Here is a 139,896-nt window from a genome sequence, read left to right as displayed (position 1 = left end):
ACCCCCTCCGTCTCGAAACCCAAGGCTGTTGCCAGGAACTCCCGGGGCCTCGTAAAACCCCTTTGATGAACGATCGCCAGGCTGGCCCCGCGGCTGGGGATGCGGGGACAAACACTCCACATAAATCTCGAGTGAACTCAGACGCTCCCGGGCTGCTGGGTTCTCTGCAGACCCCTGGTCTGCTGCACAGAATCCACAGCCATCATTTATGTGGTTAGCTGCCAGCCTTCCAGGTCAGGGAGGTTTCCCCGAGAAGGTAGGGCACCGGGAGGGGGAGGGGGAGGGCTGGGAACAGAAGGGCTAGGAACAGACGAGCCGCCTCAGGGGTGCGTGGCTTGCGGGAGGCGCTCACGCCAACCAGCCCGTGTCCCCCAGGGTGCCACGCTGGCCGCTGAGGTGTGCTGGATTCCAGGCTGACTTCACGAGCCGGTGCAGCCTCCGTGACAGGCCAGAAAATAGGCACTCTTGTCACCCGATTGTACTGATGAGGACACTAAGGCTTAGCACGTCCCCAAGGTCACAGGGCTGGGAAGTGGCCTCGGAGTCTTGCTCTCGTCCGCGCTGCCGTGTGCCCAGCTCCTGGCCGGCCGGCCGGCCTCCCCGATCCTCTGCAATAAAGGCACCCTTGTCCCTCGCCGGGTGCCGCCAGAGAGGCTAACGGCCAGCGCTTCCTGGACGCCTTCGAGTCCTGTCTATGGCTCCGCCGGGGGCCCCACCCAGCCCGGCTCCCTCACCCTCAGGCCCGGAACACTCGGGGGGCTGCGGCAGGTCCTGGGCGCTGGCTAACGGGGGGCGGGGGCTGGCGGCCAGCAGCGACAGATTCTTTCCAGCTGCTCTGAGTCACCGAAGGCCGGCCCGCCAGCCCGCCTGCCCTGGTCTTTCACTTCTGTGGTCGGTTGGTGCCGGACGCACGATGGGGACGAGAAGCGAGGCCGACGCACGTGTCTAGTCCTAACCCCGGGGGCTTCTTTCTAAACACCTCTCGCTGCCGCGCGGCCCTGAAAAGCGGGCATCACCGAATGGGGACCGCTTGCGGGAGGTTCGCAAACCGAGCACATCTGTGTGACCAGCACCCAGAAAGAAGGCAGGTCCAGCCTCCCCGGAGCCCCGCCCCTTGTGTCCCTTCCGGGCCCCGCCCCCCACCAAGGGTAAAGACCCACGGCCAGAGCCCCGGGCGTCCTGGCTTCCAACACCACACCGGTTTGTTACCTTTTTAGCAGCTTTATTGCGGCGTGATTCTCACGCCACACAATCGCCCAACTCAGTGGCTTTTAGCACGTTGACGTGTGTACCACCACGGCCACCTTCGGAACATTTTCACCACCCCCCCAGAGAAGCTCCGTACCCTTTATCCATCCCCTCCCGCCCACCCCAGCCCCCTGGCAACCCCTAATCGGCTGTGTCTCTGTGGGTTTGCCTGCCCGGAACGCTCCGAGTTAAGCGCAATTGTCTACTCTGTGCTCCTTTGTGCCCGACTTCTTTCACTTAGCATAAGGACTGTCTTTGTACCTTATATAAATAGAAGTATGTCATACGTCCTCTTTGAGTCTGGCTTTGGGCTCGGTATTATGTCTGGGAAACCCCTGTCTGCTTTCTCCTGGAGGCGTACTGGAGTCTTCTCTCTCTTGTTCTTTTCTTTTGTTTGCTATATAGTATTCCGTCGGTGACGATGCCGTAACTGATCCGTTCCACTCTCTTTCTAAGTTTAGTTGTTTTGAGAGAAAAAGGGGTGGGAGAGGGGCGGAGAGAGAGAGAGACACAGAGAGAGAGAGAGAGAATCCCAAACGGGCCCCGTGCTGTCAGCACAGAGTGTGACGCGGGGCTCGATCCCACAGACCGTGAGATCGTGGCCTGAGCCAACATCAAGAGTCAGACGCTCAACCGACCGAGCCCCCCCTCCAGGCGCCCGTCACCCGTTACCGCTCTAGACGAGCTTTCGGCTGGGTCCTGTCCCAGGCTGACACGAACAGAGCTTCTCTGAACGTTCTGGCCCACGGCTTTTGTTGAACACTCATACCGTGTCTCTGGGCGCACGAGTGCAGGCCCCAGGACGTTTGTGCGTACCGAGATGTCGGAAACCGCGTTGGGGGTGGCTTACGGCACACCCGGGGCTCCCTGGCTCCCCCCCCCCCCGCCCCCGATCTCAGCCGCCCACTCGCCAGCCCGACCCCGTGTGCCGTCTCCCTGCCCGGCAGCCCCCACGAAGCCCACACGGGCCGCAAAGGACAAGGGCCCAGGGGTCGGTGTTTTCCTTGGGTTGTGTTAGCACGCGTGGTTTCTCGGACCCAGCTCTGAAACTGTATTCCTTTCAGAGGCCAGAAATACTCCGGCATGGCTTGCTCTAAAAGGGGAAACACATTTTAAAATTCCAATCTGCCCAGGTCTTAGAATGATTTAGAACATTCCAGCTGTCGAGAGGACGGCGCTCACCAGGAACAGTGACTTACAGTCCCCAGTTCCCACTTGGAGTCCTGACTCTGCTCCCCCCGGGATTCAAAGCGTATTTCGGGGGGTGGGGCGGGCTGGGCTACGGTTATTCCCACTTCGTACATGAGGAGAGTGAGGCCCAGAGACGCGGAGCCACTTGCCCGAGATCACACAGCTTCTAAGGGACAGAGCTGGAACCCAGGCCCCAGGGCCCACCCTCCCAAGCACGACGCTACGTCCCCACTGGATGTCAGCACCTAGAATGGAAATCTCAGCCCTGCCACTTACTCTCTGCGCGGCCCCGGGCAAGCGGCTGAACGGAGCCACACCTCCGAGCGCACACGCGTGTGGGGAACGACGGCGCCCGCTTCCCCAAACTGCCGTGCGGCGACCGGAGCCCCTCTGAATACAGACGCACCGCCCCCGCGGAAGGTACGGGAGGGACCGTCTGTTTCTCCCCGGCTGCTCCCCGAATGGCTCCTGCCTTGAAGAAGTATGCATTTTCGGAAAGCTGAGGCTTGGGACCTTCTCCAGCCCACCCCGTCTATTTAACAGGTGGAGGGGCCGAGGCCCGGGGACCTGGCTCTTTCCAGGCCGCACGCACGCGGCGTCGGGGGGGCCCTCTCAGCTGAAAGCTCTTCCAAGCCCTCGGGAAAGGCGAGTTGATGGTTTCGAGGCCGAGGTGCCCTTGTCCAGGAGCTCCAGTATTCCTTCCTGACCCCAGGCCTTGCTCGGGACCCCGGGGCTCGCCCCCCGAAGGGGTGCAGGTGGGGGGGGCAGGCAGGAGGCCGGATCAGGCCCCCGGGGTCCCGCGGCAACTCGGGCTGGGCACCCTGACGCGCCTTCCAGAAAGACTATCTCCCTGTGGGGCCACCCGCGACCCTGCACGGCCATTAATATTTATCGGGCCTGAAAGCCGAGCCGCTGGAGAGGGGAAAACGGCCATGAACAGGTGGCGTGGTGGCTGGCACCCCGGCCCGGGCTGTGGGCAGCTGGGGGGGCTTAGCGGAGGGGAAGGGGGCGGGTGAGGCGGGCTGAGCGGGAGGCCACTTCCGGGGGCAAAGATCTAAGAGCAAGGCAAACACATGGTCAAGGAAGAGAACATCGCATTATAGGAAGCGGCCGGGTGCGTGCGGCCAGAGGGTGGGGAGGAGTCGGGGGGGGGGGGGGGGCCCTGGCTCGGGGTGGAAGCCGAGGTTGGGGGAGGGGCAGCAGAGGCCTCCCCCCTGCTTCCCCTCTGGGGGCGCCTCACATCTGCTCTCCTCTCCGCTGGAGCCCGCGTGATCTTTTCAAAAGTACAAATCCGGCCGCGGCCTCCCTCCTACCTAAAACCTCCTTCTCAGGTTTCATGGCTCTCAGGTGGTCAGACCCCCTCTTTGCCGGAGCCTGAGCAGGTCCCCCCGGAAACCCGAGGACTCCGCTTGGCCACTTCCGCCCTCCCGGTGCTTTGGCCTTTCTAGGAGGCACTACGCGCTTTGCCTCACAGGGCCTTTGCACGTGCTGTCGCGGTTGTCGGGAACGGGAACTTGCTTCCCTCCCCTCTGTGCCTGTTTAATTCCTGCCTGTGCCAGACATAAGCCGTTCCTCACCCTTCTCCTGCTCTGCGGGCGGGCCCTGCAAACCCCATACCCCAGCTTCCCCCGCCGTGTGACTACCCGCTAGGTTCAGCCAATGGAGGCCCTGGAGGGAGACCCAGGGACGGACAGAGAGAGAGGCCGGGCATTTCTTCCTTTCTCTTCTTCTCTCCTCTCTCCCCTCTCCACATCTCTCCCTCTCTGCTTCGGGCAGTGTCTCCAGAAAGGGCATATTTCTGCTGTGGCTCCAGTAACACTCCTCTCTGTCCCTCCAGCCCGGGCGGGGAGGGGGGAGGTGACAGCAGCTCTCTGTGGTTCCTAATCTCCTGCTCCTCTTACAACCGGCTTATCACTTTTGTAACCAGGTCCCTTCATTTAATTCCCTCTCCTGAGCCACCTGGGGCGGTGTCCTTTTCCTGATGGTGCCCGGTTCATCTTTGGGTTCCTGAGGGAGGGTCTAGACCTCACGGGCGCCCTCTCTGGTCCTCAGGCCTGGCTCAGGAACCGCTGGGATATGCTAGGTGATTTCTTTTCCTTCTGGGCACTTAGTGCTGTTCGCAGTTGTGAATTCATGAGTGTGGTTATTCGATTAACATCTGTCTCCCCCACCCCGCCAAATTTGCAAGCTCCGTGAGAGTAAGGGCCAGACATTTGTTGTTGTTCAACACTGTATCTCTAACACCAGAACCTAGCATAACGCCCAGCACTGACGGGGCACTCAGTAAGCATTTGCTGAAGAATGCACGGATGGATGGATGGATGGATGGATGGATGGATGGATGGATGAGGAGAGATGTGAGGAATTCATCCAATCAGAATCACTTATTCTAGGTGAATCTTTTTTTTCCCCCTTTCTCATAAGGTCACTAGATAGACCGCTTGGAGAAACTCATCGTTCATTCATTCGTTCAACTATGATTTATTGAGCACCTACTGGGTACCAGGATGAATGAATGGATGTGTGCATGGGTGGATGGATGGTTGGATGGATGGATAGATGGATGGATGGATGGACAGAGGGAAGGAAAGAGGAGGGATGACGGATAGATGAGTTGCTGGTGGGAGGAAGGAAGAATTTACTCCTAGAAAAAAGGGAAAGCGGCAAGGGAAGACGGACAGGCTGAATTAAGATAAAAGATACAACTATTCTTCTGAAGAGAAGCACAGGGAGGGGGGTGGCTGTGCTCACATGGGACCTTTGTCCTGTGTCCCTGAAATATGCAAGAAGGCCAGGCTCCGAGGAGGGAGTGGGCAGGAGAGGTAGCTTCTGAACTGAGCTCTGTGACCCAAAATTAATGGCTTGGGTTTGAAGAGCCCATTCCCAGCCATGACTTTGAGGCCAACAGGGCATGCCCGGTAGTCCTCGGGCTGCTCCAGAGACTTGGGGCTCCTGAACCGGCGGTGTTGACATGCATCTGGCAGCGGGGTGCAGAGGCAAAAACTGAGACAAAACAGAGACCTTGGAGCCCCCGAGCCCCCATTATCATGGACAGCATTTCCCTTGACCCCAGTCTCCGGGGCGCAGGGCAGAAAGTCTCCACCTTGAGAGCCCCAGGATCGCCACGAGTCTGCTTGGCAAGCTGATGCCTGGAGTATCCGGGGACCCCCGAGGCAGGGGGCACGGACCACAGTTCGAAAAACACAGATATCAGGGGCACCCGGGCGGCTCAGTCAGTTAAGCGTCCAACTCTTGATTTGTGGCTCAGGTCATGATCTTGAGGTTCACGCGTTCGAGCCCCGTGCCGAGCTCTCTGCTGACAGCATAAAGGCTGCTTGGGATTCTCGCTCTCTCCCTCTCTCTCTCTCTCACTGACCCTCCTCCACTCACTCTCTCCCAAAATTAAATAAACTTTTAAAAGAAAAACATTGGGGCGCCTGGGTGGCGCAGTCGGTGAAGCGTCCGACTTCAGCCAGGTCACGATCTCGCGGTCCGGGAGTTCGAGCCCCGCGTCGGGCTCTGGGCTGATGGCTCGGAGCCTGGAGCCTGTTTCCGATTCTGTGTCTCCCTCTCTCTCTGCCCCTCCCCCGTTCATGCTCTGTCTCTCTCTGTCCCAAAAATAAATAAACGTTGAAAAAAAAATTTTTTTTAAAGCAAAACAGGTTTACACTTTTTTTTTTTTTTTAAAGAAAGGAAAACACTGATATCCCTGGGTCTCAGATCGTATCGGGAAAGAGCAGGGAGGGAGGCAGGGAGGCAGTACGTGCTTGAACTTGGTAGCCAAGGATCTGGGTTCAACTCTGACCCCCTGAGCCTCCGTGTTTCCACCTGTGAGCAGGACACAGTGCCCTCTCTCGGTGTTGACGTGAGTATCACATACAAAACACCAGCAGAGAGGGCACACCCAGCAAACGCCAAGCTCCCAACACATCCGCCCAGTTAAAACCCAAGAGCACACCTCCGTGCCACCAGACGAGTTCCGGAATCCACAACTCCGCGGCTAACCCTGCACAGTGTTACCGCGCACCTCAGTGGGGTCCGACGCAACACCTTGAACCAAACCCACGGATGTTTCTACAGCAAAACATGTGCACCTTCGCGCTGAGGCAGGGAAACAGAGGCTATCAACGGCCTCACGTCAGTTCAGGGCAGATCTCTGTGACCGATCGGGTTCCGCGCAAACTTCGTTCCTCGATCTTTTGCGATTTTGGCATTTCCGATGAGGGGCTGAGTCCCGGGGAAAGACACGGGCGTCCCAAATGATTGCCACGGTAGCCTCACTGTTGATGGGGAGGATTACACCGATACTGCGAGAGCAAAAGCTTGGAAAACACGATCTGCGCGTCGACGGAAAGAAGACAGGACACCGAGAGTGGATGCACCTGCCAGGGGGGTGGCTTCCTTCTACAGGTGGTGGTTTCCTTCTTTTTGTTCATAGGTGCTTTGTATTTTCAAAGGTTTCTACCATGAACCGTGCATATATATTGGTTTGTGATTTTTTTTTTAAATAATAGGAGCTTCAAATCTTTAAAAAATTTTTGATGTTTACTTTTGAGAGAGACAGAGGGTGAGCCGGGGAGGGGCAGAGGGAGAGGGAGACACAGAATCCAAAGCAGGCTCCAGGCTCCGAGCTGTCAGCACAGAGCCCAACGCGGGGCTCGAACCCACGAACCGTGAGATCATGACCTGAGCTGAAGTCGGATGCTTAACTGACGGGGTCCCCCAGGCGCCCTGGGAGCCTCAAATCTTTAAATGCCCACAGACTTGGTGACATTTCACTCTGGGGGGGCAGTGGTGGGTCAGGGGTGTGGGGAGACTCAGGAGCAGATGGGCACACGGCCCCGCTCGGGTCTTTTCTGGGGGTGACCCAAGCCCCCTTGGCTTTGTTCGCCTGAGTTTCGCTGTCCCTCCAGCCTCTGAGGAGCAGGCTCTAAGGAAATGCTGGCTTCCCCACCAGCGTAGGCCTGTAGGATGCAGGGGGGCGCGGAGCCCAGGGAGGAGGAGAGACAGGCCGAGAGGCAGGTGGGAGGGTGGGGGGGGGGGGCAGGCGGCAGAGGGGCCACTGGGTGGGAGCCGCTGTTCCACAGCCACCCCTCCGACAGGTGGCCTGCCATCTGTTCCGACTCCCCACCCAAGCCACGTGTCCAGCCCTCTTGAGTTTAACTTTGGCTGCGCACGCGGCCTGAGTTCATACAGCCAGAAAAAGAACTCGCTGAGCGCGGGCCGGGCAGAGGACAGATCGCGGGTCGCTTGTCCCCTAGGAGGGAGGCTAAAAATGACCAGGGACCTTGGAAAGTCCCCGTGCTCAGGCCCTGACCTGCAGTTCTCCGCACTGCGTTCCCGGAGTTTAGCCTAAAAGCTTTTCAGAGCTGGGCGCACCCGTCCTTTACCTGACAGATACTGAAAGGCAGGCCCAGAGAGGCAAAGGGGATCACACAGCTTAACATCGGTCGATTCGCTCATTGATTCCCCGTTTATCAACTGGGCTCCCTGCCGGCTGCAGAAATAAGGCCTCGGGGAGCCTATAAATCCAGCGGGGAGACGCCATATAGACAGCAAAATTTCACAGAGTTCCCCAGCCCTGCCCCTGAACACCTGAGAGAGTGAAACTCTCTGAGCCTCAACGTCCCCACTTCTCAGAGCGGTGGTATGAAAGGTCACCACCCTGGGGGCTACGGGCTGGTCCTTTCACTCAGCTTCCGCATCACAGACTTTTATTTTATTCTTGGAACAACCTTGCGCGGGGTCACGATCATCGGCCCTTTGCAGATGGGGGAAGGGACACGCTAAGGGTTTTGCCAGCAGGCGCGGGGCAAGCCCAGACACAGACCCGAGTCCCTTGGATCCCCAGCTGCCCCACCTCGACCCTCTGAGGGGCCCCTCCTCCTTCCTCTCTGAATCTGCCTCCACCCTGGAAGGGAACATGTTGGAACCTGTCACCAGGGCAGGGCCCAGCTGTCACCCTCCCAGCTGCTGGGACCCTGGTGTGTGGCCGCCAGGGCCAGGCCGCCGGGGGGACGCTGGGGCGGGGGTGGGGGGAGGGGACGCGTGCAGCTTCTGACCCACCCGAGGCAGGGAGGGAGGCCGGGCAGGAGCCACAGTTACAGCGTTCTACCCTGTGCTACTCTCTGCCCCCTCGCAGGCCCCTTCCTCCAGGCAGCCGGCCCGGCCTGACCCCTTGCTTCCCGCCAGGCCGCGTACCTCCCCCACACTGGACCAAGGGACGCGCGGAGAGCCCTTGGTGGGGGCTTCCGGGTGGGAACTGCCTGCCTGGAAGGAACCCCAGGAGCCTGACACAGAGCCCGGGATGCACAGCGGCTCGTCAGTGCGTGCTGATTCTCACAAGTCTCCGTTGCAAGAGCGCTTCGTGAGGAGGCACTGAGAGCCCTGAGCTCGCTCGTACCTGCCCTCCGGCCCTCCCATCAAAGGGCAGGTGCTCCGGCACAGCACTGCCCTTGCCAGGCAGGATGGTCGGTGGGGAATGATTGGCTGACGTTTACTGCGGACATCTGTGCGGCCACGGGCTGTGGTCTCAGCCTCCCTGGGAGACGACGACCTTGAACCTGGAGACACACAGTAACTGACATAGGCCGAGAATTCAGGTCGGTCACCTCCGAAGCTACGTCCGGCCCGCTGGGCTCTGTCTTTTTGAATAGTTAGCTATTCTGGGCGGGCTGGTGGCTCTGGAGTCCGGTTCGGCCAGCCCTGCCCGGGTTGGGGCGGGGGAGCCTCTGACCTCTGGGGTCCTGCCAATGGCCTCAGTCCTCAAAGCTGTTGGGGGCTCCCCAGCAGCTCATCCAGACAGGGGCGAAGAAGGGGAGACAGGACGGGGAGGATGGTGGGCACTCGACTGGGAAGGTCCCATGAGGGGACAAGGCAGGCCAGAGGCTGCACCAGGGGGTGGGGCCCGGGCCTGGACACCCCCTCCCAAAGGGCCCCAGGACACGCAGAGTGGGAGCCCTTGAAACGGACGCAGGGCCTTCCCTCCAGTGCTCAGGGCCCTGGAAACACAGGGAGAGGGAAAGGCAGCCAGCTGCAGGGGGGCGGGGAGCGGGAGGGCCCGTCCCGGTTAAAGGCCTGCCTGCCAGGCCCTGGCCTCCCTGGGCCGAATGCCTCTTCCCACCGGCCCACAGGCGCCAGAGCCGGCCTGGGAAGGAGCCGCGCCAGGTCAGGGCAGGCCCCTCCCCTCCTTCGGGTCCCCGCCCTGAGAAGGGCTTTCTTCCCACCAGAGCCAGAAGCAGACAGAGACACCAGAGAGAGGCAGAGACAGAGAGCTACAGAGAGAGACAGAGCTACAGAGAGACAGAAACAGACACCAGAGAGAGACAGTCAGGGAAAGGCAGACACTCCTCAAAGACCGAGGCAGAGAGAGAGAGAACAGAAACAAAGAGACAGTAGGAGGTACAGAAACAAAACGAGACAGATACAGAGACAGAGATGGACAGAAACAGAGAGACACAGAGACATCCGAAGACAGACGTGGGTGCACAGACAGACAAAACGACCTCACCTACATGGTGAAACACAGAGTCAGAGATACAGACAACAGACACGGGGAGAGACAGAAACAGACACACACACACACACACACACACATGCACGGAGACCCAGCACCTCCCTGACAGAGACCTGCCCACGGCCCTTGCCAGCCTGTCACCCGCATCACCTCGAATCGGCCCCTTGCTGGGGGAGCAGCTGGAGTAGACCCTGGGGCCGTCCCGGGGGCGGTGACCCGAGACTGCGGGTGCCCCGGCCGCCCAGACCGCCCCTGACATCAGCATTGTACGTTCTGACCCACACTTGCTTGGGCCGATTCCTTGCACGTCAGAACTCCGGCTCTGCCTTCGCCCGCTGACAGACCCGGGTCAACGGACAGCACCTCTCGGAGCCTCAGTTTCCTCCTTTCCAGGTGGAGAGGGAGTGGCCGTGGACCCGCCAGGGGGAAGTGATGCGCCTCAGCAGGTGCCGCCGGGCTGACCGCCCCGCCGTGCGGACATGTCTACACCACCAGCGTGAAGAATGCCGGGGGTCAGGCCCCCAGGGTCCAGACGGAGGCCTGGCCACCGGTCCCAGGGAGGGTGCGGCCTCGGGCCCGGGTTCTACACGGAGCCTCCGGATCTGGGCTGCACGCTCCATCCAGGGTATATCAGGGGGGTCACAAGCCTCGGGCAGCAGGGCCTCCTACGTGCCGGCCCCGCGGGCTCAGCAAACTCAGACTCCGGGCAGAATAAAGGGGCCCAGCCTGCCCCGTCCGGAGAATGGGGGCCAGAGTGGGGCCAGGAAGGACTGTGGGTGTGGGGGCAGGGACACACGGCTGCTTTTCTTGAGCCGATTCTAAAATGGATCCGTTTCCAGTAAGTTCAAGGGCGCCTGGGGGGCCCAGTCAGCCAAGCGCTGACACTTGATTTCAGCTCGGGTCATGACCTCACGCTTTGTGAATACCAGCCCCACACCCAGCTCCGAGCTGACAGTGCGGAGCCTGCTCGGGATTCTCTCTCTCTCTCTCTCTCTCTCTCTCTCTCTCAAAATAAATAAACTTAAAAAAATAAGTCAAGGTTGACACCCGTATACACCTGTGTGGCCGCCGCCCCCATCCAAATGACACTTCCGTCACCCCCGAAATCTTGCCTGGTGCCCCTCCCCGGCCCCTGAAAAGCGCTGATCTGCTCTCTGTCACTGCACGTCTGGCTTTTAGAGAACTTCGTACAAACGGAGCCACCCGCACTCTCGGGTCTGGGTTCCTTCACTCCGCGTCGGGTTTCTGAGATTGTTCCGAGGCCCCGTGGGACCCTGTCATCCCTTCCTCTCTGTGGAGGGACAGGACCCTGCCCCACGAGGGGCACAGCGCGCTCGCCCTGTCCCTGCACATCTGACCTGTTTCCGGTGTGGCTTACCAGCTCTTGGTGTCCACGTGCGCTCTTGTTGAAGGTCTCGGGGTGGAATTTCTGGGTCACGGGCAGGTGTGGACCTTAGGCCAGTAGCGGGTTTGGATGCAGTTTCCAATTGTCTTTAAAATGGGGGTGAAGGGGCGCCTGGGTGGCGCAGTCGGTTAAGCGTCCGACTTCAGCCAGGTCACGATCTCGCGGTCCGTGAGTTCGAGCCCCCGCCGGGCTCTGGGCTGACGGCTCGGGGCCTGGAGCCTGTTTCCGATTCTGTGTCTCCCTGTCTCTCTGCCCCTCCCCTGTTCATGCTCTGTCTCTCTCTGTCCCAAAAATAAATAAACGTTGAAAAAAAATAAAATTTAAAATGGGGGTGAAAAAGTGGAAACAACTCAGACGCCCCCAAGCAGGCGGATGGATGAACAAAACGGAGTCTATCCACACAGTGGAGCATTATTCGGCGGTAAAAAGGTGCGAAGTCCTAACACCCACTACGACGTGGCTGGACGGTGGAAACACCCCGCTGAGCGACGGAAGAGCGACGGAAGCCGGACACACGGGGCGCGACGTGGGGGAGTCCATCTGTGTGAACTGTCCAGAACTGGCAAATCCTTAGAGCCAGAAAGCAGACCACGGTGGCCGGGAGTTGGGGAGGGGGCGGGGTGAGTGCTGATGGGCACAGGGTCTCCTTTCCGGGTGATGGAATGTTCTGGAATTAGGTACAGAGGTGGTTGCCCAAGCCGGAGAATGCACCACAGGCCACAGAATCGCGCATATTAAAACGGTGAAGGGGCCCCTGGGTGGCCCCGTCCGTTAAGCTTCCGACTTTGGCTCAGGTCACGTTCTCACGGTTCGTGGGTTCGAGCCCCGCGTCGGGCTCTGTGCTGACAGCTCAGGATCTACAGCCCACTTGGGATTTTGTGTGTGTGTGTGTGTGTGTCTCCCTCTCTCTCTGCCCCTCCCCAGCTGGCACACTCTCTCTCTCAAAAATAAATAAACATTAAAAAAAATAAAATATTTTTTAGTTTAAAGTGGTTACAATAGTGAATTTAATAGTGAATTTTAACGTAAAATGGTTACAATAGTGAATTTTAGATGATGTGAATTTTGCCCCAACTTTCAAAAGGGGAGAAAATCTTGCAGGAATAACGCCTTCTTCACAGAAGGTGGGGAGGGTGAACAAGATGGCCCACAGAAGCACGGAGCGCAGGGCTGGGCTCCCAGTCCCCAGGAGAAAGGACTGAGATGTTCAGGGCTCTTGTCGGCTTATTCCCAGGCATGGCTCTCTCCCCCGGGCCTGGAACATAGTAGGTACTCAACCAACCGCCTGGCACGTAGTAGGTGCTCAACCAACATTTGTTAATCCGCCAGTAGCTAGCTTTCTGACCACGATCTCCCCAGGCCCTCAGGCCAATCCCTGCCAGGAAAAAATAGTAATGAGCGTGTTTGTAATGCTACTCTGACCTTCACGTTCATTATCTTCAAGAAATCTTCAAAACAATCCCATCCGATGGGAATCTTTTAACATTTATTATTATTAATCTCCCCGTGTTTACTGAGAAGGAAACCAGGAGAGGTTGAGGAACCCGCCCAAGGTCAGCCACCGACCGGCCCAGGCTGGCAGACTTGTGAGCCCGTGGGGCTAGGTGAGCAGGCCGCCACGGTCTGCCGGCCCGCACCCCCAGGACACACATCTGGGGGGCTCAGGGCCTCCACGGAGGGGCACGTGTGCCCCGGGCCCCCTTTGCAGGCCGCCCTCTGCCCTCTGGAATTTAATAGATCTGAGGGGAGGCGACGCCAAGCGGTGTCCCTGTGAGCTCCCAGCGGGTGGCAGGATGTGGCCTGCCTGGGACCCCCCCGGCCGAGCCAGGAGGAAGGGCCGCAAGGCGGCCTGGCAACAGGAAGTTCCCAGGGACTCCAGTCTGTTCCGAGTCGCGGGGAAAGAGGAGGTAAGGAAAGCATAGCGAGAAATAAGCCAGCGAAACCCGCGTGCGTGGGCGTCTGTCTCCAGGTGGCCAAACCTCTCCCGTGGACTCAGCCATCGGCCTCTCGTGCCCGGCCCTAGGTGGCCACCTCGACCCCCCGGCGGTTGTCCCGAGACCTCGCTCTTGGCCGCGTCTCAGCCGTGCCGGCCCCGCCCCACGCGGTCATACCGCTTGCCGCCTGGATTGGAGGCCGGTGTCCTGTGGGGGCCTCCCCTTCCCCACCCCACCCCCACCTCCTGCTGCCCTTCACACACACACACACGGGTCCCCCCCCCCCCCCGCCAACCCATCAGCACGCCGCTGCCCCACTCGGCCTTCCAAAAAAGTCCATTTGGCTCACATCGCTCCCTTGCCCTCCAACAGTCTGTGGCTCCCTGGTGCCTCAGGGAGGCATTTTGGAGATGGGCTCCACTCAAGGCCTCGAGCCAGGATTTCTGGGTTTGCATCCTGGCCCAGCCACAGACGAGCCGAGCGGGGTCAGGCAAGCCACCGGGCCTCACTCCGTCCATCTGGAGAATGGGACAACGCTGGCGCCTCCGACACCATGTTACCGGTGCCGCTGCTCTTGCCCCATCACGGCGACGTCTGCCTGCTGCCTCCCGCCCCTCCAGAGGCACACGGCCTTCTACGGCTCAGCGTGTCCCCCCGCCTGGCCCCCCGGCCCACGGGGTCGCCCTGTTCTGCCTCCCGATTCTCTGTGGGTCAGACAGGCAGGCGGGAGCCAAAGCACTTGGAAACCTTACTGAAATGCAGATTCTGGGGGCGCCTGGGGGGGGGGGACTCAGTCGGCTCAGGTCACGATCTCACAGTTCATGAGATCAAGCCCCGTGCTGGGCTCCGCGCTGACAGTGCGGAACCCGCTTGGGATTTTCTCTCTCTCTTTCTCTCTCTCTCAAAATCAATAAATAAACTTAAAAAAAAAAAAAAAAGAAGAAGACATGCAGAGTCTGACTCAGTGGGTCTGGGGGCGGGGTGGCGCTGAGATTTCCATCACCTAGCCCGGGGGGCATCCTGACTCAACAGTCGTGGGTCCGATCGCCCGGCACCGAGCTAGCGGGCTGGGGGGCAGAGAGAGGACAGACTCAGCCAACCACTGCCCGTGCTGTCGAGGGCACGGCCCCTCCATCAGTGGGGGAGGAGTCGATACGGCCCCTCAACGGTGTGAGTCCTGGCTGCCCCCCCCCCCCCCGCCAGAGCAGACCCGGGCTGGTTTATAGCCGGCTCGAGATCACTGGTCAGATTCAAGGGCCATTATGGCGGAAAGGGCGCCTTTGGGTGGGGGTGGGGGGGCTCTGTCCATCCCCAACCCCAGCCAGCAGCTCCATCCCCGGGCACAGCTCGGCTGCCCCTACTTCTCCCTCGCGTGGGACCCCGGGCCTCCGGCTGTCGCCCCCGCACCCCACCCCACTCGTTCATCCGTTCTACATGCATCCATTAAGCGCCTGCTGTGTGCTGCAGTGACATCCCCACTGCTGCTGCCCCCACAATTGCCCTTCTTGGGACATCCTTCCCTTGCTCACCTGGGATGGGCCGTCCGCCCCTAAGCGTGAAAGGATCTGGCCTGGGTATCTGGGTTGCCCCAGTGCAATCGCGAGGTCCTTAGAAGAGGGAGGCCGGAGAGTCAGAAGCAGAGAGAGGGAAAATGAGGCCGCTGGGAGGCTGGCCTTAAAGACGGAGGGCGAGGCGGCAGGCCAAGGAAGGCAGTGGCCCCTGGAAGCTGGAAAAAGTGGGGGCACGGATTTCCCCTGGGGTGCCCAGAAGGAACGAGCTATGCTGCCGGCCTCAGCTGGCCCGCGAGACCCACATCAGGCGCCCGACCCGCAGTGGCGTAAGAGGATACGTCTGTGATGTTCGAAGCCACCGTGACTGTGGCCGGTTGTCACAGCAGCCACAGGACACTCGTACCCTGCCCTCGACGTCCCCTGGGGTCCTGACCACACCTCCCCTCCCTTCCCCGCCCCATCCTGCCCAGCGCCGAGGACTGAAGGAGAGCCCACGCAGGGCCTCGGCCACCTCTGGGCTCCCGTGTCCTCACCGGCTGGTCCTACGAGCTTTCTTCCCCTGCCTGCCATTGTTAGCCACTTATCACGCCTCCGCATCGCACCTCACATCTAATTGGAATTTCCTCAAAGGCAGGAAACCTGATTTAGGGCTCTTTGTCTCTCCCACAGCACCCGGTGCAGCGTGGGCTTAGCCGGACCACAGGCGGCCTCCCCACCCTCTCGGCCCTGGGGGTCGGCCTCATGCCCTCTGGACGCAAAGCTCCCCACTTGTTCTCAAGCTCAGCACAGCATCAACGAGAAAGTCACCTCTTCCGAGAGGTACTCTCCGGGCGCCTCCTGGAGATGCCCCCACGTAGCATGCCCCCCGCTGGAAATCATTTCGTTTATTGCTTAGGTTTTTTTCCAGAACCTTCTTGGGGACAGCACTGTGCCCCCGCTGAGGGGGGGGAATCCACAGCGCCCTCACAGAAAGAGGACGACCGATGTCCCTGCTTCTAGCCCAGCCCCACCTGACCAGCTGGGTGACGTTGGGTGAGCCGCGACCCTTCCCCGAGTCTAGGGGCTTCGTCTGTAAAGTGCCAATGACAGCACCTGGCTGCCAGGACGCCGAGGGCCAAATAAGACGCCCAGGCTGGTGGCCCGACACGGTCCCGCCCACAGCAGGTGACCAGTTAATGGCAGCTCCTGTTTTCACCAAGGTGAACCCCGGCGCACTGCCAGGAGGAGGTGGCTTTCCCTGGCAATGGAGAGACAGCCCACGGCTGTCCTCTCCTCCTCCTTCCAGCGGGGCCGAGGGTCGGGGGAGACCCAGAGCTTCCGGGCCCCACCGCTGGGCGGGGGCGGGGAGGGGGGGCACTCTCCAGGGGAGCCGGCATTGCTCAGAGCAGGACAGGGCCTCGTCCAAGGTCACGCAGCCACATTGCCCACCTGCCCTCCACTCTGGTCCACGGGGCAGACAAGCAGGGCTCGGAGGCGTCTGGAAGGTGGATAGAAACACCCCAATCGGTCCCCTGTTCGGCAGTAACGGGAATCGGACGACAGCTGTTGTCAAAGGTCCCCGGGCTCCAGGCGTGTGCGCGGGCACAACGGGGGGGGGGGGGGGCCAGGTGTTGCCGGTGGTGGGACAGAGGCACCAAAGAGGCTTGGGGGCTCAAGAGGTGTTTCCCCCAGTCACCCTGGGGCAGGAATCAGGTTGCTGACCCCCACCTCCGCCCGGGGCCCTGTGCTAAGTCCCCGGCCAGCTTCTCATAGAACCACCGGGGCCCCGTCCGGATCCAGGCCACAGGGAACGTGGACGAGCCTAGGACGTTTGGCGACAGGACATGTTACGTGGCCTTGGCTGGGGTTTGGAGGCTGCAGGGAGGCAGGCCGGGCCCCTGGGGTGTCGTAGCCTTGAGCCACAGAGCCTTTCGGGAGGTGGCCTGTCGTGGTTGGGGGCGTGGTGGGCCAGCAGGATGTCTCCCCTCCCCCACCGCCCCCCCTGTCCACCGACGCCCATTTATTGAGCCCCTCCTGGCTGCTCGGCACTGGGTGGACACTATTTGTATAAATATAATTCCGTTTTGGCCAGCGTGTGTCCTTACTCTCAGCCAAAAGCAGTTTGAGGCCAGGAGTGACAAGCCTCACACGTTCTCGGCGCAGGGGGGTCCAAAGGGCCCTTCTGATGAGGAGGGGGACACGTCCTGAGGTCCCCGAGGTCCCAGATGTCATGTCTGCTGGATGCAGAGAGTAGACGAGCCGGCGGCCAGCTGGGGTCAGGAGAGCCTGCCACCGTCAGAGCCACGGCACCCCCTGCAGAGGATGCTGGGGGGCGGGCCCCACCCAGAGCCTGGAGGCCGGTGGGCAGGGCTCTGGAGGTCCCAAGGCCCAATGAGCAGAGAGCACCCACTTCCGGCATAGGCCCTCTCCCCAAGGTCCCCTTTGCTTTGAGCAACGCCCCCCTTCTGCCGCCTGCTGGGCCTGACCCTGACCCTGGCCAGGCAGCACGGGGCTCTCCGGGGAGCATTTCCACAAAGCCCCGTCCGGCCCCTGGGCTGCTGCAGGAAATCCTGGAGGCCAGCATGACAATGCATTGCTTCCGGCCGCCAAGTGGTCCCCGAGCACAGGAACGAGGTGCCAGTGGACCTAATTCTTCCCAAAGGGACAGGGCCAGGCGGTCCCCAGGGGTGCTGGGGGTAGAAAGGTTGCTGTGGGTGAAGGGAGGGGCATTTAGGCCTCTGAGGGACAGCCTTCCTAACAGCCCCTTTCCTCAAGGTACTCCTCTGCTCACACACCTTCTGTGGCTCCCCACTGCCTAAGGGATCCAGTGTAGACACCGAGGTTCGGTATGCAAGGCTTTCTCAGGCCTCCCCACCGATGGGAACCTTCTCTCCAGCGAGGCCTCTCTCTGTCTCCAAATATTCCAGCCCCGACCCCTTGAGGCCTTGGGCCCCACCATCCCGCCTGCCTGGGAGACCACCGTCCCTCTCGCCATCTCGCCTCCGATCATCGGTCAAGCTTATTTCGTGCTAATCGCGATCGGTTCCGACAGCTCCTCTAACTCAAATGTGGCCCGAAACCCCCTGGGTCGTTCCCACAGGGAAGACGGGCACGGCTGGTCCTGCCTCTGCTGTGGTGACCCGGGGCCTCTGGAGCCCCGCTGACGAACTGGGAACACTGCAACCCCAAGAGCGGCCTTGTGGGTTGGTACACAGGCTGCCCGGCAGGTCAGACGGGATCAGCAGGTGCACAGCTCCGAAGAGATCCACACCCTAAACCCCGAAACCTGCGAATTCGTGACCTTACCTGGCAAAGGACCTCGCAGAGGTAACGGAAGGATCTCGAGATGGAGACCACGTCCCGGCTCGGCTGGGGAGGCCGTGTCATCACGAGGGTCCTTGTAGGAGGGCAGCAGGAGAGCCCGAGTCAGAAGACACGTGTGACAGAAGCAGGGTCAGAGAGCAAGAGACGGGCAGGGGCTTCTCGGCTGGCCCTGAGAATTCGGGAAGACGTCTCGAGCCCAGGAGTGCAGGTGGCCTGGGGTCAGTCCTCAGGGCCGGCCCGGGAGGGAGGCGTGGCCATTTCCGGTCTCCACCAGCTCACGAGGGGGGACTCCGGACCGGTGGTCTCCGTGCGCTGTCCACCCCCCCGGGACTCGCCTTGTTCCCGAACTGTTTCTGATGAGACCGTTTACGTTCATTTCAGGTCACGTCGCCGTATTTCGCGTTGTGTCGTGACGTTGCGTTTCACCGTACTGAAGCTCCTTGCCGCGTGTCTCTTTGCCCGCCTGCCGAGTTGTCAGGCGTCCTGAGGTCAGGGGAGGTGTCCTCTCTGGATCCCGGAGCCCGAACCTGGTGTGAGCACACAGGTGCCTCGCCACGCGGGGATGATTGTGTCGTCCTTAACGCACTTCCCTGTAAAATCACCTGGGAGTTAAAAAAAAAACAAAAAAAACAAAAGACAAACTAAAAACAAACCAAAAAAAGGCCACAACACCTTTCCCAGGCTGCACCTGAACACATCAAATCGAACCTTCTGGGGTTGGGGACCCGGTAAGAGTATATTTTAAAGCTCGCCAAGGGCCATCAGTGTGCTATACGCAAAGCTCTCCTTCCCCCGTCCTGGCTTCTTTCATCTCTGTGGCAGCCCCACGAGGCAGGAACACTCATCATCCACATCGTACGCCTGAGATGGATGAGGCACAGAGAGGCCCATTAACCTGCTCAAGGTCACACGGCTAGTAAGCGGTAGGACCAAAGGCATCAACCCGGGCACGTTGGCGCTTGGGCCCCACGCTTAAGATTTTACCAGTGATATTATTTAGAATAAAAAAGAGCCTGAAAAACCTCAACCTAAAATTCATACGGGAAACTCCAAAACAATCTCCAGAATGAAGAGCAAACCTGGAGGAGGGTCACTGCCCTGATTTCAAAACCTGGTGCAAACCTACAGTCACTCAGGCTGGGTGGGGAGGGAAGACACATAGATCAATGGAAGAGAACCGAGAGTCCAGAAATAAAACCCTCACCTCTACAGTCCACCGATTTTCAACAAAGGTTCCGAGATCGCTTAATGGGGAAAGAATAGTCTTTTCAACAAATGGCGCTGGGATAACGCGACAGCCATATGCACAAGAATGAAGCATGACCCCTACCTCACACCATACGCTCAAACTTAAAAATGAATCCAAGACATACGTGCCAAAATGGATAAAACTATAAAACTCTTAGAAGAGGGGCGCCTAGGTGGCTCAGTCGGTCAAGCGTCCAACTTTGGCTCAGGCCATGATCTCCCAGTCCATGGGTTCAAGCCCTGCATTGGGCTCTGTGCTGACAGCTCAGAGCCCAGAGTCTGCTTCAGATTCTGTGTCTCCCCCCCTCCCCGCCCCTCCCACACTCGCACTCTATCTGTCTCTCTTAAAAATAAACATTTAAAAAAAACCTCTTAGGAGAAAACTTAGGGGAAAATCTTCATAACTGTGGGTTACGCAACGGCTCTCTGAAATGACATTGAAAGGACAGATAACGAAAGAGAAAACAGGGAAATTGAGCTTTGTCAGAACTGAAAACTTTCCCACTCCAAAGGTGACCACCAAGAAAGCGAAAAGACAACTCACAGAGCAGGAGAAAATATGTGCAAATCGCGTATCTGATAAGGGACCTGTATTCGGAACACGTGGCCGTCACCAAAAAGGCAGATAGAAACAAGGGTTAGTGACGGCGTAGAGAGTATGGAGGCTTCACACACGGCTGAGAGGCGTGTAACGTGGGCGGCCACTCTGGAGAACCTGGCAGAGCCTCAGGAGGTTAAACGTGGACTTATGATATGACCCTGCAACCCGGAGAACTGAAAACATACACCCGCACAAAATCCTATACGCGGATGGTTCCAACAGAATAGCCCAACGTGTAAACCAGCCAACGGCCATCAATGGATGAACGGATCGACCAAAATGGTCTAGCCACGCACTGAAATATTATGCAGCCATAAAAGAGAGGAAAGGCCAACACGGACGACCTTTGACAACATCACACAGAGTGAAAGAAGCCAGTCACGAAAGGCCACACACTGTAGGATTCCATCCGTCGGAAGAAATAGCCAGGGTAGGCCAATCCCAAGGGACAGGGGGGAGCTTACAGGTAGCGTAGGGATACCGACTTCGGTGAAAATGGGGAAGGATCGTGAGAACGGAATAGAGAATTTCTTTTCAGGTTGACGGAAATGTTCTGGAATTAGGTGGTGGCGAAGGCGTCGCAACCTGCGACTGTACTAAGAAACACCGAATCGAGGACACGTGACCCGTGGGGCCTGTGACTTATACCTCAGTGACACTGTTACAAATTGAAGAGCAGATCAACTTTTAGCTGGTTCCATCATTATTAACTTCTTTTTTTTTTTTAAGTTTATTTATTTTGAGAGAGAGAGAGTGTGTGGGTGGGGCAGAGAGAGGTAGAGAGACAATCCCGAGCAGAATCCCCGTGGGGGACTCGAACTCACAGACCGTGAGATCATGACCAGAGACGAAACCAAGAGTCGGATGCTTAACCGACCGAGCCCCCTAGGTATCCCTGTTAACTTCTGTGTGGACGATGCCCCTCACGGCCCACACTGCTCACGCAGCCACGCTCTCAGCCACTAGGCCGTGACATCTTGTACACGCACAAAGCCTCTGGGCAAGGGGGTGCTCAGAGAACGGGAATTCTCTTCCCCATGCCCTTCCTGCAGGCGGAGTTCATGGTCCTGCAGTCTGCCCCCCCCCTTTATTTATTTTATTTATTTATTATTTATTTTTATATATTTTTTAATGTGTATTTATTTTTGAGAAAGAGAGAGTGCGAGCAGGGGAGGGACGGAGAAAGAGGGAGACACAGAATCCGAAACAGGCTCCGTGAGCTGTCAGCACAGAGCCTGACACGGGGCTCGAACCCACAAAACTATGAGACCATGACCTGAGCCGAAATCGAGAGTCAGACGCTCAACCGACCGAATACCCCCGCCCCAGGCGCCCCTAGTGCAGTGGTTTTTAAACACACACACACACACACACACACACACACACACGCACACACATACATGTATAAATATATATGTGCATTACTACTTAGGGACCATGTGAAAATAGACTCCCAGGACTGTGGGAATCTCTCCAAGACAAACAACTCTGTTCCATCAATAAATACATTGTAAGGACAGAGAGGGAGGGGGAGAGGAGAGACAGAAACAGAGATAGGGACAGAGGGAGAGAGAGAGAGAGGGGAGAGAGAAAGAGAGAGACAGAAAGGAACAAAGGAGAAACCTATAGTCTGTATGTTAAGCGTCTCTGTTAGATTAACCCTCCACGGCGTGGACCTTCGTTGGATCCTGACTCAAACAAACGTGCAGTCAGGACTGGGGTGGGAGGCAGTGTTAAGAGGGAAAGGAATGAGCACGTCTCCGCTCCCCGAATGCAGCGTCTTCGCGGAACCTTTGTGGGACTTGCCTTCCCCGGGCCGGGCCCGCAGCAGACGGCAGGCCGCGGTTGAGTTCGATGGGCTCCTTAATGCTTAAGTTTTAGCCCTGGGGTGACAGCGACAGGCCTGCTCGATAGCTGTGGGTGTTCTTCCCAGGATCTGTGTTTCGCCTTCCCCGGAGGCCCCTTCTCCAAACGCCGCTTTGGATGACCGGGAGGCCACATCGCCCACCAGCCTCCCCTGCTGCCGGAATTTGATTGTTGAAAATATCTTAAATATTTTTTAAAGCCAGGCTATTCGTGCAACGGCTTTCATAGTCAAATGTATTATACATTTTCCCCTTTCGATTAAAAAAAAAAAAAAAGGGGGGGGGGCGCCTGGGTGGCTCAGTCGCTTAAACCTCCGACTTTGGCTCCGGTGAGGATCTCGAGGCTCGCGGGTTCGAGCCCCGCGTCGGGCTCTGCGCTGACAGCTGAGCCTGCTTGGGATTCTCTCTCTCTTCTCTCTCTGCCCCTCCCTGCTTGCACTTTCTCTCTCTCAAAAATAAATACACATTAAAAAGAAAATCCGATGAAGATACAGAAGAGGCAGATGTCTCTGACCTGGAATCTGATTGTGACGCTGAGCCTTAAATCCCCCAGTGGTTCCTGGGTCCCCGGTGTCCCTTCGTCCCCTCTGCCCTGGCGACGCTGACCTTCCGTGGCCCTCGAAGGTGTCTGCTTCCTCTTGTCTCCAGCCCTTGCGTGGGTTGTTCCCACTGCCTGGGACACCGTATTCCCGCTGTGCCAACCCCCTTTCTCCTGGCTCTTACTCATCTTTCCGTTTTCAGCTTAGATGTCTCCTCCTCCAGGAAGCCCTCCTGATTGTTCCAAGACTAGGTTAGGTGCCCCTCATTAAGGACTCCTGCAGCCCCCCACAGCTGCCCCTGTACAAATACAAATATTTATTTGTACAAAAAAAATATTTATTTTGTATTTAAATACGTGTTTGACTGTTCCCCTTGCTAACTAGGCCCCGAAGAGGGTGGAGGCTCTGACGTCTCCTGGCTTAACCTGCTGTCCCACCTCAGGGCCTCTGCCTAGCCAGGCCACCATCACCTCTGCTTCCCTGATTATGGTTGGCTCCTCCCCGCTCTCTCTGCTCTGTCTTTAGGTGAGTGGCCTTCCTAAAATGCAGGCCAGATGGTGACGCTCCCTTGCGTCAGCCCACGGAATAGCTTCCCTTTACTCTTCGAACAAAGCTCAAGGTCCCGGCCAGGGCCCACAGGATTCCCATGATCAGGTCCTGTGCCCCCACCCCCTCCTGTTCCTCTCTCTCTGCTCCCTCCATCAAAGCCCCACAGCTTCCGTTCAGGCTCTAGACCCCACCGAGCCTTTTCTACCTCAGGGCCTTTGCACATGATCTCCCCACTGCCTGGAGCATCCTTTCCCCTACTCACGAGGGGAGACCTCTCTTCCTGCCCGGCCCGGGGTTAGAGGCGCCCCACCCATCTGAAACAGGCTGATCTCGGCCTCATGGGTTCTGGTGCCTAGCTTCGTTATAGACCCACCCTAATCATAATGACTTGCATTCACTGACTGGATTTGTTTTATTCCTAACATGCCAGTAAAGTGAAAGAGGCAGGGACACTCTGCCCGGCGCTGTTATAATCCAGGTACCTGGCACAGGCCTCGACCCGGGACGATTCGGTCACTGTGAACAAAACCGAAACGAAACAAAACAAAAACAAAAATGAATTCATGGCTGAAGGGGACGTTGTGGCTGAGCCTGGGAGATGGCCGAGAGCCTCAGGACTTCTCTGCTCTCCTGGCTTCGAGGACAAGGGACTAACAGCCCTGCCCTGCCGCCCTGGGGCCAGCCAGCCCTCCCTGGTGAGACTTTCCATTTGCCGAAGAGCTGATACTTTTATTTGTATTTCTTTTTAATTTTTCTAATGTTTCTTTTTTTGAGATAGAGGGAGAGAGAAAGAGAAAGCAAGCAGGGGAGGGACAGAGGGAGAGGGAGACACAGAATCGGAAGCAGGCTCCAGGCTCCGAGCCGTCCACACAGAGCCCGACGCGGGGCTCGAACCCACGAACCGCGAGATCGCGACCTGAGCCGAGGTCAGACGCCTCACCGACTGAGCCGCCCAGGCGCCCCAAGAGTCGTCACTTGTAAACAAAATAAACACGACGTAGTGTCCTGGTGGTGGGGGTTTCAACAGGTAACGGGAGGAGGGTGCCACACACAGACAGATGGACGGATGGATAGACAGACGGCCAGGAAGCCACGGGCTGCCAGCGCCCAGCTGGCCGGGGTTGGGGGGTTTGTGGCTGCGGCTACCAGTGGCTCACAGCTCCCCGAGGGTCCGTGAAGCCCTCTCTGCAGCCGTGCCCAACTCGGCAGCCAGCGTCACGGCCCGGGAGCACCAGGAAAGTTCTGGAGGCTGCAGGGTCATTTCTCTCTCTTTAGAGGTCCGAGAGGAAGGGGTGCAACACGTGATGGGGGCGGGTAGGGACCGCAGCTGTCCCCCTCCCCCATCCGCCACCCCCGTCGTCTTCAAGCAGAAAGCCTAGGTGTGTCCAAAATAATGCTGTTTGTTCAGGATCTTGCCCCCTGCTCAGTTGCAAAGGTGGGGCTTAAGGCCGAGCTCCTCCGAGGAGAAGATGCGAAGTCTCGGGGAGGGGAGGAGAGAGGAGAGACACGGAGGCGAGGGAGGAAGTGGGGGAGGAGTAACCACTGCTGAGCCCTAATCAGAGAAGCCCCAGCAACCCCCCCATCACGCCCCCATCCTAAAACCACCCCCAAGGCCCCCTCCCTGGGCTTGGCAGGCCAGCCTGGCCGGTGGGACCCCGCCCTGGGCCCAGGCCGTCCCCTCCCTCCTGGACGAGGCTGGTTACACAACCGCCTCTGTGGCAGCCGGCCAGGAGCGGTCACACGGGGCAGCTTTGCGGGAGGGGTGTGTAGGGGGGGCGGCGCTTCCCAGACCCGGGCTGTCGCCACCGCCGCCCCCCCCTCCCCCCCGCCCCGTGAGCTTGGCCGGGAGTCAGCTCTTCGGCCCACTGGCTCGACCAGACTGATCCAGAGTGTTCCCAGATGTGCGCTGCGGGTAATAAAAAGGGGAGAGCTGGTTCCTGTCAGCAGCGGGGAGCTCCAGGAGGCGACCCCCAGCAGCCGCCCTGCCGGGCAGATGTTTGCAACGTGTGCTCTAGCGGCGGGGAAGGGAGGCCCGGGGCATCGGGACAGCCCGGCCACCGCACCGCGACCGCACAGGAGGCGTCACCACACCCCTTCTCTGTGGACACATGGCAGAAGGGGGGGGTCCCAGAGCCATCGGGGGGCGGGGGGGGGGTGCGTTCCCCCTGCCTGACCCCTCACAGCCCGCTCCCCTCACCCCACCTTGGACATGGCCTGAGTGTGGCCATCTGGCAGGGTTTGCCCAGAACCCCCACCCCCTGCCGGTGACACTGCGGCCCCGACCTTGGGGAATGGGCTTCTGCTGGCCCCGACCTTGAGGTTCTGGGGGCAGGTGCCAATCACCAGAGTTTGCCCTGGCCTCTAGGCAACGAGGGAGAGCACGGGACCGGTTCTGGCCAATCACAATTTGCCATTCTCCCAGACACTGCGATTGGTGCAGGGAGGGGCATGTGACCTAAGGAGGACCAATCAGAAGTCCTTCCCTGAGATCTTTTTTTCCTAGGTGGGCGGAGGTGCAGGGAAGTACCAGCCTGAGCGCCGCACCTTGTGCGATGCAATACCGGGATGATGTTCCTGTTCCCCAAAACGGCTCTGCGGGCGGGGGCGGGGGCGGGGGAGGGGGGCTGGGGTCCAGAGCTCCTGCAGCAGGTCGGTGCCCGCGTCCGCTCGTCAGCCAGGCGGAGCCCCAAGGGGTCTCTGCAGGGCCGCTTCTAGTTCTGGAGCCGCGACGCTGGCTCCTTCGCGGGGCCTGTGGGCACAGGAACCACCCTGGGTGACCCACTGACCTGGAGCATCAGAGCACCACGAAATGGGAGCGTCTGGAAGGGGGGCGGGCAGCTGCTGCGCGCACTGCGGTGAGGAGGGGGACCGTTTCCGCGGGGTCCTGCAGTGTCCCTGCCCATTTTCGCTTTAAAACGCAGGCTGAGGACAATCAGACCAACCTCGCCGGGTCAGGCCCTGGCAAAGCCGCTGAACGGTGGAGAAGTTAAATGAGGGCAGGCCTGCGCGGCCCTCTCGGAGCAGGAAGCGGGCCAAACCAAGGCCAAGTCCTGGAGGAAACAGAGGATTCTTTCCCTTAACCCTCACACTGACCTTTTGGGGATGGCCTGAACCTCCTTCCTTTCTTTCCCGCTTGTGGGAACACCAAGAAGCACTTTGATTCCATCACGATAGCTTCTCCCCTCCTCACGACCACTGTCCCTTCCCCACCACGCACCCCCGAGTCAGGGACTGTGTCATACTCACTTTTCAGACGAAGAGACTGAGGGTCCGAGTGGCGATGAATCTGCTCAGGAATACGGCTGCTAATGCCTGACAGGACTGAGGCCCGGACACGGCGCTCCTGACTCCCAGGCCAAGGGGGTGGGGGGGGGGGGGGTGGTCAACCAGCAGGACTTTCCTCAGCAGTACAGTGGCTCCGACTGATTAGGCTCTGCTGGGGGACTGGGAGGGACAGACACCCGCCCCCGGGAGCTGCCCCGCCTCTTGGGTAACCTGTAACCCCGGTTCTGTGGCTTGACTGCGGTCCTTGCCTCCCTTCTCCTCGCTTCCGCGCCCCTCCTGCCCTCTGCGCCACGTTCCCCTGACCGCCCGGCTCCCGGGAGACGTCTGCCCACCGGGTGTAGGTGGTGACCCCCCCCCCCCCCCGGCCCAGCGTCCATCCTGGAGAAACTTCAGAAGGAAGCAACATAGTCGCTGTGGCCTCCCCCTAAGAACTGCTGTTTGGGCAAAGGCCACTCTACCTTCTGTGTCGTTGGGTATTACTGGAGCCAGGAGGTGGGCAGGGGTGGGGGGTGGGGATCCGGCCGTGACCCCTGCATCTCTACGGGGCGCAGATGCGGCCCGAACGTGCTGGACCCCGCCGACCCCAGGGTTTGCAGAGCCTCTGTGAGGCAGGACGGTCGCGTGGTCAGTCACTCCCGATTGGGAGGCAGACGTGTCTGAGCATTTTTTTTTTTGAAAGATATATATATTTTTTATTTCATTCATTTATTTACTTATATTTTATTTCATTTTTTTAAAAACGTTTATTTATTTTTGAGACGGAGAGAGACACAGCATGAACGGGGGAGGGGCAGAGAGAGAGGGAGACACAGAATCTGAAACAGGCTCCAGGCTCTGAGCTGTCAGCAGAGAGCCCGACGAGGGGCTCGAACTCACGGACCCTGAGATCGTGACCTGAGCCGAAGTCGGACGCTCAACCGACTGAGCCACCCAGGCGCCCCTATTTACTTATATTTTAATGTTTATGTATTTTTGAGAGGGACAGAGAGCAAGCGGGGGAGGGGCAGAGAGACAGGGAGACACAGAATCCGAAGCAGGCTCCGTCCAGGCTCCGAGCCGTCGACACACAGCCCGACGCGGGACTCAAACCCCCGAACCGTGAGATCGTGACCTGAGCCGCAGTCGGCCGCCTCAACTGACTGAGTCACCCAGGCGCCCCAAAGATAGACATTTTTTAAAGTTTATTTGTTTATTTTGAGAGGGAGGGAGAAAGCATGAGACAGGGAGGGGCAGAGAGAGGGGAGAGAGAATCCCAAGCGGGCTCTGAGCTGTCGGCGCTGAGCCCGACGCTGGGCTCGAACCCACAAAGCCGTGCGACCAAGACCCGAGCCGAAACCCAGAGTCGTGCACCTACGACTGAGCCCCCCGGGCGCCTCGGATGTGCCTGAGCCTAAACCCTGCCCGCAGCTGGTAACCTCAGTCACGTCCCCCATGTGGCAGGTGGGGGTGACAGCTGCCTCAGGGCTGCCGGGCAAAGCCCGAGCGAGTCGGGGAGGAGGGCACCCACACGGACGAGCCCCCCCTTCTCAACACCCACCCCTGCCAAGCGTGACAAGCGAGTCAGGCGCCCGGGCCCCAGCCAGCACCACCCCTGCGCTCAACTCCCTGCTCGTCACCTCCTTCCAGGGGGAACTGCCCTGACAGCCTGGGGGTGGTGGCGGGCAGAAAGTTGAGCGGCCCGGCCAGCAGGGTGGGGGCCGGGAAGAGAAGGGGCGGCCACAGGAAAGGTGTGGCCGGAACCCCCGGAGCCAGCAGCTGGGAGGAAGGAGTCGCCAGGTGGGTCCCGCCCTTGGAAGGCGGCGCTGGGCGGGCAGGGGGCCAGGCCACTTGGCAGGGCCATTCTGGCCTCCGGAGACCCCGGGATGTCCTTCGGGACAGAGGGCCGAGCATTGTCCCTGATTACAAGAGGTTCTGGCTGGTGGCTTTCACACGGTCCACGGTGTCCCGGGGCCTGTGAGAGCTGGCTCCAGTTCCCCTGGCTCGGTGGGGTTTCAGACGGTGGCCCCTCCATCTGCCACCGTCCCCGGGCTCGGTGCCACGTGGGCGTCAGACAAGGCGTGAGGGGAGGGGAGGCGGCCTTAGCCTTCGTGCATACGCACAGTGGTTCATTCGATCTGCATTAATGAGCGCCTACTGTATGCCAGGCCCTGTACTAGCACTGGGGAGAGAGTGATACCAACTATATATACAGCTGACCCTGGAAACAACACAGGAGTTAGGGGTCCCGACCTCCCCCCACCCCTGCAGGAGAAAATCCATGTATAACTTTTGACTCCCCCGAAACTTAACCGCTAAGAGCCTACAGAAGCCTCACTGATGACAGAAGCAACCAATCAACACCTATTTTGGATGTAATGTGTGTTATACGCTGTATTCTTGCAATAAAGTGGGCTAGAGAGAAGAAAAGGTTATTAAGAAAATCATAATGGGGCGTCTGGGGGGCTCTGTCGGTGAAGCATCCGACTTCGGCTCGGGTCACGATCTCTTGGTCTGTGAGTTCGAGCCCCGCGTCGGGCTCTGGGCTGACAGATCAGAGCCTGGATGGAGCCCGCTTCGGATTCTGTGTCTCCCTCTCTCTGCCCCTCCCCCGCTCACGCTCTATCTCTCTGTGTCTCTCAAAAATAAATGAACGTTAAAAAAAAAAAAAACTTTAAAGAAAATCATGAGGAGGAGACATTTATGGCACTGTATTCATTGGGAAAAAAACGCCACACCTAAGTGGACCCGTGCAGTTCCAGCCCGCGTTGTTCGAGGGCCAGCTGCATACTCCCTGCCCCCGCTCTTCCTTTTATTCCCTTCTAACCCGTCACTGCTCTTTGTCTTTGAGGTTAGAAACTGGGGTGGGGCCATGTCACAAGCCAATTAAATCAGGGGATGAGCCCGTGGGGTACCCGGGCTCCGGAAGGCGGTCCCAAGTTCAAATCTGCTTATCATCAGGGTTGCCAGGGTCAGTTGCTTAGGTTGCACAATGCGCAAAGAACCACATCCAAGGGGATGCTGTTTGCATCGGGGACATCTTTATGATTTAAACAGATATTTCTGTATGTTTCTTATCGCCTTATTGATGGGAAAGCTGGGCTATTTGCACATCAATTATGTCAATTTTCTGCCAGACAGCAACAGAGGAACTCGATCTAACAGTCCCTGTAATGCAATGGTCTTAATCGTTCCTAACAGTTGGTATGACAATTTTGAATTCTTCATTATTTTATGTTCAACAGTTTATAGAGAATGCCTTTACACTTGGTATACTGTTGTTGTTGAGAATACAATCTTTCTTTCTTTTGAATGTTTATTTGAGAGAGAGAGAGAGAGAGAGAGAGAGAGAGAGAGAGAGAGAACAAGTGGGGGAGGGGCAGAGAGAGAGGGAGACACAGAAGCAGAAGCAGGCCCCCGGCTCCGAGCTGTCAGCGCAGAGCCCGACGCGGGGCTCGAACTCTCGAACCGTGAGATCGTGACCTGAGCCAAGTCGGAGGCTTGGCCGAATGAGCCCCCCAGGCGCCCCAACGTAAACTCTTTCTAAGGAGCCTGGGCCAGACTGTTCACCTCTCCGAGCCTCGGGGTCCACATCTGTCTTAGGGACCTGATGGCCTGTCCCTTGCAGGGCATGCCAGGGATCCAGGAGTGTAACAGAAGTCTATGCACACGGCTGCTGCTCGGGAAACGTGCTTGTGGTCATTCTCCGCAGCCGTGCAGCCCTCCTGGAAACTCGCTCTGCCAAGTGGAGGCAGCTTGGTGCCTCAGTTTACCCGCCCCAGAAGCAGAGGCGGCTGCCCCCGGGATCACAGTCGCAGGAGGACGCTCTGTGTTTACAGAGCCCTATTCCACCGGGGCTGCAATTCTTGCCCCTGCGTATCTCCAAATTTGGTCCTGCCCAGTCTCTCGACCCCGTTTCCTGTCCCCCGCCCCCGCCCCTCTCTGCCACTGGTGGGGGCCGTCCCCAGAGCCCCCAGAAGCTGCCCGAAGAGGAAATCCTTTTCCTCCACTTCCAAGGCTGGAAGCTACAGAATGTTTCTCCCGGAATGTTTTGGCTTCCACGTTGCAGAATGTTCTAGCCTCATCAGCCACAGGTCGGCCGCAGGCTCCCCACCCCCTTTCCCTCCCTCCGGGCTGGCAATTCTTTGGCCAAAGCCTCGCGTGGACCTCCCCTCCCCTCTCCCCTACGCTGGCTCCGCCCACACCACCCCTGCTCGTAGGTTTCTTGCGAGCAGAACAACATATGCCAAGGAGCCCAGAAGAACAGACCGGAAATTACCCAAACTCGCCCACAGCTGATCCTTTGCAAAACGAGAGAAGCCGGGGTAGCAGAAACAGGACAGCCTGTGGCCCCCAACACGACGAAGCGGGGGAGGACAGTCACAGATCCGAAGGGCCACATCGGATCCTGCCTTGGCCTTTGCAAAGAAAAACCCGGCTCTCTATTCATCTGGCTCCTACCCCTCCCCTCTTGGCAGCTGAATAATTAAATATTCATGCATTTTCTCCTTCCCCCAAGAAAGCGATAAGTCCAATTTCTGCTCACACACAGAAAAAAGTGCCCCAAGGCGAGGGGTTGGAGCCGAATTTCAGTTGAAGACATCCATTCACGGATGAAAACACCCTTCACCTTTACTGCTGTGAATTTCCCAGATACACACGGTCAAGACAATCGGAGAATTATGAGGCTCCAGGACCAATTAGGGCTGTTTGTGTTGACGTAAAGTCTGGGGGAATTTTTTTCTTGCCCTTGCAAGTATTTATGATACTGACAGATGCGACGGGGGGGAAAAAAAAAATCCCAGAACAGGAATAAGCCTGTGGGGCCACGTGGATGAGGAGCCCGTGTGAAAAGCCGTCTCTGGTTTTGTTCGGGCCGCCAGATCCGCCACCGCCGGCGTCTCGAGTCCGGGAAAGAAACACGCCTACTGTGTGCCGACGCTTTCCCCGGGCACGGGACCGGGAGGAGGCGGCTGGAGGGCAGCGACATAATTTTCTCCGGGCGACAAGAGCAGGGGCTGGGGTTTGAGCGCCGGTCCTCCAGCTGCCGAGACCCCCGCACCGTGTGGAATTCTGTTCCGCGCGGGCCCTACTGTGTGCAGAGCTCGGCGGGGTGAAGGGGTGCGCAGCCAAGGCCCCCGCGAGCGGCAAGCTGGCATCCTTGGGACTCGGCCCCGAAACAAGTCTCTCCTGGGCACGAGGAAGGTGCCACTCGGGCGGGGTCCCCGGGCCGCTCGCAAAACTGCCTGGAGCGGGGGTTGGCCACTGCTGGGCTCGAACGCACCCGCAACCTTCCAGAAGAGAGGCATTCAGCACCTACCGTGTGCACAGGGACTGGGTGACGGTGTAAGGAGGGAGGCCTGGACAAGCGAGCCGTGCCTGTGACCTCAGTGTCCCGTCTGGGAAATGGGGACAAGGAGAGAAGCAGGTTGCCGTGAGGACGCCCTGAGACGAAGCAGCAGGGGATTCCCATGGGTTTATGCGGCCAGAGGCCGGGGTTCAAATCCTGCCCCAACCCCTTACTGGACGATCTCAGGCCCGCAAGTTACCCCCTCTGTGTCTGTCTCCACATCTGGAAAATGGGATGGTAATAGCTACGCACAGGGCTACTGTGAGGTTCAAGAGTGTGGGGGCACCTGGGGGGCTCAGTCGGTTAAGCATCAGACTTTGGCTCAGGTCACGATCTCGTGGTTCGTGGGTTCGAGCCCCGCGTCGGACTCCGTGCTGATGGCTCGGAGCCTGGATCCCGCTTCGGATTCTGGGTCTCCCTCTCACTCTGCCCCTCCCCTGCTCTCTCTCTCTCTCTCTTGCAAAAATAAATAATGAGCAAAAAAACTCTATAATTTGTTAAACAGTATATACAAGTTTTACGTAGTTTTCTGTATACATGTTACACTTTATAATATAAAGATTGTGTGTGCTGGTGGGGTAGGAACACTGCATAGAAAATCCCTGAACACCGTCTGGGCACATAGGGAATGGTCAGTTAAGGCGGGTGTTATTATCATTGTCCGGTAGATCAATGAAAGCCATGGGGAATATCCGCGCGAGGTGGGGGGTCACGCTTAGCAAAGTTCTGTTTTAGGCAAATTAAGAAGATACAGAAGCCAGGATCACTAGCCCAAGCAGTATCTGTGAATATTTTTTTTAAATGTTTTTATTTATTTTTGAGAGACAGGGAGAGAGACAGAGCGTGAGCAGGGGAGGGGCACAGAGAGAGGGAGACACAGAATCTGAAACAGGCTCCAGGCTCCGAGCTGTCAGCACAGAGCCCGATGCGGGGCTCGAACTCACAAACGATAAGATCGTGACCTGAGCTGAAGTCGGACGCTTGGCTGATTGACACCGCCCCCCCCCCCAGGCACCCCTTGTGCAGAAGTACCTTTGTTGGTGAGGGGAAGATGCTCCGGCCGGGGGACAGAGTCCCAGGCCAGGGCACATGGCTCATGGAATGCAGCCAGCCACGCTCACAGAGTGAACAACCTGCCCAACTGTACCCAGCAGCCCTGGCCAAGAAGAAAGGACGGAATGACTGTCCTCCAAATTTCTTTGCCTTCCTGGCTCAGCCCCCACAACCCCCTCCACCGAGCGGGCAACTCTGAGGCTGGAAACCCACGCAGCAGATGGGAAGGCTTCCCAGCTGGCATGTGTGTGTGGGTGGGTGGAGAGGGGGAGGGCGTAGCGACTTCCTGTGCCCCAATCCCAGCTAGCTCGCTCTCTGACCACATTTTTCCACCTCGCTTTTTTCCTTATAATGCGCTCACACGTCTTAAGATCTAGATTGTTTTTTGTGAATGGAATGTAATTTGAGAGCCGGAGAGGAAAGTGCAGATGGAGAAGGTGTCCCTCTCCGTGAGAAAGGCAAGCCGGGCGGGCCCCGCAGGGTCCCTGGCGGCCAGGGCCGCCGGTGAGATGGACAGGGCCAGGTGGGGAAGGTCACGGGTGCTGGCAGGGGCGAAACTGGAGAGGCCGGCCTCCTCCCTCAGCTCCCCCACTGCGTGGTGGCCCCTCCAGCCGCGTTTTCTGGGCTGTGCGCTGATCAAGCTCCAGGGCGGGACCACCCACGGAGAAGCCGACCTCTGCCCGGGAGGGGGCACCCGGGGGCCGTGGCCTCTCCTACCGGGGCTCCGGTGACTTCCGGAGGCCCATCCCGCAGTGTGGGCCCAGCCCCTGCGCTGAGCAGCACTCATTCATTCATTCGTTCAAAAACTGTTACCGACGGGCTGACCTCGAGCCAGGTACTGGACCGGGCACCGGGTACCGCCGTGAAGGAGACAGCGGAGCCCCCCGCCCTCGGGGACTGGCGGGAAAGGCAGCCCACCCGTGACTCTGAACCTCAGCACGGACCGGGGGTTTCCTGCGGGTGTAAAATCGTTCAGTCCTTCCAGCAACTCTAGAAAGACATCGTTACCGACCACTTTAGAGATGAGGAAATCGAGGCCCAGAGCGATTAAACGGCTCCCACAAAAACAGAGTCAGCAAGGCTGGACTGGGTCCGCTCGATCCCTGGCCCGAGGGTTTAACTGTTGCCCTTCCGGCAGCGAAGGCTCAGCTATGGGCGGGCGCAGGCTCCCTGGGCTCCCCGGGTTGTGGGGAGGCCTGGGGAGGCCAGGCTCCCGCCAGAGTTGCATCGCTCCCAAAGCCACCGGGAAAGGAGGGTGAATTGGGGGGAAATCATGGAACTTCCCAAGGCTCCTGTCTTCATAAACGGAGGCTAGTAACCCTCACTGAAGGGTGAATGTGAGGATTAAGCAAAGTTCATCACAGGTAAAGTGCTCAGTACGGTTTCTGGTATATAGCAACGTTTAATAAACGCTGCTTGCACAGTGGACAACCCGCCCAACAGTACGTGGCAGTGCCCTCTCTAACCTCTTTCATGAAAAGGCTTCCATTCAAACTGAGAGGACCCAGCAAGGGCTGGCTTTGAAGGGCGGAAAGATTTGGATGGTGTTTAGACCTCCAAAGAGAAACAAAGAGGTGGCCATCTCAGACTTCCCTGCTGTTCCTGACATGCCTCTGTTTGCGCGCAACTGTGCTCAAAACGTACCGGCCCCTTCCCTGGACCGTCCGGGCCACAGAAATAACCCCCGGCAAGAAGACCTTGAAGAAGAGGTTGCAGTTACTGGCTTTGAAAGCCTGGAAAGTTTCAAAGGCGTGAATACCGTATAGACTTTCCAGAACTTCTGAGTGGAGAAAGCTGTGAAAAATCTAAACCTCCCATTTCCCGGCTCTTTCCTCTGCCTTCCTTTTATTTATTTATTAAAAAAAAATTTTTTTTTTAACGTTTATTTATTATTGAGAGACAGACACAGAGTGTGAGCAGGGGAGGGGCAGAGAGAGGGGGGAGACACGGAACCCGAAGCAGCTTCCGGGCTCCGAGCTGTCAGCACGGAGCCCGACGCGGGGCTCGAAGCCACGAACCGCGAGGTCGTGACCTGAGCTGAGGTCGGACGCTCAACCGACCGGGCCGCCCAGGCGCCCCTCCTCTGCCTTGTTTCTGATGTTAAGATACAATCCACGTATGGCGACGTTCACCATTTTAGGGCGCACAGCTCGGCGGTTTTTAATGGCTTCACAAGCATCACATACGTAGGTCAGGCCGTTTTCATCACCTCCGGGCGAAACCCCGTGGGCTTTGGCGTCACCCCACTCTCCCTCCCCGAGCCCCGGCCACCCTGAATCTCCCTTCCTGTCTCTGCGACGTCCCTGTTGCTGACACGTCACGTAAATGCAGTCACACCACACGCGGTCCCAGCCCGTGTCAGGGCTCCGTTCCTGTTTGGAGCCGACCCACGTCCCTCGCGCGGTGGGGCCCGCGTCTTGTCCATCCGTTCACCCGCTGACGGGTCTTTGGGTTGCGGGCACTTTTCGGCTCCCGGGGACAACGGCACTGCTGCGAAGGTCTGCACACCCGTCTCCGCACGGCCGCTTCCACCTGCCCTGGGTCGAGTCCCCGGGAGGGGGACGGCCGGGTCACACGGCCGGTCCGGGCGTCACCTCCGGAGGAGAGGCCCCAGCGGCCTCCCGGGTCTCTGTCCCCGCCGGCAGCGCACGTGGGCTCTGACTTCTCCGCGTGCTCGCCCAGGCTGGTCACTGTCCCTCTTTCCGCTTCCAAACGTGGGAGTGGGGGCGACTCCCTCTTGACTCGTAACTCCCTCGCCTGCCAGATCCTCTGAACGACGTCCTCGCCCCCCCAACCCAGCCCCGCCGTGCTCCGGTTTGACTGGGGCCTCCCGCCGGCCGGCCGGAGGCCCCGGGAAATCAGGGCACGCACCTGTCTTGTCTGCCGCGGTCCCCGAGGCCCGGCCCGGAGCAGCTGCTCAAAACAAATTGTGTTGACTGAGTCCTGACTGCACATGCTTCGCGATCTAAAGATCCTCTGTCGGTTGGAGGCGGGAGGGCCACACCGAGGCCGGCGCCGCGTGGAAATTTCCAAGTCCTCAGCTCCGCTCCGATCGCTAGCCGCCACGCCAGGCCCCCGCCGGGGCGGACCTCGTCCTCGGAGCGACCGCCCCGGGAGGGGCTCGGTGTCGGGGCGGGGGTGACTGCCGGGCCCCGGGGTTGCGGTCCTGCTCCCGGATGGCGCCCCGGCCTGGCCGAGGCCCGGCCCCCGCGACTTGGCCTCGGGGGTGGTCATCTCGGCCAAATGTGGCGCGGGGTCGATTCATCGGGGCGGGTGTGCCGAGGCCGCCCCGGGAGAGAGGAAACCCGAGCGCTCAGCACTTACCGTTTAAAGGAAAAAGTTCAGCACAGCGACGCTGAGCCGTCCCCGTGGGATCAGGGAGCCTGCGGGGAGGTCACCCTTTGTTCCCGCTGACGGAGGCGGCCTGGGCTTGGACGGGGGCCGCGGGCTGCAGCGGAACCCTGAAGTCAGCAGAGTTTGTCTTGGGTGCCTTCCCACTTTCCTGGCTCACATCCCCCCCCGCCCCGTGCTCCCCGCTCTGCCAGAAAGTTCCTACCCCGGGCCCGGCCAGTCCCCCCCGCTCCCCCACTGGCTCCAGGACCAGGAATAAAATCGCCCTGGAGCCCTGACTCTGCGCCAGAACCTGTCAGCGTGCCGCGGTATGGCTTATTCCTCCCGCGAGGGAGGAGGCTGACGTACTCGTCCCATTTGACAGACGAGAACACTGAGGCCTGCAGCAGGTCAGAACCGGTCCGCGGGCCCACGACTGGGAAGCAGAGGGGCTGCTCTGGCTGTGGGGGGGTCCCCAAAAGGGGGGCTGAGGGTCGGCGCGGAATAGTCGATGTGGCCGTAGAAAGTGTGGGACTGCTCGGTGCTGGTTTCCCACCGGCGGGGGACGGGGGCGGGGATGCCCTGGGGATTCCGTCCTACTAAGCGAAAGGGTCCCGAACCGATGGGCCAAAAGTCCTCAGGGAGACCTTCCCCCGCGAGGTGCGCTGAACCCCCAGGAAGGCTGCTGGCGAGGCGTTTGCACGGTTAGAAATTTTACTTCTCCCCCTGGCCGCCCCTTCGATGCATCCTGACGTGCTCTGCGTTAGGCCCTTGGCAAATGCCAAGGCTGCTTGTTCCCGGACGTGGCCCCCGGGCACAGGGCAGGTGCTTCGTCGATATTTGTTCAGTAACCCACCACGTCCAGGTACGTGTCCTGTCGCGGAATATCGCACAGTCATTAAAAAGCGGCCGGCCGAGGCCAACCTCGACGGTAGATACGCAGATCGCCACGTCCTATGGTTTCCCACCGTTCTATATATTTGAAATCTTTTTTTTTTTCTCATTTATTTTGAGAAAGAGAGAGCAGGGGAGGGGCAGAGAGAGAGGGAGAGAGGACCCCAAGCGGGATCCACAGCGACAGGGCAGAGCCTGACGCGGGGCTTGACCCCACAGGCCGGGAGATCATGACCTGAGTCAAAAAAGTTGAGAGTCAGACGCTCCACTGACTGAGCCACCCACGCGCCCCTTGAAATCCTTCTTAATACAAAGGTGGCAAATAACAAAAATCACACCAAGGCAGAGTTTATAAGAAACAACACGGGAATGCCTGTGATCTGCAGAGTTTAGGAAATTATAAAAATTATTTACCAGGGACGCCTGGGTGGCTCAGGCAGTTAAGCCTCCGACTTCGGCTCCGGTCACGATCTCACGGTTCGTGGGTTCGAGCCCCGTGTCGGGCTCTGTGCTGACGGCTCGGGGCCTGGAGCCCGCTTCCGATTCTGTGTCTCCCTCTCTCTCTGCCCCTCCCTTGCTCGTGCTCGGTCTCTCTCTCAAAAATAAATAAACGTTAAAAAAAAAAGCATTTACAAAAGACGTAGTAAAGAAACGTATCTAAATGTCACTCCCTGGATGGCAGGTTATGGGCTTTTCTCTCTACTTATGTTTCTGGATTTTCTCTTCTTTTCTTTCTTTTTTTAAGCAGGCTCCACGCCTAGCGCGGAGCCCAACTTGGGACTTGAACTCACGACCCTGAGGTCAAGACCTGAGCAGAGAGGGAGCTTCAACGACTGAGCCACCCAGGCGCCCCCTCTGGATTTTCTATAATCAGGGGGAAATGCTTTGTGAAAAATGTAAGTAAGACGCGTCCCCAGGGTTTTACGCTCCCCACCACCCTTTCCTGTAGCAATTGCTCCTAAATTGTCTTCCCTTGGCCTAGAAGGGATCAAGGCTTTCCCATCGTACAGAAGTGTTTGTGCGGCCAGGAGCTCAGCAGGAGCAAAGAGGGGAGCTGGGGCTGGGCTCCCCGGAGCGGGGGGTCCAGAGACAGCGCCCAGCCGGCTGCTCGTCAGAAAGCGATACGCAAGTCAGAGTACAGGGCGCTCGGTCTCCAGGGTGGCACAGGCGGGAGGACACTCGGTCCCGCCCTCATACAGATCAGAACACGAGATTCAGAGACGGACGGTGACCCGACGCAGGTCACACAGCACGGTTCCCCCAGGACAAGGGCCTCCCCCCGGGGGCCCTTCCCGCAGCCCTCCTGGACTTTTCTGTCAGGTGGACCCGGAGAGCAGCTACCCCAGCCCCTTCCCGACTTGTGCATCATCGGGTTTTGAAATCATCCCCGGGTTTTCCAAAGGAAACATATTTTGGGTTTTCTTTGCTTTCTTCTGCTCATTTGAAGAAATCCGAGAGTCCTTTCCTAGTTGTTTGGTCAAGACTGCAGACGGGCAGTGAGGCATGCCACAAACATGATGTCGAGCCCAGGGAGCCCGCTGGCCTGGAGAAAGGACATCAGGCCTGTCACTGGTGCTGGGTCAGCACACGAACTCTGAGTTCCAGCGAGCACAGGGTGTGGGCCAAGCTCCCCAGATCCCTGACGTTGGGCCCCTGTTGGGAAAGACCGAGGGAGTCCACATCGAGCTCCCTGAGGCCGGGGCTCTTGTGGGTGTGGGTACAAACTGAGTCCCCGGGGAGTTGGTAGCTGTGAGGCCTGCCAAAAGTCAGGCCCTGCAGCCCAGGCTACATTCCCTAGCCTCCTTGGCAGCTAGGCGTGTGGCTATGTGACTGGGTTCTGGCCGATGGGATGTGAGCACAAAGTGATGTGCACAACTTAAGTCAAGGAAGGGGCCTGGTCTTCTTTGCCTCGCCCCGCCCCCTTCTTCTGAGCAGATAGAAGGTGGATGTGATGGCTGGAGTTCCAGCAGCTATTTTGGACCGGGAGACAACTCTAGGAGCAGAAGCCAATAGAGGAAAGAGAAGGGAGAAACCTGGGCTCTGACATCACGACATCATAAAGGTGAGAAATCAACGTCCATATTCTCAAAGCCATGGTTATTCGGAGTTTCCTTTTACCTACAGCCAGTACTATTTCTAAATGACGCATCATGTTTTTGGCCGGGGGGTGAAGTTACAGCCAGTTGCAGAGGGGCTGTAGGGGACCTACCATGTGGGAGAGGCTGGGCAGGCATGGAGACGGAACAGATAATTATTATGCACAAAAGTAATTGTGACATGTATCACTGTGTGTACAGCACTTAGCCCAGTACCTGGCACAGAGTAAGAGCCCAATAAATGTTAGCAACTGCGTTGTCCTTACAGGTGATTAAAGCATGTATCCCGGCACGGAAGATGCAAAGCCCGGGGGGAGGAGACATTTGAACATGGCCCTAAAGATGAACAAGAAAGAGCAGGGGCACCCGGGTGGCTCAGTCGGTTGAGTGTCGGACGTCAGCTCCGGTCACGATCTCGCAGTCCGTGGGTCCGAGGCCCGTGTCAGGCTCTGGGCTGACGGCTCAGCGCCTGGAGCCTGCTTCAGAGTCTGTGTCTCCCCCCACTCTCTGCCCTTCCCTGCTCACGTTGTTTCTCTCTCTCTCTCTCCCCAAAATAAATAAACGTTAAAAAATTAAAAAAAAAAAAAAAAAGCAAGTGACATCATCAGGAAATGCGGCAAAGAGCTTCATGGGTGTTTCACAAGATGCCCTTGGAAGCCAGGAGAACGGACACAGCCCACCCTCACTATACGGGTGAGGACACTGGGCCTCCGAGAGGGGACGTGCCTCCCCAAGGCACCCAGCAGAGACGGATGAGAACTGGGACAGTCTGGCTCCACGGTCCTCCTCCCTGAGGGTCTGTGGGCTGGAATCAGGGCTCAGGCAAAGGGGAGACCAGCAGCAAAGAGCCGGAGCAAAGTGCCGGGGGTCCGGTCTGGGGCGCAGGGCCCCTGTCCGGGAGTGGGGAGCACGAGGAAGCCGCTGAGGGCGGTGGGGGCGCCACGGTCAGCGCCCCCTGGACAGGTGCCCGGAAGAGTCTTTTCGTCCTCCGTGGCCAGCCCCAGAGAGGGGATAAACGGCTAGACTTGGAATTTAAAGGGAGTTTCCTGTGGCTGGTGGAGCAAATGACCACAAATGTCGTGGCTGAAACAGCACACATTTATTATCTCACGTCCTGAAGGTCAGAAGTCAGAGCAGGAGGCAGAGTCGGGAGGTTGGGGGGGGGGGGGGGGGGGGTGGGGGGTGAAGGGCGGGCAGGGTGAGACTCCCACCCCCACACCTTTCAGGGGCCGCCCGTCACCTAGAGCTGGGCCACTCTGATTTATCGTCTGCTACTCTTTGCCAGTCTGAGGCCCAGCAACCGGGCACAAACTCTGCTGTCCCCCCTGCCGGCCACACCCGGCCGGGGCTGGCCCGATGCCCCCCAGCGCAGGCGAGTTTGGATGGAGCCATCTCCCGGGGGTCTGGACCACCCTGCCGCTTTCCCCCACCAGGACCCGGCTGGCGGCTGTACCCACCCCCGGTGCCACTGGGGCCTCTCGGCACGACCCCCGGGACCCCCGCACACACCCCCCAAGCCGGACTCGGAATCGGAAGGAACGCCGGGGCCCGGCGGGACCGCGAAACCACTGCCGGTTGTGGGGTCTGCAGGTGAACCCCCTCCCTGAGTTCGTGCGCTGGCCTCCCGGCTTTGCCCAGTCTGCGAAATGTCAGCACAGGGCGAGGCGGCTGCTGGAAGACGTCTGAGGCTGGATCCCGGGAGGGAAGAGCTCCCTGAGCCCAGGAAGGTCAGGCTACATGTGGGGACACATGTAGGGGCAGGCCCTCTGCCCATCTGGACCTTATGCCCCCATCCCTCCCTGGGTTACTAAGGCCAGACACAGAGGGTCCCTTCCCGACATCTCCCCAAGGTGACCTTATGAGGGAAGTTACCGTCCCCACTTCACGGATGAAGAAACTGAGACTCCGTGGGGGCGTCCTGGCCTGTCCTGAGTCCCAGCTAGGAGCCCGGACTCGGGCCCCCGGACAGAAAGCTCCATGAGGCAAGGACCTGTGTGCACACGTAGGGACGTGTCCCTTCCAGCAGCCCGGAGCCAGGGCGGAGGGGACACTCAGGAACACCTAATCCTGGACAGAGGATCAACTTCGCCCAGACCCAGGGCCACCGGGGAGAGCTCCTCCCGAGGGTGAAACCTGATGTTCCAGGAGACATCAATGACCCCAACGGAGGCCCGTTCCCTAAAACGACTGGCCCAGAGTCCACAACAACGTCAGAATCGAGCCAGCTAAAGACAGCAGGTGAGCCTGGATCGGATCCTGGAGCAGGAGAAAATGCTGTCTGCTTCTTCACGAGAACGACTTTACCGGGACAAGCGTGAATTCTGAACAAAGTCTGGAGATGAGATAATAGAATATAACACTGCGTAAGCGGCGATCATTTCCTGATTTTGCCATCTGTTCTGTGGCCGCGTAAGAGGCCGGCCGTGCTCTTAGGAAACACACACGAAGGGTCTGGGTCCGAGGGGGCGTCGGGTCCGCAACTCGCTGTCCGGCGGTTCAGAAAATAAACTACACGGGAAGAGGGAGAGAGGGCGGTAAGACAAACTCAGAAAAACGTTCGCAATCGGGGAGTCTGGGTGAAAGAGTTCTTGCGTTATTTCTGTACGACTGAAGTTATTTCAAAATAACAAGTTGCAAAATAGAAAAGTCAGGATCCTGGAAGGAAAAAAAAGGCGGAGGGCACTTCCCACTCTAAGGAGACGAAGAATCGGGCAGGGATCGCAGCCCCTCCTGAGTCGGCAGGGACCCACATGCGGCAACGGGGGACGCGTGAATTTCCGGACAGGGATTTGGATGCCAGCACTGCGTCCGTGCTAATTTCCTGGGTGTGACAGTCCCATGAGGTCTCCTAGGAGAACGTCCTTGCTCTCTGCGGGCCCACACTGGATTGGGGGCAAAGGGTCAGGAGGTCTGCGTCCCTCCCTGTCTCCTAGCTGTTCTCCCTCTGGCCGCAAGATGTCTCTAGGTGGCCCTACGACAAGGTGGTTTCCATTTTTCAAGGTTCCTAAAAGCCTCTAAGACGTGAATTCAAACGTCGCCCTTCGTCTCCCACCCGCTGCTTTCTGGCATCTGGGCTCAGGCCGTGCTTTCTTGCGTGTGCTTCCTGCCCTGTGTTTCCAGGTCCCCGGGCCACTCTGCCCGCGCCACCCGGGAAGTGCCCATTAGGGGGTCTCTGCTGCCCTCCTGTGGCCACTGTCTGCAACACAGACGCCCGTCCCCAGCGGCCGAACCCCGACCCGGTTCCTGTAGCTTCTCTTCATCCTAGAAGAGCTGGGGTCTCCAGGGAAGCAGAACCAGGCAGGTAGATGACAGACTTATCGTAAGGGGTTGGCTCATGGGGTTGTGAGGGCTGACAAGTCCAAAATCCAGCGAGCAGGCTGGAAACTTAGGCCGGAGCTGATGCTGCGGCCTCGAGACTTTCTTCGTCCCCGGGAAACCTCCGTTTGGCTCAAAAGACCTGCGACTGATTGCGTGAGGCCCACCCAGGGCACAGAGGACCACCTCCCGCACAGAAAGTCAGCCAATGGTGGGAGCTGACCACAGCCACCAGACGCCTTCCCGGGGACCCCTGCACCCGAGCCTGATGGAACTACTGGAAACCCTGAGGGCGAGGCGGTCGACCCAGGAATCCGACCCCAGGACTCGGTCACCTGAAAAGCTGACATTAAAAAAAAATTTTTATGTTTATTCATCTTTCGGAGAGAAACAGGGCGCAAGCAGGGGAGGGGCAGAGAGAGAGGGAGACACAGAATCTGAAGCAGGCTCCGGGCTCTGAGCTGTCAGCACAGAGCCTGACGTGGGGCTCAGACCCACGAATGGTGAGATCATGACCTGAGCCAAAGTCTGACGCTTAACCGACTGAGCCACTCAGGTGCCCCAAATTCCCTGTCTCCCGTTATGTTGTCCTGCTGCCTTCCAACGCCTTTTTTTTAAGTTTGTTTACTTTGAGAGAGAGAGAGACAGAGAGAGAGAGAGAGATTGAGAACGTGAGCAGGAGAGGGGCAGAGAGAGGGACAAAGAGAATCCCAGGCAGGGCCCAAGCTGTCAGTGCAGAGCCCAACGTCAGTTTTGATCCCACGAACCGTGAGATCATGGCCTGAACCGAAATCAAGAGCCAGACGCTCAGCCGACTCAGCCTCCCGGGTGCCCCTCCAACTCCTGCTTTTTAAAAGAAAACCCACCCTTTGGGAGGAGAGAGTCTGTTACGGCTTCTGAGTGAGTCAGGAGCGAAGGCGAACAGGCCACACAGGGCTCCCCGGGTCTGGCTATCACGGGGATTATCTGCGTGAGTCCTTAATGAAGAAGCTGGAGAGAGACAGACAGAGACAGAGAGGGGGGCAGGGGGAGGGAGGGAGGGAGGGAGGGAGGGAGGGACACACAAGGAGGTCTGGACGCTGCTGGCAGGGGACAGGGCTGAGGGAGGGCACCAGCTTTGGTGACCACGGCGAGGCAGCGGCTGGAAAGGCGAGAGGGAGGGACGGAAACAGAGGCCACTTGTTCTCCAAAGTTCTACTAAGCGGGAGCAGACGAGAGGAGGGCTGGGGAAGTCAGTTGGGAGAGCTTCTCTGCGAGGAGAGGCGCACTCATGTGCAGCCGGCGGGAAGGAGAGCCGAGGGACAAGGACCCAGAGCGGGGATGCTTCTTTGGCCAAGGACCCGAGAAGGTGCCGGGGACGGGACCCAGAACCCCCGGGCCAAAGGGGTCTCCTCCGCTGCGGGCACCTCTCGACCTGGACGAGACTCGCAGCCGGGCCTGCTCAGGAGGGGACTAACCGTCCAAAGGGATAATCGAAAGTGTAGGGCGCAGGTGTGAGGTCAGAGGACCGGGACAGCAGGCAGGTCACCGGCCCCCAGCGGAGGTCTGTCCTATTGCGCGGAGGCCAGAGGTCCAAAGTCAAGGTGCGGACAGGGCCGAGCTCCCTCCGAGGGCACCAGGGGACGGTCTGGAGCCCTGTCCAGCTCCGGTCTTGCCGGCGGTCCCTGGCCAGTGGCCACATCCCTCCAGTCTCAGCCCCTGGGTCACACGGCCGTGTCCCCATGTCTCTGCCTTCTCTTCTTACGAGGACACCAGTCACTGGACTAGAGCCTACCCTACCCCAGCACGACCCCTGTCGCTAATTATATCTGCAAAGACCCTCTTTCCCAATAAGGCCACTTTCAGAGGTTCTAGGTGGACATTTGGGGGAGACGTTATTCAACTCAGTGCAGCCCCCACGAGCGAAGGGAGCCAAGGATGTGAGAGGGAGCCGATCAGGTGCCCAGCTTCGTACAGGGAAGAGTCGCGTGATGGCCGGCAGAGCCTAGGTGCACGGGTCGCAGGAGGCGGTGGGTCCCACGTGGATCTACGCAGGAGGAAGCTGAGACTTCCTCCCGTACTCAGGGTCCACGGGAACACAGGGTAGGGAGGGGGCAGGCAGCAGCCACGGGGGAGCCGTCACCACCTCGGGGGTCCGGCCCCTGCCCTGTCCCTTTACCCTCATGCCAGAGACTTCTATTTAAAAAAAAAAAAATTTTAATGTTTATTTTTGAGAGAGAGAGAGAGACAGAGAGAGAGACAGAGAAAGCAGGGGAGGGGCAGAGAGAGAGAGGGAGACACAGAATCGGAAGCAGGCTCCAGGCTCTGAGCTGTCAGCACAGAGCCCCACGCGGGGCTCGAACTCACGGACCGCGAGATCGCGACCTGAGCCGAAGTCGGACGCTTCACAACTAAGCCCCCCAGGCGCCCCCAGACTTCTTTCTTCTACGCGTGGGCAAGGCAAGGAGGTATTGTCAGGGTCGCCTTTTACAGAGGCGGTGAGCCCAAGGTCACACAGTAGGGCTGGGGGCCGGGGTCTGAGCCTGTGTTCAGCCGACTCTTAAAGTCCCTGCTTCTATAGGTGCTTTTGAAAAAACGCTCTCCACTGTGGAAACCTCCAGACAGGCAAGACGAGCACGGTCGTCTGGGGAGTCCCGCAGCGGCGACAGGCGCCAACGTTCTGCTGTGTTGGCCCTGCACCTGCCCCTCTTCTCACCCGGCCTCTGACACCGGTGCCACTTGGATACTTCCTTTCTGTAGGTAAAGCGAACATGCCCTGAAACGAACAAACCTTACAATTAGTACAACGTGTTGCAAGTTAGTACAATTTTCTAGGTGGCCTGGGGTTTTCTTTTTGTGTCTTTATTTTCTCACTTTTCTAACAATGGGCTGGTACTGTTTTTATAATAAGGGGGAAAATAATGAAACGGTGATTGAAGCGTTAAAGGAGTCCCTTTGGGCTGGTGTCCCACCCCCTCCGTTCAGCGACAAGGCTCCGGGACCCCCCCAGGCCGACTGTGTTTTCCCACACACCCCTCTTGAGCAACCGGGTCTCCTAGGACCCTGCCGGCCACTCCCAGACTTTGGGGAAGGCTGGGTGGCCACCCCTCGTGGCTAGGAAGGGCCCTGGGCCAGCAGGGGCCGAGGCACGGCAAGCTGCCCTAACTCCAGTCCCTGCTGCCTCTCGGGGAACCCCCACCTTCAGAGAGGAGTGGGGGCTCCCTGGGACGCCTCCCCCCAGCTGACGCAAGGCTGGGCGGGGCTGGCCCGGGGACAGGTTGCCAGGCAAGCAGCTGGGGCTCCTCCCAGGGTAGCTGTGGGTGGCCACGTTGCCCGGCGACCAGGTGGCAGCGTCCTTTGAGCCCAGACGGCGCAGCTGCGCCCAGCCCTGCCGGCTTCCCCCAGGGACCCCCGGGGCCCTGTCCCTATTCCCTTAGCCCAGAACAGCTGGTGCCTCTGGTCACAATGAGCGTCGTTCTCTCCAGGTGAGCGGCTCTGCGCCGGCCTCGGCCGGGAGGGAGGGGGCAGCAGGGCTCGGGGGCCTGATGCGCCAAGAGGGACGGGGGCGGCCAGGACTGCTGGGGGCGGGCAGCGGTAAGGGGCGCTCTCCCTCCCACACGACCCCACCTCGAGGTCAGGGGAAGACGGGGCTCCAGACCGGGGAGGCTTCCAGAAGCTGACCTCTGCTTCTGGTCAGATTCTACTGATGCTCTCCGACAGCTCGCCTGCCCCTTAGCCATTCGTTTTGATGCCTGGTTGCTCTGAGGGTCACACACTCCAGGCTACCTCGGGACCACCCAGTGAGCTTCTTTAAAAACGCAGCCCCGTTAATAACGGGGGAAACCGTGTGTGCTCCGAGCAGAGGAAACAAGGGAACTCTCTACACTTTCCACTTGGTTTTCCTGCAAACCTGAAACTGGCCCCCTAAAAAGGTTTATTCTTTTCTTAATGTTTGTTTATTTTTGAGAGAGACAGAGAGACAGAGCGTGAGCAGGGGAGGGGCAGAGAGAGAGAGGGAGACGCAGACTCAGAAGCAGGCTCCAGGCTCCGAGCCGTCAGCCCAGAGCCGGACATGGGGCTCGAACTCACGAACCGTGAGATCATGACCTGAGCCAAAGTCAGACGCTCAACCGACTGAGCCACCCAGGCGCCCCTAAAGTTTATTCATTAAAAAAAAAAAAAAAACCTTCAAGGTTTGGAGAGAGGAGAGACTTTCCACAGCTGGGGGGAAAGGCAAACTCAGGGGATTTGGAGGAAGGGGCCATCACAGCTAGGAAGAGAAGAAGAATAACTCTGCCAGGAATAGAAAACCCCACTCAGGGTCCCAGGGAGGCTAAGACTGGATTTGGAGCCAAAGCAGCCTTTGCATTCCTGCCGCCCGGCCGGTCTCCCAAATCCGCCTCGATGGAACCGGGAGGGAGGGACCAGGCGCCTGACCGGGCGCAGGGTGGCAGGCGGGCGACCCTGCGTGGCTGTCCCGACCGGGGCCCAGAACGGCCTCCCGGGCCCCACCTCCCCAGGGACAGCCAGGTGAGGGTGATGGAGGACACGGTGACCAACGCCGAGAAGCACTTGGGCCAGTTCTGCTCGATGCTGGCTGCCTACACCCGCAAGACGGCCCAGGTGCGGGACAAGGCCGACCGGCTGGTCAAACAGCTCACCGACTTCGCCAACACCGAGCACCCCGAGATGCGGGCCACCTTGAGGAGCTTCGCCGAGGACCTGGCCAAAGTCCAGGATTACCGGCAGGCCGAGGTAGGCAGGGTGGCCCCGGGGGGATCCCTCGCGGGGGTGGGGGGGGGGGGTCAGGTCTGAGGGCCGAAGCCGCGCTGCGACGCTTCTAAAAAGGTTTACATACGTCCCAAAGGGACAGAGAGAGGATTTCTCATCGCAGGTTTTCTGAAAAGAAAATGCTGGAAGGAAAGCGAGGAGGAAAGTCCCTCTGCCTTTGGACTCCTGGGAAAACATATCTTTTCTTCTAGATTTGTGTTTATCCCACAGGATAAGGAAAAGGAACGGGCATGGGGGGATTCTAAGACGGGACTCCCATCCGGCAGGCCAAATTTTCAGGCCACTGGGCGTCAAGGCATCGGCCTCACCGGGGAATTTGCTAGAAATGCAGGTTCCTGGGCCTCACTGAGAACCCGCTGAGTCAGCACCCCTGGGGGCGGTGCCTGGCAATCAGGGTCTTAAGGAGCCTGTGGGGGAAGGGGTCGGGGGACACCTTCACCTGGCAGTTAGGCACTGACTCGGGGCTGTGAGGCATCCACCCCAAGACCATGCTGTGCCCTCGGGGGCTGCACAGCGCACTTGGCTCAGTCGGGTCTGAATCCCCTGCTCTTCTGGGCTTCCCGTGTGAGATCGTGAGGCAGGCTGGAGAACTGAAAGAGCCACGGGTCCCAGTGAACTGTCACGAAACCCTCAGTGGGCACAGTCATTATACCCATTTCACAGGTGAGGAAACAAGGCTCGTGGGATGAAATGTGCTGCCGGAGCCTTTGGGAGGTCGAGCCCTGAGCTCAGGCGGCGCTCACAACCCTAAGGGACGAGGGACCGCGTCCCAGGCGTCCACAGCCCCCCACGGGCTCCTGCCACGCGCCCACCCACGGGTGTGCCCGCGGCGCTCTATCCGTGCAGCCGCCAAGCCTCCCCGGTTCTGTCCGCTCTGACTCTCTGCCTGTCCACACTCCCCCAGGTCGAGAGGCTGGAGACCAAGGTCATCAGCCCCCTGAAACTCTACGGGGCCCACATCAAGCAGACTCGGGTAAGCTTGATGGGGGGGGGGGGGCACCGCCCGACCGGGAGTGGCCCATCTGGACATGCAAGACGCAGCCCTCCTCCCTCCTTTAGGCCGAGATCAAGAAGCTAAAGCAAGTCCAGAAGAACGAGATCAAGCAACTGGCAAAGCTGGGGAAACTGAGGCAGAAGTCACCGTCGGATCGGCTAACGATTGTATCCTTCCCTGGGCCGTGGGCCCGAGGCTGCCGGGCCACACGGGGCGTCGGTCACAGGCGTCCTCTGGGCAGGGGCTGCCGACTCACCTGGCTCCTTAACAGCACCCTCCCCAGTCCCAGGTGAGTGCCCCGCGTGTGTCTGGGCAAGGCCGAGCCCCGTGCAGGTGACGGACGACCTCCCCAAAGAGCCAGGTGAACCTTTACCTGCGCAGGTGTGTGCACAGCCCTGGGCTCAGGATGCGAGTCAGAGGTGCGGGGCCAGCAGTGGGCTGGGGGCACTTCTAACTTGTAGCCCCACTGCCATCATCTAGATGAGGAAGCCAAGGCCGAAAGACGTGACCTGCCTTAGGTCACACCAGGGAGGTAAGGGGCAGTCGTGGAACTCCACTCCGAGGGTGCCTGGCACCAACACCCAGGTCTGCACGTGCCCGGCGTGGGACCAGGTCACACAAATTAGCTAATTACCTAAAGAATGTTCCACGTGCGGGAATTAATTATCATCGACAGTGCAGCACCTGTTACGATAGCTCGGCAGGTGCCCCCCGTTTAATGCAAAGCCGCTGTGATCACCGTCCCCTGTTACAGGCAGAGAAAGTGAGGCTCAGAGAGGTTTAGCGACTTGCCCAGGGTCACGCAGCTAGTCAGCAGGTCTGTCCGAGCGGCGCCTGCCCCTTTCACCACGGTCGCACTCGGCCTTTCCTCCGATGACCAAATTGGAGAGAGGCGTCCGTGAGGCAGGGAGCTGACCCAGAGGAAGACCTGAAAATGATCCAGAAAAGTCCAAAGGCCAGAACCACCCCGTGACACTTCCTACCTCCGGAGCCAGGCAGAGACCAGCGTGCAGAGGGCCTCGGCGGATGCCAGCCACACCACCCACCAGCTGGGGGAGATGATTGAAGCCTTCCAGAAGCGGAAGCTCACAGATCTTCAGGTAGCGGTCGTCGCCCTGTGGTGACGTGCTCTGGCCTCTAGGAGTGAGTGTGTGTGTGTGTGTGTGTGTGTGAGCCCGTGCATGTCTGCGGGAGTGTGAGTGTGCACGTGTGTGTGAGCGCGGATGCGTGTACGTGAGCATGGGTGAACACCCGTTGCCCAGACGGCTCTCAGAGCCCCGGCTCCCAGGACGATTAATCCCGGCCTGATCTAGCCGCTCAGCGCTCACAGCCCCGCCTCTGAGCACCCAGGCCCGGCTCCCCGCCAGGCCAGTTTGGCAGACTCCGTCCCCCCAACCCCCTCCTCGCCACGGAGGGACCCGCAGCCTCTGCCCTCACTCCCTCCTCCTTTCCTCACCCTCCGCCGAGCCAGCCATGGTTAGGCGCAGGGGGCTGGGCACGGGAGCTTCCTCCTCACGCATCCCTGCCGCCGGCATTGCAACCCAGACTCCTGGGCCCAGAGCCCCGGCTGGTCACAGAGGTCCCTGCACCCACTCTCCATCCCCCATCCGGTCCATTTCCCAAGTTGCAGCCCCGGGGACCTCACAAAAGGCAGCTGTAACTTGTCACGTCTGGGTTTAACGCCCTCCCACAGCTTCCCTGATTCTAAAGATAAAGGCGGAAATCCTCCCCAAGCCTCCGGAAGCCCCAGCCCAGCCTTATCATGGACGCATCACTCCAAGCTCAAGGGCGCCAAACCCCCGACGTGCCCCAGTGCCTTTGCACAGGCTGTGCCCCTCTGCCAGGAAGGCTTAGCCCTTACTCTGCATCAAGGTGACACCCCCTCATCTCCAGGGAAACTCACCTGCACCCCCAGCCCAGTCCGGCCCTGACGTCGATTCACTGCTCTGCTCCCTCTGGGGTCAGTTATCCCGGGGCGCGGCGGATAGGTTAATTGTATTTTTAATTCCCTCATTAATCCAACACACGTTAAATACACACCTACTATGTGCCCGGCGCTGTGCCTGGTGCCGGGACACCATAGCCAGAAAAGGAAGGACCCTGTCCTCATGAAGTTGCCACCCTGGGGAAGACCCATGACGCACGCCATTCGTTAGGGAGTGGAGAGCATGGGGGGCGACTTGCTGTTCCATGCCTGCCCCCCGACGCTGTGCGCCACAGGGCACGCACACGTGGGGCACAGCACAGCGCCTGGCTGTCGTGTCCCCCTGCCGGGTCCCTGCACAGGGTCCAGAGCCTGGCACTTAGCAGTACTCAGTGAACGTTTGGGAGACGAACGAACAAATAACGCACCAGCGGGAGGGGTGATGGTCGCTGGTGCTCCGCCTCTGTGCGGCAGGCAGGACCCGAAGTCACCAGCAGGCCACCATCAGGCATCTGCTGTTTATGAGGCCCGCGGGGTACCAGCGAGAGTTGAGCACAAGAGGCTTGGGCTCCACAGTTAGGGGCCAACAAACGCACGCAGTTGAAAGCGGGCATCCTTTGAACTTTTGGGATTAAGTTTGTAAGAGGCACTTATCCAGACCATCCCCTAAAAAGCGCTCCCAGTTCCGCAAGAGAAAAACAAAAAACAAACAAACAAACAAAAAAACCCCTCAGAACTGGAAAGGATGATTACCACTGTATCAGGGTTAGGTCACGTTTCTGTATATACAATGATCACATGGACAAAAGAGCTCTCTGGCTCCTGTGAGAGCACGTGAGTGATGCTTTCGTCCCAGGGTCCACACCGCCGGGCGTGCATCAGAAATCTGGAGGGCTGCCTCAAACGCAGATCACCCGACGACCGGCCCACCCTGGTTGGGCTGCAGAGTCCGCATTTCTGACCAAGTCCCCGGTGGAGCTGGTGGTGATTCGGGGACACGGACGCAACTGCCATACTGACTCACAGGGCTTGGTGAATTGGGACCGCACGTGTCCCTACCGTGCAGATGAAGTCACTGAGGGTCAGAGAGGCCACACGCCAGTAAATGGCAGAAAGTGACCACCAGGCCAGCCTCCCAGGGGCAGAAGGAAGGAGACGGGACGCACATATCCCCATCACCACCTTGGCCTTGGCCCCTCTCCCCTCCTGTGCTCGCTTGGGGACTTCCTCTGAGCCTGCCCCCCCCCAGCAGGCACTGCAATGTTTGTGTGATGTGGTGTGTTTCCAAACTGCCCACTCCTCCCCCAACACCGAGCCCGTGTCCTGCTGGGGCCCAAAGCAGAGTAGGAGCCTCTCCTCCTAAGCTGACACACAGTAGGAGCTTATGTGAGGCCTGGCACACAGTAGGAGCTTATGTGAGGCCTGGCACACAGGAGGCGCTTATGTGAGTCTTGGCACACAGTAGGAGTTTATGTGAGGCCTGGCACACAGGAGGCGCTTATGTGAGTCTTGGCACACAGTAGCAGCTTATGTGAGTCCTGGCACACAGTAGGAGCTTATGTGAGGCCTGGCACACAGGAGGCGCTTATGTGAGGCCTGGCACACAGTAGGAGCTTATGTGAGGCCTGGCACACAGGAGGTGCTTATGTGAGGCCTGGCACACAGTAGGAGCTTATGTGAGGCCTGGCACACAGTAGGAGCTTATGTGAGGCCTAGCACACAGGAGGCGCTTATGTGAGGCCTGGCACACAGTAGGAGCTTATGTGAGGCCTGGCACACAGGAGGCGCTTATGTGAAGCCTGGCACACAGTAGGAGCCCCCACTGGGGCTGGGCATGCAGTGGGAACTCCGTTAGAGCTCGTTGAGCTGAGCCGAACCATCTGATCTAGAGAAATCAAAATCTCTATCACAAGATTACGTTTTGGCGAGCTGGCTCGTCAGGTTGTGAGGTCTCTCCCGGAAGATCCACTCACGGCCCGTGGGTGACAGAGGCCAAAGGTTTTGTAGCCATCAAGCTGCAAACACCTGTCCTCAGAAGCAAAGGCTGTGCAGATGAGCCCAGGCGACAGGGCAGAGCAAAGCGTGCCCCTTAGAGAGTCACCAGAAACACGCCCTCTGTGTTTCCGGAACAATTCCTGGGCGAGGCAGCTTTTGAATGGGAACGTATTGTCTGTTCCGCAAAAACAAAAGTAACGTTGGCCTTGGACCTGCCCCATAAGGGCAAGTAACAGTCCCCACCCCCATTCGACCCCCCCCCCGCCCCCCGTATTCAAGATGGCCCCAGGGCTTTGAGAATGTGGTTTATGAGATTCCGCCTGCTCTCCCCACAGAAAATTTTTTCTGACTTTGTCACTATTGAGATGGTCTTACATGCCAAAGCGGTGGAGGTATATTCCAGCGCCTTCCAGACCCTGGAGAACTACGACCCGGAGAGAGACCTCGAGGTACACATCACAAATGCTCCATTTTCTATCTGATGGCATGGGGCTGAATTTGATTTTCAGTTGTCTCGATTCAGAAGCAGTTTTCATTGGCAACATTTTGCAACGGTTATAATTTTGAAGACTCACTCTGATGAATCCTGGGTCGCCTGGGTGGCTCGGTCGTTTGTTAAGCGTCTGATTTCGGCTCAGGCCACGATCTCATGGCTTCATGGGCTCGAGCCCTGCGTTGGGCTCTGTGCTGATAGCATGGGTCCTGCTTGGGGTTCTCTCCCTCCCTCTCTCTCTGCCCCTCCCCCTGCTCAGCACACTATCCCTCTCTCTCAAAAATAAATGAATAAGCTTTAAAAAATTTTAAAAAAATATTTAAATGTTTTATTCATTTTCTGAGAGAGGGAGAGAGCACAGGGGAGGGACAGAGAGAGAGAGGGAGACATTGAATCCGAAGCAGGCTCCACGGCCCGGAGCCTGATGTGGGGCTCGAACTCACGAACCACGAGATCATAACCTGAGCTGTAGTCAGACATTTAACTGACTGAGCCGCCCAGGCGCCCCTGACAAAAATTTTTTTAAACAAACACACAAGGGGTGCCTGGGTGGCTCGGTCAGTTGAATGTCTGACTTGATTTTGACTCAGGTCATGATCTCACAGTTGTGAGATTGGGCCCCACCTCAAACTCTGCTCCGACAGCACGGGGCCTGCTTGAGATTCTCTCCCTCTCCCTCCCCTACTCATTCCCTCTCTTTCAAGATAAATAATAAATAAAATTAAAAAATAAAAAAACAGACACATGAATCAACAACGACAAAGAGCATCCCGGGCTGACGCCCGCCGGAGTTTGGATGCAGACAAAATGCACATTATCCCTATCTGATCTGATGGAAATCAAGAGCGGACTTATCTAGAAAACACCAGACCACACCCGGTGCTGGAAAACCTCGACCACTTGCTGTGATTATCTTCTGTGGGCTCAGCTGGACAGTCTTGGGCGGGTCTGTCCCAGGTTTTCAGTCAGTTGGTAGCTGGGGCCGGAGTCACCTCAAAGCCTTCCGCACCATATCTGGCGGATGATGGCTATGATCCGGGTACAGGACAGGCCTCTTGGTTTGCAGAGCTCAGTGCAGAATGAAACCGTGGGCCCTTCGTTCAACAATTATTAAGCGATTCAAGGGGCGCCCGGGTGGCTCAGTCGGCGGAGCATCCGACTTCGGCTCGGGTCACGATCTCGCGGTTCGCGGGTTCGAGAGCCCCGCGTCGGGCTCTGCGCTGACGGCTCGGAGCCTGGGGCCTGCTTCGGGTTCTGGGTCTCCCTCTCGCTCTCCGCCCCTCCCCCGCTAGTGCTCTGTCTCTGTCTCTCAAAAATGAATAAAAACGTTAAAAATAAAAAAAAAAAAAGAATTTCAAGACGGTGACAGCAGCATGTCAGATGGAACATAGGGTTCTTCTGCGCTCGGGGCCCAGGGCTACGGCCTGAGCCGCGTGCCGCGAAGCCCGACCGGCCTGCGTCCTCAGTGGGGACTGCAGGGCCTACCCTGCCCGCGGCCTCTCCAGGAGGCCCGGCAGCGGGTCGGAAGCGAGCATCCCGTGACAGAGGCAGGCGGAATAGGTACCACCTTTCACGTGTCGCTCCTGCCACAGCCTATTTGCTGGACGTGAGTCCGTCACTGAGGACACATTCAACGGGAGGAGGATCCTATCCCGGCTCCCGATGGGTGACGGGTCAAGGAATTTGCGGGAAGCTTGGAAACCACCATACGAGGTTATACGCAGACTGAGCGGGCTCGGGTACCTCCGCTCACCTCTGTGACGTGCTTCTAGGGGAAAGAGCAATCTCTCATTTCCTGCGTGACTACCTGGCCTCTCTGGGCCTCAGTGTCCCCATCTGTAAAATGGGGTGGTAGGACTACTGTAGATTACAGCACAGGTGGGGGTGGTGCCGGCCGTGCACCTTCTCCCCACCCCCACCCCACCCTTCCCGGTCTCTCCCGGCAGGATTTTCGAGCCAAGATGCACGGGCTCTACGGACATCGCGATGCTCGGCCCCTCACGGAGACCGTCTCCTCCCCGGCTGTCCCGTGGTCTCTCACTGGCCAGGTGAGCGCTGGGGGTGGGGCCGTCAATCCCGCGACAAAGGGGAGGCCGTCTGAGAACGGGGGGGGGGGGGGGGGGGGGCCTGCGGGAGATCCTGAGAAGGCGGCACAGCTTGGGGAGCGTGCAGCCCTCCCCCGGGGTCTGGCCTGGACCGGCCTGGAAGGGAAATCACATCAACACACAAACGGGCCCTGTGCCGCCGGCGCCTGTCCTGAGTGCCCCCTAGAGGCGTCCTGAAGCGTGGCGGCTCGAGAGGCGAGGGCTCCGCACGGGTGGCTCCTGTGCCCTGGGGCCCACGGGTGTCGGAAGCCTGAATTTCTCAGATTTGAGGGAAGTCGTAAGGTACCTACACTCCAGGGCACCCAACGAGCGCAGCAAAGCACATTTCTGGTCCTACAGGACAACCCCTCCGTGCTCACCCGAGTAACATAAAGGAGCAGCCTGGTACCAATCGGGGTAGGGTTAGTCACCCAGTGGGTGGGGGACAAGGGGGTCCCGCGTCCCACAGTCGAGGGGGCAGGGAGCGTCTCATGGCTTTCTGACTAATTCTAATGGCAGTGAAGCAAGTAAGTACGGCCCCGGCTACTTGGGCCCAAACTCACTGCGCCCAAGCTGTGTGACCTCAGGACAGGTCCTTAACCTTTCTGCGCTTTAGATGCCTCGCCTGCAAAGCAGGGCGAATAGCAGTATCCCCCTGTGGGATCGTGGGGAGCGTCAGGCGAACAAACCTGCACGAAGCCCTTAGAAAGGTCTCAGTACTTGTCCCTGGCCTCGTCATTCCCGCTTGTTATCATTTAGAGCGCTCAGACCGCCCTACGTGGCGAGAGAAGAGAAGACGAGGAGACTATGGAAGCCTCTGCCGAGGAAGACCTCAGAGGACGGGGGCGGGCGCTCCATCAATAGGACCAGAACTCCCCAGTCGGGAGAACGGGGGCTGACCCTGGATGCTCAGGGCTAGGGCGGGCTGGGGGGCTCTGGGTAAGGCCCGTGTCCTCTGAGCCTCAGTTTCCTCATCTGCACAACGGGGCAATCTCGCCGACCTCAGAGGTCACTCTGGGGATCGCTGTGCCCAGCACGGTGCCGGGTACGGAGCAGGTGCTCAATAAACGGGGGGTGCCCCTTAACCTGAATCGTGCTGGGTCTCCTTTCCCACCTTGTGACCCCGGGGACTCGGGTGTTTACACCCGAGAGCGGGTTTAATGTTGAGAGCGCGGCGGACTGGCCTCCAGGGCAGCGGTCACAGAGCGCCACAAACTCGGGGCTCACACAACAGGAATTTACTCTCTCGAGGCTCCAGAGGCCTGAAGTCGAGAGCCAGGGGTGGGCAGGGTGGGCTCCAGGCCTCTCCCCCAGCCTCTGGGGGCCACTGGCCATCTCTGGGGTCCCTTGGCTTATACACGGCACCCTGACCTTTGTCTCCACCCTCACGTGGCCTTCTCCCTGCGTGTGTGTGTGTGTGTGGATCTGTGTCCACACTCCCTCTTTTTGTAAAGACACCATCCACCTACCCAGCGTGACCTCATCCTAACTAGTCATATCTACAAAGACGCTATTTCCAAATAAGGCCACATTCTGAGAGTCAGCATTTCCACATACGGGTCTGCGGGGCCACGAGTCACCCCTGACACGTGGACACGATGCGCAGGGATGCCCTTGGGAACCAGGGACTCATCACAGAAGACAAGGGAGGTGGAGGGTGGCAAAAGTGAGGAAGGGAGTGAGCCCCATGATTCTCTCATCAACAAAGTGGGGGACAGAAGACTTTCAGGGGATCGTTGCAGGATTCGCACCCTCAGCACACTGATTTTTGTGACCCCCAATCCAGCTCCCTGGCACCTCCTCAGGGAAGCCCACCCTGATTCTACCAGGGAGAACGCTCATTCCAAAAATCACCAAAACATCCTAGGGGCACCCGGGTGGCTTAGTCGGTTGAGCATCTGACTCTTGGCTTCAGTTCGGGGCATGATCTCGCGGCCTTGTGGGTTCGAGCCCCACACGGGGCTCTGCCCTGGCAGCCTGGAGCCTGCTTGGGATTCTCTCTCTCTCTCTCTCTCTCTCTCTCTCTCTCCGCCCCTCCCCCGCTTGCACTGTCTCTATCTCTCCCAAAAATAAACCTAAAAACTTTTTCTACTAACTACAACATTCTACACTTTCTATGTAATAATTTATAAACCAACACTTTGGAGATCGTACTGTAAGTCACACGTAGTCACGTCACAAGGCCATACATCTCCTACGTTTATACGCTCACACGGGCACCACACACACACGAATGTCCGTCTTCTTTAACCTCGTCCGTGTCCCGACCCCACCGACAGTTTCCGAAGAAATATGGCCCTGTTTGGTGACCTGGCCCGCTGTCCGTGCCCACCCCTTCCCGCTCTGGCCCCGGAGCACCGAAGGGGCGGGTGGTTCCTGATTCCAGAGTTGGACTAAAGCCCGGGCCTGCCTCGCCACCCTCTCTGAAAACGAAGGTCTGGATTTTTCGGCCACTTGGGAAGAGCAGCTCTCTTTCTGGGCCCCAGAGGCACAGGTGGACAGAGCGACTTGTGGCGGCTCTCGGGTGCCACTGGATTTCCAGGGTCCCCCTCTCTGGGTGTGTTTTTGCTTTTTCTCTCCTCCTGATGGAAAGCGAGCTCACCCACTGCTCGCCAGGGCAACTGGTGCAGGTGCCCGCAGGGGGAGAAGGTGCCCCACGGCTTCCGGGCAGGGGGGGAAGGACTGACCCGGTGAGTGGGAGCCTCGTCCACGCCCGGGCAGAGAGGAACCGCTGCCTGGGGACAGCGGGACTTTGGGGGAGCCCAGCGGCAGGGTCCGGGGAGGGGGTGGCCACGGCAGCCAGAGCTCACAGGGTCCGAGTGGAAGCCCTGGCCTTTCAGTTGAGCCACGCAGGCCAGAGGGCCTCCCTGCAAACTGCCAGACCCGACGAGGACGCACACGTGGTGCTCGGGGGCGCAGGAGTCCCTCCTGCCCGCACCCCCGCTGCCCCAGGTCGGCCAGACTCACGGCGGCCCCGATCCAAGTCCAAGAACACACAACCCAGCCGCGTGCGTCTGCCCCCACGGCCAAAGCAGAGGGGGAAAGACCAACGAGCCGAGCCGGAGGCGACAGGCTCCCGCCACCCAACCACACGCACATCTGCGGCCCCTGGGGCGGGGTGGCGCGGGTGGCAGGGGGAGGCCACCGGGGGGACCCGCCAAGCACGGCGCCACCCCTGGCGGCCGCCCTCACCAGAGCCACGCCGGACACCCACGCCCGCCGCCCACTACTGAGCCCCCGGGGCCCACTGCGTCCTTCCAAGCCTCACCTCTCCGCCGCCGCTGTGTCTTCAACTCCCCCTCCTCCCGCGTCCTCACCCCCTCCTCCCACACGCTCACCTCCTCCTCTCGCGGCCTCGCCTCCTCCTTCCCCAGCTCCTGCCAGCATCCACCCGACATACGAAGCCCCGAAGCCCCGGGGCACCTCCACAGCGGGGCTCGAGGTCGTGGACGCGGCCCGCACTGTCCCAAACGCGCCTCCCCGGCCGGCGTCAGGGCGACCCAGCTCGCTCGGGTCAGCAGGCACGCGGAGACGGGGCGGGGCCGGGAACACGCATGCGCGGGGGGGTGCGGCGGCCGCCCCCTGTCGGCCCTCGGGGGCAGTGCGGGTCGTCCGGCCGCCCGCTGGGTCCCTTATCGCGTTGAAAGTCACACTGAACGGAGCCACCCATCCCGTCTCTTAGCCAAAGATCGTTAAGGAACAATTCGTTGGCAACTGCACGGAATGAAATGAATGCGGCCGCAGACATGACCACGTACAGCAAAACGCACTCAAAACCGTCCGCAGATGAATTTCAGATGCAAATCTACAACAACTCTAGAGTAAACACAGAAGAAAATCTACATGACCTTGGGTTTGGTGATGCGCCTCCCACAAGACACCAAAAGACTACCCACCCCCGCACAAAAAGCAGTAACGTGTACTTTTCAAAATGAAGCTTTCTGGGAGAAAATATTGGCAAAGCCCGTATCAACAAAGGGTTTGTAGTCAAAATATACGAAGAACCCTCGATAAGACAACCAGCCCCACTAAAAACAGGTAAAGGTCTGAACAGACACCTCAGCAGAGAAGACACATCATCACTAGTCACACAAACATAGCTCCAAGCCATGTATCGTTAGGGAACTACAAACCAAAACCTCAATGACCAAGCACTGCACGCCTTTCGCCTTTCGGAATGGCTAAATCCCAAAACAATGCCGATGACGCTGCCACTCACTGGGGGGTGAGGCTCAGGGAGGCTTCTGTTGAACGCAAAATTCAACCGGATAAATTTGAACATCTACTTGGTTTCCTTAAACGGTTCGTCAATTCGGTGGCATCTCCATCCGGAATACAGAGGGGTTCTCCCTCAAATGCGTCGCTGAGGTCAGAGGGAGAGAGGCTACAACCCACAGAAACACCATCCGCAAGCTTCGCTGTTTAAATTGTGTATTTAGTTTTGTGAATTTTGGCGCATGCGTTGTAAATTTAATCCTACAAAATTTCCACGGAGACGGTTGGTCTTGTTTCTGTCTTTATCAGGTGGGAGCCCTCCGGAGGCACCTCTCCCTGGGTTTGTTTCCCCGTGGGGGTAGCGAAGGGAAGGACGGCCTTGTGCACATCACCTTTGGTTCTCACAGGACCACCCAGGAGAGCTGATAGGTTCCTTCCCATTTTATAGATGAAGAAAGCAAGGCTCAAAGAATGATTTAGCGGTTGGTGGGGAGGTTGAGCCGGACCTGGCCTCTTGCCCCGGGCCACCCCACCTTGCCCCATGCTCTTCTGGGTCTCTGCTGCCCTAACGGGGTCCTTCCTCTTCCACGTACTTGCCTCTGAATCCCACCCTTGGCCTGCTGCTGCTGCAGTGTGAGAGGAAGGAGCTAATTAGCAAAAGAAACGTGCCTTGCTGACCCTGAGGTCGCATGCCCTGTCTTTCCTGTCCCCTGGGCCAGTTTACATAAACAGAGGTGGTGCCTCACGTCTGCTGGAAACAACATTCCACCCAACCCAAACCCCTTACCTGGCACATCTTCAAAATCCCCTTTGCCCCACGCCCATGAGTTAATGTTCCCGATTTCATTGTCTCTCTATGCACGCCCATCACGCTTATAAGCCTTTTGATCCTAATTAAAACGGAGCAAGGACCCTCACTCCGGGCCCTTGTCTCCTCCCGGACATTAGCCTCTCTCGCATTTTTAATCCTGCGTCCCGCTTTCTTGCTGGACAAGCGAGCACTCCAGACCCAGAGCCTACACAGAAGAGCCAGATCAGGATTCCAGCTAGAAGGGGTTCCAGGCATCCCGGAGGCACGGGCTGAGGTCAGTCCAGGGGGCCACTCCAGCAGACCCCCACGCAGACAAGGCATGGGCTGTCCCTCAGAGGGACGCTCCTCCTCCCGCGCTTCCGTGGGACGTACGTGCATCTGGGCAAGACGCTCGTGCTCAGCGTAAGCGAGGAAATCATCTATTTGACCCCAGAAAAGAATGTTTCCTTCCGAAAAGCCACTCATGCCACTGAGAAGATCGCCAATTCTGTAAGGAGTCCTCATGGATACGTGAAAACAAAAATTAGGCAGACCAGTTTTTTTTTTTTTAAAGATAATTTATTTGCATTTCCACCTTCTGACAATCTGAGGTGCAATATAGAGACATATATTTTTTTTCTTCACGGGAAACAGTTTTGATTTTAGCACTGTTCTGAGACCTTCACCCTTGAAACGTCCTCAGCTTTAAAATACTGTTTGTAGGACATCACCCAGTGGGACACAGAATTGCGTTAACTCTATCAGCGAGAACACCCGCGGCACTGAACTCTACTTTGGGGCGACTGAAAGGCAAGGTCTGGGTGTGGCGGTGGCAAGTTCAGGTCGGAGACCCGCTGGCCAAAGGAGAAAACACGATGCACACATGTAAACCGTCACCGGAAGCCCCAGCGGAGGCCACGGTTTATAACAAAGGCGGCAGACTGACCGTGTTCTAACACATTTACGTATTTTAAGGGGTTGTGAGTCTACTGTGTGAATTTCTAGCATCTCCTAATAATCAAAGGTTTGGCTTGTCTTTCTCAAGGCGTCTGCAGAAGTGACAGTCCCCGGCTTGCGGGAGGCCTCGCCCAACGCGGTCCCTAGCACAGAGGACATCAGGTCCCCACCCCGTCAGAGCTGACGTGTGGGAACAGCGCCCGCAGTGCCTTCTCCTGTCTCCTTTCCTGAGCACATGTCCAGGACCCAGGAGGGAACGGGGACAGTCCCCCAATTCTAGGACTGAGCGGTGGGTCAAGGGGGATTTAATAGGCGGCCCCTTTTGGCTCAAGTGCAACCCCTTCAGGTGCAGTTCCGGAGGGTTCCAGGTTGCGATGGGCTCTGCTCTGACTCTGCCTTGTTGAAGCCCTGGATTCTGTAGGCTGAGAGACCCCAACTGTGCAGACACCCTGTGACAGGCCTGTGCGTGGAAGTTACAGGAAGACGGGGCAAACCCAGAGCATCCTGTCTTCCAGAAGCGAGGAGCTTATCCCTTTCCATTAGTAACCACAAGCCCTGCAATGACAGCACAGCCGTACTTGAATCCTGGGGACACTTGAGTCCCTTGGACACAGCTCGGTGGGGTTCCACGTACGAGCTCTGGTCGACTCGGGGAACACAGGCCAGCACCCAGGAAACAGAGCACGAGGCCCTTCCGTCCTCCCCAAGGAGTGTGACTCTCGGGCCCGAGGACAACAAGGGGACCGATGACACCCCGCAGGAGCCAGCCATGGAGAACGTTCTTAGCATCGAGTGTATTTGCGGAACGGGGACACCCTGAAAACGACTCCTCTATTTGCTACTTGGTGAACCAACACATCCCTATTCCCAGCCACACGGCGACAAGGATGTATGGGACACATGGCCCTGTGTGGCTTTGCCCGAGGTCTGGACACTACACGTTGGTCATTAGGGGCGCCTCTAGCCAATATAATTCCCCTTTTGGTGAAACTCATCCCCGAGGGTCCTGAGGAATAAATGATTTACAGGCAGTCGGGGGGGGGGGGGCAGCGGGGACATGGGAACAATGGTTCAGGAGAACTACAAGGCTGGGGGGTGGGAGGGTCCCCCACCTGGCAGCTTGGGCCATGACTGGGAACAGGGAGAGAAGACAGCAGGCTGAGCTGGCCGGGTGGGGGGCAGGGGGTCCCACCTCCTCCTGAGGCTGAGGCTGGGCTCCGTCCACTCGGGCCTCCTCCCCCTGGGCCACAGACCCTCCTTCCTAAGCTTCCCCACTGTTCTGGGCAAAGGGCTCGTGCCACCCCCGTGGCTGCCCAGGCGTCTGCGGTTTTAGGTAATTTGGTAATAAAGCTGATCTAGCCTCCCGGGTCCACCTGGGTCCCCCCTAAATAAAAGCCAACCAGTTAGGAAGCTGGGACGTGCAGGAAGGCCAGGCGCGCAGCTGGCGGCCTTGACTTGCGGCTGCGGTCACCGCGGTGAGACGAAGCCGCTTACAGACCCGTTCAAGGTGTGAACGCTGTCCTCATCGCATCAAGAGCCTGCGACGGCAGGCGCTCTGCGGGACGAGCGAACGCAGTCCGTGGAGGAGCAAACCTCAAGGCTGGGTCTTCTCTCCACGGTAACGAACTCACTGTCTAGCTGGCCTTGGAGAAGTAAGGGGACACGCTGGTTTCAACTCCCAAAAAGGAGGGCAGGGAGAGGCGAGGCGGTCCTGTGACTCTCGCCCCGGGTCTCTGGCCTAGCCCCAGCTGGGTGAGCCGGCTGACCTGAATATCCTAGGTTTTAACTTGGGTAGAGAACTCAGGAAATGGACCCTTTGTGGTTCTCCTTTTGGTAACGTAAGAGCTTCTTAGCAACCCCCCCCCCCCCCCATTTTTTGGCAATGAGAAAATCATAGCTGACTCCATTTCACTGTACAAATAACTTAGACTATCAGGGTCTGATACTCCTACCTTTGGTTAAACACACACATGCACACACACAGCAGGCACAATCTGAACGGTAACGGGGCCCCTCTTACACGTCTATCAATATCGCTAAAATTAAAAGCTAAACACATACGAAGCTGCGTCTCAAGGACGTCCCGTTTTCCAAGCAGGGACCTTCCTATTTGAGAGGACGAGCCATCCTGGCTCACTGTGACTCACACACCCACCTCCCCACCCGCCCCTGAGGACAGCCAGCGAAAATCTGAAATGCCACTGAGCCTCCAGAGCTCCTGGCTTTGGACACGGTACCTGCCGGGACGGGAGACTCTCTTCTTGGGTATAATCTGATGCTTTCTGCACGGAGTCTACGGTTCCTGAGTTTACAAGAAGAGCTGTTAGGGCTTTTAGAGCAAAGCGTCCGTGTGTATGCACGCCCTCTTCACACGCTGGGACCTCTGACAGCGTCCCCCGTCTGTCTGCTCTGGCCGGGCCCCGGAGGGAAGAGACCGCGTTACAGGGATAGAGGAAAACCGCGGTGGGGCGGGCGGCCTGCCGGCCTGCTTTCTAGGTGACGATGGCCAGAGGCACCGGAGGGCGCAATGCCACCACCAGGAGACGGCATCATGCACTCTGAGGAGGACCCAGGTCTCTGGCAGGGTCTGAGCAATGCCGGGGTCAGACCCGTAGGGACAAGGAGTGGAGGGTTGGCGGGGGGGGGGGGACCCAAGCAACCCTTGCCCCTTGCTTTCACCTTCAAGGGCTATTTCAAGAGGCCTATGTGGGTGGGGGGGGGGACCTCAAGATCATTTCTGAAGCTAAAGTGCTTGGAAAAGCCCAAAGCAGTCAAAGTTGCATTTCCTTCCAGAGGCAGCGTGGTCCTGCGGGCCCTACCCCAGGGGGAGTATTCCGCGTCGTGCCCCCCAGCACGCTGGGAAGTCTCAGAACCCACTTTTCTGCCTCCGGAAATCAGACCAAACTTCTATACAAAAATCTTATATATACAAGGATAAGTCTTCTGTGCACCTTAGAATCAAGCAACGCGTTTCAACTACTAAGAGACGACTGATAAAGCCAACGACACGGCAGCTAAAGGGAGAGACTTGCGGGGGGCCTCGGACAGACCCCTCTGTGCAGCCCTGATTCTGCAGATGGGGAGGGGAGCACGGCACGTCCGGGGGGCGTGGTGGAGCGGCTCAGCAGGGGACCCATCATCTGAAGCAGGCGCTGGAGGGGCCCACACACCCATTCATTTGACCTCAATTCTCGAAATGCATTCCGTGGAGGCAAGCACCAGCCCTGGGGCCCAACACTGGCTGGGGGGTGGGGGGACCTCCAGTCTGTGTGACCTGTCCCAGCAACAGGGCTGTGCTTTGTTTGGTGACACTGCCAGACCGGCTGCTGTCACACACACACACACACACACACACACACACACACACACACACACACACACGAAGCCATCATAAAAACGAACTGGGTTTCGGGACCCGGTCTTTGGCTGGCAACGTTGCTCAGATCGTACCAAGCCTCCCATCGCCTCTCCCGTCATCCCCAAGATGCGCGTGCTACAGCTCAGACGACGCGTGCTCGTCTCTGGAACATTCCAAGGAGGCATCCCACGAGGGAAAGCGTTCCGGCACTGGCCGGGTGGGTGACTACCAGGCATGTATTTGCTGCGCTTGAGAGGAGACCGTAAGGTAATGGCCGAGAGTTGAGGAGGTAGAGGGGGGGACACAGGAGGGGAGGACATGGGGAAAGGAGAGAGCCCGCCAGGCCCACTTCAAGGTCAGTGCCCAAGAGGGGCGGGCGGAGGCAGAGGGATCCAGACTGATGGCCACTTTCACGCCGGGGGAGCCGCAGGCCGGACGCCTGCCATCAGGGGTCAGTCCTCGCGGGACGCCTGCCATCAGGGGTCAGTCCTGCCATCAGGGGTCAGCCCTCGCGGGTCACCCCTCGCAGGGGTCAGTCACTCCCCCGCTGTGCCCGGCACAAACCCGGGGAGAAGAGCCGTGGTTCCCAGACACCAGATGGGAGATGAGGGGGCGGCTGCAGAGTCTGCAGGTCACACGGCGTGTGAGCTAAGGAGCCTCACACCTGCCACCAGACGCCGCCTCTGCCCGGCTGTCGGTAACACTGGCACAGATTTCTCCATCGTCTTTGTCTGCTTTCGGAGAGCGTGGTGGTCTCGCGGCCGCCAGAGAAACCTCTTTTCTGGGTCTCTTCACGGGACACACAGCCCATGCTTCCCCCAGGGAGCGAGAGGCAGAACCTTCTCTGCTTCAGAAGGAAGCCGTCGCCCGAGCAGGCACGCTGCAGACACGTCCGTGCTGGTGTGGCTCTAACACAGCCGCGCAGAGCCTGCGAGGTCCCCAGGGTGCCCACAGCCCTGACTGGGCCTCCCGCAGCCAGGGAAGAAGGTCCTGGCGCCGCTCTCCCTCCCTCCCTAAAACAGGAAGGGTCTCTTTCCTCCTGGAGCTTCCTGTGACTCCAGTTCCCGTCACACGGTGGGGACCCGACAGAGAGGCGGCGGGAGCCCCGGACCCACCTGGCCCGCCCTGAGAGACCCACGGCCCCCTCGGCCCCCCCACTGTGGGAGCACCCCCTACTCCGTCCCACTGCTGAAGAAAAGGCTCCCAGATGGTCGCCAGTGACGGCCCGGGGTCACTGGCCAGCTCGTGAGGTCCTTCTCTGCATCCGCATGTGCACCCCACCCTCTCTCTCTCCTGCTCGTCCGCTTGGTCCTATGTCACAGGCCTGACACTCAGGAGTACGGACAGTCACCTTGGTTTTAGCCATGTAACCCCAGGGACGCTTTGGCATGTGGGTGGGGGGAGCATTCAAGGCAGAGGGTGGGTGGGGAGGTCGGGCAACCAGATTCTTCTAACTGCTAGTTCTAGAGCAGCGTGGAGTGGCTCTGGGTGCTGCTGATGTCATGCAGGGTCATCGGGTGGGGTGACAGCCAGTCGCTGGCCCAGGAGAGTGGCGGGTACCCTCAGTCCTCCTGGGGGGGTGCCTCGGGCGACCTCCCGTGGCCTACTCAGCGGTCATCTGCTCGATGTGGTCGCTCAGCAGCTTGTACTGCTCTGCAAAAGAAAACAGCGTTAATTCTCGGAAGAAAGACGTCGACGCGGGCAGGGAGGTCCTGCCCCCCTCATCGACCGAGCAGGATCTCGCCAGGAACGGCGAACACTGGCTTCTGAAGACGGGCAGGGCCACCGAGCCCTCGGCGGCCAGCACGCTGCACGTCTGGCTCCTGGAAGGGGGCTTCTCGGGAAGCGGGCGCCTCTCCTCGCGGAGATGACGTGAGGCCGGGGAAGGCACCGTGCTGCTGGACGAACGGCACCGGGGCACCCAGGCCCGAGTCCCACCCACCGCACAGCGCTGCCTGGCGGGCAGGGGCCAGTGTGCTTGCCCAGCACCGTGGGGCTGATGACAACGTTCCGGGACGTTCCGGGGAAGCACCGGGCATTCTCCTGCCTCCTCAGGCCACTCCTCTGTGGCCCCTTTAATTTGGTGCAGGATGGAGGGCTTTTGTTTTTGTTTTTGTTTTAAAGAATACCGTGTGAATCCAAATTCGTGTAAGTACTTAAGTGGAAGACTTTTTAGGCCACAAGGGAAAGTTTTGGTAGCAGGTGGGATGACCCACAGAGGCTGTCTGCACTAGTGGATTAGCGGAGCGGACATGTAACGCAGCCTCTCTCGTTACAGAGGTCAGAGCTTCTAGAGAAACCTCGAGACCCCCTAAACCCGCCCCCGCCTTCTCCGCCTGTCCCCATACCTCTCGTGGCAGTGTGGCTCAAGAAACAAAACCGGGCATACGGTGGCCGCTTAGGGGAGGCAACTCAGGGTCGGAGCTTGGCCACGGTCAAGTTCAGAGTCCGAGCGCCAGGTTACATCTTGGTCTTTGGCGCTGTTCGTAAACACTGAGCTGGTAAGCCCCCCCCCTGCCCCGACCCCAGCCCACCCCACCCCACCCTGGCCAGTCCTGCTTATGCAATGACAAGTGTCCCACGCCTCTGCACAGACAGGAGAACAGGACCGGTGAACCTGCCAGACAGTTTAGCACACTTCTAATTGAAACAGCGGCAATGCTTTGAGCGGGGTGGGAAACTCCCAGCAGGCAGAGCGTTTGCTCCTAAAACCTGACGCCCCCGCCCGCCTCCGGCCCCCGCTCACCCTCGTCCAGATTGCCGATCACCGCCTGCTTCTTCAGGAAGTCGCTGCACAGCTTTTGGCTCAGTCCGAACGCCAGCATGTTGTGAGTGAACGTGCTGGGGGGAAACACCCGTGAGCTGGCACCCTTCCTGTTCCCCGGGGAGGAGGGGGAGCCGGGGCCCGACGCGCAGCCCCCCCGAAGGTGCTAGAAGCGAGACTCAGCGGTGGCGTCCCCGGCCAGCCGACACCCTCACCGCGAGACCGGGGTTAGGAGGTGCGTTCACTAGGAACCGGAATCCAGCCTCGATGTCACGCGTCGTGTGCTTTCGAGCCATTTGAGGACACGCAGCTACGACGACGTGGTGTCACGGAGGCGTGACGCCGTCGGGGACGGCACCCCCTCTGCCAAGCGTCTCCTCTGGGGGCCCCTTGTCACCGCAGCTGGGCACCACAAGGACGGGTCTTCCCGCGGGAGAGAAGCCCAGCTCGGCCCCGCCCGCCCCCACTCAAGTCAGGGTCCCCCCGGGGTCCCGGGTGGGGTGGCCGTCCCGGGCCCTCACCCCAGCTGCCCGAAGGTGATGTTCTCGTTGAAGCGCAGGCTGTCGTTTCTCTCCTCCTGGGTCATGTGGCACCACTTCTCCCTGAAAGCACAGGTGACAGGAGAGGGTCTCAGGACCCCGTCGCATCCCCAGCCGCTCGCCCCCTGCCCTGGTCTACAGGTGCTGCCGGAGCCCGAGCGCGGCCTCCCTGACGCGGACAGGGAGCCCCGTCCCCAAAGAGCCGCTTGCTCTGTGTTCGCGCAACGCCTGCCCGGGTTCTGACACGCTGCCTGGGGAGCCCAAACACACACTTAATCGCCTCGTCTTTCCCAGGACGAGGAGACCCCAAAGCTCACACGCTTTCTACTGACCCAGAGGTGACGTGTGCTTCGTGCTCGCCCAGAACGTTCTCTAGGAGACGAGAACACCACCCCCCGTACCCTTGTCCGTGGTTCAAGGATGGGAGGTCCCGGGCCCATCCGACAGGCAGAGAGATGGGCAGAGGGGACAGGGCCCTACCGGCGCCCCGGGACAGCGGGCGTACAGAACCCATCGGGGAGGCTCGCAGGCTGGAGCCACGTCTCCAGGCCTCCCTGGCTCTTTGGTGGGGTCCGCACAGCCTCCCGTGGCCAGGAGGCCCGGGGAGCAGGGGAGGCTGGACGCGCCGAAGGCCACGCTGCCCTGTTAGGCGGGGTCTTGGCGCTGCTGCCTTTCCCCGCCCTGGCTTCCGCGTGGCCAAGGTTTAGGCTCCATGCCCCTCCCCAGAGCACACAGATAAGAGCCCGGTCTGTCGAGGGGCCCCCCGCACACCGTCCCCCACGACCACCGTGAAGAGGCGCTAGGCCTCCGGCACCAAGTGAGAGAGTAACGCAGTGTGCGTGTGGCTGCGCACGTGGAGGCCTGAGGACGGAACCGCCCGTCCCGTGTGGGGGCACAGACACCAGCCCGCACAGCGTCTGGGGTGGGGAGGGGGTTCTCTGGGCGGCATTAATCCTGTGTCGCGACTGAGAGCCGTCTCCAGCAGCTCTCTGCAGCGTGCCGTCTCCCCCTCCCCTGGCGGGGCGCCCCTGTCTCCAGGGCACCGGGGTCCGTCCAGCCCCGGCACGGACCGCTCCGTGCCCGGCCCCTCGGGCTGCCGGCAGGGGCAGATGCGTCTGTGGAGGAGACGCGCGTTTAAGCCCATTTCCCCTTAAAACTTAAGCTCTGGGTGAGGAGTCTGACTCGACCAAGGTTAGGAGAGGGAGAGAAGAGGCGGAGTGAGGGAGTGAGGGGTGGGGCAATGGAGAAGCCAAAGGAAGAGCAAAAGAACCAAGAACATCGAATCTTCTCTGCTCCCCACCCGCCGGGCCCAGGGCCACTCCGGCCGCCGCGGCTTAGTGGGAGGCCACAGGACATCAGGGGCACGAGAGCCGTGAGGGGCGGGGTCACTCCCCGTCTCCTCGTGCCGGTGACAGGACGCCCATGAAGAAACCCAGAATATGCTTCCAGGCATGATGCTCATCCCATCCCGTTCTCCTTCCCACCCTTTCCCTCCAGTGGTTACCCTTAGGATTGTCCAGGCCCACAAATCCCCATTCCACCATCAGGCCTGCCGTGTACAGTTGCACAGGCTGTGCAGTGCACAACCCCACACCATGCAGGAATGACTCAGGGGCTCTGACCCTCCTGACCTGGATGCAAAGGTGATTCTTTTTGCCATGGCTAGGGCTAGAAGTGGGACATTTAATCTGACCTCTGAAGAAAGAGGTGGGAGGTCATTAGCAATCCACCCATCAGGTGACGCCCGCAATCAAACCAATTCCTTACAACGGAGTTCAACACCCAGTTCTGGTCGAGGTCTCACAGCACACGGAGGGCAGAGCGTGTGTCTAAACTGCCACAGTGGGAATTTGGAGGTGAGCAACAGACACCTTTGGAAAAGGAGGCTTTTCCGCCTCGGAGTATCATCAGCCAGAAAGCAGATGGAATGCTGGAGGCGGCAGGTTGCCCAGGGACCCAGAGCCCACCCTCCCACCCTGATCTCGAAGGAACACTCGCCCTTTGTCCGGGCGAGGCCCGGGGCGTGTGTGTGTGTGTGGTGGGGGCGGGGGACAGGTCCTAGATGCGTCGGGTCCGATCACGTCTGCTCTGGGTGAGAGGGCCCAGGGGGCCCGGAGGTCGGCATCCCCTTGTGGGCTCCGTGCCGACCAGTCTGGAGGTGGCCGGGATGTTCCAGCCCTGCTGGGCCTCAGGCGCGGTGCTAAGAAGCCTTGCCCTCGGGAGGCCGTGGCTAGTCGCGCCCCCACCCACAGAGACTGTGGGAATGCGGGGGGCTTTGTCCTAACGGGGGCATCCCAAGCCCAAGTGCTTCTTTTAAAGCCATCATAAGGCTGCCCAAGAAACAAGATTTCTCATAAAACAAGAAGCACTAAAAATACATCACTGATTAAAGGAAGCACACTTTGGGAAGTTTCCAGCAAAGAAACAATCATTGTATCAGAAACCGTATTTTGAAGAGGCAGGCCTTTCAAATATATTTGTAAATATATTACAAAACATCTCTGACAAATACGAAGGTCAAACGATTAAAGTCAGACCCCACTGACTCGAAGGAAGCAGCCCTGTTCTAGGCCTTTCTCTTCAGGGACCCCCCCCCCACACACACACACGCACACACAGACTCCATGCCACACGGTGGCCGGGAAGGAGGGGGCGGCTGTCCTCCCTCCCTGACCCCCGAGCCTGTCCCAGGGGCAGGGGTGGCCCCTGCACACCTGGGCGCCTGGCCGCGGAGAGGCAGGCGCCCCTCACCCATCCATGGCTTCGAGCCGGGACCGGGTTCCCCGGCGTGAAGTCAAGGCGCGGGGCTCGAGGGCGGCTTAGGAGGGGCCGAGTGGCCAGGGCAAGGCTGGAGTCGCACAGAATCGGACTTCGCGGCTCACTCTCTGAACCGACCCCGGGCCTTCCGGGGTCTCGAGTGCCCTATCTGTTTCCTCTTCCTGGTGCTCTGTCCTCTGCGACCTCCCACCCGTCGCCGGCCTGTCCCGGGGCCGGGCGTGCCCCCGAGTCTGGGCTCCGCCCCCCGCGGCAGCTAGCGGGCAGCTCCCGCCCTGAGGCGGCCCTGGCGGGGACCCCGGCCCTGTTAACATGAACAAAGTCACGTGGACACACACCTCTTCTTCTCCTCCTCTCCAGCATCCCCTCTGGAGCGGCAGCAGAAACAGGTAAACAGAGGAACATGTCAAAGTCATGCAAGATATGTGGATGGAAAAAAGAGAACAGCGAAAGGGGAGCGTTATTACAGGCAGAAACAGAGAGACGCAGAGAGACGGGGTACTCGAGACCGTTCGTCCGCTGGGGGCCCGACAGCTACACAAGCGGCAAGAGGAGACCCCGTCCGCCTACAAGCATCTAAGCATTTCCTGCAGCCTGGCTTCCTGGCAGAGCGTGGAATTCTCTCTCTAGAATCTCCCGGATGGTTCCAGCATCTCCCCGCTCGGCGTGCTCCCTCCGCCTCCCTCGGGAAAGGCAGCCGCAGCACGCCGCAGGCCACCCCGCCCCGTCAAGGTGAGCTGCCCCCCAAGAAGAAAGGCTGCTAGCGGACCGGTCTTAAACGGCACGCACGTGCTCCCTCCTGCCAGGGAGAGTGACTGGGGGTGGGGGGGGGTCTCCCCCGGTTAGAGAGGTTCAGGGGCTTCAGGGTCCCATGACTGGGGAGGGGGAGGGGGCCAAAAAGGGGACACGGGACGGGGAGGGCTCCGCCGCACTTTCCTGCCCAGCCGCCACACACAGTGGGCAATGTTGGCTCGCTGTGGCCAGAGAGGCAGTGACCTCCGGCCTCGGTGCCTCCGTGGAATGGTTTACAACAGGGGTCTCCCGACGTGGCAAGACCACCCTCGGGGACGCTGGGGAGGTCTGTTCGGGCTGCAGACCAGAGGTGCAAGCTGAACGCGGCAGCTGTGTCTCCAGACTTCAGCTCTCTGAGCAGAGTCTGCGGCGGGGGCGGCCAGCCCTGCGCCCCACAGGCCCGTGGCCGCGGTTCGCGCTCAGGATTCTGATTTCTTACAGCGACAGGCAGAGTGGAGCCTGGGGGGGGGGTCCCGATGGTTTCATTCTGGGGGAGTAGGCGGTTTTTAGGAGGGTCGGGGCAAGTCATGCCAGAGCCCGGGGCAGAAAGCGCTCATGCAGGCTGCGGACCCCCACCCACGAAGCTGTGCGTGCCCAGGACCCTCCAGGCAGCTTGCAGGGCACCGGGGTCAGGAGGAGCTGAATGAGACACAGACGCCACGGACTCAGCCATCCTGCTCTCCTCTTCAGACACCGGAAAATAGAGCCACTCCCTGGTCTTCTCCCCCAAGGCGAAGCGAGCCCAGGCGTTGCCCTACCTGGTGGTGGGAGACCGTTTTCTCCTCTCACAGTGCACAGCGTCAAAGAAAGCCGCGTTCCAGAACCTCAGCGTGTGCCTGCGAGACAGAGGTGTGCGTAAGTCCTCTCCGGGGAGGGCTGGGAGGCGGGTCTCAGCACACGGGAGGGGTAAGGACGCAGTGTCCCGCATCTGTGGGAGTTTCCGATGAGCCTCAGACGCGGAGCAGAGAAGAAAAAACACGAGCATCCGCCTCTGTCCCAAACCGAGGTGGCGCTCCTGGCTTCCGGCCAAGGGTCACGACAGCACCTGCACCCCTCTCCCAGGACAAAGGCGCAACGCAGGCGGTGCGTGGGCAGGACGGCGGCCGGGCGGGTGAATCCTGCATCCATCGGGCCAGAGCTGAAGTTACCACCCGCGGGGCACGGACGAAGGCCGTCTTCCACTTGTCCACCCGCGCGGGGCCTCCCAGAGGAAGCGGGGCATTTGGGGGCATCTGCTGCCTTAGGCCAGGGTCTAGTAACATAAACGGGAACCCGGCACCGACAGGCCACGTGCAGAGAACAGACACGTTCCCAGGGACACACGAGTCAGAAACGTTCTCCTTAAAGAACCACGCGTACGTAGGGCGTGTGGGCCAAACCCGGCCACTGCCCCTGTTGGTGTCAGTCAGGTTCTACCGGAACACAGCCGCGCCCGGGCACATTGTCCGTGGCGGCTTTTGCACGGCAACAGCGGAGTTGAGTACTTGCCCGCAAAGCCTGAAATTTTTGTCGCTTGGCCCCTTCTAGAACGGGGTGCCAAGCCCGCTGCAGGTGATAAGGCAGCAGCCGAGTCGCAGCCCAGAAGGCCCGCGACGGAGCCCCGGACAGGTGTGACATGGCCGGTAGCTTCTCCCTGCTTCCGCGGAACCTGGCCACGCTCCTGCGCCAAGTTCTCCCGGGGCCACACGGCGGTCTTCGAGGGAGGGGCGCGTGGGACACCCCGAGGGCTCTAGGTGCTGCCTCTCTGCCCGCTTGTGAGTGAACACAACCCAGGGATGGGGAGGCTCCGGAGGGACTACAGCAGCACGAGAGGTCAAACGGAGCAAGACAGAGGGCAAGGTTTCCCCTGACCACCGGTCTCTCGTTGTAATGACGACTTTTGTCTCTATATGTACGGAGGAAATAGCTTCACTGGGATAGAAGTCACACACCGTGAACTCAGTCTTTTAAAGCAGACAGTTTCACAGTTTCTAGTGTATTTGGAGTTGTGCCACCATGACACTATCCACTTCCAGAACACTCTTCACGCCCCGTCCGGCACCCCCGTCCCCATGAGCAGTCTCTCCCCTCCCCCTACTCACCTACACTGCCTCCGGGGACGTGCCTAACTGAACCGTCTCCTATGAACGGCATCAAACACCAGCTGGTCTCTTCCCTCTGGCTTTTTCACCGGGCTAACTATTTTCCAGGTTCCCCCACGCTGTCACCTGCCAGCGACTCTTTACGTGGCTGAATACCGCGTGTCGCATTTCGCGTGTCCACGTGTGGACATTTGGGCCCGCTCCACCCTTCGGCTATCACGCACCCATGCGCGTCAGGTTTGCCTTGAGGACCCGTCTTGGCTTGTTCTGAGCACACCGTCGCTCACTGGGTGACTCGACGCGTAACACTCTGGGGAACTGCCAGGCCGTTCTACACGGCAGGCGGCCCGGTTTACACTCCCACCGGCGCCGGAGGAGGGTTCTGATCTCCCCAGGGCCTCACGGACACCTGCCGCCGCTCGCCTTTTTGATTGGGGCCCCCCTGGCGGGCAGTGACCGCGGTTTCTGGGGGAGACGACGGTGCCGGGGCTGCGGCCTTACCAGATGGGCTGCTGCTTCAGGTGCGTGTACAGATAGATCTTTTCCCCCTTCCTCTCTTCCTCCGGGCTGCACACGGTCACTGCGGGGCGGGAGGCCAGGGTGAGAAAGGCCGACCATGGCTCTGGCTGCAGCCACGCGTTGGCGAGCCCCTCGGGGACCCTCCCGGACGAGGAGTTTGGTTCCTGAGTCCTCTCCCCAGAGAGGTTTTCCCCAGAAGTCCAACACGAAATGACCGACCGGGTGGAGAGAAGTCAGGGGTCACGCACGGCATCATATGCTGCCGGGGGGGGGGGGGGGGAAGGGGCCCAGATATTCACGGGCCACTCGGTGGGGCTGCTAATGCCCAGTGGCCGGGTCACAGGACCAGGGGCGCTGTGGTGGCCACACCCGGGCCCCCGCCGGGAGCACTCACCGGTCTTGTGCGGCTTCTCCTTGGGCTTGCTCTCCTCCTCCCTGGGGGAGAGACACCACAGCGGTGACAAAGTGACCCCCTGCACATTTTCTCAGCTCTACACTGCTGAGCCCGGATTATGTCTTGTAAGCGATGGGTACATTTACTGCGACTGTCTCTGAAAAAGTGTCATTAAAGCAACGCTACGTTTACCAATTGCCAATCTTCCAGAATTAAGATGGGGCACTTAGGCTACCTTGCCCCATTTTCTCTGAATCCAAAGCTGCCTGCACCAGACGAGGAACGGAGCCAAGCCATGGTGGAAACCCGCCACCGGAGGTGACAGTGGGGGCTGCAGGGGGTGGACGGGCACCGGGAACCCGGGCACTCTCTTGCTGACGTGCCCCCTTTCCTGGGAGGTCTTCACTTCGACACCCCGTTCTCAAGTGCCCCGACCCAGAAGGCTCCCAAGCTCCTGTGGGAGAACAGCTGTCCCGGGGACAGTGGTGTCTCCACCGCCCACTGACCCTCACCAGAGGGCTTGTGATCCCGCTCCTGCCCGCAGACAGTTTCCACACGCTCCCCATCAGTGCCCCAGGGGACACCCCTGCCCAGCAGCCAACCCAATGGCATTTGCAAAGCACAGAAAACTCGGGGTGAGGACTCACACGGGGCCGGCCGCCACGCTTCCTGGGAGCGGCTGGCAGGCCCCCAAGGTCACCAGACTCCCCCCCTGCCAGGCCAGGGCCTCCCCGCCACCGCCACTGGCGGGCCGAACGCGGCCTCTGCCGTGGGTCCCAGAGGGACGCACACCCGGCGACACCTACTCTGGTTTCCTGACCAGGGGTCCCTTCAGCTTGGTCTCCAGCCCCCCGAAGAAGCCCTTGACGTTCTCCGTCTTGGCAGACGTGTTCTTCAGCAGCCGCTCGGCGATGTCCTTCTTCTCTGCCAGCCAGCTGTTGGCGGACTTGAGGTAGGAGTCGATGCTCCCCGCGGGTTTCTCCTTGGACTCGGGGGGCAGCAGCTGCGGCTTGCCTGGAGGGGGGAGAGGCGGGAGGGGGCAGGGATGGAACCACACTGCGTGGCAGGAGCCGTTCTGTGGCGGCGGCCGCGACACGCAAAGGCCCCCAGACGCCCGGGAAGGCGGAGGGTGACGCCTACTGTGTACGAGAGGGCAGCCAGGCGCACAGGGGCTAAAAGAAACAGGTGAGCAGCCAGCCCTGAAGAAGCTGGAGGGCCTGAACCAGGAGCGTGGCTTCCCGGGAGACGACGGTAAATAGGCCAAGGCCCCCTGCAGCAAAGGGTCTCCTGCAGGACAAGGCGCCCCCTACAGGCAGAGGGTCTACCCGAGGTCAAGGCGCCCCCTACAGGTCAATAGGTCTCCTGCAGGTCAAGGCATCCCCTACAGGCAAAGGGTCTAGCCGAGGTCAAGGCGCCCCCTACAGGTCAATAGGTCTCCTGCAGGTCAAGGCATCCCCTACAGGCAAAGGGTCTAGCCGAGGTCAAGGCGCCCCCTACAGGTCAATAGGTCTCCTGCAGGTCAAGGCATCCCCTACAGGCAAAGGGTCTAGCCGAGGTCAAGGCGCCCCCTACAGGCCAAGGGGTCTCCTCTGAGTCAAGCTGCCCCCTTCAGGTCAAGGCACGCCTATAGATCAAGACCCTACCTCAGTCAAAGATACCCACTTTGGGGCAAAGTGCCCCCCCAGGCTAAGGTGCTGAGTGTCCCCTACTAACGTAAGCTGCTCTGTGCACAGATGTGACTCAGACGGGCCACGTCCGCTGTTCTTTGAGAAGGAGCCACGGTTTGGACCAGGGGATCCCATGGACGGAGGGCCCGCCCAGTGCCGGCCTGGCCTCGAGCTGAGGCCGCCTGACCAGCTATCGCCAGCAGAAGCGAGGCACGGCGAGGATGGGCAGCTGGGAGCGGAGAGAGGGCGAAGCCACGCTGCAGAGGACGTGGGGTTACAGCACGAGAGCAGACCCGTGTGTCCTGGGGGGGTGGGAAGGGAGGCCAGGCTTAGCGCCGCCCTGACCCGGCTCTGGTCCACACACAGGCCCCAAGTGGCCTTCTGCCTACGGCGGCCTGAACGAGTCCCTCTGTCATGCCCAAGGAACTTCACACAGGGAGCCTCGAGCTCCGATTACCAGAAAGTTCCAGCGCAATGAGCCAGAAGAGCTGTCAGATCTCGGGATGAAGAAGAACCCACACTCTTCGTGAGGGCCTCTCCAGCCCACACCCAGGGACGCTTTCCTCCCTAAGACCCTGGCCCGCTCCCCCCATCTCTCTCCAACAGCCATCCACCTCACATCTTGCTAAAACATGAAACTGATGTCCTCACATCCTGCTATTCCCGAATAGCAACGTCCCGCCAAACGAACTTATTCTCTCTCCTCCCAGCTGCTGGGTGGTCTCCTCCCTACCACGGATAGTCAACCTCCCACAGACCGCGTCTTCTCCTGTTTTAGGAATCTCACTTGTCAGGTGCTATTGTTTTCTGGAAGCCTCACGCCTTTGCCTCTAATCGGGAGGAAACCCTCACTTGCTGTCACGTTACAGGTTGACAAGTCTGGGGTCTCCACGTTTGGCCCCACGGCCGCCGCGTCCCTGGGCCTTACCGACGTGGTAGTAGGTGAAGCACATGGTCATGAGGTTCTTGGCAGGCCCGAAGTCGTCCATCTGGTGGCACCTGATACGGGAAGCAAGGCTGACTGAGTAAAAAAATTGTTGTGCCCGGTTTTCTCCCTGCAAGTTCATGAAACAAGACCTCGACGTTTTGTAAGCACGTCCAAATTAATACTTCACTCCCCCAGATGCTATGGAGAGGCAACAAAGATAATCCTCAATTAGGTGAGTTACCCACGGGCACACAGCTGGGGACGGCTGTGATCCTGGGTGGGAAGGCGTTCCTGGCCTCTCCCTCAGCCTGGCCTCCCTCCCTTCGGGGCAGAACAGGAAAGGCTCAGGACGCTTAATCCTACACACAGGAGCAGCGCCAGGACTGGAAGTCGGGCCTCGGGTCTCAGGCCGAAACCACTGGCCCCAGGCCATGCGGCCCTCCAGCCCCTAGTTCTCAGGAATCAGCAGTGAGTTAGAGGGTCCATGCTGTCCGTGGTTTTCGGTTACATCAGAACTGAAGTTACAGACACTGAAGTTCCTGAGTTAGGTCAGAATCACCGCGAGGGCGGTTAAGATGTGGACTACTGGGCCCACCCCCAGAGTCTGGTTGTGTGGGTCTGGGGCAGTTGGCCTAAGAACTTGCGTTTCTAACATACTGCCTTGTGAAGCTGATGTTCCGATGCTCCTGGGCCCCGGGACAGCACTTTGAGAACCACTGGGAATATGAATACCTCCCTGCCCTACGTCACTTGCTGAAAAATCTAATTAGTATACACAAGAACCTTTCTATACTCAAAAATGTTCTCCAGATGCAAAGGATTATCATTATTGTATTGTTCTTACTATGTTAAGATGTATGAGCTACACAGAGGTCCGGTCAACTCAGCAAGCGCAAAGGGGGGGGGGGGGCGGGAAATCTTCAAACAGGGGCCCCGTCTGCCGCTAGGAATGTGCACTGCGACAGCTGCAGATGTGACGGTGACGTCTAGCAGCACGTGAGCCAGGGCAGATGAGGGAGAGGAACAATCTACCATCCAGAGGGCATGAGTCGGAGAAACGCTGGGACGTTCAGATATCAGAACATCACGGAGCCGTCACAAATGCAGAAGTGCGTGTGGGTGCAGTGCCTTTCCTGGAAAGACACAGATTCTCTGGGGTGCACACCATCCACAGGAGTCATTGTCAGGGGCAAGACCGCAGGAGCCAGGGCAGGGCTGTATAAAGGGGATCCCCTCTCCATTTTAGGCGCTGTGCCTCCCTATCCTGTGATTCTGCACTTTTCTTTCCCGTTTAGTTCCTAACCTTGGATGAGTATTATTTAAAAAAAAAAAAAAAAAAAAAAAAAGTCGATGGACTTTATCTAGACAGTAGGGTCAGGGCCAGTTAGCTTTCAATATAAAGAGAATATAAAACTTCACTAAACTGCCAATAAAATCATAAAAGACTATAAATAAAAGTAAAAACGAAAGACATTCATAAGCTAGATATTTTAAAAAAACTCATAAACTTTAAAAATTAGTAAATATTTAAAACATATTAGAAGGTTTCTTTTCTCCCAACCACACACAAAAATATATACACTCACAAAGCAATGGGGGAGATTCTGTGTTTCGGTCCGGTTGGAATTTGAAGGGAATTTCCTCCCCCCACCCACCCCAATTTTATTTAAGGGAAAATTCAAAGGAAGTGGAGAATGAAATACTTCTGTCGCCAAGCGGAACAGGTGCAGTCTCTGTAAAATACGGATTCGTGAGAATTCCTATCGATGTGACTGGAAGCTGAGTGGTCTCAGTGCCGGTGAGCCTGTTGTGCACAAGACAGCTGGGCCTGCTTGGAACTGCACCCCCCCCCCGCCCCCGCCAGCTCCGAGACCCAGAAGCCCCCCACGGGAGCCCGTCTTCAACTTGGGACATTCTGAGCAAGCGCCGGAAACATGGGGATCCTCCTTTTTACGGTCTTTCCCCTCCAGTCTGTGCTCCACAGTCGTGGGGGAACAGAGAGAGGTGAGGGGACATCCAGACACAGGGGGGCTAAGGGTCACAACAGGAGCTACCTTTCTGCGGGGAGGAGGGAGTTTCAAGCCTGGAAGGACAATGGGGACATGGGGACAAGCCACGGGGCTGCTTTGAGGCCATGATGATGGAAGGAGGGTAAGCGGGGGCACAAATGACTGTCAGATCGGGGCTTCCCCCCACCCTGTCCTTTCCCACCCACGGTGCCTTGCCTCCCCTCCCCCGCATCGGTAAAGCTGCTGTCCCACATCTCCAAGGCAGAGCCACATCCCCTCCATTTCATGCTGGGGGGAAGGAGGGGGGGCTGTCGCCTGCTCTGACGCAGGTCCAGGATGAATGACGTGGGTCTGGCAGCCCTAGAGCCCCGCGGCCTGAGGGGGAGAGAGCCCGTGACTCACTCACGTGGCCTGCCTCCCCCACGCACACCCCCTACGGGGACTACTGTGCTGTCTGTGATAAAAGGCTCCAGGGGGCCTACTTAGCACGCAGGGCAGGCTGCACTCATCGGATCCGATCCGATCATTAGGTGGGCGCTTGTCTAGTTCGAAGTACTTCACGGCAGGAAATCAAGAAAACGCCACGGCCCTGCGCAGGAGGGCAGGGTCAAGTGCGTGTTATCCCAGCCTGTCCCGAGGGCCCAGGTGCAGTCCCCTAACCTCTCCTGAGGGGGGCCTGAGGGGAGGACCCAAACTCCCTCCCGCGAGAGGCCGGCACCGCCTTGCCTCTCGGTGGATGCCGGGATTTCCGAGCAGGTGCTGTAAGGCCTGGGTTAGGACGGGGCAGGACGGGGGTCGGGGGGAGACACGCTCGTAGGACAAAGGCTGTGAGCAACAGCACGACTTACTCGAACAGGACGACGGCGAAAGACTGCACCAGGCGGTAGAAGGTCGCCTCTGAGACGCACTTGGAATTGCAGCGCTGTCCAGGAACAGGGCAGACGCGTCACGGGGGCGCAGGTGGCACAGGGCTTACCGCGCCGGGCACCGCTAGACACAGCCGGGCCCGCGAGCCCCCGGCGGTAGCAGCCCCGCCTGCGCTACGGAAAGCGGGACCCCGAGCAGAGCGCTGGCCCGGACACACGACCGTCGCTCGGCAAAGCCCAAGCCGACGTCTTCCCGCGTCTCCTCGGAAGTGTTAAGTCTAGGGATGCGACACACCCGCCCACAAAACACAGAACAGTTTGGAGGGACTAAACCCCCCAAATGGCAACACGGCCGATTTCTGGGTTGTAGATTTATGGGTCGCTTCTCTATTTTTGCTGATCTGCATCTTCTAATTTTTCTTGGAGCCAATAAATTGTGATAAAGACACTTTAAAAGCCGGGGCGCCTGGGCAGCCCCATGGGTGAAGCCTCCGACTTGGCCTCAGGTCATGATCTCATGGTTTGTGGGTTCGAGCCCCGCATCCGGCTCTGTGCTGACGGCTCAGAGCCCGGAGCCTGCTGCGGATTCGGGTCTCCCTCTCTCTCTGCCCCTCCCCTGCTCACGCTCTGTCTCTCTCTCCTTCAAAAATAAACATTAAAAAAAAAAATTAAAGTAAAAAATATTTTAAAAGCTAAGGGTTTAAGCTACTTTACAGAAAAAAAAGGACCTAGCAGGTATTTACAAAAAAAAAAATTCTTTTCTGAATTCACATGGCTGTCACTGCCTTGATGATCTTTGTAAAAACTGAATGTTGTGAGTTATTGAATAAAACTATGCATGGACACAGTCCACAAGCTTGCCCTTAAAAAACTTGTCCCGGGCACCTGGGTGGCTCAGTCGGTTGAGCGTCCGACTTGATTTCGGCGCAGGTCATGATCTCACGGTCGTGAGATCGAGCCCCACGTCAGGCTCCGCCCCGACTGTGGTGCCTGCCTGAGATTCTTTCTCTACCCCGCTGCCCATCTCCCCCACTCACTCGCTCTCTCTCCCTCTAAAATAAAATAAATTGTAAGCAAAACACAACAAAACTAACTTGTCTGTCATTTCACGCACTTAAAAGACCAGTTTGCTCAGGTTTCTTTCTAGCGGGGGGCATCTACACGAGCTACTTTTCCCACTTCCCGCCATTCTAACTAGGCCTTTTCAGAACATCTTTGGGTAAGTTTTACTTGTTTTCCTGCTGGATCATCTCCCTGGACTCTTTCCTCCAAAGTGGGTGAGGCAGACGTGGCCCGAGTGTCCCACATCACCAGCACCTGCCGTCACCACCCCTCACCTGGGCGCTCACGTATCGAGCAAACCACTCCCGGCCTTTTCCGTTCTCACTGCTACAGTACTCCCCAAACTTGGCTTTCTCCTCCTGGTCCAAGTCCTCCCTGAAAGGAACAGAGGAGAAGAAAGCAACTTTCAGTCCTCTGGAACAAACACGGCCACAGCAGGGGACGGGGGGAGGAGGAACGAGTAAGTACTGCCCTGCCCCCCCCCCACACACCCCTTTCCTGGCCCCGGCTCACCCCGCCCTCAGGCGACCCCCACGAGGAAATGGGGTCGTTTCTATTTCAAAGACAGGAGACTGGCTCAGGGGACCAGACACAGCAGGCGAGTGGCAAACGGGAGCTCCATCCAGACGTCCCGGCTCCAAAGCCCGTGTCCCATCCCCTCGGTCCTGCCTCCCGTGACATGGGAGCACCGGCCGGGGTCACACGACCCTCTGAGGGCCCAGTTCTCTAGCTCAGCCGCCTTCCCACTCATTGGTGAAGTCAGCACAGAGCCACAGCACATTCCAGAACAGCTAACTTGCTCAGCCCCAGCAGGACACACTGCCTTGATGCGGGGGTGACGGTCAGTTACCATGAGGACCCAGCCTGCTCCCCTCTCTGACGATCCTGGCTCTGTGTGTGAGGGAGACTGGGGGACCCTGGAGGGGGTGGGGGAACCGAACGCTCCCCCGACCTCAAAAACCACTTCTGATCACTCTTCGTGGAAAGCCGATACGCTACCCCACGTGTAGAGGCAAAACAAAGGCGCGGCAGAAGGCTGAGGCTCAATCAGCTCGTGCGACTTTTCCTTTATTTAAGGTTTTGTGGGAAACATCTTGGTCTCACTTATCCCAAAATACCAACACCAGATGAAACAGGAGAAGGCGCCAGCCGGTTTGCAGCGATTTCTGGAACGCTCTCGAAGACGCGTCCAGCTCAGCTGTCCTTGCTACGTACCGCTGACGGGCTGTGGCAAATATAGATCGGCCTTCCAGACAGATTAGCAGGCTTCTGGGCTTTCTCCCCTTTCATTAACTGGGTGTGCTCAGAGGAAGCTGACTCATTCCAGTGTTAGTCAAAAAGAATTAGGAGGGAGCCAGATCTACTGCTCTCCCAGAATGCGTTCAAAGTCCAACACGAATGCATGTTGGGAGAGGCCAATATTCGGATTTCACTGAGCTCTTCCCTTTTTTCTTTTTCCTTTTCTTCATGTTTTGTTATCGTGTATTTCAGAATTTTAAAAAGATTTATTTCTTTTTGAGAGAGAGACAGAGCACGAGCAGGGGAGGGGCAGAGAGAGCCGGAGACAGAATCCGAAGCGGGCTCCAGGCTCCGAGCTGTCAGCACAGAGCCCGACGCCGGGCTCGAACCCACGAACTGTGAGATCGTGACCTGAGCCGAAGTCGGACGCTGAACCCACTGAGCCACCGGGGGCCCCCGGTCTTCCCCCCTCTTCTGACTGCAAAGAAAACGGAGATACACCTGGCAAAGGCAGGCGTCAACCTTGCCAGATTACAAACAAGGGACCCAAATCGCGGTAGGAAATAATGCCTCTCTGCACTGGGTCAACAGGCAGAAGTTCCTACTGTGTTAATAAAACTGGAAACTTATCCTGTGGGGTCCTCAGCTCCTCTCACCAAAGGGCGTGTACAGAGAGTGCAGAGGTTTGGTTAGAATGGAGATTCAGACTCAGTGGGCCTGGCTGGGGCCCGAGACCCGCACTTGCCCCGAGCTCCCGGGACGCTGACGCTGCGGGTCCACAGACCACAGACGGGAGGCAAGGCCGCCAGGGACTAGCGGGCGGCCGGGACGCAAGGCAACGGCTGACGTCGGAAGCCCAGGGCTTTGGGTTTGTGCCCCACCCCCACGTGGAGATATGGACAAGCGGGGACCCACCCACAGGCACCCCCTCCTCCGCCTGATCCCAACCCCCCTCCGCTCCGTGTGTTCCCTTGCCAGGGCGCCTATTAACACCCCAAAAAACTGCGAAGGAAAGGCAAGAGAGAGGAGCAAGCGGGGCGCCTGGGGGGCTCGGTCGGTTGGGCGTGCGACTTCGGCTGGGCTCATCATCTCGCAGTTTGTGAGTTCGAGCCCCATGTCGGGCTCTGTGCGGACAGCATGGAGCCTGCTTGGGATTCTCCCTCCCTCTCTGTCCCTTCCCGCAGGCGGGCTCTCTTTCTCTTTCAAAATAAATAAATTAAAAAAGAAAAAAGAAAGAGGACCAAGGAAGGGCCCCCACCCTGGCAGCTGCTGAAGGCCCCGCTGCCCACGAGCACGAAGAGGAGTCTGGGAAACGGAAAGTTTCCGGCCTCACCGGCAGGTGCGGGAGCACAAGCCCCACCCCGGCGGAGAGCCGCGTCCCGGGGGCTCACCCTCCAGAGAAGATCTTGTCCACGTAGCCGCGCATGAATTCCCGGAGCTCCTGGGTCTCCTCGTCCTCGGCCGACTCGGCGCTCTGGTTGGAAGAGAAGGACTCGTTGGAGGAGGAGCGGCGGTACTGGTCCCAGGACGGGTGTGAGGGCAACTCGCCCATGTCATTCTCGCTGTCCGCGGACTCCGTGGTCTCGCTCTCCGAAGCCCCGTCGCCCTGCGAGCTGTCCCCATCCTGCAGCTTCGGAGGCAACGCCTCCAGGGGCGAGGGCGCGGCTGGCTCAGTCCCGAAGTCAAGCAGCGCACCCACGGGCACCTCCGGGGCCTCCATGGTTTGGGGGGGGATTCCAGGCGGACCGCGTTCCCGGGGGCGTCAGCGGGAGCTGGAGGCCACGCACACGAGCTGCTCGGGCGCTGCTGGCCACCAGGCGTCCTCTGGGGCGGCTCTCGCGCCCTAAGGCATCTAGGAGGGAAGGCACATCAGCGTTACCGCTACGCCCGCGTAAGGGGAACGCAGCTCTGGGACTCCAGACTCTGCCGAATCAGCGAGGCCCCAAGATTCCCTGGATAGGGAACAGGCTCCAGACGTCCAGAATTCGGGACGTCTCTACATGGACATCATTTCGTCACCGTCTACTTTGCTGTCACACGCCTGGCACGTGGTAGGCACTCGGTAACTCTTTGTCAAATAAACGCACGAATAAACACCAACGATCGGGATTCCTCCAAGCTCAACAGACTTCCGAGGCACCGGGCCTGCTGGCCCTCCCCCTGCTCTGGGCCACCTGAGTGATGCCACTAAACAAAAAGGCTGACCCCGGGCTAGAATCAGAACATCACCAAGGACACACGGGCCCGCTCCCTGCCGTTGGAGTCGGCTGCCGGCCTGGCATCTCTTCCCTCCCGGGCTCCTTTCTGAGGAGTCTTCCACTCAAGACCCAGAACCTCCGCAGGCCGCCACACAGACGTCCCTTCTCCCGTCCCTCGCACGCCCTCCGATGGCTTCCGAGGGCCGTGTGCCGCCCGGACCCCCCTTCTCCTTCCTGCCCCCTCCCTGCACAGAGCGGGCTGGGGGACGGCGTGCATCTGTGGCGCCCGTTCCTTCTGCCGCTCCCCCTTCCCGCTCCGTGCCTTCTTCCCGCCTCCCCCTGCCCGGATGCCGTCCATCGCCCCGGGCTGACACAGCCCCACCTCTCCCGAGCAGCTCACGCCACCCCTGTTCAAAAGTATTCAGCGATTCCTCTGCGCCCCTCCGTATTTGATTTGCACCCATTTGCAATTCCGTTAGCTTCACGGGTAGATATTGGCATCTCTGCTTATCCCTCTGGAGTAAGAGCCCCTGGAGCACCTGTGCAGCGGTCCAGCCTCCAGCACTAAGGGAGTGTTGGCCGCACGTCTGTGAATGGGTGGACACAGCTACCCGTGAATGTGCTCGAAGGGCCGGGAGGGTCCACGATGGGACCGAAACCTTCGCACCTAAACGGGGTCTCCTGGCTGCCAGCTGGGGAGTCACCCACCGGTTCTGCGACCCTCCCTCCCGGGTGAGGAGCGGCAGACAGCTCAGCAGGAAGTGAGATCTCGCCCTGCCACGTCAGCTCCCCCAGACAAGAGCGACCTCAAGACTGGACACGTCCTTCTCCTCACCCTCGGCAGACCCCAAGCATCTTAGCTGACAGGTGGCCAGCGACACGGCCGCAATGCGTCTCCTGAGCGTAATTCAATATCAGAACCGCCTTTGCTGCCTGTTAAGAGCTTGGTGCTCACAAATCGATCACGGGCTCCTCCGAATTCCCCAGCCCAGGATATTTTTAAATGCCCTGAGTCAGGGAGACGGAACACTGGCTCCTTGCTCTTGGAGTAACAACGACGCATCTTCGGTAGAGTCCTACGAAGCTTGCGCTGGCCCAGAAAAGAGAGGCGAATATCTCCACTTAAAAGAACTTTCTGGGCCAGGAGAGCAACGTGGGGCTTTTAGGGGTTCAGGAGACAGCGCTACCACTCCGAGAGGCAGAGACTGAGGAGTGATGGTCTGGAGCTGGGGGCGGCCCTGACTCCCCTCCCAACACCTGCGCCCACGGGCTCTGCTCTCTGGGCCGGGGTCTCCCCGACTGAGACACTGTGGTCTAGCTTGAATTCTTTTTTTTTTTTAAGTAGGCTTCATGTCCGGCATAGAGCCCCAAATGGGGCTCAAACTCGTGACCCTGAGATCAAGACCTGAGCTGAGATCAAGAGTCAAGATGCTTAACCAACGGAGCCCCCCAGGTGCCCCAGTCAGGCTTGAATTCTAAGATCCTTCTGGCCACGACCTTCTCAGATTCTCCAAAGCAGAGAAAATCACCCCTGTAACAACACACTGGATGTTAAAAACGGAAAAATCACACACTGGGAAAATGTGTGCAGTCAGTATGACAGAATTGGGTCAGTAATATCTGTATCAGAAATCCACCCACCCCAACCCGACCGAAAACTCTATATTCGAGTAGATACACAAACTATTCAAATAGGCAAGTCACCAAGGAGAAATACTATTGCTAAATGCTTAGGCAATTCTTCAGCCAACACTAATAACCACACAGGCAGATAAGCAAATTAAAACAATTAGGTGCCATTAGGTACTAAGTTAGCAGAAACTTTAAAATGCAATCTAAACGCTGATGAGGATACGGTCAAGTTAATACCCTCAAGTAACCCTGACAACAGGGAAAAATAAGGCTCTAGAAACTATTTTCATTTATGTATTTATTTATTTGTCAGTTGGTTGGGTTATGTAATCTCTGCACGCACCGTGGGGCTCAAACTCATGACCCCAAGATCAAGAGTGCTGTGTTCCTCCGACTGAGCCAGCCAGGTACGCCTGGAAGGTATTTTCTATAGCTCGTACTTTTCTATCCGCTGATCCAAGAATTCAAATGCTAGAAGTGTATCCTAAGAAAATAATTCAACTCAAAGCTAGTTACGTGGAGAAAAATGCTCCCTGTAATAACAGTATTTCTTTTTTTATTTTACGTTGATTGTTGAGAGACAGAGAGAGAGAGACAGAGCTCGAGGAGGGGAGGGGGAGAGAAAGGGGGGGAGGCACAGAATCCGAAGCACGTTCTAGGCTCTGAGCTGTCCGCACAGAGCCCGATGCAGGGCTCGAACCCGTGAACCCTGAGATCATGACCTGAGCCGAAACTGGAGACTTTACTGACGGAGCCACCCAGGGGCCCCAGCAACAACAGTATTTCTAATCCTGATAAATTGGGGGGGGGGGTGGGATCTAAATACAGGAAACTGGCAAATAAAGTCTCACAAAGTGAGGCAACAGTAATCAGTGATGATGCAGTTGGAAACAATTAGAACGTGAGTGAATGATGTTCCCTTCACAGCCAAGTAAACAAAACGGTCTGCAGTCAAAAATATTTCCTGAGCGCCCCGCCCCCCCCCCCAACCCAACCCAGCATGCCGTCCTCTGGTCTGGCTGCTGCGACTATTGTAGGGCGTGAATTGCAATCTTCTTATGTAACAGTGAAGCAGACGTACAGAAAAGGGCTGGAAAAAAAGACAAGTGCATTCTAGTCCTGGCACCTTTCGATTTTGTTCTGCATCACAGGGATGCAGTCTGTGAACAAGTAAAAATTCCGAGGGAAAGGGAAACAAACTTCCGTACCTCGAGACAGTGTCACGCGGTGGGACAGGCTGCACCCACGTACCCAGGCAGAACCCCCAGCTTCGGGGCTTCGCGATCAGATCGAATTATCACAGCTATTTCTGGTCCGGCCTGAGGCTAGCAAGCGGCTCTCCCAGCGTCTCCCTAGCTCGAAATTCTGGGAGTAGGTCATCCTTTCCCAGAAGCCTCCTCCGTGGGCTCAGGAAGGAGGGAGAGGCACAAAGGGGAGGGAGAAGTGGCGGGGGACCCAGTCCTGGCGCGTGAGGGCGCCGTGGGCCACAGCGCGCAGACCCAGGCCCGCTGCAGAGCGGGGCACGGCCACCGCACACTGCCGGCCCCCGGGGGCCCTCAGCCCGGGGATGCCGTCCCTCGTGGCAGAGAAGGCAGGGCTGCCGAATCGGGCCACGGAGCTCAGACAACAGGGAGAAGCAGCCGCCGGCGGTAAGGGCCTCGGAAGCATCCGTCTTCCTTCAGGAAGGACGCATAATTATGAGCCTCCGTGCAGGACAAGGGGACGGTCGCTCTGAACACACAGGATCCCACACCTCGCGTGACCACCTATGTCGGGCCGGCCAGAGGGAGTGGGCCCCTCGGGAACCAACCGCACCGTCCCCGCTCAGAGCCACCAGGTGCGGCACTCGGGAGCGCGGACCCGGCGGCACCAGATCTAAAGAGCTTTTCGAAGAACTGCTGAAATGTACTACGCGAAATCCTCCAATTCCCCAACGCGGGCAGCGAATTCGAATTCATTTCAAAACACCTCGTGGGCCAAAGAAAACACATCCGTGGATCGTGCCCCAGTGCCTTTGGAGGCTCCCGAACCCACTCCAGGGCCGCAGACTCTGAGACCTGGCGTTTTAAATTTTTTTTTTCTTCAACGTTTATTTATTTTTGGGACGGAGAGAGACAGAGCATGAACGGGGGAGGGGCAGAGAGAGAGGGAGACACAGAATCGGAAACAGGCTCCAGGCTCTGAGCCATCAGCCCAGAGCCCGACGTGGGGCTCGAACTCAGGGACCGCGAGATCGTGACCTGGCTGAAGTCGGACGCTTAACCGACCGCGCCACCCAGGCGCCCCTGAGACCTGGCGTTTTAAATCACAGCAGCATCGTTCCAACTACGCCGCGTGCACATTGAAAGTGCTTTTCTGTGGCCTTGCAGTAGAACAAGCCTTCCTGCGATCGTCCTTACACTTCACTTCCTGGGCCTTGGGGCACAAAGTTCCCACCAACCAAATTAGGCTAGACTTCTAATTCGGGGGCACCTGGGTGGCTCAGTCGGTGGAGCATCTGACTCTTGATTTCGGCTCAGGTCACGATCTCATAGTTCGTGGGATCGAGCCCCACGTCAGGCTCGGGGCTGAGAGCACCGAGCCTGCTTGGGATTCTCTTTCTCGCTCTCTCTGTCCCTCCTCCGCTGGCACGCGCCCTCTCTCTCTCTCTCTCAAAAATGAATAACAAATAAGCTTAAAAAATGCATAAAAATAAGTAAATAAAATTCTACGTCAACCTATAACCCAAAGGCCTTACCCACCCAACCTGCTCATCCAACAGATATCTCTTTTCTTTTTGCTTCTTAGGTAGGTTTTACGTCCCACCCTGAGGTGGAGAGTCACACGTGCTACTCACGGAGCCAGCCAGGTGCCCTCAACAAATACTTACTGAGCAGCTACTATGCGCCAGCCGGTGCGCCAGCAGCTGGGGGTCCAGTCACGGATGAGGCTGTAAGGAGCATTTGGTGTTGGGCGGGCGCAGGCTAAGAGACGGGGCGGAGGAGGGGTAAGGGGACGGGAGGGTAAGAGACACTTGATGAAACAGAAACCCAAACAACAGCTTCAGAAGTACTGAGCGCTGCTGCGGGTCCCCAGGCGATGTCCCCGAGAGTGCCGAGAAGGGCTTCTTTGGCCGGGGGGTCAGGAAGGCGGATATGAGCTGAGCGGGAAGGAGCACCGGCCGAGAAGACGCGAGGGTCCTCTGACACAGGAGAGTGGTCCAGGCAGAGGGAACAGCCTACACAAAGGGCCTAGGCAGCGAGGACTTTGGAAAGTTCGGGAACCGGGAGGCTGAGGGACAGCTGCGGTAGGAGTTTAGGCACAGGCATCTGTATGCACAGGACGGGAGCAAAGGGGCAGGCGGGGGCAGGCCAAGGCGGTCACGTTCTGACCTCCTCCCCTCCCCCATCCCTCCCCCCCCCCAGGCTTTCCCGCCCTGCCCTGCGGCCCCAGCTGCAGAAGGAACTCGGAAGGAGATTGCTTTCCTGTGGCTGCTCAGCCACATCCCCACGGGGCTTTGCTCAAACTCTGATTCCCCCAACCGAGTCAGGACTTCTCCAGTAGGTGCACCTTGAGCAATCAGACGAGGCTCCCTGGGGGAGAATCCGGAACTTTCCGTAACTCTGCCCCTGGCCATCCACCTCAGGCAACTCCCTCTCTTTTAGTGTCCCCAAGAACTAGCAGACGTGCTGCTCTTACAAAAAGAGAAGGGCCTGCAAAGCCTCGCTCACTCGGCGTCCATGACAGGCTGTCTCACAATCACGTCCGTCCAGCTCGTCCCTCATCACGCGACGTCAGTAACTCAAGCCTTGGAGACTTACTCCCAAGCACATAGCTAGGAAGCGACAGCGCCCACAGTCCAACCGCAGGACCACTGCTCTTGACCACGAGGCTGGCCCCCTACAGCTCCCTCTGGGGGTACACTTCTGGAAGTGGGGTCGCTGGGTCAGAGCTTCGCACATTACTAAGGCTGACGATGGGTGCTACCAAATCACCTTCCCCGAAGTCTGTTCTGTGGCCACACACACTCGGTGGGTTTTAGATCTGCACCCTCCTTCCACCTGTAAGGTCAAAACCCCAACGAGCCCCCAAATTCAGAACTCTGACTCATCTGTTTCACGCCGGGTTAAGTGCGGGGCAGCGTGCGAGGAAGGGTCCCCACACCAGGGAACTGGGACCCACGAGGCCAGCTGTGCCTCTGCAGCCAGATCGTCCCACAAGCCCCAGCCTCTGACGAAGGCGTCTGGTTTGAGTCCTTTGCCTGACGACTGACCCAAACAGAGAAAGCCAGCCTCCTGTCTCAGGATCCAGCTCCCATCAGACTCACACTGGGAAAGTCATTCATTTTTTTTAAGTATTTTTTTTAATGTTTATCTGTTTTTGAGAGAGAGAGAGAGAGAGAGAGAGAGAGAGAGAGAGAGAGAGAGATCGAGCGAGCAGGGCAGGGACAGAGAGAGAGGGACACACAGAATCCGAAGCAGGCTCCACGCTCTGAGCCCTGGGCACAGAGCCCGACCCGGGGCTGGAACTCTCGAACCGTGAGATCGTGGCCAGAGCCGAAGTCGGACGCCCAACCGGCTGAGCCCCCCAGGTGCCCCACATCCATTTTTTAAAAGATTTTCTTTTTAAGCAATCTCTACTTTGATCGAGTAGAGCGGGGCTCACGGAGAGGTGTTCTCGTCCTCCTGGTCCACGAGGACAGGGTGAACGAGAGCCCTGCTGTGGCAACGGTGACACGGACAACAAAGGACATCGAGGCCAATATGATCAGAAGAGCTGACACTTTCCGAGGCACAAAAATCCGTAAAAACGTTGTTTGGGACCACTCTGTCACGCAGGTGGGCAGTACTCTGTTTTTACTCCTACTTTAGAGACGGAAGTCTGGGGCTGGGGGAGGCAGGTGCATGGCTGAGCGAGGTCACCGGGTGGGTGGGTGGGTGTGGAACAGGACCACCTGCTGTTCTAGGAGCAGAGGTCAAAGGTCCCTCGCAGCTACCGCCTGAGCTCCTGGGACATTCTGACCTCTCTCCAGCCACAACTTGAAGGTCACCTGCTGGCACCTCCCGTAAAGTAGTGAGCTAACCTCCCCACAGAAAATCTGCCTTGCTTTGCCTAAGGGCTTGCTTTGCAGAGGGCCGGTGCAAATCAGGAAAACTGCACACCCCTGACGGAGGCTGACTGCTTTACTGAAAGTCCTTGACCCTGAGACTCAAGTCCTAAGACTTTCAAGCCCACCTGCTCTGTGCGAAACAGAGAGTCCAAACAGAGAGAAGGTGAGGGTCTTGGGCGAGAAGCAGAATATAAGGAACTCCCTCCTGCAGTCATCAGACTCACGTAAGCTCCAGGACTTAACCCTCTAATGATGGTTCACTCCCCAGACATGGGCATCCTATTGAATTCACACAGCCTTCTTCGCCTAGCATCAACTGGATGCCCTCTAGGCCTTTGTATTAAATTTTGTTAAGAAAATACAACCGAATAACCCAAGAAAAGTGTCCTTTCCTCCCCTGTGGTTGTGGACACAGGGTGCCCTGAAGCGCCTGACTGCAGGAGCCAGAATGGGAGGGCAGGGTCAGTGTGACCGGCTAAGGAGGCCAGCGGCCCTTAGCCCCTCCGCACCGGGCCGGAAACGGGGCCAGGGCTCGGCCAGGAGTCGACGGTGGGTCCGATGGCCTCTGCGGACTTGGGCACCACGTTCTTTTCTGGAGCCACGTCTTAGCCGAATGCTGCCCGCCACTAGGGGGACAGCCTAGCTAAGGGGGGGACCCCCAATCCTTCCCACATGAGGCACAGCCCAAGGAGCTGAGCCAGGATGCTTTTAACCTGCAGCTGCGGTTCCCAAACTGGTGCCGGGGCACCCCGGGATACCTGAGCAAACTCACAGAGGTCCTGTGGGATATTTCAGTATTTCGAGGAAAATACAGCAATACTGGACATCTTCCAGAGACAAAGCAAACTACTGGCCCGAAGCAGTTCACAGCTTGACCGTTAGCTCATGCTGGATTGCTTCCCGTGACCTCGTATCTTTGCGAAGCTGAATTTTCTGCAGTTTACCGCAATGAAAAGTATTGCGCAAAAGTCAACACGGGACAAGAAAAGAGAACGGCCACGTCCGACGAAGAATGAAATAAAAAATAGTTTTTCTCATGGTGTAGTATGCTAACCAGTGGTCCCCCCTAAGTGTTCACGTCCTCACCCCCAGAACCTACATACACGTGACCTTACATGGCAAGTTGGGGGCCCTGAGTAGGGGAGATGGTCCTGGATGATCCAGGGGGGCCCACGATAACCACAGGGGTCCTCAGAAGAGGGAGGCAGAGGGGTCAGAGTCAGGGAAGGAGCTGGAACAATGGTCTTTTGCAGATGGAGGAGGGGCATCGAGTCGAAGAATGTGGGCACCTCTAGAAGCTGGAAAACTCTAGAGACTTCCCTGGGGCCTCCAGAAGGAACCTGCCCTGCCCACACCTTGACATCGGCCCCATCAGACTGCCCCCAGAACTGTGGGACAGTAAATGTGTGAGGCTGTAAGCCACTGAGTTTGTGTAACTCGTTCAAGGGGCCGTAGGAAACTAACACGGACAGCCAGAATGCTGTTAGGACCTGAGGACCCACTGGGGTGCCTGGTGTTTGTTCTAGCCTAGGAGCGTCAGGACAAAATGAGCGAGACAGTAAAGTGCTGTGAGCGTGGGGACCTCGGGCCCCGGGCCCATGCACCAGCCACGTGAGCCACGAGCCTGATGTGGGCCTCACGTGGATCCCTACGAACCCGACGTTTCCAGCCCTCAGTCGGGCTTGTGGGGCTCATTGGTGCCCATTTCCCTCCATCACAAACACAGCATTACAGAGAGGTCTGGAAACAGAAGCGGGGATAAAGCCTCTTGAGGCCACGGCGCCCACAAAGCCCACGTCCGTGTCCGTCTATCCCTCTCTGGTTCTTCCATCGGTACCACAACCACACGAGGGAAATCTCGACGTTTGCTCTGCACCCAGCACCTGGCTGTCCCTCTCCCGCCCGCAAACGAGCGGGTGACCTTGCCGAAGAGTCCCCTCTGGTCCACTGCACAGCGTTTATTTCAAGGTGGCCTCGCGGGAAGATCGACGGGGTTTGGCAGGAGTGAGGGGAGACAGACAAACCTCGGCTGAGGTTTCTGGTCTCCAGGGTGGTCTTGACATCGGTGAAGCAGATCAGCTATCAGATTACTGGCTCCCGGGTCAGTTCCCCTACGACGCGATATGATAACGGACGGTTTCCAGGAAGACTGTGCCTCCCTGAAGCCACCCGAGCAGAGGACAGGGAGGAAGAGACAGAGATAAATGCGGCAAATGGGCCTGCCGTGAACACCATGGCTGACGGCGCGAACCCCCCTCACCTCTCCGCTCGGGAGATGCTTCCGGATCCCCCCTCGTGCACCCCGCCTGCCACAAACAATCGGCCTCAGGGCCAGGGCTCTCCCTGCGGCTCAGGCTGCGTTTGCTCAACACCGTGCGTGCTCCCCCGTGCGCCCCAACCCCCGCGGTCCCGAGTCAGAGAAGGACCCAGCGGGCCGGCCCTTGAGCCCCTCCGCACAGCTCGGTCCTCCGGCGCCCCAGCCAGACCTCGGCCACCAGCCCAGGCTGGTAGAAAGCACGCTTCCTGTTGCTCAGAACCTCTCACACACAAGACCACAACAAGGACTCTCGTGTGCCTCTCCAGGGGCTGAGCAGCCCCAGGGCTGCCGACAAGCGAATCCGTTCATCGTCTTCGGGTGATCACCGACTTTGCCTCTGAACCAGGTAGAGAATTTTGGGCCTCTTGGCCGCGAGGCCAGAGTCATTTCAGGGAGCGAATACATGTCAAGGAAGAAACGCCACCAACGTCCACTTAGATGTCGCTGCGTTTGGGCAGCTGTTCAGACGTAGATTTTCTCCTGGTCAGTGTGGACCCAGGGCAACTTACAGGCCCGTGGAATCAAGGGAACAATGACCTACGTTGGGCGAGGCGCTCAGGGGGGCTTCCTGGAGCGAAAGCAAAAAAGGGAACCGCGCTGGGCCATACAGTTCTTTTCGTTCTGACAGAGGCATCTGCAGGCTGACTTTTCCCAGACACCGGTTTTAAAACTAAAACTGTCAAGGAGGTCCTCACGTGAACAACGCTGACGACTGTAGAGAGATCTGTAAAAGGCCTGTAGGCGCTACAAGGCTCCGTAACAGAAGCAGAGACGTTGGAACGTGTATTTCTAAAGGACTCTCCATGAGATCATGACCTGAGCCAAAGTCAGGGGCTTAACGCGCTGAGCCACGCAGGCGCCCCGCTAAAGGGCTCTCCAAAAGTCTGAAGGCGTGCACTGAAGCAGCCGGGCACAGGTGTCCGTGTGCTTGGGGCACACGCCCCTGCAGGGCGAAGACAGGACGTTCCTGGCGACACGGGGAGGAAGCAGCACGAGCCTGGGGACGCTGTAACCAAGGTGCGCACGGGGGCCCCTTTCCCTCAAGGACCAGATGTGCCAACGGGCTTTGGGCAAGCACCAGGCCACCAATCGCTCTGGCCGAATTCTCTCAGACGCCAACGTTCCGATTTTACAACCGGAATAGGAGCCGGGTGCTGCCGCTCCCAGTGGGGAGAGGACCGTCCTCCCGCTGACTCCCTCCCTCGGACGCGGGCAGCAGCGGCCTCTCAGGTGGCCGCAGGGGCCCCGCTCGTGACGACGAGGACAGTGGCAGCTCCCGTTACGTCCCCACAGCCGTGCGCGGTCCCACCGGGCTCCCACCCAGGACGGGGCGCTCACGGGCAACCCTCTCCGAGGGTGCGTCCGAGCCGGGCACCTGGCAAGAGCGTTCTGGCCCCTGCGTGTCCGGGCGACTGTCTCGTCGGCTGTGCCCCTTCACGGCCCGGGCTTGGTGACCTCAGGACCGCGCTCCCCCAGGGGGGCTCCCTGTGTGCCAGCAGCCTTGTCTGCTTTCCTCACTGTAGGGTCCTCGGGGCCAGGGCAGTTGTGGGGATCTCACAGGTCAGAGTTCAAAGGTGATCACAGGGCAGAGGCTGCATGTGCCCAGGCAGCTGGCCCACCCACCCGGCCCTGATCAGCCGCAAACACTTCCTCCAACGCCCTTGGCCTCCCTGAAGGGAGGAAGCAGCTGAAGGAAGACTCAGAAAAACGCCGCTGCCGTGTTGTTGTTTTTTTTTTAATTTTTTACTGCTTATTCTTGAGAGAGAGGGTGTGTGTGTGAGCAGGGGAGGGGCACAGAGAGGGAGACACAGAATCCGAAGCAGGCTCCAGGCTCCGAGCTGTCAGCACAGAGCCCGATGCGGGGCTCGAACCTACGAACCGCGAGATCGGGACCCGAGCTGAAGTCGGACGCTCAATGGACTGAGCCACCCAGGCGCCCCTCGCTGCCCGTATTTTTACAGCTAAAAGGAGGAAACGCGGTAGGATCACTACTGACTTTTCAGTCAATAAAGTTAATGAGGCGCCTGGGTGGCTCAGTCGGTTGAGCGTCCGACTCTTGGTTTCAGCTCGGGTCATGATCCTACGGTTGGTTCGTGCATTCAAGCCCTGCGTCAGGCTCTGCACCGACAGCACGGGATTCCCTCTCCCTCTCTCTCTGCCCCTCCCCTGCTCATGCTCTATCTCTCTCAAAGAAATAAAACTTAAAAAAAATAAAAATTAAACATAAAGTTTACAAGCCCTGCCCCTGAGCCTTTCTGCTAGGCGGCACGGTGGGGGAGGCACCCACCCCCTTCCTGACCTCAGTGGGCTTCCAACATAACCCAGGAGGCGAAGAAAAACGCATTCCACCAGCCAACTGAGACGAACAAACCTGTTTTCCATGTTAGGTGCCCAGAGGAATTCACAGACCCAGTCTTTACGAAGTGCACACCTATTAGGGAAAAGAGGACAAGGATCTAACCGACTGTGTAGACGGGCAGGGGGCACGAGCACCACATCGGGCACGGGGGCCGGAGGACGCCCAAAGGCAAGGACAGTCTCGGAAGGCCGGGTCAGTTTCTGCTATGTAGAGACGGGAGGACAAGCACCCCGGGAGAGCGATCCTGTCGGCAGGGTCCTGACGTTTCCCGTGGGGTGGACCGTGGAACGCAGCCAGCTGCCACTGCAGCGTGACCCCGGGGGACACTTAGCACCGCCTGGTCCAGATCTGAAACCGGAGGCTTCCAAGGCGCTCAAACCAAGGGGCCACGTGTCCAGAAGCGGCCTCCTTGGAGGTGGGCTTTTGTAATACGTCCCTGACCAGAAGAGTGCAGGGTGGAGGTCTGGGGAGGGGCAGGGGCGCCTGTGGCCATTCGGGATTCACATTCCAGATCTGGGATCCCAACCACACACCCTCCAGCCGTCCATCCAACGCAGCCCCCAGCTCCCCTGGGCTAGGACGTACCTGGCACGCTACAGGTGACACTAGATGGCTGTAGCTCCCGAGAGAGCCCAGGCTAACAGTGGACTCGGGGATCATGAGGCAGGAGCACATGTGACACACAGGACCGCTCTGAGGGCAGAGGAGGACAAAGCTGAGCGCTGGCTACGGGGGGTGCGTGTAGGAAAGGGGCACCGGCGGGTGTGGGAAAAGAGCGTGGGCTCAGCCCAAGGCCCCGCACAACGCACACGCTTAGGGGTTCTGATGGGGCTGAGAGCCCACGCCGGTCCAGGGAACCGAGACTGAGCGTGTGGCTGCCGAGCGACGGATTAAGGCTCCCAGCCTCTCCAGGGGAAGCCTCCGCCATCTCTCGTCTCCCAAGAAGCGATGATGACAGGCGGGGGAGGTAAGACAAGGACAAATGTCAACCCCACTTCTGGAGGGGAAGGCGGAACACGCCGTGAATGCATTAAGTGGGATGGCCGTGCCAGGGAACAGCGAGCGGTTACTAACGGCGTCGCTGTGGGAGCACCTCGAGGGGGAGGCGGTGAGGTCACGGTCTAAGCCGGCCTCATCACGGGCGCTGTTTGTGTTCCTTTCCCACTCGTAGATCCGGGGGTCACTGTGCTAAGTGTGCATCGGGGTTGACCTTCAGCGAGGTACTTGACAAATTCATCACAGCTTTGAGGGCGAAACGGACAGACGTGTCGGGGACACTGTGTGATTAGGCAGATGTACAAAGGCTGTGTTTCTTTGCCCCAAAAGGCATGTTTTTTTGCACTTTAAGATCTCTGAAATTGGATGTCTCATCAGTGCCCTTCGGCAGGCTTATCATGATCCACTGTCATTGTCTGGAGACAAGAGTGGACCCGCTTTTATTTTTCAAAGTAACTAAAAAATAAACTAAAAGAGTGCATAAATCGTAATCGTGTCCCTCACTGAATTCCCCCAAAGTGAACAGCCCCGTGTAACCACACCCCCTTCAGGGAGTGGAGCAGCGTCGGTCCTCCTCCTGCCCCTCCCTCGGTGCTCCCGTCCTCCCCAAAGGGACACGGACGGGGTGCTCCATAAAGAGCATGTTGATGGCAGAGAGGATGATATTTTACAGAAACTTCAGACTTGGACTTCAGAGGAACGGGTCTCTGCACGTAAAAGAGTTTGGGAAGTCCTTCAGCCAACATGCTCTGCTTCCGTCTCCCTCCTTGTAATGGACGAGAGTGATACGTGACGATAATCTACGTCGATGTAATTTTAAAGGCATTCTTTCGATAAGGACAGAATAGAAAGTCTAAGTGATAAAAAGCATTGTGTGACAGTATAAATGGCAATATGTGACCTTTCCTCATTGTGCATAAAATAACGGTAACTCTTAAAACCGATGAGGTCTTAAACTCAACGACACGTGGTGGCTGGGCGCACCACCCAGACGGTGCACCTGGAAGATGGTCTACCACTCCAGCCCGGGCTCTAACCTACATCTTCACCAATTACTCAAGCTCGAAGGTAAATAACGTGGTGACGGAGAATGTGCAGAACCCAAAGCCAGCTACCACAGGGGACGACACAATCGGGACCCAAAAAGCTCTCGGCAGACCTCAGTGGTGGGCTGAGTCTTAAGAGATGCCTCTCGATAATAAATCTGTTCGCTTTCTGCCCTTGAATAACTCACGAATTACTGGTGAGGGAGCCTGACATTTTGACAGAAACGCGCCCGATCCCAATCCCAAGAGGCACTGCAGGCCGCAAGTCTACGTGTCTGACGCTAACGACAATAAAAAACCGTGTTGAGGGGCGCCTGGGTGGCGCAGTCGGTTAAGCGTCCGACTTCAGCCAGGTCACGATCTCGCGGTCCGTGAGTTCGAGCCCCGCATCAGGCTCTGGGCTGATGGCTCAGAGCCTGGAGCCTGTTTCCGATTCTGTGTCTCCCTCTCTCTCTGCCCCTCCCCCGTTCATGTTCTGTCTCTCTCTGTCCCAAAAATAAAATAAAAACGTTAAAAAAAAAAAAAAAAACGGAAGGAAAGAGAACAGCTGAAGATCTGGACAGTGTCCAAAAAAATAAAGACGAAAACGAGAGCCCACCTGACGATCGTGTCACGTGAGCAACGGTGGGAAAGTGGAGGAAACGTACCCGGGGAGTAAGTCACGTGTGGGGGACAGGACAGGGGTCTTCAAATCTGTGAGGAGTGGGCACCTGCCCGAGGGACCAGATTATGTCTACGTGGCTCTGGAGGGAAGAAGAGAGTCTAATGGGGGAGGTCCCCCAAAGCAGCAGTCTCCCCGGCCCGGTGGTGCCCCCAGCCTCCTTCCCAGGGCGGCCGGAAGCAGAGGGCCGACGTCCGCTCGTCAGCAGGTTATCAGCAGGAGAGGCCCTTGGACCTCCAGGATTCGTGCCAGTGCCATCCCGAGATAACATTTTATGACGCTGAATGTGGGCCTTACCCCACTGCAGCTGTCATAAAGGTTACATCCAAAGATGACCCGTATTTTATGACCTCCGGGAAGAAAGAAACATCTAAAGTGCCCACAGTGAACAGGAAAAAGACATGAGGGACCGTCTGCTGGTTCCCCAGTGCGGTGAGAGGGTGAGACGGCTTTAGTTCTCCACAAAGACCTCCCCACGAAACCGTGACTCGGCCGTGTCGAATTCGATCCACTGTGACGGGCCAGGCGCTGTGTTGTGTGTGGGGAAGAGCCGTGGAAGAGACAAATGTCCGGCCTCGTGGAGCTTGCAGAAGGCTCCAGAACCGGTTCCATTTCACCACACTGCCCCAAACAACCAAGTATCCAGGAGTTCCATTAGCCCCCCCCAGGGGGGATCAGGGAGGCAGCGAGGGAGCACTCGGATTGCCCACCAAAGGCCCCTCCACAGTCCAGGATGCTAAATCTCGCAGTTCCTCACGAGTGGCCCTGAGTCCCGACACCAAAGTCACCTCCCACGAGCATCCGGACGGACATTTTGCACTTTGCTACCGTCTCCTTGGTCCCAGGCACCTCCTCTGTGAACCGGTGAGCACTCTCATTTAAGGCGACAAGGAGGAGTTCGGGGACAGGTGTCTCCCGTGAAGTTTCACTACCGATTCACTGAGTTGGTTCCAATATAACCAAATGTCAGAATTTACTGCAAAGCACACCCCTCCCTTGGTGAGCAGCTGTGCTTCTTTAATAAAAGGACACGGCTGACAATCTGGGGACAGCTGGATTCAATTTGGATATAGCCGGACACGGCCTCCCATCGTTTTGGATAATCTGGCAACATAAATTCGTGCGGCTCCGACCCCCGGCACGGAGAGAGCCACACTTAATCACTGGATCGGGACGGGCTCCCTAAGAGATCTGGGACTTGGCCCCTCTCCGAAGAAGCCGGGGGAGGGGAGGGATGACCTGAACAAACGCCCGCTGCCTTCGGGCTTGGGGCTTCGCTCCCGTTGGCCCAAAGAAGAAACACGCACGCTGGACATCTGTGTCTCCGGGAGAAAGGGCTCTAGGCAAATCCTCCTGGACGCGGTTCACCTGGCTGGCGGTCACGGCGCTCTGCAATGTGGAGCTGGTCAGGGCTGCCCACACAGCTCTCCAATGGCCGCGTGCAGAGGGGACACCGCCGTTGGTCACAAGCAACCTGGCACAAGTTTCCTCCCCCTCCCCCTCCCGCCCCTCTCTCTCTCTCTCTCTCTCTCTCTCCCTCTCTCTCTCTCTCTCTCTCTCTCTCTCTCTCACACACACACACACACACACACACACACACAATGCCTGTGTTAATACTTTCTTCATTTCCCTATACAAACACCTGCCTCCCTCTGGCTAAATCTCTTGACACATCCCGAGCCTGCTCTTCAACATGGAGAAATCTGGAATTGGTCAATGTGTTATGCGGCCGTGTGTTCTAGAGGTCATTCGTGGTCTTTTGAAATCCTCTGTAATGTTGAAACGTGTTTAACAATATTTTAAGAGTCTATTTAGGGGCGCCTGGGTGGCGCAGTCGGTTAAGCGTCCGACTTCAGCCAGGTCACGATCTCGCGGTCCGTGGGTTCGAGCCCCGCGTCGGGCTCTGGGCTGATGGCTCAGAGCCTGGAGCCTGTTTCCGATTCTGTGTCTCCCTCTCTCTCTGCCCCTCCCCCGTTCATGCTCTGTCTCTCTCTGTCCCAAAAATAAATAAACGTTGAAAAGAGTCTATTTAGTTTGTCCTAAGGAAAGAACCCAAAACATGGCCAAGGAACCTACGCGCAGCAGGAGTTAACGCAGCAAGAGGAGCGACAATGTGACCGTAACCTAAATGCTCAGTGAGAAGAAAACTGTGCCAGTTCTGCTGCCTCACTGAAATGTCGTGGGCAGCGACAATGGCAGCGTGGCGTCGGGAAAACGCTTACGGTAAACGGAAATGACACGCAAAATGGAAAACCGAGACGTAAATTATTCTCTCTGGGACTACAACTCTGCCAAGATAACGCAGGACGATGCCACGGCTACCCCGTCTGCCCTACGCTGTTGCTGGTGACGTCCGACGAGCTAACAACGCAAAAACAAAAACAGAGACCCAGAACCAAAACACAAGTCTGAGGCACAAATGGTGAATGGTATTCGCGTCAGGCGTCTGCAGGATGTTCGGTACACGAACCCGCAGGGAGACGGAAACCCTGAGGGCACGTCGGCATCACGGACCCGGGAAAGAAGCCACATCAGAAGCTGTGCTCTACAGTTCACACCTGGTCTCTGTTTTCATCTGGGTCAACGTGTGCAGATGGAAATGCGGTGAGACCGTTACGGGCATCAACGTCTCAGCAAAACAAGAGTTATTCTTGCAATAGGGGCTGCGCTTTATTTGAGCGAGCGAGCGAGAGAAAAGGAGACACAGGTTTACTCTATGGGATTGGCTTCCCTATCGAGACCGAATCCGATGGCACCGCACGAGGCCACACGCGCTGGTGACAGCCTGGGCACAGACACCCGATACCCCGGAGTACAGACTCTTTCCTCAGGCAGAAATCTCTCTCCGTGTGTACTTTTCCCAACAGCCCCGCGTGGACATGAAAGCTCATTTGCTTCTGGCCAAACGAAACCGTTCCCTGCAACCCGGCAGGCTGAGCGGGGGCTGAAGAACCGCCTTGTCACGCCGTGAGGGCGGACACCTCCCAGGCACCGAGGGATGGAAGGAGGAAATCTCGAGGGAGGGGGCCCCCTGCCTCCCTCACGGGAGCCTGCAGGTCGGCTGGTTCTGTCAACATCTACCCACTCCTTCAACCTTTGTTCCCCTCTTTCTCCACACAAACCACAATTTTCCTGCACCAGATACACCCCGATTTCCTCACTCCTCGGTTTGATCCAGATTTCACTGTCGAATGCTTCTAGAACACGCGTCTTCTGGCTTCCCCGTGGTCGTGAGATGAAGTGAGCACACCATGCCGTCTCACCCACCGAATGTGCCTCTGACACCCGGCCGGGCCGCATGAGCAGAGCGGCTCTCCGAGGTCTCTGCGAGGTCTCAGTGGCAGGTAGATGAGGGAAGCGCCAGCAAAGCAGGGGGGAGTCTGCCGGCTCCCCACGCCAGGACCCCTGCCTGGACGCGCCATAACCTGACGCCCAGCAGTGTGCGTCCGTGTAGACGGCAGAGCCCCAGGGGAAGCCATGCGGTCCCGCTTGAGGAGCAGGGAAGGGGCCCCTGGTTCTCAGACACAGTGAGCCAAATCCCAGGGTGTTCCTTGTATCATGCCTCTGTCTTCTTGGCTCTTTGCACCCGGCCCCCCAGCGACTCGGCAGGAGCGGTGACCACGGCAGCTGAGGGGTCCACAGATGCCCAAAACGCTGGAGGCAGGAGCCTTCCTGTCCGTTGTAGGTGCCGCGCTCTCAAGTGGGTGAAAACCCACCGGATTTTTCTCTCTCGACCCTCCTCTCGCTCAGTCGCAGACACGAGCTAAGTTGCGGGGAGAGTGCAACAGAGCAGAAGTAACACCCCCGCTTTCTGGCGCAAGGACCAAGGGGAGGAGGGTCCTGGAACTGGAAAGTCCTGGGAACATCAGGAAGAGGGAGGAGTTCAAGGGAACCAGCCCATAAAGCTGCGGATGTGCTCCTGGGCTCACCCCAAGAGCCGCACACATCCAGGCAGAATCCGCAACAGCACATCGTAGACTCTGGGCGCTGAGGTTCCGGAGAGACCGCTGCCAGAGACCGCTGACCACGGGGAGGCACATGGGGGGCAGATCTGAACGGCACCACGTAGGCGTTGAAAACACAACTGACACTGAGGCCCACAAAAGCCGGTAGGGACTCAGAATCTGAGCACCTGGGCCAGAGTTTCATAATGTAGTATCTGAACAGTCAGGATGAATCCAAGAATGAGGAAAATCCTCAACTCACATGGGAAAAGGGAATCAACAGATGATGCCAAGGTCAAGGTGACACACTTACTGGAATTAGCTAAGACTTCAAAGCAGTTGTTATGAAAAGAAAAAGAAAAAAACTCCAAAAGTGAGGAGTTTGGGGAAGGAGGGGAATGATAAAAAGTCTCAGCAAAGGAACAGACGATCTAAAGAATCAAACGGAAATTTCAGAACTAAACAAAATACAGTAACTGAAAAATTAAAAACCACTGGCTATGCTCAACAGCAGAATTAATAGGACAAAGGTAAAAATCAGTGACCACGAGAACCGATCGGTGAAAATGACCTGATGTGAACAACGGTGAGAAAAAAATGATTTTTTTAATAAAATGAACAAAGCCTTGGGGACTTGTGGGACAATACTAAAAGATCTAACGTGTGTGTCATTAGAGTCCCAGGAGGAGAGGTGAAAGAAGGCAGTACAAGAAATCATTGGAGGGAACGGCTGAAACTCCCCAAATTTGGCAAAGGACACAGGCCATCAGACTTCGGCAGCAACGTTCACACGGAAGAAATCCACAGTCACATGCATCATGATATACATCCTGAAGACGAATGACAAAGGACACATTGTGAAAGCAGCCAGAGAAAAGCAACACGTAACTCAACGGGGAATAAGGATTTGGTGAGTGTAGATTTCTCAACGGAAACTGGGGCAGGCAGGAGGGAGGGAAGCATCGGTTTTTAGGTGATGAATGAAAAGAGCTGCCAGGGTAGAATTCTATATCCAGCAAAAAAAAAAAAAAAAAAAAAAAAAATGCTTCTGGAATAAAGGCGAAGTGCAAACTGTCTCGAGAGAGTTTGCTGCCAGCAGACCTGCTCTTCAGGAAGTTATAAAGAAACTTCTTTAGACAGAAGGGACCTAACACCAGAAGGATGTGGGCCATCAGGAGTGGAGCAAGTGAAAAAAAAAAAAAAAAAAAAAAAAGGAGGAAATCTGAGTAAATACAGGAGATTATTCTCCTCCTCTTGAGTTCTTTGAAATACGTTGGACAGTTGAAAGCAAAAATCGTAAGGTTGGCTGATGAGGTTTTCAGTGTAAATGGACGTAACATGTAGGACAACTACAACATGAAGGGAGAGAATAAAGACCCCTACCTCGTGGTGAGGTTTCCACTTCCCCCCTGAAGTGGTCAGATATTGATTCTAAACAAACACGAGAAATTAGGTGTGCATACTGTAATCCCCAGAGAAAACACTGAAAAACTCAAAGCAAGCAAACAAACAGCTATAGTTCACCCTTGAGCAGTTCAGTGTGCATAGCATGGGTTCACTCATGCACAGGTTTTTTCCAATCAGCACAGGACAGTATTGTAATATTTTCTTTTCTTTGTGATTTTCTTAATAGCGTTTTCTTTTTTGTAGCTTACTACGTCGTGAGAATACAATATATGACAGATATATAAAATATGTATTAATCAACTGTTTATGTTGTCAGTAAGGCTTCGGGTCAACAGTAGGTTATTAGTAGTTCAGTTTTGGGGGAGTCAAAAGTTATATATGAGTTTTTGTGCAGGGGGTTGGTACCCCTACTCCCCATGTTGCTAAAGGGTCAACTGTATAAAGTTAAAAAAATCAATAGATAAAATGGGATGTTAAAACATTCAAATAATCCTGGTGAACACAGGAAAAGGGACACAGAGGAGAGAAAACTACATGGAACAATGAGAAAACAACAATAGAATGGGAGACCTAAATCCAAACTTATTAATAATCAGGCCAGGTATAAATTGTGCACACACACACCAATTAAATAACAGAGACGATCCGAATGGATAAAAAGACATGGCCTAGCTACATGTTACCTACAAGAAATTCACTTCAAATATAATCATATTAGATTAACAATAGAAGGAGACAAAAGAAATATGCAAACGCTAATCAAAAGAAAGCTAGAAAGGCTTTATTAGTAACAAAGTCTAGGCTAGAGCTAGGAGAATTGCCAGGAATCAAAGGGAACATTACATAATGATAAAAGTGTCAAGGCGTCAAAAGATGTAACAATCCTAAATATGCAGGCACTTAACAACAGAGTTTCAAAATACATGAAACAAAAATGGACAAAACTGAAAGGAGAAAGAGACAAACCCACAGTTGTAGCTGGAGACTTGAGGACTCCTCTCTGACTCGTCTATGGAAGCAGTAGACAGAAAATCAGCCGGGATACAGAGGAGTGGATCAATATCAACCACCTGGATCTCACTGACATTTATAGAACATTCCACCAAACAGCAACAGAATAAACATTCTTTCCAAGTGCACACAGCATATTCCCCAAGATAGTCCCCATCATGGCTTCTAAAACAAACCTTAGCAAATCTAAAACAACTAAATCACACAAAGCATGTTCTCTGACCATAACAGAATTAGACTAGAAATTAACAGAAGCACAGCAGGAAAATCTTCAAACATTCAGAAATGAAACGGCACACCTCTACACAATCCGCTGGTCAAAAAGAAAGTCTCCAAGTACACGAGAAAGTGTACCAAACTAAATGAAAGTGAAAAACAACTAATTAGAGCCTATGAAATGTAGCTAAGCCAGTGCTAAAAAAAAAAAAAAAAAAAGACATTTAAAAATGAAATTCTCATGCTAGATAAGAAAGGTCTCAAATCAATAGTTTATGCTTCTTTCTTAAAAACTAGAAAAGGAAGATCAAAATAACCCAAACTGGGTAGAAGAAAGGAAATAAAAAAGAGCAGAAATCAATGGGGTTAAAAAAGAGAAACAACAAACCAATAGAATCAAAAATGTCTTTTTGAAGATCATTCAATGTGATAACCCTCTAGCAAGACAGATCAAGGAAGAAAGATAGAAGACACAAATGGCCAAAATCAAGAATGAACGGGAGAGACATCACTGGAGGCGTTGAAGACTTTACAAGGGTGACAGGGGCACACACAAAGCCAAGAAGCTAGATGAGATGGTTAATTCCAATTCCTTAAAAATTACAAACTACCTAAACTCAGCCAAGATGAAACAGACAACCTAAATAGTCCCATAACAATGAAAGAAATTGATAGACCCTTCCAAAAAAAGGAAATCTCCAGGTCCAGATGGTTTCACTGGCAAATTCTACCAGGCATTTAAAGAAGCAGCCCCAGGGGCGCCTGGGAGGCTCAGTCCATTAAGCATCCGACTTTGGCTCAGGTCATGATCTCGTGGCCCATGAGTTCGAGGCCCGCATCGGGCTCTGTGCTGACAGCTCAGAGCTTATTCTAAAGCTTATTCTAAAATTTGTATGGATAAAGAAACAACACCAATTCTACACAGTCTCTTCTTGAAAATGCATCAGGAGCTAATGTGTTCCAATTCATTTGAGGCCAGTATTCCTCCACCAAATCAAAGACAGTGCAGTACAAGAAAGCAAGCCAGTATCCTGCACGAACACAGAGGCAAACATCTTAAACGTTAATAAACCTACCACAGAAAAAGAATGATTATGACGAAGTAGAGTTTATCCTGGGAATACCATGCAAAAATCAAACAACGTGATCTGCTTTGTGGACAGGAAACATAGGATCAGATCAAGCAATGCGGAAGAACAGACCTGACAAAGTTCCATCCCCATTCATGATCACTCCCATAAACATGGCAGAACACGGAAGCCGTATCTAGCGCAATGAGGCCAGGCAAAGGTATCAAAAGGCCTTGGGAAAAAATACTGGGACGGAGAAAACAATCCTTTTTATTCATAGATGACACACTGTTTAAGCAGAAAATTCCAAGGAAACTTTTTTTTTAAAAAGCAATTATTTGGGGCGCCTGGGTGGCGCAGTCGGTTGAGCGTCCGACTTCAGCCAGGTCACGATCTCAGGTTTGCAAGATACAAAGACAACATAAAATTCAGTCATATTTTCACATATTAGTAATGAACATTCCGAAACTGAAGTTAAAAACAGGATAGCATTTACAATAACTCGAGGGGCGCCTGGGTGGCTCAGTCGGTTGAGCATCCGACTTCGGCTCAGGTCACGATCTCGCGGTTCGTGGGCTCGAGCCCCGTGTCGGGCTCTGTGCTGATGGCTCGGAGCCCGGGGCCTGCTTTGGATTCTTTGTCCCCCCCCCCACCCCCGCCTCTCTCATACTCTGTCTCTCTCTCCTTCAAAAATAAACATTAAAAATATTAAAATTTATATGGATAGACAAAGGAACTAGAATAGCTAAGACAACTTTGAAAGAGTCGAGTTGGAAGAATCATACTCTCTGATTTAAGACTTACTATGATAGGTGTGGTAATCAAGACAGTGTGATGTCAGTGGGTGATAAACACACAGATCAATGAAACGGGACAGTGTCTAGAAACGGCCCCATACGAGTACAGCTGATTTGCTTTTGACAAAAGCAACTCAATGGTGCAGCGATAGTCATTTCAACAAGTGGAGTTCCAACAACTGGGCACCCATGGGCAGACAGAGACAGATAGATGATAGACACATAGACAGATAAATACAGAGACATAGACAGAGATAGACAACAGATAGATGACAGAGAGAAGGAGACGGGGCGAAGAGTTCTTAGCCGTTCTTAGCCATAACATCGACAGCACCATCCGTCAAAGGGACAGTTGGCAAACTTGACTTCATGACGATGAAAAGATCTTGCTGTGTGAAAATTGCTGTCCAAACAACGAAAAGGCGAGTTACAGACCGGGAGAAAATACCTGCGGGTCGCACGGCCAACGATGGACTTGCGGCCGGGATGTGGACAGAACCTCCAAACATCCCAGTGAGAAGCAGCAGCCGACTCAGTGGCACGGGGCAGGGGGCCAGACACGGCGTGAAGACCACACGGAGGGGGAGTCGGCACGTGAGAAGGCCAACGTTTCAGGCAACGGGGAAAGGCGGGGTGCAACCGTGACAAGCTAACATCCGTTAAAATGGCTAAAACAGACGATCCCGAGAGCCCCAAGTGTTGACGACGCCGAGTAACTGGAGCTCCACGTGTTGCCGGTGGGGATGCCAAACGGTTTGGCGGCTGCTGTGTGTTTTCTTAATAAACTTTTAGAGGGTTGAATGGTTTTAGATTTACGGAAAAGTCACAAAGATAGTGCCGAATTCCCACACAGCCCACATCAAGTTTCCCCGACCGCTAGCACCGTAGTTCAATGAGGTGCATTTGTCACTGTTCATGAGCCCGTACCGGTCCATTCTGATTAACCAATGTCCCTGTTTTTTAAATTTTTTTTTCAACGTTTATTTATTTTTGGGACAGAGACAGAGCATGAACGGGCGAGAGGCAGAGAGAGGGAGACACAGAATCGGAAACAGGCTCCAGGCTCTGAGCCATCAGCCCAGAGCCCGACGCGGGGCTCGAACTCACAGACCGCGAGATCGTGACCTGGCTGAAGTCGGACGCTTAACCGACTGTGCCACCCAGGCGCCCCACCAATGTCCCTGTTTTATTCCTATTTCCTCGGCTCTCCCCTAACGTCCTTTTTCTGTTCCGGGATCCTGTGTTAGTCACCCCGTCTCCCGAGACTCCTCTCGGCTCTGACAGGTTCTCACACCTCCCTTGGCTTTGAAGACCTGGACGGTTCTGAGGAGTGTGTGTTGGGTATTTCCTAGAATGTTCCTCAATTGGGATGTGTCTGCCATTTTTCTCGTGGCTACATTGGGGTTACAGGTTTTGGAGAGAGGACAAGAGGTAAAGGGCCACCGTCATCAGGTCGTATCAAAGGCATACGCCATCGAAAGGACTTTGTGCTGCGGACCTTGATCACCTGGCTTGGGCAGCCCCTACTTAAGGAGTGGGTAGTTACACTCTACCTCCTTCAGGGCAGAGGACCCACACACATTATTTGGAGTTCTGCATAGGAGATTCAGGTCGCTTCTTATAAAGTTAAACATCTATGTGCCACACGACCCATCAACACCACTCCTAGGGTGTATTCAGTGAGAGCTTAGGTGACACAAAAATCTTCACGCAAATGTTTCTAGCAACTCTGTTGGTAATCGTCAAAGACTGCCACAACCCAGCGTCCATCAGCAGGTGGGCGGATGAATGAAGTATGGTTGCTTCTACAAGGATATACCCCTCGGAGATAAAATCCCACTGCACGTAACGCCTTGGGTGAACCCCAGGTGCATTTCGCGGAGGGAAAGAAGCCATTCTCCGAAGTTCACCTATGGTATGATTCCAGTTATAAGACGTGCTCCCAAACAGGGGCTTCGTTGGTTGCCAGGAGTTAGGGATGGAGTGGGTGTGGCCCTTGGGAGAACCCAGGGAGGTTTGGGGGGGGGGGGGACGGAGAAAACGTTTTGTTACCTAATTGAACGCGGTAGCGGTTACACAAATCTACGCAGTTTACAACTTACAGAAATGTACTCCAAAAAAAAAAAAAAAGGTGAATTTTACCATGTGTTAATGAAAAGGAAAAATAAAAGAGGTGGAAACAGCCAGCTGAGTTGCCAGAACGTAGTAGGGGCTAAGTAAATGTTAGCTCCGTTTTCTTATAAAAAAAAAGTTGGGCCCTAGAGACCCAAGCCTTCAGCTGCTTGGCTGCCGCTCGCCCATCGTCCAGCCTGCTGTGGGTCCCAGAATCCTCGGTTTCTCTGCCCACACTTCTCCCAGGCATCTGTTAAGGACTACACACCCTTCCTGACATGCAGGTTCTGACCCCGGGTCCCTGGGGCAACTGAGTCAGCCACCTCAGTCTCTACCAACAGCCAACCCTAAAAGATGGCACCCGTCTGCAGGTAGGCTGTCTGTCCTCTGCAGTTTTTGCGCCAATACTCTCTCCCTTGGGGAAGGAATGGTCTCTCTTGCGTTGTGAGGAAAGCAAAAACAACTGAGGATCCCATACACAGAGGGCGGCTAGAGATGATTAAGGCAGGGGAGAAGGGCCTCCAGTGGGTAAACTCTCCAATTCTTGGGAGGCAGGGTTGAGCATCAGATACGTGGGAAAGGACCCAGAGAAGTGGGGGTGTCTACGATGCCAGAGTCCCTGCTTTTTCTCTGATTTTTTTCACACTTCGTCTCCACGGAGGAAGCACTCGCGCATGTAGAAAGTACTCCATGTGAAGTCAGCTTTGTTTTAAAACTAAACAGGCGAGAAAGACACTATTAGGAGAGTAGCCACATGTAGCAGGCGTGACCGCACGGTGGAAAGAGGCACAGGGCAAGAAAGATTTCATGAGGAAACCCACAGACATGACCCCTGCCAGATTCTCTACATAAAGCGCAAACAGCCTGAGACCAAAGTGAAGTTAAAAGCGACTCCCTGCGTCGGAGAAGCTAGAACACAGCAGTACCGAGCGCAGGGGTCCGGCTCGCTTCCCGAGGGCTGCCCGGCACCTGCCAACACTTCCTTCTGGACCCTTCCCTAAGTGGGTACCCCTGGAGGACGTGCCTCACCTGTCAGGGGTGCAGCCGTGCGCCCGACATGAGTACAAAGAGCCCAAGCCAGACGGAAGGATCAAGGTCAGTCATGCAGAGGCTCCATAGAACCGTGAGCTGACTGCTGGTCTGAGAAGGTGACGACTGTCCATGCAGCATAAAGAGGCTGGAGCACAGGCCCACACACACTGGGCAGAACCCGGTCACCTCGTCTGAGGGGACAATGATGGAGGATCACGGAATCCTTGAGGTGGAACCCAAGGTCAGGAACTCCCTCCGCTGCGGTCTTAAAACAAGGTCACGGGCCTCTGCTCAAGCATCACACATAAGGGCTCTTTCTCTCTCCAAAGAACCGTGCTCATCAACACCCCTGCCCAGCTCCGGACCGGCCGTGGGGCAGTTCTGTCCTCCTCCCCTCGCACTGTCACGCCAGACCCATCCAGAAGTGCACCTGTTAGAGACCATGTACAGGAGTAGAGACGGAGATTCCTTTCTTCGTGACCTTGTAGCAGTGGTAGGAGACAGACTGCTTCCAGAGTGGCGGGTAAAGTTGAGGTCTCACCTTTCGGCATCGCAACAAAGTCAACACAGTCAAAGCCGCCCCATTCGGGGCGACGAGGGAGAGGCCTGGTTTCTGAGTCACTGCCCTGAAGGCCTGTGACTTGCCCCGGGGGATACAGGAGACAACCACCCCGCCTCCCTGGAGGCCCACAGTCCTGGTGTGCACCGTGGCACGGGGTCGCCGCCTTCCTTCAAACCCACGTCAGCATCCGGCCCCTTCCGTACGACCAGACAAAGGCACTGAGCCGCAGAGAACCCGCCAAGCGAGCAGGAGGAAAAAAGACAAGCCTTCTGTAACCAGGGCCTCCTTCCTTCTTTTAAGGAAACAGAGATGAAAAACTTGCATACCTTCCTAAAGACACAAAGGTCCACGTTCAGGCAACTAGACGGACGTCCGCCAGCTCTTGGCAGAACTAACCAAGCAGACAGAAGAGAGCGTGGCCTGTGAGCCACGAAGGGCAGCGCCCGTGTCCTCGGGGGCAATGTGGCTGTGGGGTCAGGGGTCACACTCTCCTTGCTCGGCCACAGCCTGACCCAAACCTCTGCCAGTCATCAGCCCGTCCCTCCACCTCAAGGCCCGGGCCAGGGACAGTCACACACCAAGGCTCAGGAGAAGCCATTCCAGACTCTCAGTGTCAACCTGAGAGATCAAGTATGCTTTTTTTGGACTCAGAATCCCCGAAAACATGACACGGAGGAAGGTGTCATTTCAGCGAGTGCCTCTGGCCAGACCGTCCCTGCTGGGTTGTTCCAATGATCAGAGAGAGACAGAGAGACAGAAGGACAAACAGAGGCGGAGAGAGGGACAGGGAGACACACACACGAGGACATTCCATGCTGGATCTAATGACAGAGCGTCATTGATTCTGCAAAGTCTGAGATGTGAGACGAGAGGTCTTGCTTTCAAACATTTTAAAGGTTTTTGATACCACCCATTAGAGAAGCTATACCGAATCACACTTTTCGAAAATTTCTTCCTCTCACAAAGTTCGTATTTGAATAAAAGTACGGTATTTTCAGGGGCGCCCGGGGGGGGGGGTTCAGTCTGTTGAGCACCTGACTCTTGATTTCAGCTCAGGTCATGATCCTGGGGTCGTGGGATCAAGCCCTGCATCAGGCTCTGTGCTGAGTGTGGAGCCTGCTTGAGATTCTCTCTCTCTCTCTCTCTCTCTCTCTCTCTCTCTCTCGCTCTCTCTCGCTCTCCCTCTGCCCCTCTTCCCAGCTCGTGCACACTCTAAAAATGTTTTTTATTAAAAAAAGAAAAAAAGGATGGCATTTTCAGACACCTCAAAAGTTACCACTCTTCCCTCTCCCGTGCACACGCGGGCGTCCTGCCACACCTGAGTGCCACTGTGGTTCCGTGTCCTGTGCTCTCTAGAAGGTCAAAGCCACGCTTCCTGCTGCTGCTTTAGTTAATGTGATCGTGTGAGAAAGCCAAGCCGGTTTGGGCTGTTCTTTGCCATCATGCTAAGTTTTACCATTATGTAATGCTTTTTGATAATTACATGACAATTACAACATTCGTCGTGTGTTCGCTACCCACTGGGCGCCGAGCTAACGCTCTCTGCGATAACCTGACCTAACGCTCCCGTAACACGTGGGCTAGGTCTGTTAGTATTCCTGTTTTTTTTGGTTTTAGAAACTTCAAGGCTTAGGAAGGCGAAACAGCTGTCTAAAGCCACAGAGCCAAAAATGAAAGAGGCTAGATAAACCCAAGCAGAGCCAGACTCCACAGCCTTGCTGTAATGCAAGCAGGGAAGTGGGCCAATGTGGGGTACAGAGGAGGACCCTCCAGACATCTGCAGGACACCGGTGTGGATCAACCCTCTCTTACCCATCTCTACGGGAGAAGATGAGGCAGGCGACGTCGGATTTAGATATTTATTCCACAGCATTTAAAGGGGTTGCCTAATTCCTATTTCAGGAGAGATCAGCAAACAAGGAAGGTTCAGCACTGTTCACCCACAAATGCTAGGTTTTCCGTGCCTACAGGAAAGGAAGCGAATGACTGAAAAATCCCAATACTAAAGGAGACGCTTAGAAAGCAGCAGGAACAGGGGTGCCTGGGTGGCTCAGTCGGTTGAGCGGCTGACTTTGGCTCAGGTCGTGATCTCGCGGTTCATGGGTTCGAGCCCCGTGTCGGGCTCCGTGCTGACAGCTCGGAGCCTAGGGCCTGCTTCCGATTCTGGGTCTCCCTCTCTCTCTGCCCCAACCCACTCGCATTCTGTCTCTGTCTCTCTCAAAAATAAATAAACATTAAGAAAAATTTTTTTTTAATTCCACGATGTGAGAGGGTCGGATGAAACTTTAGATTTCCGGGAGCTGGGGGGGGGATGGCAGACAGACAAGAAAGGGACAGGGAGGGAAGCTCAGGCAAAACACGTAAAGGTCTAATAGAAGCCTGCTGGTCAGACAAGGGTTCGTACCCCCAGCAGAGAACACAGCACCAAGCAGCAGGCGATGCCCCTCACACACACAGCTAATTAGACGAATTCAGATCTCGCTGGAGACGCGGGTAGGGTAACAAACATCGCCGACTCTGGTACAACTTCGGCTTGTATTTGCAGGTACGGGTAGTTGACTTTTAAACCACATGGCGGGGGAGGTGGGGGCAAGGGCTGACCCCTCACGCGGTTGTAAATCTGCGTATAACTTCTGACTCCCCCAAAACTTAACGACTCATAACCTACTGCCTTACCGATGGCGTAAACAGTCTACTAACATGTGTTTTATATGTTATGTGGATCATATATACTCCTTTTTTTAACTTTTTTTAATGTTTATTTATTACTGAGAGAGAGAGAGAGAGACAGAGCATGAGCATGGGAGGGGCAGAGAGAGAGGGAGACACAGATTCCGAAGCAGGCTCCAGGCTCCAAGCTGTCAGCACAGAACCCGACACGGGGCTCGAACTCACAGACCGCGGGATCATGCCCTGAGTTGAAGTCGGACGCTTAGACGACTGAGCTATCCAGACACCCCAGTGGATCATATATACTGTTCTTACAATAAAGTTAGCTAGATAAAAGAAAACACTATTTAAAAAATCATAAAGAAGAAAAAATACAGTTATGGTACTGTACTGTATTTGTTTAAAAAAATATATATATATATATACACACATAGATATATATCTGCATATATGTAACCAGTTCAGTTCAAACCCATTGAACCTGTTGTTGAAGAATCAACGTATTCCCCAAAACCTGAAAATTGAAACGTATATAGTTCATCACTTTTCTACCCCCAACAATAAGGGAGCTGAATTCTCTTATTTGGGGGGAGGGGACTTAATGTATCACGAGAATTAAAATGCATATAATTCTGTGCTCCAATCCTGCTTTGGAGTCTAAATGAGTATTTTTTCAAAGCGTAGCTGGCACATGTTTACGCGCATGTAACTGAAAAGAAATCAGTTTCTGCGCGGCTTTGCTCAGAACGTATCCAAATAGCTTTCAGGGGGCGCTTCGAGCGTATTGATCCACGGTTCTCGAGACACAGGCTTTTCCAGATGTCTGCTCTGCAGAATGCTAGCTCCCGATTTCAAAGGGAAGCTGATTTTCTTTCCTCTCAAGTGCTCTCGCCGAGGGCAATTTTGTTGCGTCTACACTTGTAGGAAAAGAACCAATAAGCAGGGGCAGGTTGAACCTGAGAGAGAGAAGGGAACAAAAAGATGGGGTCTGCACAGAATCTGTCGCGTCTGCAGAGGCTCATACCCTTCCTGACGTTATCAGAGGCGCCGACCTACACAGGCCTTCTCGACGGCAGGGCCATCGGCCCTCGGGCGGGTCACTCCTCACTGCGGGGGCTGTCCTGTATGTGTGCTGCAAGGTGTCTGCAGCATCTCTGGCCTCTACCCCCGGATGCCAGACGCACCCCGCGGGCGTGCCGGTCAAAAATGTCTCTAGATGATTCCCCAGTTGAAATCTCTGATCTACATCAACTCCGAGCACCAAACATCACCAAAGAATCTCAATCGGGTGAAAACCTCTCCTAGTGAAAAGCTTTGCTCTTTGGTTATCATGGTACCCCACCCCTCCCCCAAACAAACCCAATAAAAAGTGATCACAGGAGACCTTGGACAGACAATACATAAGTCTCTGTGCGAACAGTTAATATTTTTGGTCACAGGAAACCTTGGGCATCGAGTTCCTCTGATTAAAACTGGCGCCGGGGGCGCCAGGGTGGCTCAGTCGGTTGAGCGTCCGACTTCAGCTCAGGTCACGATCTCATGGTTTGTGAGTTCGAGCCCCGCGTCGGGCTCTGTGCTGACAGCTCGGAGCCTGCAGCCTGCTTCGGGTTCTGTGTCTCCCTCTCTCTCCACCCCACCCCTGCTTGTGCTCTGTCTCTCTTTCAAAAAATGAATAAACATAAAAAAACAAAAAAAACTGGCTCCGAATGCACTGGTTACATGACTGGCTCTGAACGGTAAGGTGAGGGTCTCACGCATCCTGTCACAGGCTTGCTCAATCATTCAACAAATATTATTGCGCATGTGCCGTGGGCTAGGCATTGTTTCAGATGAACTAGACAAACAGTAGCCTAGCCCTCGGGGAGCTTGTGTTCTAGGCAGAGAACAAAGAGATTAAAGATATCATTACAGCCCATCGTATGTGCTGTGAATAACACAGAGCATAGCACCGTCTAACATAGTAGCCGCTCGCTACACGTGGCTAGTAAGCCCATGAACCTGTGGCTCACTGAGCTGTGCTGACCACACCAGATTTCAGACTTGGTGTGAAATGAGAATCTAAGATGTCTCGCTAATAATTTTTATACTGATTAGGTATGGAAGGGATATTTTGGATACGGTGGGTTGAACAGAATCGATTATAAAAATTAAGTGAGGCTGCTTTCTTTGTTTAGTGCGGCTGCTAGCAACTTAATATAATACACGCGGCTCACCCTGTATTTCTACTGGGCAGCGCTGGGCCAGGGAAACCAGATGGAGGTAGGCAGCTCCTTCGGCCTGAGGGGCCAGGGAGGGTCATCCTACCATCTGGAGGACCAGCATCCCAGCCCGAGGAAATGGCTCTGCAGTGGCCGTGAACCTGGCCCATTAAAGCAGGAGTGAGGCAGTGTGGCTCAGCGGGGGAGACCCAGGGAGGGAGGGAAGGAGCTGAGGCTATGGCACGGCTGCAAGCCAGGCACGAGGCAGGGGCTTGGAGGCCAAGCTAAGGGGCTGGGATTTCATCCCAGGAGCAGTGGGAGAGCACTGGAGGGTTCACCTCCGGGGAACATCACGATCTGATCTATGCTTTGCCAAGATGCTACATCCTGGTGGCTGTGTGGGGACAAGAGTTGCGTTCGAGCAACAGGAGAAGGGGTGGGAGGCACCGATCCCGTGGGACCCCTCGGCGTCTGGCCACCCGGGGTCAGCTGGCAGGATTCCTTAGAAGAGGCGAGGACGTGACATCAGAGATGCTACTCTTCTCCCGTAGGAGAGATAAGTCTGGTTAATCCTACTTACGCGGAAATTTCGATTATATGTAATACCTCTTTCCTCCATGAGAGCAGATAAATGAGGTATTTTTGTATTATCCAAATGGAGCATCGGGATTCTCAGAGCGATCCTGCTGCTTAATGAAGTTCAGCTAATCTGCCCCCTCTCGGAGGAGGGAGGGTATTAGACCAGCTTGCCTTGGCTAACTGGTTTCCTACCTCCTCGTACCACCACAAACTGAGTTTTTAAAATTGGTTTGTTTGGTTTTTCTAGGTTTGTCGTTGTTTTGATCACACTCAACGCGTGTACTTCATTCCTGATATTTACTATTAACTCAAAATTGGGTTTTCTGTTCTCATGAGGCTTTCACCCCTTTTAACCGGGCCCTATTTTTGTATCTCGGCCACATGGGTTCGCCCCCAAATCCCCTCGCTCAACGGTGTCAGCAAACAGCAGCTCGCGGAGCTCATTTGCTCTGGTATTTTCCGTTTGCCGCCTGCTCCGCCGTTGCTAGGTTCTCGTCTCTTCCCCGGCTTGTTGGTCATTTTTGCCACCGGTGAGTCATTTGCTCTGAGTCATGCCTGGCTGTGATGCAAAGGCTAGGAAAATGCCTCCGAACGCACCTGCTTTGCGAAAGGACGTCACGGAGGAATATGGTGTTCTCCTAAGTGGACTCGGTGATTAAGAGAAAAACACCCCCCCCCCCCCCCGCCCTCTCTCTCCCCTCCAGATGTGCCATTCCCTCCAGCACGTGCTGTAGATTATTCCTACGGTGGGACGGGTCTCGGCCATTCGTCTTGGGCGCCGAGAGGCCAGAGACCATTTCTGGAACGAGCCCAGAAAAGCCGAGGAGGAAAGCAGGTGCTCCCGACGTAGCGCACCTGCTCCGTGGAACGAGGCCAACCCCCACGTGCAGGCCACACGTGAACGCGCCCGTCCAGAGCTAGGAAGACACTGCTTTACCTGGGACGGCTACGCCATACATAACACGAGGGAAGGGGACAACCGTCCCCGACCAGAGGAAACCAGGGAGACAGAGGAACCTAACGTGGGGCCCGGACCGGACGCTGGGACAGAAAACACAAGCTGCCGGGATCTGCACGCCGACTCGGCCCTTGCGGGCGGCCTGACGGCAGGCCTCAGTTTTCTCATCTGTGCCGCTTGCCTCAGAAGCCCACGTTTCACGTCACAGACACGTTTCTTCTGAGCACCTTCCTTCCACATACAAAACTCGTGGCAGAGGTGCCGTCATCAGCTCCTGACACGTGGGACCGAATCAGCCCGTCAGGTACCCACGAAAAGGGTTCTGGAAACACAGGAAGAAGGAATAGAAAGCGGGGACGAAAGCACAGCCCTCAGGGTATGTGTGTGTGGGGGGGGGGTGGCAGTCAGGGACATTACAGGGGACATCAGATCCGGAAGGAGACAGAGGAAGCTGGTGGTGACGGGTGCCCCTGGGGAGGGGGTCGGGGAGGCAGAGGGAAGAGCCACTTTGCACCGAACATCTTTTTTTATCGTCTGAATTTTGTCCCATCTGCATGTATTACCTAGACCAAAAATTAATTAAATTAAATAAGGGAGAGAATATCTCCCCAAATGAGGTGAGACAGAGCCAGAAATAAAAAGGTCTCGAAAGGCAAAGGTGCAAATGATTTCAGACATTTTGCTGGCAGCCTGCCCTGCTCTCACGCACCCTCCCCCCCCCCCCCCCCCCCACCGGCCCTCAAAATGAAAGAAGTTTCTCTGTGAATTCCTGGATGGCTCATGCTCAGGACATCAGCAATACTTTTTCAGGCCATAATCTAAGACACTCAACACCAGAACTCTTGAAGCCTTATGGAAAAGACTTTGGATCGCTGGAAAAGCCCGACAAGGGGAAACGCAGGTTTTCCTAATGTTGCGGCATGCATCCAAGCCAGCCACGGGCGGTCTAGTGCTGGGGTGACAGGGCTCTGCTGCCCCCCACATTTCTCTGTGCCATCGTGACAAGGACAAGGGAGGAAATGGTCCCTCCAGGGCTCCCGCAGGGCCATCAGACATCCCCCATCCTACCCTGGGCTTGCACTGCTAGTAAGACCTGTCCCAGCAGGCAAGGGAGGGCTGGGGAGGCCACGGGCCTTGCAATCAGATGCAGGAGATTCACCTTGTCCTCATGACCTCGGGCAAGTCACACAATTGCTCAGACCCTCGGCCTCCTCACCTGGGACACGTGCAGATCACCTCTTAGCTTGCAAGTTGTAAGGACCATGATGCTTTTTTTTTAATACTTAAAAAAATTTTTTTTATGTGTATTTATTTTTGAGAGACAGAGAGAGACAGAGCATGAGCCGGGGAGGAGCAGAGAGAGAGGGAGACACAGAATCCGAAGCAGGCTCCAGGCTCTGAGCTGTCAGCACAGCGCCTGACGTGGGGCTTGAACCCAGAGACTGTGAGATCATGACCTGAGCCGAAGTCAGGGGAGGGGCAGAGAGAGAGGGAGACAGAATCCAAAGCAAGCTCCAGGCTCCGAGCCGTCAGCACAGAGCCTGATGCGGGGCTCGAACTCACGAACTGTGGGATCATGACCTGAGCTGAGGTCAGACGCTCAATTGACTGAGCCACCCAGGTGCCCCAGGACCATGACGCTTTATGTAAAAATATCCAAATCCATGCCATTATCCCTAAAAAGAACCCAGCACCTCCTGCCAGTTTCTCCCTTTAAAATGTCACTGGATCTTGAAGTGAGAAGGTGTTATGCATTGAATTGTGTCCCCTAAAAAGATATGCTGAAGTCCTAACCCCCAGAACCTGCAAACATGACCTTATTTGGAAACAGGGTCCTTGCAGATGTAATTAAATTAAGATAAAGTCATAATGGAATATGACCAATTTGATGGTATCCTTAGAAGAAACAGAAACACACACACACACAGCGAGAAGAACGCTCCAAGGCTAGACACACCAATGATTGCTGGGACCCACAAGAGGCTGAGAGGGAGGCACAAACAGATCCTCCCTCTGAACCCCCAAAAAGGAAGCAACCTTGTCAGCGCCTTGATTTTGGACTCCTAGTCTCTAAAACCGTGAGAGAATAAATATATTTTGTCTTAAGCCACCAAGCTTGTGGTGCTTTGTTACAGCAGCCCCAGGGCATTAGCATAAGTTATCTGGTTTTCCTAGCTACCTAATGCTTGAATTATCTTGCCCGATGGCTGGCTAGTCGGCCGTGTCTGTCTCTAGCACAAGAAAACCAACTTGGTATCTACCAAGGCAGCAATCCCTCCCATCCTTGAAAAGATCTGTCACAAAAATCATTCATTCAACAAATATCAATTGAACACCTACTATATGCCAGGCACTCTTTGGGGCACTGTTGATACAGTGGTAAATGGGCAGCACGTAATAAAAGCATTCTCAAAGAAGGACATCTGTGATACTGTTATGAAAAAAAGAAAACACCATAAAGTAATAAAGTGGGTGGGCTGGGGACCAGGCAGAAACTATTTTAATTGTTAGGGAAGTTCTAAGGATGTGACATTAGAGCAGTTGACTTGAATGACAGGGAGCCAGCCATGGGGAAATCTGGCAGAAGGAACAGTGAGTGCAAAGGCCCTGAGGCAGTTAGAGTTTTCCTCCTCCGCCACCCGGAAGAGAAATGCGGTGGTTGTGAAACCCGAGGAGCTGACCCAGTAGTTTTGTTTATTTGACGCGGTATTTTATACGTGGCATCGTCTGGGTTATGGCGACTTTTTTTTTATTTTATTGTTTTTTAAACAGGGCACAGCTGTTCTCCTTAGGAAAGAACAAGCTTCAATCCCGCTTTCTAGATCTGGGCAGCGAGATCCGGAAAAGGACTTCAGGGTGGGTAGAGTGAGGCAGAGTGAGCTGGATGTGTGCAAGGCACAGGAAGAAGGTGGGACTTCTGTGAGTGGTAAGTGATGAAGCTGGAGACACAAGCAAGGTCAACTAGCACTCGCATAGCCCCCCCCCCCCCAAGTAGACCATAGTGAGAAGTTTGAATTCGCTCCCCAGAGTACTGGCAGGCCACTGGGGAGGGCTATGGTTCAATTCTGGCACGATAAAGGCCTTAAAACTAAAGTCTCTCTAACTTTAATTTTTTTTTTTTTAAGTTTATTTATTTTTGAGACAGAGAGAGACAGAGCATGAACGGGGGAGGGTTAGAGAGAAAGGGAGACACAGAATCGGAAGCAGGCTCCAGGCTCTGAGCCATCAGCCCAGAGCCCAACGCGGGGCTCGAACTCACGGACCGTGAGATCGTGACCTGAGCTGAAGTCGGACGCTGAACCGACTGAGCCCCCCAGGCGCCCCAAGTCTCTCTAACTTTAGACAGAGAGCTTGTGTCCTTTGGTTCTTGGGCCCCTATAAAACAAGTTTAATAAATGACAGCCCTAAACCTTCTGGGATCATGGCTCCCCAGGTTCCCAGGCTTACCCAGCCATAATTCATTCACCACTGTAGCAATTTCCAAGGAAGAGTCTTGATTTTTTTTTTCTATGCCCTTTATTAAATGTGATGTCCAGAAAAGAACACGATATCCTCAGCATGGAGTAGACTGGACCTCTATCACCTTTCTTCTTCAGATCTGTACATCTACTGTTGTGCCCTTGTAATTGTCATTGTGTTTTGTGCCACTGCCTGCTGAAACAGATCTCAGATAACCCCCCGCCCCCTCCCCAAAGTCCTTTTCCGGATCTCGCTGCCCAGATCTAGAAAGCGGGATTAAAGCTTGTTCTTTCCTAAGGAGAACAGCTGTGCCCTGTTTAAAAAACAATAATAATAAAAAAAAAAAGTCGCCATAACCCAGACGATGCCACGTATAAAATACCGCGTCAAATAAACAGAACTACTGGGTCAGCTCCTCGGGTTTCACAACCACCGCATTTTTCTCCCGGGTGGCAGGCAAGGAAAACGCTAAGGGCAAGTTTCCCTAGAATCGCCTTGCTCTCTTGCCCCACCCGGCTGAAGACACCTAGACTATTTGGAAACACCAAGCCATGGAGCAAGAGGTCCCTTGTGATCATACTTCCTACTAGATTTCTCTAAGACGGATAAACAAATCTGAGTAGATGCGGACCCTCAGGCTTGGGTGGGGATGTGGTGAAGGACACGGGAGCCAAGCTGACTCCGTGACTGAGACGGGCGGTGGGAGAGAAGGACGCGCGGCCAGCCCACGTGCCAAATCCGTCCCCCCACCACACCCCACTCCACAGGCCGATGGCAGGCCACTGCATCTGGCGTCCGATGGCTGGGTCTAACATTTCACTCTGCCCCCTTGTACCTAAGAGACTTTGGGCAGTCGCCTGGTCTCAGTTTCCTCATCTGTGACACGGGCACGAAACACCACCTATCATGCCAAGTTTATTGCGAAAATCAACCGAGATTTTGTGCCAGAGCCCTTTGTAAAGTTCTCTGTCACATCAAAGTGACGGGTTATCATCAGCCACAGGGTTTTACTCCTCCCTTTGCATGTTTTTCCCCACTGCTGGTTGAATTTTCATGACTTTGTTGTTGTTGTTTTTTTTAGATCTTCCCAGGTTGCTTTTGATGTTTCTTTCAACCTGATTATTTTCTTTTTTGAGGAAGGAAGCGGGGGGGGGGGGGGGGCGGGAAGCATGTAGAATGAGTCATTCCATCCTAAACCTTTCATAGGGTTTGTCCTAAAAGGTGTCCTCTCTTGGGGTCCCCATAAATCAATTTACCTCTGAAGAAGCAAAGTTAATTGTCATAGAGAGAATCACTCTTCTTCACTTTCTAGAATTCTGTAGCAAATTATTTAAGGTCTGCGATTTATTCACGTCACCGAGTGGCAGCTTTTGTCACTGCCCTTAGGTGTTACATTCTCAAATAATTCAGCCTATCTGCACGTTGGCTGACGCAGGCCATACAAAAGACAAACCCTGCAAAAACAAAACAACAACAACAAAAACCCACGGGAACGTATCCCAGAACCACGCAAGAGGCTAGAGACGATATGCTAATCACTAAGAGTGCTTGCTACATGTGAGTCCTAGCCCATCTTCAGTTCTTTTATGGAAAAAGAAAATCTCACGAGGCAACTTTTTCCCTGTCAATTGATCTCAGAAGCCTTTCGCCCCCTGTCCACAGGCGTAAGCAGTCCTACTTCTGAACAAAACGGAAATAAAAACAGGTGACAGTGGAAGGGAGCGACTCTGAACAAAGCGAGCACATAAACTTCCACACAGAAACGTGTCAAAGACCTGGAGAAGCGCTGGTGCACAACCAATCACAATCTTCCTTGTGTTTTTTTCTTTGCTTAATTCCGCGGTTCTGTACCTTGGCTCCCCTGGCTCAGGTTCCGGGAGCGGGTGCCTCTCACCAAACGAATCAGAAACATTAGCCTTAGGTGACAGTGGCCTGGGGGGGGGGGGGCAGCCTGGTCCCTGACAGCGGTCTGCGTGCCTCCAGCCCTGACTCACCTGTGCCAGCTCAGAGGCGAGCTCCTGCTCAGTCTGCAGGTCGGCACCCGTGCCCCACGCTGACCCACAGAGTTCCAGGAGCTGGCTGGCGCCCACCGCCAATCCTCCTCCCGAGCGCAATCCGGGGGCAACCTCGCGAAGCACAAACCCCCGGACGCGCGGGAAAACGCACCCGGCTCCAGGAAGGCCACCTGCCGTCCCTTCCGGTCCCGGGGCTTCTGGTTCAGTCCACCCCGAACCAGTCCAGCTGTTGGAGCTCCCAGCGCTGCTCCTGGGCTGCCGTGCCCTCTGCAAACCTCTGTGCCTACTGACCCGCACCGGGGGACGGCGGAGCACCGCGGAGGCACGCGCACAGTTGTCGCCCCCCCCCACCCCGTCCAGAGCCCCAGACCCTATTTCCCCCCCCCCCCCACCGTGCCTCCCCCGCCGGCCACCCGGGAGCAGAGACGCAGCCAACTCAAGACTGAACACACAGCACGACTTGGCAAATGCCCTTCCCCTCCTGGTTCCGGGCACCCCCCTCCCAGGAGTCTGGGGGCTCCTCTTCCCCCAGGACCCAGGGGCCGACTCCACCCCAAAGCCACCTGGCGACAACCATCTGCAACCGGGGGCGTGGGGACCCCTTGTCCATCCTCCCCCAGGCGCTGCACTGCCCCCCCCCCGCGGGCTCCCGGCTCCCCTCCCACCCTCTCCCCCCGGCACGCGCGGACCCCGCAGAAGCTCTCGACCCCCGACCCCGCGTCATCCGGCCGCCCCCTCCTCCTCCCAAGCCCCTCACCCGCCGGCCCTCGGAGAGCCCCGCGCCGCCTGGACAGCTGACGCGTTTCCCCCTCGCAGGCGCTGGCGGGAGCCTCTCTCACCGCGGCGGGCGCCGGCCGACCGGTCGGACCGGGGAGCGAGCGGGCGCCTCCGGGCTCCGCGCTGCGGCCACTGCGCGGGCCTGCGAGCCGGGTCCTTCCGAGGCGACAGCCGCGGGAGCTGTCAGTCAGCCGGCCGTGCCCGCCCCCTCCCGGCGCCGTCTGCGCAGGCGCGAGAGCGGCCCCGCCCCCGCCCCGCGCGGGCGCCCCGAGAGCGGGTCACGTGACGGGGAGGGGCGGATGCTGGCTGCTGGCGCCCGGCGCCCGGGGCGGTCGGGGTCCCGACCCCGGCCCGGGATCTCTCGGGGCCGCGCCTGTACCTGGACGGGAGGCCTGGGCCCGCTCCCGACGTCCCCGGAAGCACGCTCGGAGTCCAACTGTGGATCCCGTTTCCTGGATCTGCTCGAAACTAGGGTTCCCCCCTGGGGACCGGCCGTTCCGCGAGCGCAGGAGAGGGGGATTTGGTGATTTGGGTGGGGGGACCCGGGAGCCCTGGCAGGGAGCGGGGGAATAAGGCCTGGCTCTGGTTGCTTCCGGGCCTGGATCCTCTCCACCTTTAAGACGGGGGTGTCATTTGCCATTTCCTGCCCGCCCATGCCAGAGTTAGGGTGAAGTCTTGACGTTAATGAACACACTTTTCAAACAAGTCAGGCCACGGTGCATCGTACATACAAGGACAATCTGAGGCCTGATTTATTTTTTCAAAGGGGTCATCTTAAAAGCTGATGGATCCCGCTTCACTTGCACCAAAAGTTCTAGGCGAGTCTGCAATTTTTCGGCAAATACAGTAAACAACTTTAGGCCCTTTGGTTTCTGCTGCTTCTACACCTCTAAAATTAAAAAAAGAAAAAGGTAAAAATAGGAGTGTCTCCTATGGAAGCTTTTTCAGTTCTGGAGGAGGAAGTACCAAACAAACTGACACCCACTGCCGATAATACTGGGGTTATGTCAAACTTGGTTCCAGCACCAGCAAAATAGAGACTATGTTTCCAGAGAGAGGACTCACGTTCTCCAAACACATTTCCACGGCTACATCGCGGAGCTCTAATGCCCCTTCTGGTGGCTGCTTGTATGAAATAAAGCCCTGTCTGGGGGCACCTGAGTGCTCAGTGGGTTAAGGAAACCACTCTTGATTTCGGGGCAGGTCTGGATCTCATGGTTCAGAAGGCAAGGAGGGCAGCAGCCCCTGACCTGACTCTGGTGTTGATGACTATTCAGTAAAGCTGGAAGATGGAAGCTCATTCAGGGTCAGATTCCATTTGGGGAACGTGTGACTTCTCCTCAAGAGATTCACGTGAACCCTGTCTCTTCATGCCTCATAAAAGGTATTCTGATCTCGCCAGAAGGGTGGACAGAGCCAGATGCGTGGCCATTAAACAAAGATGGAGAGAAAGTAAGTTCTGCCAACCAGAGGCCAGTGAACTAGATTCGGGCGTGGGAAATATTCAGGACAGATTACTAACAAAAAACCATTTGACCCCTCAGAAGAGGAAGCACCGATGACCAGGTTGTGCTGGGTTAACCATACTCCTGTTGTGAAACGCACGAACTGCTGAATCAGGAAATCGGATAGAAATCGTGTATTTGGACCCGGAAGCTGTATGTATCAGGATTCTTTCAGTTGTAAGTGGCAGAACTCCGTTCAAACTGGTTTTTCAAAAAAAAAAAAAAAAGGGACTACATCAGCTCACATAACTCACCTAAATTCTGGGGTTGGCCCAGCAAGATCCAGGGGCGCCGATGATGTCATCAGAACTTGGTGTCACTCCCACTATTTGACCACCTCCCTCGGAGCTGGCTTCGTTCTCGGATTAGGGGCTTTTACATAAAGTGGTCTCCAATAGCAACAGGCCTATGTTCTTTCAACTTAGCAACCTCAGGGGGGAAAGGACTCTGTCCTTCAGTATTTCCAGCAAGAGACCTAGGATTTGGTCTAAATGGGCCAACGTTCCTTGTGTGCTCAGCGCTTTGAACCAACCTCTGAGGCCAGGTTGTTGGGATGACGGGACTGGCCATACTTGGACACGAGTGAAGATAAGCTCCGCTCCGCTTCTTGGGTGAGGAGGGTGGGGAGGGCGGGTCCCCCCAGGCAAATGAGGAAGCAGACGGATTCTGGGCAGGTGGCGGAATGCAACCAGATATCCAGGACAAAGCATTTGCTGACATTATCTCGTGATATTGTGCAAAGGTGGGAGAAATAGTAAGTTTATTGGATGGCTGAATCAATATTCACAAACCACTTTGAGTAGAGGATGGTTCTGGAAACCAATTACACAGATAAACGAGGTGATATGACTTGGCATCCTTTCTGTTTTCCCTTGCCTGTCGTGTCTATTTCCACCTCCCCTTTGTAACATATTGCCACAAACGCTGTGGCTTTAAATTTTTTTTTCAACCTTTATTTATTTTTGGGAAAGAGAGAGACAGAGCATGAACGGGGGAGGGGCAGAAAGAGAGGGAGACACAGAATCGGAAACAGGCTCCAGGCTCTGAGCCATCAGCCCAGAGCCTGACGCGGGGCTCGAACCCACGGACCGCGAGATCGTGACCTGGCTGAAGTCGGACACGAAACGCTGTGGCTTTTTATAATTTTTTTTTCAATGTTTATTTATTTTTGGGACAGAGAGAGACAGAGCATGAACGGGGGAGGGGCAGAGAGAGAGGGAGACACAGAATCGGAAACAGGCTCCAGGCTCCGAGCCATCAGCCCAGAGCTGGACGCGGGGCTCGAACTCACGGACCGCGAGATCATGACCTGGCCGAAGTCGGACGCTTAACCGACTGCGCCACCAGGCGCCCCAACGCTGTGGCTTTAAAAGGACGTGGACTTAGTATCTTACAGCTCTGGAGGTCAGACCCTAAAATCGAGGTATCAGCAGGGCATCTTTCCTTCTGGAGGCCCCAGGGGAGGAGGGCCTCCTCGCCTTTTCCAGCTTCTGGGGGCCTCGTGCATCCCTTGGCTGGGGGCGCCTTCCTCCGTCTTCGAAGTCAGTCTCCTCCTCTGTCCTGATGTGCGTATGGAGCGCAGGCCGGTTGTCTCATGGGACGCCTCTCAGTTTAGGTGTCTCCGACTGCCCCTTTGTCGTCAGGGAACACCGTACGGGCAGCAGGCAGCGGCACCGATGTGTGTCGTTGCATCAGGAGGTGCCTACGCCAGTCTGTCTCATCACTGCTGCTGCCGTTTGACCCATGGTTGGGACGGTGACACGTTTCCCTACCGTAAAGGTTCTCGTTTCCCCTTTGTAAATAATTAGTCATCTGTGGGAAAGATACTTTTAGGCTATTTAGATATTCTGTTTTCCTAATGAACTTTCACCCAGGGGTTTGGCATCCATTAATGATGATGCTACGCCGACCGCAAAGCGTGGAGGGTTCTGATTCCATGGCTCCACTGACATTTACGAGCTGACATTTTCCTGCCTCCATCCTTGCCCTTCTCCAGTCTGTTCTGCACAGGGCAGCTGGAGTGACCTGTAAAAACCACAAATGTGGGGCGCCTCGGGGGGCTCAGTCGGTTGAGCGTCCGACTTCGGCTCAGGTCGTGATCTCGCGGTTTGTGAGTTCCAGCCCCGCGGCCGGCTCTGTGCTGACAGCTGGGAGCCTGGAGCCTGCTTCGGATTGTGTCCCCTTCAACTCTCTGCCCCCTCCCCCACTCACGCTCTGTCTCTGTATCAAAAATAAATAAACGCTAAAAGATAAAAATTAAAAAAAGAAAACCCCACAAATGTGACCTCCAGTGGCTTCCTACTGCCCCTCAGATGTGGCCAGAATCCTTCTGGTTGTTAGCATGACCTGGCCCTTCCAAGCTCTCCAGCCTGGTCTCCCCCAGTGCCCCTGCCCCCCACCCCGTCCTCCCCACACTGGCCCCTTGCAGAGCTTCAGAGGATCGATGCTGCCCTCTACTGAGGCCTCCCACCTACCCTTTTGCCTGGAACCCTCTTCCTCCACCCCCAACACCCCCTTGCTTATCAAATACCCATGTGTCCTTGCATATCACAGCTGAAAGGAAGCCACGTGCCCCCCCCCCCGGGGGGGGGCAGTCCAGCTTCCCAGGTGCACCCTTTTACCACATCATGTCCTTTGCCTTTATAGGAACACGCCTGTTTGTAACCGTGCACTTGTGTATTGGCCCAGTCCATGTGCTCTGTAACAGGCAGGGACTTTGTCTGCTTTTGCTCACTTGCGTGTCTGCAACACCTGACAAGGTGCCAAGCACGGAGTAGATCCTTAAATGCTTGTTGAATGAGCCCACAGGACAAAGAGAGGATGAGCAGGATGGGCGGGGCCTTGCTTCCAGGCGGGTTGGTGATTGGGCCCTGGCAGCAGGAGCAGGCAGGTGGCAGGGCTCCATGTAGCCCCATCCTAGTGTGCGGCCTGCCCACCCCCCCTTAGGAGAGCGTGGTACAGCCTAAGGAACAGGATCTTCACAGGCAGACAGAAGGAGGTCTGCAAGCTAGCTGTGCTGTCCCTGCTAGGCCATCACTTAACTGAGCCTCAGTTTCCCCGGCTGTGCAAAGGGATCACACCAACTTCGGAGGGCTGTGAGGCTGAGGTGAGTCTATGGGGAGGCCAGCAGGAAAGAGGACAGACCTGTGTCTGACTCCTGGCCCTTCCCCTCCTAGCTGTGTGACCTTGAGCCGCCGCTTAACCTCTCTGAGCCCGTTGGTTCCTCTAGGAAAGGGGCCAGGCACAGTGTGCTCGCTCATTCGTTTAATGTACATTTCTTGGTTGATGGGCGCTGGGGAAGCACTAGCGGACAAGAGCAACAGAGCTCCCCGCCTCTCGTGAGGCTTGCTCTGCAGCCGGGGATGGACCGCACCGGAAGTGAACGACGCATGGCGTTAGCGGACACATGACAAGGAGCGAAGCAGGGAGGGGGAAGTTTGAGATGGGGTTCCAGGGAGGAAGGCGCCACAGGATGAAGCCCTAAAGGGCATGAGAGAGCCATCGAGGCGACAGAGACCCGAGCCCAGAGTGTGGCACCCAGTAGGTCCTCCATACCCATCCACTGGCTGGGCATTCGCCTTCCCCACCGAGCGGGGGCCCCAGCAGGCTCCACCCACGGCCGGGGGCGAGGTGGCCCGAGCGGAGGAGCTCAGGACATACCACTCCGGGCTCTTGAGACTCCGGGGGCCTCATCCAACACCCACGCGTTGTGGACGGTCAGCTTTCTAGCTTCCCTAACTCTGGCTGTTGCATTCGATACCACAGAACCCGCGGGAAAACATAAGGCAAAACCCAAACCCCCTTCCAGAACGAACCTCTGGTTTTCCACTGTACAACCTCCGGAAGTGCCCGCCTCTTTCTCTCTCTGCCGCTGTCTACTTGCGGAAGAGCTGGAGGAACACACAGCTGGCACCGGGACCAAGACACCGAGTTTTATTAGTAGCCCGGCACCCCCCCTCGCGGGTAACCCTTGCCCCGCCACGTCTGCCCATACCAAAGACCAGTTTTGCCGGGAGTCCGAACCTTTTATTGATGGAACCACGCAGCACGTACCGTCTCAGGTATTGCTTCTTTCACCCAACACGTGTGTGTGCGACTGGACTCTATTTTGTACGGTAGTTCGTTGTATGGGTACGCACCATTTATCCATTCTGTCGGTCACGGACATTTAGGCTGTGAACCGTCCGGCAGGTGTCTTCCGGTGAACACAGGTCCGTGCACGTGCGGCTTCGGCAGATACTCCCAAGTGCCGTAGGAGGGAGTTTAACGATTACCTGTCCCCCCCACCCCCCACCCCCCCAACCGCGGATAGAGGCTCCGAGTTATTCCAGGTGCTCGCCAGGGCTCGGTGTTTTTTCATTCCGGCCATGTTGGTGGGTGTGTAAACATTTCCCTGTGGTTTCAGTCTGCGTTTCCCGGACGTCTAGTGAAAACAAGCACTTTTTTCACGTTTTGGCCAGTCTCTTCTGTGAGGTGCCTCCCCACCTGCTGGAGCGTGTTGACTCGTTCAATTATATTTTTGTGTCTCTAAAAATAAACACACGGCCAGAAAGTTCACAAGTCACAGGGGTGCCTGGGTGCTTCAGTAGGTTAAGTGTCCGACTCTTGATTTCGGCTCAGGTCACGATCCCACCCTGCGTTGAGTTCGAGCCCCGAGTAGGGCTCTGCGCTGACAGCGCGGAGCCTGCTTGGGATCCTCTCTCTCCCTCTCTCTGCCCCTCCCCTGCTCTCTCTCTCTCTCTCTCCAAATAAATAAATAAACTTAAAAAAAAAATACGTTACATGCCCATTTCTTGTGTATCCGTCCAGGGATAGCCTACGTACATATAAACGTATGTATCTCCCCACTCTGCTTTCTTACACAAGAACACGCAGTTTCACACAATAGACCTGATATAGCTTGAAGACCAGATATCTGAATTCGTGAAAACACGCCTCATTTCCTTTTTACAATTGTAAAGCACGATGTTCCCTTTTGTGTGCGCAATGTATTTTTTTTTTTTTTGCAACGTATTTTACCTAACATATTCACAGGCTTACAGGGCACTGCCAGTCTTTTGCTTCTACAGCGTGCTACCGTGTGAACTCCAGGGCAAACAGCTTTGTGCACGGGGGTAAGGCTACCTGTAGGAGAAACTCCTGAGGGGAATTGCTGGGTCAAATTTTTGTGGCTCATATTGCTATCTTGCTCCGCAAAGAGGTGAACAATTTACAATTGCATCAGTCAGGGCTGTTTGCCAACAGAGCATTCCCGAACCTTTATCTTTGCAAACCTACTAAGTGAAAAGTGGCATCTCCTTGTACTTCAGATTTGCATTCATTCTTGGGACTGCAAATGAGGCCGAGCATCTTTCCACGTGTTTGAATGGAGACTTTACTTTAAAAGGGCTGCTTCCTGGGATAGGTGGTGAGCTGGAACCTAGCTCCTGAAGCGTAAACAGAACTGACCCGGGAGGTGGGAAGTTTCCTCTCACTACAAGGGGAAGGGGAAATATTAGGTTTTCTGCTCCCAGGGCCTCAGTGAAATCAGGGAGAGGCTAACACTCTGTGTTGAACCACAGTCTTAAAACAGGAAGAAACCTTAGAAATCAAATCTAATCTCCTATTTTAGAGATAAACAAACAAAAAAACCCTGAGGCTTGGAGAGGGGAAATGACTCGCAGAAGACCTTTTGAAAAAACATGCCAATTCTGTCGAGATTAAAAAACAAAACAAAACAAAACAAAACAGAACCCTTGATAACAGTTGATTGTTTTTACCAACTGCTGCTAAATACTGTTAAATATTTTAATGGATGCTTTTATCGTGCCATTTCCTTTAGGAAAGCGGCGCACCGTCAAAGTTATGATACGCAAGATACGCCAGGATTAAAAGCATAGGCAATATAAACAAGTTGGGGGCTATCAGAAGAATTATGGGGTGGGGATCCCTCTACCCTCCACTTTTTTTGTGACAGACTCTGAAATGGACCAAAAAGATTATTAGGCGTCTTCAATGAACACTAGACATCGTCTGGCACACCCTTCTGGGTTATCTGGTTCCTTGGGGTCTTCTCCTTTCTTTAAGTTATTTATGACTTTACAGGCTGCAGAGGCGATGCCAATGATTCTTGTCCATAGATATGAGGCATAAAGTCAACTCTGTCTGGTGAAAGTTCAAGCCAGTTCCGCATCTGTTAAGCAAACTTTCTTTTTTTAAAAGCCCTATTCTTTTAACTCGGCTCATAACAAAGATATCCCAAGCACAGGCCCGCTTGCTGTCACGGTGTTATTCAAAGATAATCATCCTTTCTTTCAGCCCATGCAAAAAGAATTGGTCACTGACTGAAGGCCTCACTCACTTTCCTCCCTTGTGGAAACAAATCCCAAACCTAAGACAGCAGGAGATGGGCAGCTCAGAGAGGGTGAACTAAATTCACAGCCCCATTCTGAATACAGAGGTACAAGATACAGTAACAAAAGTTTCAACTTTTAAATGCATCCCCCACCCTTACTTCCAAAAGGTTAGCCGGAGTGACTTTCTGGAAGCAAGGATGGTAAATGGCGAGAAGGTGGCTTGCACACAGGGAGATTCTGATAGATCCCTTGGCTGTCATTTCGGCTGTCATTAATCTTACAACGATTTAGCAAGCACTTACCAGTTTAAGAACAAACACTGAGCACCTACTTCCCAGCCCTGCGGAAGTCGCCCCCAATACTATAGGAAAGTCAAAGAAATAAAGCATGTGTCTACCTTCAAAGCACTTAGGACCTATCGTCCGGAGGGAATCGCTGGGATGCTCAGAGCGGGGTCCGGAGGCGCAGCGGACCCCAGCAGCCCCCAGTCCAGGGCGCTTCCCCTTCTCCCCACGCGCTTTCCGGCCCAATCGTTTCCACCCCCGCTCCTCCATTTCCCCATTTTCTGAGTTCTCGCTCCGCAGGCTGTACAAGCCACACCTAAAGTTGGCTCTGGGCCGCCCCCGCGGCCTCCGGGACGAGAGCGCTCCACCGAGGTTGACAGCCTGACGGCGCGGCTTGGACCGTGCGGCGGCCCGTAGCCCCCATCCTTTCCCTTCCGCACGTCCCTTTGGATGGAGTTTTGATTTTGGCGAGAGGAGCTTTCGGCTGCGAGCTGCCTGCGGCAGAAAACTGTTAGCCCTTACGCCTCTCGGCTCCACGACGACCGCGGCTTCCGAGCCCCCACCAATCGCCTCCCGCGCCCTCTCCGCGGCCCGAGCGGCGCGGCCGGAACTGCGCAAGCGCGGCGCCGCTGACCCCGCGGGGTTCACTTCCGGGGGTCGCGCCGCCCGGCTCCCCAGGCAGGGCTCTGCGCTCTCGTGTCCGCTCGGCGGCTGCCTCCCTCAGACCGGGCCGGCGGGACGTGCCCGAGCCGAGCCGCGGGGCCCGCTCCGGCCCGGCCATGAGCGCGGCCGCATGATGCGTCCCTGCCTCGGCCGCTGCAGTCGCCGCCGCCGCCGCCGCAGGCCGGGAGGAGCCGCAGCGCCGGGCGACCCCGCCCGGGCCTCGGGTGAGTGCGGCGGGCCGGGCCGGGGCCGGGCGGGCTGCTCACACCCCGGCCTCCCGGCCACTCCCTGTCCCCGGCCCGCCCTTCCTTCGGCCCCCCTGCGCCCTCTCCTCCGGACGCCGCGCTTCTGCGACCTTCCCGAGCTCCTCGGGGGCACCTCTGTGCCACCTCTGTGCCTGCGCTTGCCTTCCCTTCCAGGTGTCTCCTGTCACTCTTGATCTCTCGGGATACGGCCCGAATCGCAGCCCCAGGTTTTCGCCTGACCTTGGGCGTGACACTTAGCTCTCCCGAGCCGCGGTTTCCCCCTCTCATAAACTAATAACGGGGTTGTTGTTAGAGCCAAAAGGGAGAGTGGCTATAAAACCTTTCTGTAACCTGTAAAGAGTGCTTTATAGCCAGGCATTACAAAGGGCTTTCTTGAACTTCGCCCGTGGCTTCGCGAATGCTCCTGTTCCCCCCTTCTTTCTGAAAAGTTTGAATTATTCTCTCATTCTTCGCCCATCTTCCTGATGATCTTCCCTTCCCCCGATCAACGATCTTTGGCTGGGGGGGTGGTTGCCGGACTGGGCATCTGGGGCGATCAGGTCAGCCTTCAGGACAACGTCTGCGTCTTTTCTTGCAGCCAAGGTTCATCCCTCCCGAGGCGTCATTGCTGCTGGAACTAAGTCTCTCTGCTGTTGGACCGACACACTTTGCTAGCTTACCAGTAACCAACTCATTATGCTTCCTTTCGTGACCAGTTTTGCAGCGAGTCTGCTTAGTGTCTGTCCGTGCTGCTCATGTATGTATCTATTTGAATCTATTTTACTCTTACCGTGTCAGGTGGTCTAGAAACCTGGATCGATACACAGTTCTCCCTACACTCTTCCCCTCACAGACGAGGAGTTTCATTTCTTTGTTTTACAACCTGAACTCACCTACAGTCACCTTTTAAGAGGTCACCTTGTTAAGCTTGCTGGTTAGGGGGTCAGAACTCGACTAAAGGGAAAAGCTCTTGGGGTATTTGAACAAACGGGGTGGAACAGAAGCGTTGAATTGCATTCCTTGAACACCCTGGGAGGTGTTCGAGGTAGAAGGGTTCGGGTTATTGAGGTTAGTTGGGCGTTGTGTATTTCTGGGAGTCAGACCGGTGGGTTCACCTTGACTTTTGAGGACAAGATGACGCGAAAGGTAGCTTCGTAAAGAAGTCATTCGACAGCCATCGGAAGGAACTCTTCGCACGGATGTCTCGGCTCACAGCAGAGGGCGTAAAACGTGTACAGAAATATTCCTGCCACCAGTGGCTCAGAGCCTGCCTCAGGTTACAGGGAGCAAACTGGATCGTTGCCGCCGTGCTAATCCATCCACGATAAAAGCAGAAATCCCTTTCTAGAAAAGGACAGGTGTTAGCAGGAACAGCACGAAAAGGAACTTCGTTAAGGGCAGTCTGGATTCAGTCAAAAGTATGGATACGTTTCTGCTTTCTTACTGAAAGTGTTACCTGCAGGCTCAAGACTCTTACCGATAGTATCGTTTTCCGTAACTTGAGGCAGTGGGACTAGAAATAAGTTTGCATTGGAACCTAATGTGTTTGGAATGAACTGATGATCTGAGAGCTTCCCGGCTCCCCTGCGGGCGGGGCAAGTCTACAGATTATCTACCGGATAATTTTCCGGAAGTGGCTCCTAGGGATTGTGTTCCTTAAAAACGGTGTTTTTAATTATAAAAATAATACAGCTCGGGGTGTCTGGGTGGTTCAGTCGGTGAAGCGTCCGACTCTTGGTTTCAGCTCCGGTCACGATGTCACCGCTCGTGAGCTCGAGCCTCCCTCTGTTTCTGCCCCTCCCCCACTCTCTATCACTCTCAAAAAAATAGTAAGTTAACTTAAATAATACAGTTTATTTTGTATAAAAAGTCAAACACTAGAGCAGAGCGTAAAGTGTGAACACTCATTGTACTCCCTTGTGTCCCCAAAGCCAGTGTCCAGGGTCAGTATTCACAACTGGCCGCATGACCATTCAGCTGCGGCATCTGAGACGTGTTTAGGTCGACTGTGAGAGTGGGTCACTTCCAGAGTTTAGAGGGAACAGTCCTGTCGGACCACCCTCGCTTCTGACACCAGCTGCAAGTTTTGGGGTTCTCAAAACCCCCTTCAGTTTTGATTGTTATTGAGAAGGGCTCGCGGAACTTGCTGAAAGCTGTTAGGGCACAGTCGAGGCTTTTTTACAAGTAAAAGGTAAAGATTAAAATCAGCCAAGGGAAGAGGCTTCTGGCTCAGAGTCTGAGGAAGGAGCCAGGGTGAAGCTCGGGTCTTCTCTCTCGGATCCAGAATGTGTCACATTCCTCGCATGGATGGGACGGCTCGCGCGCGCGGGGCACTCCCAGCCAGGGAAACTCAGAGGAGCCGTGGTGTTTCGAGTCTTCTTTGGGGTTCCCTTTCATAAGCATAATTGGGTGATTCATCAATTGCCATGCTGATGCTGCGTGCCCCAGAGCCCCCCTCGGAACCACCTTGTCGGTCTCAATGGCGTGGCCAGCTCCCACCCGAAATCAGACTGTCAGCCGAGGACAAGGGCCCGACCTCCTTTTGGGCAAGGTTAAACTTTTTATTACACAGGACCCTTCCTTCTTTCATGGTCCCTTTCTACTTAAAAATACACTCTTTTGCTTTACCACTGACGAATGGCTACCTTCTGGAGCACGGAGGAGACAGAGGCCACTGGGAGAATTCGCTCAACCTTGATTTTTTTTTCTAGCTAAAATATCTCCCAGTGTCCACCAGTCTTTTTCTTTCCTTTACCTCTGAGGAAGAGAGAATCCCTCGTCCCATTAACTCTGTGTCTGTTCTTTGGTCAGCCTGTTTCGGGACCGGCATTCAGTCATTTCCTCTTACTTTTGCCTCTCTGATTTTTTTTCTCTTTCACTGACTGCTTTGCCTCTGTCTACAAACATGTCTTTGTCTTGCTAATCTTAGCTCTGCTTACCACTGAGTTTTATTCCATCCTTGGAAAACCTTGTTAGAATCCTATTGTCTAATAAAATCCAGATCCTAATGGGCCCAAGATAATGCCTCACGTTGGCACAGCATCTTAGAGTTTGGAAAACAATTACGTCATCCTACAATCCCCTGTATGTAGCGGGGGCTTGGTAAGTGCTTGATCAATGGGTAATTTGGCTGAGCAGAGGGTGAGAGTCCTCAACTTGGAGGAGACAGCAGGAACAGAAGCACAGAGGGGTAAGAGGGCATCGTGAGGGAACCGGCATATGCGCCGTGTGGAAGAGAGTGTGAGCACCACGCCTGGAAAGGAAGGGGAGCCAGATTCAGTGGGGCCTTGAATGCCATGGGCAAGGCTGAAAGGTTTTGGACCAGACTGACTCTGACGCACCGGGTGATGTTTGGTGATGACTCCTGCAGCTGCATGGAGGGTGGCTGGACCTCGCGACCGACCGTGGAGATTAGGATTCTGCAGAGGCACCTGCCGGAGGCGAGGTGCCTAAACTTGGTGGTGGGAAAGGTGAGAAGAGAAGGGGCCGAGCCCTAAGCAGGAGGTGTCCTCGAGCCTGTAGGGAGGGGTGGAGGGGTTGTGTGTCTAGAGGGCGAAAGGGACTTAATAAATACCGGTTGCCTGAGGAGTGCTCCCGGTACGTGGGAGGAGAGGAGGGCTCTGTGTTTAGCTGGTGCTTCGGAAAGGGTGCTGTTTGTTTACAGCACCCAGTAAACAGGGGGCAGGCAAGATAGAGAGGCCGCCAGTGTCTCTCGAGACAGGCTCTTACAGTATCAGTTCTGTGTTGAGATGTTTTGAATTCTTAGAGTTCCATATTCCCTAATTCAATTTATTCGTTACAGAATGCGTTTTCTAACACCAAGTGCTCTGGGAGGCGGTGTATTTTAACGGAAGAGCATGGGCTTTGGAGTCAGAACGGTCCCACGTCCGCCCTTCACTGGCTGTGAGCTCGGGCGGGTTACTGTAGCTGTAAGGCTGCATCTGTTCGTGCCTGAAGTGAGCTCATATTAGGGCCTTGCTCTTAGGCTAGCGGCCGGCTTCAAGGTAATGATGTATGTAAAGTTCCGGGGTGCACGGGGGGTGCGTAGTGATTGGCCTTTCTGATATCTTTCATTGTCGTTAATTTGCAACTGAGAGCTAGCTACGTTAGCACGTCAGATGTTCCCAGTGTTTTGGATTTGGGCGAGTCTGATGTTGCAGGAGTTCACGTCATGTTAAACAAGGAACCCCCATTTAGGAAGATGTGGAAAGAGGCTGGGATTCGCCAGCCTGGTTCAGGTCCAGCCGTTCCCTGGGACAGGACACCTAAGAGAGGTTTGGAACTCTGGTGTTCTTTGTGTCTCTGGATTTAGAATTCCCGAGGGTTCGTTTACCTTTTTGGGATCTTTAGAAAAAGCTGTCGGAGACAGGCTGTGGCTCTCGCGCAGGGATAACCGTGAAACCTCTGGGATATCGGTGGGCGCGTCCTTGAGGCCACCTCATCCAGCCCGTGCTCAGGATGACACCCTGGAAATGGAGATTCCCCCAGAAGCGTGGGATTCTCCCCTCCTCCCCTTCTCTCTCTCTCCCCTCAACCCTTCCGCACGTCTCCCCGACTGCTTTTCGCAAGGCTCCCAGACTCCTGACCGCGCCCCCGCCTCCCCCACCCCGGCCAGATCCCACCGCCTCTCCTCCGTGTCCCTGAGTCTTCTCGGGCACGCTCCTTGCCCCTCAGCGCACTGCACAGACAGGTGCAGGGTGCGCAGCGTCCCGGGGGTGTGCCGGGACATTGCAGGGCATGTGGCGGCCCGCGAGGCGGGGAGGTCAGCAGGCTCCAGGTCAGGTAGAGCTTTAGACCACAGGGAGGCCTTTGGATGTTACTCTAACGGCAGAGCCCCTCGTTGGGTGGTCTTAAGTAAGGGAGGAGTGTGATCCGATTTGTATCTGTGAAACCTTATTCGGGGTGGGCCGTGGGGTGAGGGAGGCAGTGACGGGAGAGACCGACCGGGAGTGCTGGGGAGCCGCCCTGCGGACTGCCTGGGGGAGGGCTCGTGGCCGTGGTTTGGCTGGGCAGGAGGTGGAAGAGGGCAGATTTGGGCTGGTTTTGGAGATGGCGCCCGCAGGACTTGCTGGAGGGTTCGATGTGAAGAGGTGGGGGGGGGGCAGGTGGGGGAAGAGTTCAGTGAAGAGTGACTCCTATGTTTTGACCTTGACAACTGGAGGAGGTACGCCCTACGGAGCTGCGAAGGTCCGTAAGGGTTTGGTGGGCGGAGGGGGTTGTTGGGGAGGATCTACTCAGTGATGTACGGTTCGTTTCGGAGCTTCCCAGATATGCGTATCATTAGCAGCAGTGTTCGTGGGCCTGAGAGCCCAGAAGATCCTTTAGAGAGAGCGGAGACAAAGGGAAAACCCAGGGCTGAGCCTGAGCACCGCCACCGAGGCACCTACAAAGAGGAGGACCCAGTAAGAGACTGAAGCGTGGCCCGTGGAAAGGAAGGAAAACCCAGCACCATCCCCCTGCACCCATGAGATTGGCTCCTGGTGGGTGCGTTTCTCCATTTGCCATCTTTGATCGGCAGCACCCAAGGCCTGTTCTAGAGCGGTTATGTATTTTAGTGTCGAAGACCTTCCTAGAAACCTTAAATAAGTTTACTTGTCCCAGTGTGCATAATGTGCCAGCATATTATTGAGACTTGGCCTTACTTGGCTTAATGTTCTGTTGGGTTTTTTCCCCCTTAAATGTTAATATTCTGTCTTTGGATTCAATAATTTGAGAAGATAGTGGTTTTGTACAGCCTACATTATTGGTAGGGTTTGAAAGCACGAACTAAATCTTTCACGATTGCAAAATGATGGAAGAACGTTCGAGAACGTAATTGCCATAAATACACTACAGCACGTTATGTGGCCACCCCATTCTTTCCTTCTTTCAGCAAGTCCAGCTACGACTCTACGGCCTATAGTCCTCCGCTCCACCCTGGCTCACTTAGCATCCAGGATGAAGGTTGATGCCCCGGGACAGACGTGCTAGACCTTTCCCTTCACGTCCTTTCAGGTCGCAGCCTGTTTGCACAGCCACGTGCTGGAACTTATTTTTATCCCGAAGGGCCCCTCTGCTGAGCTCTTGGAGCTGCCCTGCTGATCCAGCCTCCGTCCGACCTGGCCACCTTGTCACTTCCTCCAAACCCGGTTCTTAGTCTCACCAGGACCTCCAGCTCCTTAGAATTTTCTGCCAACTGGCTTGTCAGGCTTCTCCCCTTCCTCGTGCATTCCACAACGGGTCATTTCAGCTCAGGCCTTGCCTTTGACACCTGTTGGACACCTGGTTTTCCATCGAATCATCGGTCCTCGCGGCTACTCTCCAGCCCCGCGTAAGCCTTTGGGTGCTGAGCTGGGCTCTTGGACGGCAGAGCAAAGCGGTCCCGTCACGTTGCTAGAAAGTGGGGGTCTGCGGCACCTCGTGGGCCCACCACTTGCTCGGCTGCTCTCCCTGCAGCAGCCGTTCCCCGATCTCAGTGGCTTCCTGCACTTGTAACACCCACAGCCCACTGGTTACTCTTTGCTCAGAAAACAGTGCTGTGGGGTGTAAACGGCTTTAGCTTCAGCCCATCTCCAGGGTTTTCCATAGACCCCCTGCCCCACTGTTGCTTCCTCCTTCTCAGGAAGGGGGACCGTCCCCCCGAGTCTGCAAACTTGGACCCTCATCCTTTCAAAACACAAAAGTGCAGCGAGCCTAAATTACTTTTGTAGTGGCAAGAAAAGTTCAGCAAAGTACAGAATTAGAAAGAAAAAAGAAACAGTAGTAAGCATGGCGAGGCCTCTTAGCTTATGTTTTCTTGGTCTGATATCTTAATTGGCTCAACCGTACATAAATATTTCATTCTGTTTCCATTAAATCACTTTGGGGGCCGTGGTAGGCTTTTAAAAGCGTGGCACAGTCAAACCAAGATGCACTTTGGTGACACCTGCGTGGAGCCCCTGCGGGTCCAAGGCGGCCGGTGTGCAGACGGGGACCCCGCACAGCCCGGGTTTGACCGTGCAGGCTACTTACGTGTGAATTTTTTTGATACGGTATATAATACCGTAAATGTGTTTTCTCTTATGACTTTCTTAACACTTTTTCTCGTGCTTCGTCATAAGAATACGTACAAAAATGGTGTTCGTTGGCTGTTACCGTCATCGTGAGGCTTCAGACCAACGGTAGGCTGTTAGGAGTTCAATCTGGGGGGACTCCGAAGTTACCCACAGGTTTTTGACTGTCTGTGGGGATGGCGTCCCCAGCCCCGTGTTATGCGAGGGCCCGCTGTACCTCTTTAGGATTACCGTAGCGTAGGAGATGGTGCACGAGAGCGGAAACTGAGAACCAGAATCCCCTCTGCCTTTCCTTCCAGGTCCTGGACTTCCCGGCGCTTTTGGAAAGCGCTTCTCTAACTTTCCCGCCACCCGCTCTCCCAGGCTCGTGGCCCTGGACTGAACCTGCCAGGGCGAGATCCCTGAGGGGCTCCTCCAGGGCCGCTTCGCTGGGGCTGGCTGCTCCGGCCTGCCTGCTCTTCCCCGGCCCTTCTGGGGCCCTTGCGGGCTCTTTGGACCCCTTCCAGGGCTCTAGCCCCACACTCTGTGGCCCCTCGGGTGGTCACGTCCGGTCCCCCTTTGCTCGTCCCCTCTGTGCTGGGGTCTCTAGGTCGGGGCAGGGGGAGGGCGGAGGACTGTCCGCCAGTGTGTTCCACAGGTGCCTTAAGTCTGTGAGTCCCAGTCTCGGGCTCTCTCCCTGAGTCCGCAGCTCCTGCGTTGCGGAAGAAGCGGCCGGGGCAGCGGTGTTTCCGAGTCCCTGTTGCGTCCTTGTATTGTGCCCCCGCTGCCCCATGCTGTCGGTCCCTGCTATGCTCTTTCTTCCTGGGCCTGGCTGTGAGATAGGGGCGCACAGGCCCTGCCCCCTCTTGGCCCCGGCCTGCGCCTTCTCTGCTCTCGGCCGCAGCAGCCTCCTTCCACCCGGGTCTCACCTTGTTGCCAGTTACATTTTAAAGCATCTGTTCACAAAGTACTGGTGCCTCCCATTCCAGCGGAATGAGTCCAGGCTTCCAGACTCCTCCACGGGCCGTTCTGAGCACCTCGGAAGTGGCCCCGGTCTGCCCGTCCCCCCTGCCTCTCCCCTCCCTCCTCCCCAGGCCCGAGGCCCCGTAGCACGCCGTGCGCCTCTCCCACCCGGGTCTTCTCACACTGTTCTCTCCTGTCTGGGCCCTGCCTGTTGTCACGGCCCACCACGCGGTCCCCTTGCTTTCTTGACGCTTTCTCTGGCTCCTCCAGACAGAATTAGCTGCCGTCCTCCCTCTCACCCGTCACACTTGGCTCCTAATTTGGGGGTAACACTTAGCATATTATTTACCAGCCCGACTGCC

General features: G+C 56.6%; 2 protein-coding genes and 2 long non-coding RNA genes across 9 annotated transcripts; 2 read left to right on the top strand and 2 right to left on the bottom strand.

The window, feature by feature from the left end:
• Positions 1 to 37,584: 37,584 nt before the first annotated feature.
• Positions 37,585 to 39,357, top strand: LOC123382347. Its single transcript, XR_006590602.1, has 3 exons — positions 37,585 to 37,694; positions 38,734 to 38,860; positions 39,163 to 39,357. It is a non-coding gene; the product is annotated as an uncharacterized LOC123382347 (long non-coding RNA).
• A 6,164-nt stretch (positions 39,358 to 45,521) lies between these two features.
• CIBAR2 (CBY1 interacting BAR domain containing 2) lies at positions 45,522 to 55,560 on the top strand. 2 transcript variants are annotated; one of them, XM_045046612.1, is made up of 9 exons: positions 45,522 to 45,673; positions 46,709 to 46,943; positions 47,884 to 47,952; positions 48,039 to 48,140; positions 48,517 to 48,518; positions 48,965 to 49,073; positions 52,228 to 52,341; positions 54,332 to 54,433; positions 55,229 to 55,560. In XM_045046612.1, exons 1-9 carry the CDS (start codon positions 45,654 to 45,656, stop codon positions 55,331 to 55,333), a joined length of 858 nt encoding a protein of 285 aa, XP_044902547.1. In that variant the 5' UTR covers positions 45,522 to 45,653; the 3' UTR covers positions 55,334 to 55,560. The 2 variants fall into 2 exon arrangements, with proteins under 2 accessions (XP_044902547.1, XP_044902546.1); XM_045046611.1 differs by lacking the exon at positions 45,522 to 45,673 and having other exon boundaries at positions 46,303 to 46,943.
• An 8,276-nt stretch (positions 55,561 to 63,836) lies between these two features.
• KIAA0513 (uncharacterized protein KIAA0513 homolog) lies at positions 63,837 to 122,738 on the bottom strand. 5 transcript variants are annotated; one of them, XM_023246124.2, is made up of 13 exons: positions 122,592 to 122,738; positions 82,816 to 83,276; positions 80,461 to 80,560; positions 79,106 to 79,179; positions 76,249 to 76,319; positions 74,460 to 74,667; positions 73,654 to 73,694; positions 73,242 to 73,320; positions 71,418 to 71,495; positions 70,206 to 70,235; positions 67,075 to 67,155; positions 66,536 to 66,630; positions 63,837 to 65,442 (listed from the first exon to the last, which is right to left on the bottom strand). In XM_023246124.2, exons 2-13 carry the CDS (start codon positions 83,142 to 83,144, stop codon positions 65,393 to 65,395), a joined length of 1,236 nt encoding a protein of 411 aa, XP_023101892.2. In that variant the 5' UTR covers positions 83,145 to 83,276; positions 122,592 to 122,738; the 3' UTR covers positions 63,837 to 65,392. The 5 variants fall into 5 exon arrangements, with proteins under 5 accessions (XP_023101892.2, XP_023101893.2, XP_011288578.2 ...); XM_023246125.2 differs by having other exon boundaries at positions 122,510 to 122,651; XM_011290276.4 differs by lacking the exon at positions 122,592 to 122,738 and adding an exon at positions 86,463 to 86,614.
• A 5,214-nt stretch (positions 122,739 to 127,952) lies between these two features.
• Positions 127,953 to 131,241, bottom strand: LOC123382183. The gene is made up of 2 exons (XR_006590166.1): positions 130,767 to 131,241; positions 127,953 to 128,561 (listed from the first exon to the last, which is right to left on the bottom strand). It is a non-coding gene; the product is annotated as an uncharacterized LOC123382183 (long non-coding RNA).
• Between the last annotated feature and the right edge of the window lie 8,655 nt (positions 131,242 to 139,896).

This window comes from Felis catus, chromosome E2 (assembly GCF_018350175.1).
Source record: "Felis catus isolate Fca126 chromosome E2, F.catus_Fca126_mat1.0, whole genome shotgun sequence".
NCBI lineage: Eukaryota > Metazoa > Chordata > Mammalia > Carnivora > Felidae > Felis > Felis catus.
The sequence above is the reverse complement of the archived record's forward strand: the minus strand, read 5'-3'. Positions and strand labels throughout refer to the sequence as shown.

Excerpts from the sequence above, each read along its gene's own strand:
- CIBAR2 (XM_045046611.1), top strand. The coding sequence starts at position 46,593 with ATGGAACCGGGAGGGAGGGACCAGGCGCCTGACCGGGCGCAGGGTGGC. Across the intron at positions 47,953-48,038 it reads CCCACATCAAGCAGACTCGG|GCCGAGATCAAGAAGCTAAA; the intron begins GTAAGCTTGATG and ends TCCCTCCTTTAG. Across the intron at positions 54,434-55,228 it reads CGTGGTCTCTCACTGGCCAG|AGCGCTCAGACCGCCCTACG; the intron begins GTGAGCGCTGGG and ends GTTATCATTTAG.
- KIAA0513 (XM_023246124.2), bottom strand. The coding sequence starts at position 83,144 with ATGGAGGCCCCGGAGGTGCCCGTGGGTGCGCTGCTTGACTTCGGGACT. Across the intron at positions 80,561-82,815 it reads GACAAGATCTTCTCTGGAGG|GGAGGACTTGGACCAGGAGG; the intron begins GTGAGCCCCCGG and ends TGTTCCTTTCAG. Across the intron at positions 74,668-76,248 it reads CTTCACCTACTACCACGTCG|GCAAGCCGCAGCTGCTGCCC; the intron begins GTAAGGCCCAGG and ends TCCCCCCTCCAG.